General features: G+C 34.1%; 10 protein-coding genes, 1 non-coding gene and 1 pseudogene across 18 annotated transcripts; 6 read left to right on the plus strand and 6 right to left on the minus strand.

The window, feature by feature from the left end:
• The first annotated feature begins 1589 nt into the window (after positions 1–1589).
• On the plus strand, positions 1590–3353 carry LOC110812706 (peroxidase superfamily protein). The gene is made up of 4 exons (XM_022039534.2): positions 1590–1829; positions 1906–2085; positions 2197–2362; positions 2792–3353. Exons 1-4 carry the CDS (start codon positions 1620–1622, stop codon positions 3211–3213), a joined length of 978 nt encoding a protein of 325 aa, XP_021895226.1. The 5' UTR covers positions 1590–1619; the 3' UTR covers positions 3214–3353.
• A 118-nt stretch (positions 3354–3471) lies between these two features.
• Positions 3472–3553, minus strand: TRNAS-GCU (transfer RNA serine (anticodon GCU)). Its single transcript has one exon. It is a non-coding gene; the product is annotated as a tRNA-Ser (tRNA).
• Positions 3554–4610: 1057 nt separating this feature from the next.
• On the plus strand, positions 4611–8997 carry TED4 (Plant heme oxygenase (decyclizing) family protein). Of its 2 annotated transcripts, none has more exons than XM_022039528.2 (4): positions 4611–5563; positions 8059–8282; positions 8429–8569; positions 8695–8997. In XM_022039528.2, the coding sequence occupies exons 1-4, from the start codon at positions 5119–5121 to the stop codon at positions 8785–8787; spliced, it is 903 nt and encodes a 300-aa protein (XP_021895220.1). In that variant the 5' UTR covers positions 4611–5118; the 3' UTR covers positions 8788–8997. The 2 variants fall into 2 exon arrangements, with proteins under 2 accessions (XP_021895220.1, XP_021895221.1); XM_022039529.2 differs by having other exon boundaries at positions 4620–5563; positions 8429–8536.
• Positions 8998–9905: 908 nt separating this feature from the next.
• LOC110812683 (embryo-specific protein ATS3A-like) lies at positions 9906–11074 on the plus strand. Its single transcript, XM_022039503.2, has 3 exons — positions 9906–10105; positions 10225–10344; positions 10655–11074. The coding sequence occupies exons 1-3, from the start codon at positions 9977–9979 to the stop codon at positions 10919–10921; spliced, it is 516 nt and encodes a 171-aa protein (XP_021895195.1). The 5' UTR covers positions 9906–9976; the 3' UTR covers positions 10922–11074.
• A 745-nt stretch (positions 11075–11819) lies between these two features.
• LOC110812726 (DnaJ/Hsp40 cysteine-rich domain superfamily protein) lies at positions 11820–15857 on the minus strand. 2 transcript variants are annotated; one of them, XM_088208387.1, is made up of 5 exons: positions 15675–15857; positions 15435–15532; positions 14568–14631; positions 12857–12953; positions 11820–12226 (listed from the first exon to the last, which is right to left on the minus strand). In XM_088208387.1, the coding sequence occupies exons 1-5, from the start codon at positions 15730–15732 to the stop codon at positions 12094–12096; spliced, it is 450 nt and encodes a 149-aa protein (XP_088064513.1). In that variant the 5' UTR covers positions 15733–15857; the 3' UTR covers positions 11820–12093. The 2 variants fall into 2 exon arrangements, with proteins under 2 accessions (XP_088064513.1, XP_021895254.1); XM_022039562.2 differs by having other exon boundaries at positions 11820–12155; positions 15675–15855.
• A 139-nt stretch (positions 15858–15996) lies between these two features.
• Positions 15997–18978, plus strand: LOC110812620 (uncharacterized). Its single transcript, XM_022039441.2, has 8 exons — positions 15997–16157; positions 16371–16498; positions 16691–16763; positions 17417–17499; positions 17798–17836; positions 18296–18366; positions 18450–18564; positions 18709–18978. Exons 1-8 carry the CDS (start codon positions 16112–16114, stop codon positions 18781–18783), a joined length of 630 nt encoding a protein of 209 aa, XP_021895133.1. The 5' UTR covers positions 15997–16111; the 3' UTR covers positions 18784–18978.
• A 335-nt stretch (positions 18979–19313) lies between these two features.
• Positions 19314–23117, minus strand: LOC110812734 (FkbM family methyltransferase). The gene is made up of 2 exons (XM_022039570.2): positions 22269–23117; positions 19314–20099 (listed from the first exon to the last, which is right to left on the minus strand). The coding sequence occupies exons 1-2, from the start codon at positions 22875–22877 to the stop codon at positions 19740–19742; spliced, it is 969 nt and encodes a 322-aa protein (XP_021895262.1). The 5' UTR covers positions 22878–23117; the 3' UTR covers positions 19314–19739.
• A 756-nt stretch (positions 23118–23873) lies between these two features.
• On the minus strand, positions 23874–94692 carry EMB3142 (nuclear pore complex protein (DUF3414)). 2 transcript variants are annotated; one of them, XM_088208239.1, is made up of 46 exons: positions 94318–94692; positions 94094–94189; positions 76848–76922; positions 76645–76749; positions 76242–76352; positions 74441–74600; positions 72105–72190; positions 71783–71905; positions 71469–71696; positions 70756–70845; positions 70207–70365; positions 67885–68001; positions 67597–67803; positions 65177–65278; positions 64907–65050; positions 51241–51371; positions 50422–50541; positions 50031–50154; positions 43925–44122; positions 40177–40295; positions 39922–40072; positions 39730–39842; positions 39577–39658; positions 39322–39408; positions 39114–39191; positions 36681–36884; positions 36045–36137; positions 35859–35972; positions 35580–35750; positions 35382–35437; positions 35227–35299; positions 34953–35140; positions 34733–34859; positions 34546–34623; positions 34201–34344; positions 33177–33341; positions 29622–29786; positions 29412–29549; positions 28468–28611; positions 27768–27887; positions 27553–27648; positions 27330–27461; positions 27117–27217; positions 26181–26300; positions 24918–25053; positions 23874–24115 (listed from the first exon to the last, which is right to left on the minus strand). In XM_088208239.1, exons 1-46 carry the CDS (start codon positions 94456–94458, stop codon positions 24035–24037), a joined length of 5793 nt encoding a protein of 1930 aa, XP_088064365.1. In that variant the 5' UTR covers positions 94459–94692; the 3' UTR covers positions 23874–24034. The 2 variants fall into 2 exon arrangements, with proteins under 2 accessions (XP_088064365.1, XP_088064366.1); XM_088208240.1 differs by lacking the exon at positions 34201–34344 and having other exon boundaries at positions 94318–94691.
• Positions 94693–104496: 9804 nt separating this feature from the next.
• Positions 104497–106785, plus strand: LOC110812682 (2-alkenal reductase (NADP(+)-dependent)-like). Of its 3 annotated transcripts, none has more exons than XM_088206963.1 (6): positions 104497–104644; positions 104777–105044; positions 105309–105486; positions 105679–105845; positions 105948–106030; positions 106148–106785. In XM_088206963.1, exons 2-6 carry the CDS (start codon positions 104820–104822, stop codon positions 106524–106526), a joined length of 1032 nt encoding a protein of 343 aa, XP_088063089.1. In that variant the 5' UTR covers positions 104497–104644; positions 104777–104819; the 3' UTR covers positions 106527–106785. The 3 variants fall into 3 exon arrangements, with proteins under 3 accessions (XP_088063089.1, XP_021895194.2, XP_088063090.1); XM_088206964.1 differs by having other exon boundaries at positions 104539–104555; XM_022039502.2 differs by having other exon boundaries at positions 104497–105044.
• LOC110812681 (beta-glucuronosyltransferase GlcAT14B-like) lies at positions 106632–110151 on the minus strand. The gene is made up of 4 exons (XM_022039501.2): positions 109253–110151; positions 108592–108667; positions 108347–108462; positions 106632–107404 (listed from the first exon to the last, which is right to left on the minus strand). The coding sequence occupies exons 1-4, from the start codon at positions 109812–109814 to the stop codon at positions 106887–106889; spliced, it is 1272 nt and encodes a 423-aa protein (XP_021895193.2). The 5' UTR covers positions 109815–110151; the 3' UTR covers positions 106632–106886.
• Positions 110152–112486: 2335 nt separating this feature from the next.
• Positions 112487–113956, plus strand: LOC110812639 (putative sugar phosphate/phosphate translocator At5g25400 pseudogene; annotated as a pseudogene).
• Positions 113957–115595: 1639 nt separating this feature from the next.
• LOC110812715 (Major facilitator superfamily protein) lies at positions 115596–121475 on the minus strand. 3 transcript variants are annotated; one of them, XM_088206962.1, is made up of 7 exons: positions 121349–121475; positions 120908–121033; positions 119419–119521; positions 117997–118214; positions 117217–117758; positions 116711–117051; positions 115596–116393 (listed from the first exon to the last, which is right to left on the minus strand). In XM_088206962.1, exons 3-7 carry the CDS (start codon positions 119510–119512, stop codon positions 115861–115863), a joined length of 1728 nt encoding a protein of 575 aa, XP_088063088.1. In that variant the 5' UTR covers positions 119513–119521; positions 120908–121033; positions 121349–121475; the 3' UTR covers positions 115596–115860. The 3 variants fall into 3 exon arrangements, with proteins under 3 accessions (XP_088063088.1, XP_088063087.1, XP_021895236.1); XM_088206961.1 differs by having other exon boundaries at positions 121261–121454; XM_022039544.2 differs by lacking the exons at positions 120908–121033; positions 121349–121475 and adding an exon at positions 119655–119870.
• Between the last annotated feature and the right edge of the window lie 4050 nt (positions 121476–125525).

Consider the following 125525-nt stretch of genomic DNA (forward strand, 5'->3'; position numbering starts at 1 on the left):
AAATTCTATTATTTCGTTTCCGCATTTAATTTATAACTTTATTTTCTTTTAAGTTCTGAATCGCTACATCAATTCTAAATGTATTTTTACTTTATATATTTAATTTATTAATTACTAATTAATGTAATAATTATTACATTTTTTAAATAAAAATATTATAAATTTGAATTAAATTATGTTTTTATATATCTTTATTTTAGACATTGATTTCAATTATATTATTATTCCTATCTATATATCACTTAATTTTTTATAAAAAATTATATATCTACCTTTTATATTAATAAAATTACAATATATTAAATGTATATTTCATCTTACTCTAGCTAGAACTAAATTAAGTCAAAGCAGCTACTTGTACTAAATTAAAAAAAACGAATACGGAAGCGTATATGAATCTATAGTAGAATGAATTTTTGCGTAGTACGGTAGGTCTTCTAAATCGACACGTGATTTTTCAACACTTTATTTTCTGCTGATGGGATAACAAAAAAATAAAATAAAACATACGTACGATTTGGGGACCATAGTCGTCTTTTTATATCGTTAATTTTTGTCATTTTCTATTTTTGTTCATCATAAAATGAGAAATTACAAATATAATATATGCACATATTACAAGTTCATACTTAATCTCGAAACATTAAGACATATAATCATTTGACAGAAATTAATCATTTTTAAATGGACCCAATAAACTAATAGTCTGTTACGCGCATTGAATCTCACATAAAGCCCTTTTTGTAGATAAAAAATCCAAAAACTCTCACTTTTATCTTATTTTTTTAAAAAAAATGAGAATCTAATTCTTCATTGTATTTAAAATTAGTAAGAATTAAATTTTACTATAATGTTTGAAACAAATTCATAAATATTGTAGAATTTATTTAGAAATTTGCATTCAATTGAATAGAACAAAAATTTAATTTAAAATAAAAGTGATTTTATATGAAAATTCATATAAAAGTGGAAGGATGAATAATTGGCTTCCCAAGTCAAATTAGGAATCTTAATTTAGTACTCATCCTCTTAGTGCTCACATATCCAACTTGGGTACTAGTAGTTAAATAGTAGACATTGGTAAATCAGACAAGTAACAGCAAATTATGTAACTTCAACTTAAATAAGAACATGAATATGATATAATTATAGATAGACAAAAAGTTTATAATTATAAAATTGAAGATAAATCAAAATTAATTTATTTATACATCAAAATTATATACATAACTATATTTAATTTCTCCAATATCTAATTTTTGCTCCTTAAACAATTCTAACCATACCCACCAAGCCATTTCTTCTCTTTTTTTTGGAGAACAAAGTAAAATCTCCATTTGGTATATTGAGCCCCAACTCATGTCCACCCAAAAAGGAAGCTGTTTACAATATTAAAAGACCCAAAATCAATTGAATCTTACCCAAAACACATATATTATCAAAAAATAAAGTAGCTGACGACCAAATCCATATATACAAGTACATTACTTAACTGCAAATATCCACGAGTACATACTCCTATACATATATATATATATATATATATGGGTAGCAAGAGAGGAGGACATATACCTAATTGAGAAGTCTAGGCATTAGAGATCATACAGATACAAAAAAATATGGGAATTAGCAGTAATTACTGGGTATTACTTTTGGGTATAGCCTTACAATCAGTTCACAGCCAAGAAGGGTTAAGCAATGGGTATTACTCTTCTTCTTGCCCAGAAGCTGAGTCCATTGTAAGGTCTACTGTTGAGTACCACTTCAAGAACGACCCCTCCATTGCTCCTGCCTTGCTCAGGCTCCATTTCCATGACTGTTTCGTCCAGGTAATTTTTCTTTTAAACTAATTTTTCATAATTAAGTGCTTGATTATTATTAACCACACCAATTAAGTGTATATAGGGATGCGATGGTTCGGTGCTGATCACAGGATCATCGTCTGAGAGAAGTGCGTTTCCGAATCTTGGGTTGAGAGGATTTCAAGTAATTGAAGATGCAAAATCACAGCTCGAGTTGTCCTGTCCTGGTGTAGTTTCCTGTGCTGATATTGTTGCTCTTGCAGCTCGTGATGCTGTTGATTTGGTATAATCTTTACACATATAAAATTAATTTAAAAATATTATTATGGGTTAAATTGAAAAAGAAATTTAATACAAACTAGGTTAAATTGTAATTGGATTTCATATGTTGCAGAGTGATGGTCCGAGTTGGAAAGTGCCAACAGGGAGAAGAGATGGGAGGATTTCTTCATCATCCCAAGTGACCTCAAGCTTACCTTCCCCTCTTGATTCTGTTTATGTTCAGAGGCAAAAGTTTGCAGCTAAAGGCCTTGATGATCATGATCTTGTAACCCTAGTTGGTACTAATTTTGCTTCTTGATTGATTAAATTCCTATTCAATTACAATTCTTAATATATATATATATAATTGAGTTATATACTTGTATATGTCTAAATCTTAAAATTAATATATATGCATAGATTTTTAGTTAAAACAAAATTTGAGCCATTCTAATTGAAATAATTTATCTTATATATTTTTACAATGGACCCAATTGATAAATTACATATAACTAGCCGTTATACTTGACAATTTTTTTCCTTTAAAATTTCTTACTTTACCATTATTTTCATTTTTGTTCTCTTTATTATAAACCAACTTATATAATTTTATGAGTAAAACACATTTAAATTTTAAAAATAAAAACTAAATTAAAAATTAAAAAAAAAAAAAAACAGTTCTATAGGTATAATACAATTCATGTTGTTGATGATACGGATGGATGCAGGGGCGCACACCATAGGCAAAACAGACTGCAGATTTTTCAAATACCGTCTCTACAACTTCACGAGGACCGGAAATTCAGACCCAACCATTAACCAACCCTTTCTGGCTCAACTCAAATCGGTATGCCCCCAAAACGGAGATGGACTTAACGAGGTTCCATTGGACAAAGACACTCCCGACAAGTTTGATGTGAGCTTCTTCAAGAACCTCCGAGACGGTACCGGCGTTTTGGAGTCGGATCAGAGGCTTTGGGACGACGCTGCTACTCGAGAGGTTGTGCGAAAGTATGCTGGCACTTTCAGGGGTTTGCTGGGTTTGAGATTTGATCATGAGTTTTCACAGGCGATGATTAAAATGAGCAGCATTGAAGTGAAGACTGGATATGAAGGGGAAATTAGAGAAGTCTGCTACAAGTTTAATTGATGAAGTTTTGGTCGGAAAGTTTGTGTTGATTCAGTGGGTGAAATAATGAAACGGATAGACATCCGCCTCAATTGTTGCTTCAAGATTACGACAAGTTGGCAGGAAAATAATGAAATTTTCATAGATTGGCTTCTAGAGAATCAGAAGTTAACAGGAGAAAAATCTCACAAAAAGGCCAAAAAAAAAAAAACAAAAGGGTGCAAAAAAATCTTGACTTTCGTTTCTTACTAAAAATTTGAAAAGTAAAAAACGATTAAACGTCGCCTGAGAGATTCGAACTCTCGCGGGGAAACCCCATGTACTTAGCAGGCACACGCCTTAACCACTCGGCCAAAGCGACTTAGATGCTGACTTATGAGGATTTTATCAATTTCAAGGTACAAGGTTTATATAATTGAGTGGTGGGTTTTTATTTACTAAAATTAATTCATTACATAAGTAAAATAAAATTCATTTGTTTTCAAAAGGAGAATATTTCGTAAAGATAAAAGCACTTTATAATTACATATTTTGATTAAATTAACTATTTATCATGAAACATTAATGCAATTAATAAATTATATATATATATATATCACAATAATATATTTGTAATTTTTTCAACGTGATGGGTCCATATTCTTTTTTCATTTATTATCTACAAAATAGTATTTGTTAATATTAGTAGTTATTACGTTTCGCTAAGAATGATAATTATTATATTCTAACAAATTTAATAAAAAATTTTATTAGATTAAATATTTTATTAATTTCTAAGGATTGTTAACAAAATCTCTTAAAGAAAATAGAGTAAGACACGAGAAAAAGTAAAATATCGTGTACTTTATTTGTTTACGCTCGTTTTGAATCTTATCATATTTAATTTATTAATATTTATGAATAAAAATATATAATTAATCAATTATTAAGATATTTTATGATAGTTATATATATATATATATTTTATTTAATAAATTGAGATTATCTTACTCAAAAAACATAAGTGGTGGAATGTAGTTAATTAGAAACTATGAAAAATTCAAATCATAAAAGTGTATTTATTAGTAAATAAATTATTTATAGAGTTAAATATTAAGAACTATCAAATGGTAAGAGATGTATTAAATAAAATTCTTAATATTATAACTACGTAAATAATTAGAGATAATTTTATTAACTCAACATACGAAATTTTTAATAAGAAAATAAATCACATCAAGAATAACCCTTAAGAGGGCAAAAGCTCCTTTCTAAGGCAATTAAGTAGACAAGTTCATGGGAGAAAGAGAACGTAGAAGACAAGCTAAAGCAAAGCAGACCAAACAAAATACAAACAATATATTAAAATATTACAAGAACCAAGAAATAAACATTCCCCATACTTTATTCTCCCAAGGCACAGACACAACAAACGAACACCGCATAAACAGAACTAATGCACGAAAACGACGCCGTCCTTAACTTCAAAAGGCAAAACACCACCCTGGCCATAATTTTGCATCCTAGAAGATTCTGATTCTCAAATCTCAATGCCTAAAACCTTAAAATAATTGGAAGGCCATTTCTCTGACTGCTAATTTACCCGGATAACTACGAGAAAGAGAGGGGAGGAGAGAAGACCCATACTTCAACTCCATCACTGACCGCTATTATTTATAATCGTGTTTCCTTTTCTAGTGCTATTTATATTGTATTTTATTGCTTTGGTTAATTCAATAATTGGGTTGAATTGTGTCTGTGTTTATCGCTTTAGCTTCAAGAGTACTTGAACCGACAATTCAGCCAAACTCCATTGATAATTGGTAGAATTTATCGAGGGTTCGAAATCTCCGTTGGCTCTTTTTTCTTTTCTTATCTTTGATACTCCACCAGTTACGTATACTCATTATCCTCGGGAGCTAACCTCTATTTGCTTTCGTGTTATCAATGGCTTCTTTAACCCCAATTTCTCAATCTCAATCCATTTTTAACAAAACCCATCTCCCAAACCCGGTTGTGGTGCCCGCAAACCCCGGTTTTAGTTCGAGTTTCTTGGCCAAAAAGCCACCGTCTGCCCTTTGGCTTCAGGCGCCCCGAACGAGTACAGTCATGCCGTTGAAGAGCGCCATCGTGTCGGCGACCACTGCCGAGAAGCCCAAGAAGCGGTACCCTGGTGAGGCCAAGGGATTTGTGGAGGAGATGAGGTTTGTCGCTATGAGACTGCACACCAAGGAGCAGGCCAAGGAGGGGGAGAAGGAAGTGAAGGAGCCGGAGGAGCAGAAAGTCACCAAATGGGAGCCTTCTGTTGGTGGATACCTGAGGTTCCTTGTGGATAGCAAACTGGTGTATGATACTCTTGAAGGGATAATTGAAAAGGCTGCATTTCCTAGCTGTAAGTAACAGGAAAGAAGCTTTCTTTCTAGTTGGGTTATTGGTTTTTAAAGTGGTCATTTTATTTTTTGAAAAATTCGTTTTGTTCTTTTTGTCTCATGCTTAATTTGATAATTTTCTTGTATTAAATGCTTGTTGTGGAGGAAAGCATGTCATTGAGTTCTACCAAGGCTTCTGTGCTTTTAATGGGAGTTGTCTTTTGCTCTGTATGTCAAAAGAGCATCTCTTATTCCGTTTTTTCGACATCTTAATAGCTCTGTTTTGGTTAAAGATGATTCGGCTAGCGACGGCAGCAATAGTTCTGGACCGAATGTGTTCATCAAAGCTATCATCTCTCTTAAATATGATGGGGTGGTGTATGGTTTGGACGAGTGAGAAGAAGGGTAGATTAGAAGATAGATTTCTTGTCTAAGAAAGCTCACTTATTGAATCTAATATATACGTGCATACGATGATAGAATACTTAAAGCATTGTATTTAACTTGAAAGTCATAAGTTCGGATATGAGAATGTAGAGTTTGCCACTTGGTGGGTATATTATGGGTTAACAATGATCACCTTGTAGTATTTGATTCAGTAAGATTGAAAATTTAATAAATTAGTGTATTGATAAGACTGCAATGATCAAGTTGGGTTAAGTTTTAGCGAGTGTATTATATTTATGGAAAAAAAACATTTGATATATTATGAGTTGACAGTAACTTACTGAAAACGTAGAACTTGTCACTTTGTGAGTATATTATGAGCTGATGGTGACCGATTTGTAATACTAAATTTAGTGAGATCGATAACTTAATAAATTAGTATATTAGTGAGATTGCAGTGATCAAACTGAACTAAGTTTTAATGAGTTCATTAAGTTTATGGGCGAAAAAAACATTTCATGGTAATTAAGTTTTTTTAGTTGAGCTAGTTATAATAGGCTAAAGGTTTAACCTATAATAGGCTAAAAGTTTAACCTAGCCTTTTTTCTCCTAAAGAATATATGTGTATGCACTGATCGTGCATATATATGTTGGCCTTTTGCCTTGATGGCACATGAACCTTTAAGAAGATATTTTCTGCTGGTGAGAACAGTTTATTGGAAAGAAGTTAGTTTGCAATTTGCATAGCTTTAGGAGTTTGCCTTCAGGAGCAACCTTCCTTTTGTTTCTAGACAATGGATTTGATGGATGGTTTTTGGATTACAAATAAGTTGTTGGTGGCTTTAGAGTCTGTTACCTGTCCTATGCGTTTCCTCGTCCTATTTCTGAATGGGCAAGACTTCATTCATTCATTCATTCTTTTCCTGATTGATTAGCAACACTGTTTTTAAGGTGTTTAAAAATCTCCATTTCCTGATAAAATCTTGTGCATATTAAACGTGAACCAAAAGAATGGAGAGAGCAAGAAGCAAATAAACTGCTCAAGTATTTTTTTTCAAATTCTGCGTAAAGCATAAACAACTAGAAAGCTGACAATAAATACTGTGAATTAGAGATAACCAAAAAGGGGAGGGAGATTTCTTGCTGACTAAAACATTTCACAAGCTTGACTTCAGGACAACGTATATTTCTTTTTCTAAATTTGAGCATGCTGATTTCTTAGCACTAGGGATCTTTTAGAGAGTAGTTAGAGGCTATTTAGGATGCAAAAAGAAAATGTGCTTAAAGCAAAAAGTTGTACTAAGTTACTTGAAATGAGCAAATTTTTATTTAAAAAAGCAAGTAATTATGCGTTTGAATAAAGTATTGATTAAAAAATAATATTTTTAATAAATTAATAGAAAACATATTTGTTATAAATATTTCATAAATTATATTATTTTATGTATCGTTAATTTTAAGTAGATATCAAGAGAATAGTTAAATAAATTTGTTAGATGAAAGAAATAAGAACCTAAAACGTTAAACAAGGTGTTTGTCTTTTACTTTAGTTCTGTTTTTTATGTTATCAAATGCCAGGGATTTCAGAGTAGAGTGCTTAAAGTTACTTATAAGCAGAAAAATTAGCAATTAAGACCCCAGCATTTATCAGCTATCATATTCTTAATACCCAGCGTATGCCGTATGAAAAGAAAAGAAAACTTAACCTGTTTCGGTTAACATGGATTACTAGGCCTTTAATATCTGACTAGTAGGGGGAACTGTAAATATGAGGCATGATTTGTTGAAATGAGGATAGTGGGATAACTGTCTAATTCCAAGAAGTTCTAGCTTATGACATAAGTAGAGTTGGTTATCCTTATGTTCTTTCAAATTTTTATAGAATAAATCATTGTTGTCTTGTATGCAAAAACTAACGAAGTAAACCATTTCCTAATGCTTATTTGGAATAAGTGTCAATGGCTTGGAATGCTTGTCGGTGAGTCTGTGATGAAGGTTCTAAACTTCCAAGGGTCATTTATCATGTTTGTCCCAATGTCTCCACTAGCCTGCTTAACAACTATATCTAACTTGCACATTTCATCTTCTTCTAAATAGAAAAGCCTATAACTTTTGCATTTTCTTGATGTAGATGCTGAGTTCAGAAATACAGGGTTGGAAAGGTCTGGGAAATTGGCAAAGGATTTGGAGGGGTTCAAAGAGCAGGGCTACTCCATTCCAGAACCCTCTTCTCCTGGTATTACCTATGCAGAATATCTTAAGGAGTTATCTGAGAAGGATCCTCAATCCTTTATATGCCACTTCTATAATATATATTTTGCTCATAGTGCTGGTGGTCGAATGATTGGGAAAAAGGTAAACAAAATTTAACCTATTGGAGCATGTTCAAGATTGTGATGGTAACCATAATTACAAGGACGCAAGGCTATGCAATGCGTTTGCAGACTTAAATTTGGGAATTGAATTCATTTAATGTGGAACTCTTTCTCCCTTCATCTCAGGTTTCTGAGATGATACTTAATAACAAGGAGTTGGAGTTCTATAAATGGGATGGAGACCTTTCCAAGCTGTTGAATAATGTCCGAGAGAAGCTGAACAAGGTTGCTGAGGTAGCTATCTTCTGTCTGCCTGAAAAATGCTCTGTAAAGTTGATCAAAATCTCTGCTCAGCTTGTGCTGTAAATTATATTTACATATTCACAATTGGACATATAACCTTTATTAAACCGGTAACTAAAAGTGCCATAATTTTGCATAAATCTGCACAGGGCTGGACTAGGGAAGAAAAGAATCGTTGTTTGGAAGAAACCGAGAAATCATTCAAGCATTCAGGGGAGATACTCCGACTAATATTGTCATGATGCTCGCTCATCACAGCTCCTTGTCTTGTGATATTGTGTAAGTAGTGGCGCAAGCCTCTACATCCCTGGCTGTTGTAAATTTTTAATATTTCACCAATTCAAGCTACAAAATCAAGAAACTGCTACTTATGTTGTGCATAACTTAAGGATTTGAGATTTTCTCTGATATATATATATATATTAGAAAAGAAAATTCATTGAGAAAGAAAAGTGGGAATACCTAGACCGTTATTGCCTAATATGGATTGCCTTATAGGGTCAGAAGTATAAACCAAATAAACTTGTAGTAATGTATATATATCACTGAAACAAATTCTGAGTTGCGAGACATTTTGGTGTTGAAGTCTCAATTCTTGGAGCATTCAGAATCAGACTGGACTGTAGTCTAGGTGTGCTGAAACAGGTTAATTATGTGGTTAAACAAAGTCATTAGTTACACAAGCAGATATTTGGTCTCTTCTTCGAACGTGAGTCTTACTACCCCTTAAGAGGGTTAGTTTTCTCTTGTTTATCCTCTTGCATCCAAAAACTGTCTTTTTTCTGTTCCCTGGCAATTGCATCATCTTGATAAGAATTTCACTAAAAGTGCGAGCTAGAGTTTGCAAAGCTTTTGAGAGCCACCATCGGATGAAAATAGAGAATGTTTCTGGAAATCAAAATGAGGCAGGCAGTCCAAATGCCTCCATACGTACAATGAGTCTTCTGGTGGTTAACCGCAGAAGGTTGGCCTGACCCTATAATTAAGAGCCTTTGTTAATAGATGTTTTTTTTTTTTTTAATTTATTTGTAAGAAAGGTGAATAAGAGTAAACTGGAGACAATCATATACCAACAGAATAATTAAAAAGCAAAGAGAAATATACAGTTTCGGTTATATGATATTTTTAGACGAACATGTATAAAAATTTAAATTTATTAATATACAAAATACTTTAAATTACTTATAAAGACACATTTAAAAATTATTTTTTAGTTAAATAATTAGTATTTCTTTTAAAATAATATGAGTCAAATTATTATGTGCTATTTTCTTGTTAAATCGTGCCTTCCTTACGTCTGCTGTGGTTGTATTAATTATTCTGATTCCCTGTAAAAAGATTAAATATAAATAGTACTGATGGCAACCATAGATAAGGCAAAACTCAGAGTTCAATAGTCAATAATCAAAGGAGCGGTAGCTAGCCCAGAAAATGGTTAAGCTACCCTCTCTTCTCCTCTTCATTTTCGCCTTCGTCTTCTTCTTCACACACTCATTTTCCAGATCCATCACTTCTCCACAGCCTCATCTTCTCAAATCCTTCACCCCCAAATCCAACCAGGTCATTTAATTTCTCAAACACATATCCTCAGAGTAAAAATTTCGAGAAGATGAGTAATCGTCTTTTTTTTCTTTTCGGTCTCTAAACGTGTATTTACGTAACTACTTTGCTGTTAACAGAGTGGATTACTGAATGCAAGAAGCTGCTCCTACACAGTTATCATCAAGACCAGCTGCTCTTCTGTGGCTTACACCAGAGACAAAGTCAGTATAGCATTTGGTGATGCGTACGGGAACGAGGTTTGTATATATGTATAATCTAAAGAGATCATTTGTGTTTTACTTTTCCAGTTTAGTGAATTAGTCAACCTTTTGAAGGCTTGATTTATGCACGTTGACTTGGCTTGGTAAAAGAGGGAAATCTGGGTTTCTGTTTTTCCTTTAGATTTTGGGTATTGAGGATCTCGTTTCTACTCCGCTTTTCCCGAACTTTCTCGGCGTCCAAACAAATATTACACCCAGAACTAAGAGCAACCCATTTTAGATAGCCGAATGGTGATTAATGGGTAATTGGTGGATTTTTAATTTGATGACCATGATTGATGAACAGGTTTATGTAAAGAGGCTTGATGACCCGTATTCAGGGACCTTCGAGAGGTGTTCGACAGATACGTTCCAAATCAAGGGACCCTGTACGCGTGACATCTGTTATCTGTACCTGCTGAGGAGTGGATCGGACGGCTGGAAACCCGAGAGTGTTAAGATCTACGGCACATATACGAAGACGGTGACATACTATTATAATGTTTATCTACCAAATGGTGTCTGGTATGGGGTTAATGAGTGCCGTAGGGCCTCTCTCTCTGCTGATATGTAGGAGGAGGAGGAGGAGGAGGAGGAGAAAAATATCAATCAATTTTCAATAATAATTTAATTAAATAATCAGAGTGATATAATCGTGTTTAATTAGTACTTTACAAGACATATTATGGTGTTATTATTGTTAATGAAATAAGTACTTATTTATTAATTATTGCTTTGGTTGAACCAATCTATGGAAGAATATTCTTGTCACTAAGACGTTAATTGAATTTGTATAAATCATTGAATAGTATATATCTATTTGTTTGAAATTATGAAAATTAACTTCAATGTAGATATGAAATATAATATATATAAGCAATGCATTTTAAGTTTCACTAAAAACTTGGTTTATGTTGTTTAAATTTAATATATAAATAGATTTTTCACTTGAATTGCATGTACATTTGTAAATAAATTTTACAATATTTTTTGAATTTGTTTGAAAAATGAAGTAAGTTTGCATATATATATATATATATATATATGTATGTATCTTACATTCAATTGGTGTTTGTCATTGACCCTAACTTAAACCTAAACCTAGTTGGGTATGTGAGATAAAAAAGAACCTACTAAATTGAGTGTGTCCAATTGCTCTCATGAAAAATATCATAAATAATACATTTGGGTTCAAGAATAATTAATATTTTGAATTTAAATTATTGACCCTAAAATATTATAAATTAAATTATTAATAATATATATTTTTTAAATTATTATATAAAATTTAACAATTGTGTTATATATATTTTTATAGAAAAATAAAAAATCATTAATAAAATTATATATTTCTCCTAAAATACAACTAACTGTACTTTTTATTTTTTCTACACTTATTTTTTTTTTTAATGAAAATTTTTTACATACTTCTTAAACTCTATACTTGAAGATTTCTTTTAATAAAAAGATACTTAAAATTAGAATACAAAGATTTCATAAAATAGAAAACAGATTATTACAAAACTAATTAGGTAGACCTGTAGATCAGTGGACAGTGCGTCTGTTTCAAAAGCGGAAAGTCGTAGTTTTGACTCTGACCGAACACGAATATGATTACATTTTGTTTTTCCTTCCGATTCAACAGAATCTCAAGTTTACTAGGAACATTTTGGTGATTAAGCCAAAACTTTAGCAAACAACAAAGAAAGATCTAATTATCTGTGGCTGTTTAATCGTCAAATGTGCTCATGAAACCACCAGCGAACCCAGCTCCATTGCAGGATCCACATAAAATATCCCTTTTCCCTCTGCAAGAAAACATGACTCACTGAGTCCGCGAAGTAGGATGACATAAAGAACAGTGTCAAGATCAAATAAACTGCAGCCAAGGAATAGCTGTTAGTAAATTGGCCCTGCTATGATGTAAAAGCATCAAGAAAAATCCAGTAAAGAATTATCCTTGACTATCTTCCTGCCTGTTCACTCTGCATTCTCTTTTTCTTTTTTGTACCTATTTCCTCTTCTCAGTCTCCCATTACCTTCTAGTGCTCTTCTCCAAAGCTTCTTCCTTTTCTCTCCAATCTTCTATCCCTCTTCAGACTGGTAATTGGCCACCTCATGAGTCAGTATGCCTGACAGACTTGTGGTGTTTCTTGATTTTAAGATACGCAGTTATACATATTTGTAATTTTACCTTCAGAAATTAGAACAAACATCTTTGATTTATTGTGAGGTTGGAGTTTATGGAAGTCAGGGAAAAGCAAGAGAGGGACAGTATTATTTCTAAAATTCTTCATAATGAACTTGGAGAGCCTCCAATGAGTATATCATATCGACCAAACTACTTAAGTTCTGTGTCTTTTTGTCTTGTTTTGATCTACTTGCTTAATTTACCATATCGTACAACAGTGAAAATAACGATGAAAAAACACTGACGTGCGTTAAATGGTTTCGTCATCAAACGTTCTAGCAAAATAAAGAAGAGTACAGATTCATCGGTGCATCTCACCTGCAAAGCCAACATAATCCACCAGCTTTAAACTGTCCATTGAAGTGATCTACAGAATTAACACCTGTTCCTTTGCACTGGCTACATGCTACTGCACCTGAGGGATCAGGAAGGAAAACAAGGGCGGCCCAAAGTCAGTTACAGATCCGAATCTGAAATATTAGCAAAAGGAAAAGTTCATGCAAAATGTAGGTTAAAAACTAAATTTCTTGGAAGTACTACGAGGCTAACAATTCTGATGCAATAAATTAGCTTATAGCCACAATAATATGATTAACTGAGCAATTCTAAAGCTATGACTTCCTCTATCAATAATATTCGGGCTCCTTATAAATTTGGGTTATATATTATTTCTAAGTTTTCTTGCAGGTGATCTCACTAAGGTTAAAGTAGAACCAATTGAAAATAGGCATGCTTAAATCACATAACATGTAATTTTCATGTTGTACATTCATATTTAATCTATTTCGTTCGGTTATACTAATATACGTGACCATTAATTGGTTTAGTTATGATAGTTGTAACAAAAACCGTTTTGATCCTATGTCATTATGATTGATGAACGAGATTGTTTGGTGATGCATTCAGATATTACTAATACAGTTCTAAATACTTTTACAGTTATTTAACGCATAGTTAAGATATCACATAAAACCTAAATAGGAAATTGATGGATTTTTTTGTAAATGGGTTTAATGTGGACTTTACTATGCGTAATAAGCTATCAATTAATGAGTTCGTTTAAAAATGATCAAGTACAGTTAAATGGAATTGAACCTTAATGCATCGGATTTAGGTATAGACTTAATATATGCAGATACCATTTTTATAATTTCTCATTTTATGATGAATAAATTAGATAATATAAAAATATGTCGACATAAATAGACGATTATAATTCTCGAATCACATGTATGACATTTTATTTTTTTAAAATCTCATCACTAAACAAAAATAATTTTTGAGACCGTGTGTTAATTCGAAAGTATCTACCATATGAAGCAATGTTTGACATACATGCACCAATAAAAATGAGAGAAGCTGCCAAATAGATCCTTCACCTTCTCGCAGCTGTACCATAACAGTTCCTATATATTCTTTGCTAAATTCAAGAATAATTTTCAAACAAAACCATAGCCTCCTCAGTGTGGGATGAATGAAAGGTTCAAAAAATTATTTCTTTTTCATACAGATTATAGAAACTCTATTACACGAATTATACAGATTAAAAAGAGCATAAAGAATGCCATGCGTCAGATGAAAAGAATTCCTCCAGTTCAATGTCAAGTAAATATTAGAAATACCATATCAAAAGTACCATAAATTTTTAACTAAAGCAAAGGAACTCTCTCCTCCTGTAGGGGACGAGAGAAGAGCAAAAAATGACTCTATAACTTTCCTATTATATAAGAAGGACCATCTCTAGTACTTCGAACACAATGTTCCGAAAGTGACATTCGGCGGTAGATATTATGGTTGCATCAATAAGTTGCCAATATTGCTCAGTAGATAACAGATAATAACATGTAAAATACACCCTACAACTCTTCCCACAGACAAATATGGGAACATTTTCAAACAGCATCAACTGCTAAAAAATGTTACCTTGGCCGTGGAGATTAGTCCAGGAAAATTAACCGAGCAAAGCATTAATGCAAGGAAGACGAACAAGAATAGCTGCTATTCTTTTGTTTTTACTTTTTGTGCTTACCATTCCCATCACAGTCAGCACAGACAATGCTGTTTGATTTGGTGCTTGGATTACTATCTGTTGCCTGTTAAACCAATATAAAGTCAGAATGGAAAATCTGTCTGCAGCCAAGAAATTAGAGAAAACAATAAGAAGTCTTCAAAAGTAAAAATAAAAGATTCTAGCCCCGGCAATTCTTTCAGCCATGAGAATACTAGAAAGCAACCATCACCAAGCCATAAAACTCGAGCACCCAACAATTCCACCACATAATCGTACAAGTAAGTTCTTTTTAGTAATTCTCCATTTCCCAGACTGTACCTTAATCTCAGAATCCATTTAGCTTAAGTCTCATTCTATTTTGCTAATTTTCGCCTTTTATGATTATAACATAATTTGTCATGTTTAAACTACCCCTACCTAAGAAATTTAAGGTGAGTGAGGGATAGCTCAAACATAAAAAATTATACTGTCATATACATGTCTTATGAAAATTAAGAATGACAATTATATAGGAATAGAATGAGAAATGAATCAGACCAGGCCTAATATATAGAAAACTTCACGGGCAATCAGCAAAAAAATATCTTCACAAGACAAAAACCAGCAATTCCCTACTTCTAGTCTTGGTCTTATAAATGAGTAAACGAAATACTACCAACCAAATCCAATAAACCAAAAAAAAATGTGATTCCATAAGGCATTTATCTCATCAATATTCATTAATTTCAAATAAACAATAAGAACTTGGTCTTAAACCCACTAGTAAAATTGCCATAAAACAGCACCTCCCCAATGTTTGTGGCGTTTTTACCCACTAGAAACTGAAAAAGAAAAAGAATTGAAATTCAAGCGCATACCCATTAGTTGTTAGTAATAACGTCTCACCTTCAAATTAAAAGATTGGAGTTTGGCAGTTCTTGAGTTCTGAAACACTTCAGTCACCCGGATAACCTTTCGCGCAACTGAGTTGTCAATAATTATCCCTGAATAATCAGCAAGCAGGCTAAACACTTAAAATTGAGGATTATGATGTCAATATGGATACTGCAAAAGAATATATAAGCATATATATGCATATTCCAATATAACTGCGCGGATAAAGGATAGGAAGTGAATGGGTGATACCTGGTTTGTTTGCAGATTTGAAGGGGCAGACAGGAGTGAAACAAAGGGAATTAGCCATTCTTTTTTCAACTTTGTATATAAAGTTTTATTCGAAGTTCTGGTCTTTCGCAAGCAAAAAGCTTGAAGACACAGTTGGGAATATCTGCTTTTCAAGTTTATTCAGTTGTTGGGGTGATGGAGGTGCCTATCAGCAGATAAGGCTCTCACTCTTCCTGCTAGAGGATCCAATTTTTTTCACTAAACTTACTCATCTGCCCTTCCGGTTCGGTATCCTTTTCGTCAAACGATGTCGTTTAGTATGAGAAGAGGGGGGGTAATGTTGTCAATGCAAATTGAATTACGAGGCAAACAGAAAGTCCAGCAACTCTGGTTCTCGAAAAGAAGTTTATTTCTCCAACAAGAAAAAAAAAAAAGAAAAAAAGAGAAAACGGAGGAAAATGGCCAGAGCTCTCCTGCTGTCTTCTCGTTTTCTTCCTTCTGAAAGTAAGCAACTTGACAATCAGAAGTCTTTTCTACTTTCTTTCCTTACGTTTCTACTGGGTGTTTATTATATTGTGCCAGTCTTATCGTTTGATGTTCATCTTAAGAGTTCAGTGTTCTGTATTTTTTTGTTGTATGCCAACCAATTTCCTGAAGGTAGTGAAAAAAATGAAAATGGAGCTATATAGGACTGATTTTTGTGTTTATTCTGAACAGCTCGAGAAGTGAGTGGGGTTTTGAAGGATTTTAGGAGCTCATTCTACGGCAAACTGATATGCAATCAGAATTCTGTGAGCAGAAAGTTTGATATGATCAATAAAGGTTCTGTTATTGTTGCATCAGTGGTTTGTAGTTCTTTACCCTTCGTCACTTGAAGTTTTAATAAAATTTTCGGATTGGATTGTAGATTTTAGTTCGGTATTTATTTGAGTTGCTCCAATAATTGAGAACAAAATGTATGGAAATCTAGGCTAAGATGGATTAGGCAGTTATCATTTCTTGGCTATGGCTATGTATGGTTTCTTTCTTTATGGCAGCTTGGAAGGAGGGTGAAAAGGGGAGAGACTGTGATTCCTGACCCGGATTATCGGATACCAATTGTCCTACTTGGTGGGTATTTTTCTCAGTCACCACAAAGGTTGTCTTGGTATGCTTGAGCTTTTCTAAACATTCGTGAAGCATATCATGAAACTGTTAGAAAAATTGCCACTGCCCCTTTGTCTCATCCATGATTTTTTCTTGTGCTTATAGTATTAGTAATTATCTAGGTACAATCTCATTGTAGTTTGTAAATTATCTTGGCTGTCATTAACATAAATGGTAACATGGAGTTGTTGGGTCGGCCTCCCTTTGGAACTTGCATATCGAGCTGCATTGGAGCTCTCTAGTGTTATGCTTCTTTTTTTGAGGGTGTTTAGCTTGATTTATTTTATAGTCAAGCCATCTGGTTTAACTAGAAAATAAGCTACTGTGGACTTCATTTGGAATGATTGATTTAGATATCCATGGTTTATAGGCAGAAAGGAGCTCTATAGATTTTCATCTTGTTAGCTTGGATTTGGGTTTTTCTAAGGGATTGTGAGCCTAACCAAGCAATGATATGGCTGATGCTGCCAGAATTGTATCTGTTCAGGGAGATAACAAGTGAACTATCATTGTAGACTAGTCTAGTTTTGGTCTAGTCTTTAAACTTTGTACCTTAGATCCTTGCTAACTGTCTAATGTCCATAAATCTGGTTGATCTGCAATACTTGTTGAAACAGGTCTAGCTGGAGGTTTGGCTTATACAGATAATCTGTTACCAGCTGCACCAGTTGGGCTGCTTGGATTACTTCTACTTTTTCAGGTAACAACTGGTAAAGTGTGATAACCAAAGCTCTGATTTTCAACCATTTAACGAACCATCATTTCAAGTTTTTAATAGGGTTTGAACTCATTGCTCAAATACAAAAGATTTTAGTTAGTGCCAGTTTGATGAGATCTTCCCATCAATAGTAATATACATGCATATAGGTTCTTGTTCTTTTGGATTTACCTCAAGTGTAACTTCGGGGCTGCTCACTTCATGAAATGTTATAAACCTTTATTTTATTTCTGTAGTTTTGCTTCATGGTTTCATCTGAAGCTTTCTTTCCTTTTTGCAGACTACCAGAGTGAGATTTGTCTTCGATGAGGAGGCTTTGGTAAGCTAACTCAGTTTTCAGAGGAAACTACATTTATCAAAGAGGAACATATAGAGTTAGCAATTCTGCATTGTGATTATCCTTATGGAGATTTTTCTGCTTTTGCTAACTTGACTTTAATGGTCTAATGCTTTCTGAATAGTAAGAGTGTTAATCCCACATAGCTAAATATGAGAACTTATAATGGCTTACGCATTTGTTGGATCCGTCGATCTATAATCATATAGTTTTTCTTTTTTAGAATTTAATAACTAAAGTATTATAATAATGTAATCTACAGTAAACATGTGGAGTTTCAATAAATTACTTTTTGTTTCAGGTACATTTATTGTAAAGAATATAACTACAACACCTGGTTTTGATGTAGCTTCTCCTTTTTTTCCCCCTGAGAATGTTGTTCCTTGCTCCTGATTCTTCACTGATTGTATAATTCTGCTTTTTTTCTTGTCCTGTTTTTAGGAAGTCAGAATAGGTGACCAGCTTGCTGAATCAGGCGAGAATGTCTTTGTAGGAGGAAAAAATCGATGGAAGTGAGTAGCATCTTGCTTCTGTCCGTGTTTTTTCTTTTTTTTGCTGTTACAGGAGGTAACGAACACCTACATTTTGACAACAGATATTCAACCTTTGTGAATTGGGAACTTTGGTGGCCAAATTTCCCTGTTCTTGTTTATTTCAAAGAGACGCAAACGAAACCTGAAGGACAAGTTCACTTCTTCCCTGTTATTTTTGTAAGTTATATTGTTATACCATCAGAAACAAAGCTTACCCTTATGATCAAGGCATTATGCAGTTAGATGGGCCTTTCTCTCTTTTTTCTCCTTTATTTCGTCAATTTAAGTTCTTAATTCATGCTCTCTTTTTTATGCAAATAGAATGGCAAACAACTTTATGAAGTTATGGTGGAGAGAGCAGGTCCTTCCAAGACTAGTGGGCCGAAAGAAGCATGAAGTCTTGATCTCTGTGATTACTTTCTTATGTTTGTCATTTGAAACTAGAAATGTATAGTCTACTGAATTGAATCCTACAAAGATATTGAGGTGAATTCCAGCCGTGGAGATGAATTTGAAGAGTAAAAGCCCTGTAATATTCGTTTTAGACTCTGAAAAATGTTTATATATAGAGCACTTTGTTTCTTTTCTGTAGATTGTTTGCCTGATTAATTGTAAATGTTTTTTTTTTCTGGCTTGGTTGTAATATAATTAAGTCACGGTAATTTTGTCTATCCAAACTTTTTAAAGAATTAATCATCAAAATTTTTGTATTAGAGCGTCTCAAGTTTAAGAGGTTTAGACACTATAAAATTTGTCAATCATTAAACAAAATTATATTACAGATACTGAGAAAATGAATTTTTATCATCATTCTTTTAATATGGATTCTTTGGTTTTCGGTTAGGATTTCTCCACCAAGGAGTTGATAGGTTGATCTGATTTATAATATATAGAAAACTTCCGCTACTATACCAGGAGAGCCAAAGTGAAAGATTCAAGAGAGACTATTTTGAGCCATTAATAACTGAAAAAATATGCTTTACATAAGAAATGAGCATTTCTGGTCTTATATCTACAAAAAAAGGAAAGCATCCATCAGCTGCTAGCTGCAAAATCTAAAGCAAATGTATTATAAAATCACATCAACACATGCCAAATTTCGGCCTGAGAAAGCTAAAAGCTAGATAATACACATTTGATCATCAGTGAAGAAACAAAAAATCGTTATTTTGACTCAAACCCCACAACTTCATCCAAGTACAGCTATAATCAGTTCCTAGGAACAATTGCTTTAAGCAGTTTGGAGCTCAAACCACAAGAATCAACTACGGAGTTGAGACTGGCCATGCCTTTAAAGTTTTGGTTTCACACTTTTAGGGTCTGTTTCCCTAGGCAAGGATCAGATACTTTCATCAGTCCTTGGTGCAGTGGGCATCTGTACCATGCTGTGTGCAATGACTATAACCCACACTATGAAGAAAATCTCGGATTTCTTTGGCACTGCTATTGCTTGCTTGCAGTAATCGCTCATCTTCCTCATAGATTAAGTATGGTGCTTCATTTTTCTGTCTTGAGAGCAACTTTTTAGCACCTTTCAACACATGATATTCCCAACCCTGAACATCTATCTTAAGCAAAAGCACGGATTCTGACTCGAGGAGTACGTCATCAAGAGGAATAGACCTGACTTGAAGTGCTACTTCTTCATTAGACTTGAATGCTAATTTTGCACCAGTGGCTGATACAGCACTATTATCAAGCCGACCAACTAACTGTACCAACAAAGATAATCAACATGGTCAGTATAGATAACAGCATCAAGCTAGCATGGTGCAACTAATAAGAACATTGTAAGATCTCTTCATCGTGGATGAGACCACATTATGGAAATATATTCATTTTAAACCAAATAAATACATATCATAGCAAACAAAACATGTGACTTTTAAGCATTATTTGAAGGGTTTTCTCAAGGGGAAACATTATATCTAGACACCAACTGGTTGACAAACTAAATCATGGCAGAAACACCAGAAGAGTAAGTTAAATGGATGAGAAAAACAACATGGACTTTATTTGATGTTAGTTTCCTATTGAATGATTAATAATTTTATTATCAGAAATCGTGATTTGACTTTTAAGCAGAGTCTACCACATAACCATGCATGTAAAACAGTTGCCCAAGTTATTTTGTCAAAGGGGAACTTGGCTACTCATGGAGAGACAACCGAATCCAACCCAAGTCTTCTGCTCCCAACAAAATCCACTTGGATGGATTTCTACTTTTGTTATAAAAAATCAGAAGTCCGCTCAAATGTTAAAAAACAGAGAGGCTATTAGGTAAAAGCAGAAGCTTCTGATAAAAGTGAAATAAAAAACTGAAAACAAATACTTTTGAGAAATTATGAATAATATCTTTAATGAGTATATTAATCAACCTAATGTTCCACTAGTTTATTGATATAATATTTATAAAATAAAAATAAAAATATAATTTTATTTACCATCGATAATTTATATTTATTATAAATTACTAACATAATTTTGATTTTAAAATTAAATGATAATAATTTGCAAAATATTTATATTAAATAAAATAATTAAATTAAGATAAATTGTCTAAATATTAGAATAATATTTTAGAGAAAATTAAGACTATTTAATATCATAAACAATTAGTTTTTTAAAAATAATTTTCTATTTTTTTCAATATTTATTATTAATTTTATTATATAAATAATTAAATACAATACCTTTTTAAAGCAAGTTATATTAAATCCTATATTGTTTTAAATTTAAGATTGGAACTTTCTTTTAAAATACTTTTATCATCTCATAGTATAAGCATCTATTGAGCCAAATAAACCCTCAGTAATTTACACCAATAGAAGCTGATGAAAAGATAAGTATTGCTCAACCTTATAAACTTTCTGATAAGTTATTTGTTAAGACTATACTTATAAAGGTGGCCTGATTTTCATAAAATTCCTTTTAGTTTAATTCCTAACCTAATATTCCAACAAATTTCACCCAAAAAAATCCTTCAAGAAGGTACCAAAGCACCAGCTTCAAATGCAAGTCCAAGGTGCTTCATTTTCGTAAACCTCCTTCAGAAACTCTTCACTCACTACTTTGGACTTTTGGCAAGGTTCACTCTTCCTTCTTCATTTTGCACCAGTTGGTATTTACATCAATGTGAAGAAGCAAAATCAATTTCTCCTTCACACAACTCAAAAATAAGAATGGCAGCTTAAATATGAATGTTGGGTCTCAACAAGTTATTAGACCTCTGTATCTTGCTGCAAACATCTTAAGAAACCCTTTTCACATATATATAAAACTTGTGCCTAGACATGGTATTGAGCTCTAAATGTTATGATGGAATCAAACTCGTATCCTTAGCTGGTTCCAATAATGATCTTCCATAGGTTCCTCATCTTATGAAAATCTAATTAGAGCAGTCGAAAGAATGCAGTGTGTTACAGTCCAATACAAAGGTGGAAAACTTATATGCTTAGGCTTTGGGATGACTGGTCATCTAAACATTTCTTTAACTACTATAACCAGCTTAAGGAGGGTATCTTGTGCCTGCACACCATAGTGCCTCATTGCTTTGGAAAACACAGCAAATAACATGCTGCAACTATATTAAGGACACCTACTCAGACGAACTACTAAGTTACTCTACCCTACGAAGTGATGGAGTCTAGATGAAACCGTCATGAAAGATAATAAGCTGAGGGCACTTAGACGTAACTTCTGATTATCTAATTGAAGCTTGCAAGCTAATATGATTTAATGGCATTTTCACATGATTATCTAACAGGAAACTGAAAAATATTTATTAAGACGACTAATTGAATTTCAACAAGGTCATTGTTTTTCTCAAGAAAATAAGATCAAAGCTAACTAATGTCATTAACTTAGCTGGAAAAAATTACCTTATGGAAAGTTATGTTCCCATTTTGATCAGAGGCTGCGGCTTCAAACACAGTAAGCAAATCCCCAATTCTATTAAACCAAATCCCGTCGCAAATCCTCTGAAGATTCTCAAAAACCGGCTCGAAAGCTAGAACTTGAAACCCCATAACTGCCGCTGCAAAACTCGCCATTCCCACATTGGCACCGACATCCACAACGTACCCATCTCTTCCTTTTATTCTCATTCCTTCGAGAACCTCCTGTATTGTCGCCGAGATGTCTGGCTTCCGAAAAGGCTTCCCTTTGAGCATCCTCACAATGTTCTTGTGTGGCTTTTCTGGCAAGTTACCCAAATCAGCTAGAGAATAGATAAATGGGTACTTAAGGTTTTCGACCATGTTGGCGATTATGGGATGAGATTGGGGACATTTGAAGCAATCAAATGAAGGGATCGCGCGGACGGGGATAGATGTTTTGATGGCGAGATCCGGGGCGAGGTTCTGAGTTGAAGAACGAGTGGAGAGGAAAAAGAAGGAGAATAGGAGGAGAAGAGAAAGTGATAGAAGAGAGAAAAGGGCTTTAGGGGTGAGGAATTTCGGGTTCTTGTCTCTTTTCCAGGCATTTGCCATTGAAAAAAAATGCCTGGAAAAGAGAAGAGGCAGTAAATATGGAGGATTTTCCAGGAAAATAAAACAAAAGGAAAAATATTTCCAGAAAAACTGGGATTAATCTACAGAGAAAGAGGGAATGTAACAATTGGAAGCAAAAGATGTAAGAAGAAGGAAGTAGAAAAAATTTCACGGCAAAATTTGGATCTAAATCTTCACTCTCCCGAGAAAGGAAACTAATGAGTACTGTGTGTGTGTGTGTGTTCAAATGGTATCGGCCGGTTCACTCAAAAAAAATTATCGGGTTGCGGTCCTGTGGATGTACGTACACAAATTTCGTATAATTAAATTTAAATTACATAATACCAACGAGAATTACATTGCTATAATAATTTTTTTTTTTAAAAAAAATTCAATTGGGAAGACAATTACATGGCTGACTAAATATATTATCGTTTTTATAGATTATAAAATTATTTTTCTAAGAATTGACTTACGATAAATATATACTGTGAGATTTGTAAAATTATCTTAAAATTATGTCATCAAGATGTTAGGGTGTTTTCTGTTCTCATATATTGGATGCATATTTAGTTAACACTAACTTTTGTTATAATTAAATTAAAGATTAACAAATATATTTTAATTATTATTTAAGAAATTATAATAGAAATCTCAAATACCTTATTATAATTTACCATTTTTGAAAAATGAGCTATAACATTCACCCAGTTTTATCCTTTAGAGAATTTAGACGGAAGTACACATTAAGCCAAAACATGAAAAAAAAATATATATATTATAACCATAACTACGAAGACACTACAGTCCAGTTTTTTGAAAAGTTTAACACCAATAATATTTTCGTCCAGTTTCAGATTACTACTATTTCTTTTCCATGATATCGTGTTTACTATAATTACACAAGTTACTTCCCCGAACCAGAAGAAAATTTGAAAGACCCATTATATAAGTGTATGGGAAACTGACATGTTGAAAATGTCTGCGAAACTCTCATAAGCAAATAATTTCATACATACAATTGATATATAATATACATTTACAGAAGCATAAAGTAAGATCACATGATTTCACGCATTAAACATGCTACATTTTATGTGGACACCCTGAAATTTACTCTAAACATCGATCTTACAACGCAAGTTATTGGATGTGAATCAAGCCAACTTTTGGATGGCTATTTCTTTCAGCGAACTAACTAATCTGCGGAACACCTTGAGCCTGCGCCCTACTTTATCCTGAGAAAATAACCAGACACAAGACATGTAAATTTCATTTTAATAATATTAATAAATATTCAACTGTAGAAAACATGAAAAACTAATTTGCCCCATGAAGAAACTGTGTCAAATGTCAATAGACTCATTACTCTCGTGGCTTAGGCTTTGAGAACAAGTAAGTATGATCCTATGTTCATACCCAATACTTGACACCGTAGCAATTCTAAATCATCAAAGCAATGCTTAAACTCCACCTAAGTATCAAAATTGATTATTTCACTCAGCTTCCAAATTAAGCAAACAAAGAGAATAGCATCTTAACCATAGCTCTTTCTGTGTCTGGATGCAAGAGAATATTTTGAGAAAGGAGCCCACCGCTCCTTTTTACCCACTCATGGCTCAGGTTCTCCTTACCTTGCCCACTCGAACCCCCGTTACATAAGAGATCCATAAGTTCCTACTAACAAATCCGGTCGACCATATGAAATACAGACCATGGACCATGGAGGCCTCTAAATTCTCTCTCTATCTACAAGATCAAGGGGCTTTCCTATTAATAACTGCCGACAAATTCAGGTTGGTGAGGTTGCCAACTTGAGTTCCAATACCACCTTAAACCTGATATAGGATTATCTCAGAGACGTAATAAAAGCTGCTATATATAGAAGCCACAAGCTCTAAAAATGCAAAAAGTGGCATAAATATCTGAAACTTGATGCAAGGATGATTATGAGGCACATACCAAGAAATGCAAACATGCAAGGACCTTAACCAGATGAGACCAGACTGTTAAGCCATAAACAGTTAGGAAGCAGCATACCTCGCTGATTAATTCGAGCCGTTCCAAAGTTGGAATCAATTTCCCAGCCAGCAGAGGTATATCCTTATCTTCCGAGTCAGATGAGGCACCGTATGTAATTGTCTTCACAAACCCACCAGTACCAGAAGGAACAGAACTGTCAAAAGAATTTAACAATTAACAGCAAGAGGAATAACTTCAAGAGAAATAGCCTCGACCTAAAAGCTAATTTACCAATGAATCCCTAGATCGCATGAAGCAGGGACTCTAAAAATTACCTCATCCACAGAAAAACCAAAAAAAAGTCCAAAATTATGGGCAAGAACACGTGACAAAAGAATGGTGAAATTTCTGGTTTGAACTCGTATCTTTACTCTAATACCATGTTAAGAATTACATAGGAGATTTTAAAAGGACCAATTGTTCAATCCATACTCTTAACAAAAGCCTTCCAGATTGTAGTCAATAAATGGAACTAGCAAGAATGAATTTGTTTGGAAGGGCTCCAACATCAACCAAGAATCTTATCATTTCCTAATGAAAATTTTAAAATAAAGACAGTATTATATATAAAGACACCAAAAAGGTGAGACCTGTATTAAACTCTTCACAATTCTATCAAATCTATCAATTCTCTTAAATCCTCAAAAAATTAAGAGGATGACCTTTTATAAAATAATCTAACATATGAAACCAAGTATTCTGAACTATAACAAATGAAAATTATATGTCCTCAAAAGCTTTTCTATTCTTTTTCCTTCCAATAACTCATAAGGTAGCAAAAGGGATAACACCTAAGTTCTTCTTGAAAACACTTATCCTCATGGATGCCCCTCCAAGCACAAATCTCCTAACAACATATTCACTTCCGAGTATACACTGTCATTTTCAAAACATAATGGTTCCGCTAACTCTAAAGTGGCAAATGGACATTTTCAAAGGAAAGAGGGATTTTTGGGGTGTGATTGGAGTACTTTTTGGGGGTGTGATTGGAGTACTTTTTGGGGGTGTGATTGGAGTGCTGGAATTTGGCAGTCAAAGCATACTTTTTTCTTTACAAAAAAAAAAAAAAAAAAAAAAATCCAGCATAAGTTCAAAATACACTGCTTAAGAAAGAAATTTATATAAAAGGATCAACAATATCTAATGTCAAGTTAGATTCGCCATTTTCGTTAATACTTAATCTCAGGTTTTAAAGACTCACTAATAGATTTGGTGTTTTGGTTGATAGTTGAATTTTTAAGATAGTAGTATTTCCTTCCAAATGATACTAACAAAGCATACCTATCTTGAAAATGGATGAGAATGATGTTCAGGACATGATCCATTAGAGGAAGCAGTAGGTTAATTAGTTGGTCTTTATTCCCTGCAACATGGCACATCTCCATCATTGCAATATACCTCCTGTGAAACAAGAAAACAATTAGAAAAAGAGCAAAACATGTCCTATGCTCAAGAAAAATTGAGGAAAAAATTCATAGAAGCATCAAGATTGTTCATGAAGTTTCACTTCCAAAAAAGAAATCACCATAAGCATATATCAAGTAGCTTTACAATCTTGTCAAAACAAAATACCAAAGAAAAGCAACCATGGCAACTGTTGCTTAACAATTTTATACAGATCATATGGCAGTTGAAATTGTTGCTCAACATGCCAAGCATAAATTTTGCAAGGTCAGTTTGAGTAATTGAGGCTATCTTGTCTTCCTCAATGAAAAGCTCAGATGATTGAAGGGAATGCATTTGCCATGTATAGACCAATTCAAATCAAACAGATTACTTTGTTCCTATTTGTTCAACCATATTAAGTATTGCATTGTATTACGTCCCTTGCAAACCAAATGCTACCATAGTGGAAAACTTCCTCATATCTTGTGTGACACGAGCAGAAACATATGTTATAGGCACCTGAATACCTTCTTATAATCAGTTTAAATTTGCGGTAAGTTTTAACAAATACCAATAAACAGCTTTAAGTTTTACCAAGAAACAACAGAAACTATGAAACTGGGCAGTTTCAACGAAAAAGAGAAGGGCAAAGCAGTGAGAGACGAGACAAAATAGGTATAAGCAATATACTTGAGGTACTCTGCATTTCTTTTTTGTGAAAAAATGAGACTCAGTGCAAATAACCTGAATAATCTATGATATGACCTATTTGTTCCAGAAAATTATTGAAGATTTCTCACTAAAAAGATATGGACCAAACAAGATTACTACCTCTTTTGTATGTCATCAGATGATGAAATACAATCTTGCCGGACAAACATATTGATGACTTCATCCACTTCCTGTCTCGATAGTTCATTTATATCCCGAATCTGAAAGTTCATCAGTAAATCACGGAACATAATCACCAAATAGTTTGGAAAGAGAGGAGGGAATAATGAGACATGATAGTGACAGTGCTGCGTATTTGAAATTCTGATGCACCTTATTAAGCAACATGGATTTTTCCTCAGCCGCTCTTTCCAGAGCATTTGTCACTGAATTGAGAAGGGAACCAAGATCAATTAAAGTTGGTTGCTGCAGCCCAGAAGCACGGTACTCAGAAGAGCCATTGACCTGCAGACAGAACATTTTGACAGATAAAGAACATCAGCAATAGGTCTACAGAAAATCTGGAAGAAGTAAAAAAGGAAAGGAAATTACAAACCTGCAACCTCAAGGATTTCTTAGTGACCAGGAAATATAGATAGGAGCTCAAGCTAAAGCACAAGAGAAACGGGTTAAGTTCTGATTTTCTCTGAGCCTGAGCATACACCAAGAATGCAGAGAGAAACCCAAAAGAAAAGAAAAAACGATCAATTAATAAAATTGCTCATAATTTAATATAAGCTGCATCTTATATTTGAATAGACATGCAGAAACCTCAGCAGATGGAACTGATAGTGAAGTAGATGTCTTTGAACTGTGTGAGAAAAGAGTATGCATCATGCCAAAGAGCCCTTGAACAAATCCATATTCATCACTCTCCTCATAAGGCCATACCTGTAAGATGAAACATAACTGTTTATAGCAAGCAAAGCCTTAAAAATCAATGAAACTACCCAATAAGATAAAAGGGAAGCAGTTCTTCCAAAAACAACTTGAAAGTCCCGGAAAAAAAAACACATAATGGAGGTTTCCTTATCTCAATTCCCATTTGGCATCTGGAAAGGTCCAAGGTTTACTTATTCAACCCACAATATTCCATAGCTTAGTCCAATATGCATCAAACTTTCTGATTACCATATCCTGAAACCTATTGAGCGATGTAACTCAACATCGCCAGAGTATGAGATTTACTCTATAATTTATATATTTTTTAAGCAATCCTTTCTAACACAATAAGTTTTAGATGAAAATTTAACATGGTATCAAAGTCAATTCTGCCTTATAGTCTGTTTCTTCATCTGTATATGCATTGCTTGCTCACGTACATGCTATGTATGAGAGACGGTGTTAGGAATGTAATCCCACATCCATCAAGTATGAGCATCTATGCTAACTTAAATATTTTTTAGACAAATTCTTTTACTAGTATATGGTTTTTGGATAAGAATTTAACAAAACCGAACTAAAAGACCACCTTGCTCAGTATGCCAACAACAAGATTGATCTGCTCCATCATCAATTCATTGGCTTCAGAAATGTCCTCCTGAAGAATTTGATCAAAAAGCAACTGGTGTGCTTTCACGAAGTCAATAACTTCACGAACAATTTTGTTCTTAACCTATCAAATATCCAGATGATAAAAGAAAAGACGAAACAGAAAATTACAATATGCAGAAACTCATAAGTTCGAAATTTTTAATAGAGAAAGAAAGGAAAACACAAGTATGCTGATCTTAGAAAAGGAGTAATGGAAGTAAGTGGAAAAAACAAAAGGCAAAAGCACAACATACCATAGTTTTTGGTATTTAAATGGAATTTTTCTGTCTTATTGATTTAATACAGTTGGATACAGTTTTATATGATTCTTGATTACTGTTCATAGTCTTACTGACTCAGAAGACCTAGTAGATCTTTTACCTTGCATTGCGGTACTTTTGAATAATACTTCTATCAGAAAAAAACAGAAATAATTTTAACCACCTAGGCTTCATCCAAGTTTGACAACAAGCAGGAATGTGATTACTGTTAGTTGACAATAAATATGCATTTGTGCTAGTCCCTATTTGATTCTTTTTCTTGTTGACCTATTACATCTTTAATTTGATTCATACAACAGATTGAATGGTATCAATTAAAGTTGTTATGGTATCTATTAAACTTGTTATTCCTTTTTTTTTTAGATGAAAAATGTTATTCCTTGAACCTTAATTAAGAGGGAAAAGAAACCTTGAGAATGAACAAGATATAAGACATGCAGATCTTTACCAGGGGAAGCTAAAAAAATGATCAGTTTCACACTTTTATTGCAGTTGATATGGTTGCTAACAGGACTGAAATACAGTTCCTCAATACAAGATGGACTAACTTGCCACATCTCAGAAACAAACAAATATTCCATGGTAAGAAAGACAGGCTTACCTCAAAATAATCACAAGTGCCGATCAATGATGTCAAAGAAAATACCAATCTCAAGACAGGTGTTATGATCATTCGTTGCCTATCAATATCAAAAGCCACATCCCTTCGGAGCTTTATATCAACACGCCTCAAACTTCCCTGAAGGTATTTTAGCTTAGTTTACTAGCAATTAAGATTTAGGACAAACAAGCATATTGATAGTACTTTTACCTGCAAATTTACAGCCCTACATGACGCAATATGGTCCAAAGTGCCCATGGAAACTAAAACCTGTGCCCCAGATTTCCCATAATTGTGACTAATTCTCAGCAGTAATGCAAGTTCAGCCTCTAGAGTGCATGCCCGTTGCAACGAATCCAGCGAATGCCCACCATCCTAATAAACAAACAAGCACAATTTTTGTTTACAATAAAAGAAGAATTTTTCTTTAAGAGAGAGAACTGTTACAAAAGAGAGAGAGAAAACAAAATATCATCCAACCAAAAAAGAAAGATAGAAGCAAAGCGAGAACATTAAGGCAAAATAGGAAGCCAATCCGTTTGCAAAGTAAATAAAAGCATGCTTTGAGAGAAGCAGAGTACCATCATATGCCAAGCTACATGAGATGGTTGAAAATGATGCTTAAAAATTCTAGCATTCTGTTCCAATAGGACCGGCAAATCAACAAAGACAATGATATATAAAACCTTATCACAAAGTTTGACCATGTGCTCACTCTATGATGAACATAGCACTAGAGTTTGCTAGCACCAAAAGCTCAAGACTGCACTTGCTGTCCTAAGAGGGTGTATGTATTGATAATTTTTGTTGGTCAAACCAGCTCAAGCTGGTTTTGAGTTAAAAAAATGTCAAAAGAGGGAGAACTCTCAAAACCCACTTAAATTTAAGCAGCTTCATAAAAAATAAAAAGCTAGTGAGACAACTTTTTTCTTTTGTAGCATCAGTGAGTCAAAGAAAGCCAATTTAACCAATTTTCAGACAAAAGTATCCTTGCGGACAAAAGTATCCTCATATTTTTACATATTCCCATCTTATATTTTGCTTCATTTTCTGTGATATCTTAGAATTAAGCATTTCTACACATCTGATACTTAAAATTGAAGAGAAGGCCATGGAACTTGATTACTTGTCTTGGATATCAACTGGGTGATGATCAGATCTATTCAAGATTAGTTGTTTGCTTAGGTTAGTATTCTCAGCCCCAGGCTCCCAAGAAATAGAAGCTTATTACTTTCATCACTCATGCCATTTTGCAGACTAGTCCACGAAAAAGAAAAACAACGTTATTTAACAAGATCTCCTCCAATTTTGCTAGCCTTCGCATGCAATGGCAAACATTTAGTATTTCTGTAATGATCATCCCCTTCTTTTGAGAAGACCTTGGAGCTCTTACTGGTAACTTCTATAATCTTACCAGCAACATCTTGTTTCACCTGAGATTAGTCTTTCATTTAACAAGGGTGGCACCCCTTCGGTGCTCTTTTTTTTTTAGATAAAAGGTGTAAAGTATATATTGACAAGGTACCAAAATCGGAGGTATTGCTCATGTACAAAAGATTTACAAGAATGTTAGTATGTGTATAACATTTCCAAAATTCACATCATTAATAATGTCATGACCTAATAAGATAAATCCAAAAAAAGTGAATCCATCTATTTTTTAATCTATAAATACTACTTTCAACACTATCAAAGGCTCTACTATTTCTCTCTTTCCAAAGAACTCAAAAAACAGTCGTATTCGTTATATTTCTTTTTACACATAAGCCATCCTAAGCCCAAAGCTTCTCCACCAACCGACCCAGCAATACCCAATCAATCCCCAAAAGACCATCTATCATACACCAAAGACTGTAGGCATTAGGACACCACAGCAATTACCCAATCACCCCCTCGGTGCCCTTAATACATCTATTTTCTCTTTTTCTCTGTATCTCTAGAAAAAAGAGAAAAACTGAAGAGAATGGTATTTTGATTCTATTAGATCCATAAATTTGAGGAAAAGGATATTATAAGGAATTGAAATTTTGCTTGTAAAAATGAATACCAAGCAAAATTAGAACAGGATATGCTCATAAAGGGGAAAAAATTTAATTTCTTAGCGTCCTATATTATAGAAAAAATTCAATAATAAAATAACTAAATTACAATTTTTGTCATTTTGTTAAATTTTTAGTTTTAACCACTAATTATACAAGTTCCTTGATATATTTATCTAGAGAATGCAAGCCAGAAAAAGTTCAGCAAGAAAAATATGGAGCTGTTTGTTTGTTTGTTTTTTTTTTTCAATCAAATCAGTTAAAGTCATGGAGATGTTTTTTTCTAGATGATGTTTTTCTAGATTGCTTATACAATCTTCTCCCTCATTGGAAGTAACTGAATTCCCACATCTACCATAACTGAAAATCATTATCCTATCTTCCCCAATCTTAGCATTTATTACATAAGTAGGTATAACAAAACCAAAATACAACTTAAAACTCCCTCCCATTTTCCACCCACATGTCATTCTGTCATTGGATCATAAATTAACAGTGTCTGACTCGAGTTTTTTTTAATAGCATAATAGCTGTTAACTTTTCTCAAAAAAGAAACTGCTAAACTGTTTAAGTAACACAATATTATAAGTTATAATTATTTACATATTTGGCAAATATATAGCTTGTAAGCTATTATTACGTCAAACTAATGAAAAAATAAAAATTTTACAGCGTTTAAACTATTGGGACTCAAAAATATAATTTTTAAAATTATTTGTGGACACAATAGACAATTAATTGGTCAACAGTAGCATTTCTAAACAGCTCCGAAACTCTCTAAATTAAAAAATACCTTCTTCCAGCCATTTATAGAACATTATTTTAAGAACTTATTAGCTACCTATCTTATAAACTTTTTGCTATTTGAGGAAAACTTCAGGAAATTAAAAACATAATAGAAAGTTTGTAAGCTCTTTGCCAAAAAAATAAGTTGAGCCTAACACCATCAAGCTTATAGCAAATCAAAATAAACAAGCTCCTATAGGAGCTTATTTTTCTTTCTTTTTTTTTTGGGTTTTGGCTAATAGCTGTAAAAGAAAGATGTCATTTTAATAATATTTTCAACCTTTTTTTCACTGAGTACTTTTTAACTATTTGTCTATAAATCCTCTAAACCAAATAAAAATGCACTTACGGAGCATATTAGAAGTTATTTTTCAAGAGCTTATAAGCACATTGAACTTATAAGCTCTATGAGCTAAAAATAGTCAAAATCAAACAACCCTACTATGTTGACATAAAGGTCTAAAATCTTAAAGGTTGTTAGAGCTTAAAGTTTCATTAACTTAATGCATTACAACACTAATCAATTGAAAAGAACCTAAGAGTTCAATCCAGTGTTTTTTGAGAATACTTATGGGATAGCATAAGAGTTCTGGGCTATCAAAAGAAAACAACAGATTTATACAAGCCATTTATTTGTGATTCCCAAAACTCCATCTTCACCTAGATCATCAATCAACAGGCCAAAGTTTTTCAAAGAAGGAAAAAGAAAAGGGACAAATGATTTTTTTTAGTTTCAATTTTTTTGAATAAGAACATATTAAAGAATAATGAAATAAAATGTGATTTCTTTTATGTTTCTCTTTGATATGTCCTGAAGCATGTAGCTGGTGTAGAAGCAAAATACAATACACAGGGAGCAAGTAATGACTCTACCATGCATGGGATAACCACTTGATAAGAAAGTTATAATGCAAATAAAGCATTACATAAAGATTACTACCTGGTAGGAAAAGTTACTAATGCTTGTAAGGCATGATCGTAGAAATCCCCGACTTTGAAGTTGACTGAAAAAATATCTCTCATGATCAATACAAAGAAGTGCATCCAGTACATATAGTGAAATTGTCTTTCCAGGTTCACTTCCCTGACTTGCATCCTTGATAACCTGAAAGCAACTTACAATTGGATCATTAAGGTATATGAAAGAAGTCAAGATTCTGAACCAAATAAGAAGAGGAACTAAAGTGAGGGGAATATATGATGTTCCCTGGCCTAAGATCTACTTATAGGAGTTGAAACAGAAAATCAGAAATGAGAAATTGCAGAATGTGTCTGCAATCTTCTTTCATTTCGAATCGAATTTCAATTCGTGAAGTGAGAACCCAACGTTCTCCTTACGTGTAAGTACTCAAAACTTCTAGTGAAATTCTACCCAATGCTTTTATTGCCGGTACTTATTAAAAATTTTACAATAAAATAAGAACATAATATTATCGTAGGATTACTTCTCATAACTGAATTCCCACATCTATAAAAAGAAAATACAACTAAATTTTTCGAAATATTTAAATAACTCGATGACGTTTAAGGAACGAACTGCTCATGTTTTTCAAGATACTAAAATACCAACCAAAATACTAAAAATACTCCCTGAACCCACACAAGCATCCACCCACCCCACAAGTGAATCCAGCAAAAATAGAGACAATGAAGTGAAAAGCCTCATGTAGCATATTTTACTAACACAAAATGATAAAAGACAATGACAACTTACAACCAATCACTACAAGCTGAAGTAACAAATGTCATAGATTATTCGGCACTATGTCTCATGAGAACAATCCGGGAAACACTGAAAATATATATGTCAAAACACTCAAGCAGACTACTGTTATAAGGACATGGCTTTATCACAACCATATTGTACGATGGACATGATATATATGCCAAAAAAAGACATGTTTAACATGGCCAAAAGCAAAAACAATACGGGAGTCTTGTTAAAACAAACGAAACATGCTTACAAGTTTCAGATTGCTGTGTACAAGAAGTATAGGTAGTTTAACATCTCCAAAATGTGTAAGTTTCTTGGCAGAAATGCCTAGGACAAACCACTTTTGCTTGTTATTGAGAGATGAGTATGAAATCTCCATTGGCTGCCCACAAAACTGTTGGACACCAGTAGGCCAGAATTCAGGACACTGATTCAAAGCTGGAGATGAACCGTGCATGTCATCTCATAAAGCATAACCCCACTGATGGAACTACAAGCCCGCTCCACCAGTAAGACACATTTTACATTCGAAGCCTCTAGCAAATTTTCACTCTTTGAATTGTAGAAGTTAATGTTGAAGAAAGAAAAGACCCACCAAATTTAAGATGGCTTGCGCCTCCTTCCTTAATATAGAAAAGTTGGCACGAGCTAGCTCAGACTGTTCCTTGTCAATCTGAAAACAAAAAAGAAAGGCAACCTTGATAAATGTTTTCTCCCAACAGCATAAAGTATAATAAACCTGGAAAGAAATACAAACAGTAACAGTTTCAGAAATTGCATGCCTTCTGAATATCCAGATCATGACTATCTTGTTCATCAAGCAATAAGAATTGTAAAACTGATGTTGGAACTTCTGGAGAAAGCAGATGCTGACAATACTGAAAGTAGCCGAGCAGCAGTGCGTATTGGCTAAATAATCAAAAAGATAAATGAAGGTCAACTAGCAACTAAAAAAGTCTGAGAAGTAAACAAAGCACCAAATTGTAGATAAAAATTCCATACCGCCTCCTCAAAGCTTCTGATGAATCATGTCTCAGAATTGCCATGATAAGCTTAAATAATATTGAGTGACAAGCACCATTTGACAATTGTTTTGCCGTGATAACCTCAAGACACGTGACACTATCAGAAACACTACTAGGGAATAGGAATCTTTCATCACGTAACTTGGCCATACATGTAAGTGCAACCTAGCAACATCATAGGTTAGATAAATACACAAGTTTTGTACAAATTGATCAATTATACCTGGCTTAATATTTCTTTATAAGAATACCTGGCTTAATACAAATGCCATTTTCAGAGAACAATCTGGAGAAGCAGAAGCAGTAAGAGAGGCATCAAGAATTCTGCAAACAAAAGAGTCACTGATTGTCAAAAAGGTTAAGAGAATTATACTGATGAATGATACTGATGTGGCAGGGAACCTACTGATATAAAATTTCTGATTGATTATCAAGAGTTGAAATTCTTCTGCAAGCAGAGATCTGTTGAACAGATTAATTGAGACCAGTAACAGAAGGTTAATGTAAGACAAGTATAAAGTATTTCTTCTCTACCCTAGAACCAAACAAGATGATCTCTCAACTGACATAATGAACTGTACTTATGAAAAGAAAAGTAATGGACCTCGACAATCTGTGACCATCCAGTTAACATGTGAAGTTGGGCAGCTTGCTCCTCAAGGTTCTTATTATACTTCCATCCCCATCTCAGTAATTGCTGAATTGTCTCTCTTACATCATTTAGCTCAGCTTCACTGCCTAAACTACTCATCTGGGGATAAACTAGATTGAATTTCTGAAACCACAAAACAACATAAGCACCAGATTCCTCCCCGAAAAGTTCACAAAAGAAGGTTCACCACAGAAATAAAGAACAAAGAATCAGTCTTATTGCTGAATCAACCTGCCACAGTTTGTCACCAAAGGAACCAAGATCAATGAGGCGATCTCCACGCTCAGAATAATAATAGATACCGCCCTTTCCAGCAGTATTTGCATTCCCAAGTATGTCCTCTGTCTATAAAGTAGAAATAATAAAATCAGAAAAAGAGACAGTATAAGGATGCAGAACTGATGGCTAGCATCTTACCAGCAAGTCATATTTCATATTAGAAACTATCTGAGAAAGCTTCAGGGAGGTATCAGGAGATCTGAACTGAAGAACTTCAAGCAATTCTAACACCTGAAATTCAACATCAAAATGAAAGTACCTGAAATTCAACTCTAACACTTGGGACAGACATTCAACCTCCAAGAACCTCAACAGAAACCAAACCCAAGATATAAATATTACAATGATAAATACAAATCGGCCCTTGGACAGTTGCTACTCTTCTGTAGAAGGAGTTTATGGAGCATGTTCCAAGACTTGCTAGAACCCCTTAGGGCCACCCGAAAAAACTCTAAACACATCTCGTATCATTCACATTTGACTTTTTAAGTAGTTTGTATTCGAATATTTTGAAGCATCAAATTGTAGAAGAATATAAAAGTTAATAATAGAGAACTTGTACACTTCTCAACATCTTAATTATTTGATCCTATAGAAAGAAGTAATCATTTAAGAGCATAAACAGTCAAAATATGAGAATCAATGTTCGGTAGAGAAACCATTACAAAACAAAGAATTTTGCACCATGATTCAGAGAGATAAAACTTGGAAGCCAATCTATGCTAGCAATAAGCAATTAAATGATTATAGAAGTTCAGAAGTTATTCATGATACCTTACTCTTGCTGATAGATCTGGTTCCAGCATGGTCCAAACTATATTGAAGATAGGAGTCCGAAACAATGTGATCGGTCTCAGTTTCAATGAAATCCCGCCCAAAAAGATGAGCAAGGATCATCTGACATGCCTCTCTGTGAGTGGCACTACTTGTATAACCAGCATGCAACTCAATAGCTAAAAGCTTCAATAACCATGCTCTCTGAGAAAGATAAGGAATCAGAGATCAATCCAAATTAACCTAACATGAAAAATAAGTATTGCTGCCTTCAAAAGAAGTACTCGAGCATTTCCTTTCTCTATAAAAGAATAAATATCATTTTTAGAAAGAGAAGAGCAAAAAGGTACAACCTGGGGAGGATAAGCTACCTGCCGAATGAAAAACAAGAAGAAGAAAAATAGCATCATAGTGCCTTTCAAGTGTAGATAAAGGAATCCCTCTAAAATGATTGTGTGCTTTAAAAGCCCAACAACAGGCAAAATGCACCAAGCAAGACCACCACTTACCACCTTCTACTTCTCCCCAATGAAAAGACTCACAAGCCCATCAAAATAGCCCCTCAACATGGCAACAAATGATCGTTACCCTGCTCAAACCTACTTAAAGAGGTAGAGATAAAAATCTCCAAATTTGGGGGCACAACTAATACACAAACAAGGAGAAAAAACCAATCTAGTCCAAATCCTCCAAGCCATTTCACCATGAAGGAAAAGATGACTCTCATGTTTGGCACTAAGAAATTACAAAAGTTATTGGTGTACGAAGTTTACAAACCAGAAAAAGTTATTGGTGTTAATCCTGCAAAGAACAGTAATCTAAATGAAGACTCTCACCTCTGGCAGCTTTCACTTTCAAAAAGAGGGAGGAAAAAGAAAATTGCATGTCGTTGGGCTATGTGCAGCGAACTCGAGTTACAAGTATTAAGGACTCAGAGAATTGAGGGCTACATTACATAACCAATAAGATGTACTGGAAAGAACTGAGTTTAAGAACACAATCAAAGACATAAAATTTAGTGATTCTATTTAATTTTTCAAAAGATGAGATCTAAGATATTTTTTAAACCATCATCGTTTCAAAAAGGGACGAAAGTCAGGAATTATATCCAGCGAAGAATCTGTAGAGGTGGAAGAATCAAGAAACAACAGGTGCTTTTGCTACCCACTAATCTTTCCAAAAAAATGAGACAATACCAATTCTTGAAACTCACCCGAAATAAAGGATGAAAAAAATCATAGACCTGAGCAATCAATTGCCAGGGTTTTGTTGGTTAATAAATCAATACCCCTCTTCCAATCTCAAGTCACAAATTGCATTCAAACAAGATGATGCCTAGCATCCTTAAGGACCTCAGCCACAATTGACCATAGAAAGTCTCATGATTTTCTCAATCTCTTATCCTAATGAGAAAAGTATTCCTTTCCACTGTTCTAAAATCTTGGAATCTTCCCAGTATGGAATCCCAAAAAAGAAGAATTATGCAGATTACACCCCACAAATAGACAATCATAGGTAAGCTGGAAGACCATTGGAAGATGTTACGACCCAGTATACTGGTTAAATTGCTGATAAATTCTCCCTCATATTGATGGCACCCTATTCATATGGGTCCATAAGCCAAAGATTACCTCAAAATTTATTGGAGAGAAATGACATTATGGAAAATATTCCTACCTTTAGGCAAGAAAAGTTTGCTATAATTTACAAATTGCGACCAAAAAAACCTAACCCCTCTCAATACCCTCAGTAGACATCCTACAAAGAACACCCACGACTAGAGTAAATAAGATAGATAAAAGATTCCCTTAGATTAATCCCATTGACTTTTGAACCAGGCTTTACAGTTTTTATATTACTAAATAGAGTAGAATGATGATTACATCTATAAACCAGGCTTTTCATTTAATCCGCAAGCATTAAATACATGGTGGCGAACTAGGCTTTGCTACTTCTGGCTGTGAGATTCTAGCTGCTACAGCCAGCTATGAAGGCTGACATATGGTGGCGATGGCCGGTCTATAGTCATCGACAGCTAGGGTTGAGGTGGCCGTCAATGAAGGCTGGCCCCCTTTAAGATTTTCTTATTTTGGCATGAAGGCCAAATATAATTTATAAAAGAGTTTAGGATTTCTTAACTTTAACCTCTAATACCAAGTTAAGAATGGTTGATTTTGATTTTATTGAATATCACAGCCTTATTGATACATGTTTTCTACAATAGAAAAGGAAATAACCAATTAATCATATAAATGATTTATTTTATCTTTGTACTCTTTAACCTAATTTACATTAAATATATTGTCTTTAACAAAACTAAATGAAATTAAAAATAAACTAAATGAAAAATGAAGCAAAATAACTAAAAATCCATATATTATAGGAAAAGATACAAGGGCGTGTAAGCTCATAAGATAGAAGCAAGAAAAAAACCTGATGGAGAGAACTGGTGCGAAGTGCCTGGTTAGTATTCCGTTTTGGAAGTGGAGCAACACCAATAGTATCAAGATGCTGCAGCAAGAATAATAAAGTGTTGTTTGATTACAAAATAAAATGAATAAATGTAGAAACAAAAATCAATTGCCGCAGCAACGAGAACATCAATTAAGAGTACCAAATTATTAGATAATGCATGTTGTACCTTAACAAAGAACTGATACTTTTTATTACTCAAGAGATCCATGGTAGGACCACATGTTAACGGATCCAAGCACAACTCATAAAGAAGCTGCAGAAAAAAAAAAACCAATCAAAAACTCCAACACATGTATACGAAAATAAGTGTCGCAGGAGGAAATTCTTTGATTGTTAATGAATATCAAAATAACTACTAAACTAAAATTATTACCTAAAAAAGAAAATAAAAGAAAAGCCACAAGCTTGAATAGCATGTAACCTGGAAACTAAACTCATGAAGCAAAGCATTAACGTCTGGCCTTAAAAGCTTCTCCAAGATTTCCAGAATGACCTTCAAGCAACTGCAAGATTGTTTATATAAATTGCATTATTTACCACAGCAGGATACTCAAAATCTACAAATGACAAGTACCTGAAATTAAATTTTGGTTGTAAAACTGTCCGTTCAACAGGGGAATCAAGATCAAACTTAAGCAGCAAATGTGTAATATTCGGAGCAGGCCGACTAATATTATCAATCAAAAGCTGCACAGAGAAAGAAATAACAATTACAAATCTAGAAATTTGATCTAAGCAGCTAGTTACAAGGCAAGCTAGAACAAACCTGCATAATGAGAATCCCTGGATCATTACCACTGTTCTCAATAGTCTGACACTCTTCTGATCGCAACTCAAGGCATGCTGCATAATCCTCAATCAAACAGCTACTTGCATTTGATTTTAGAAGCAACTGTACAAGCCCAATCATGCGTGAACTGCCACCATCACAAACATGAATCAACTTTAAGCAACAAATATATTAAGAACAAAAAAACTTTCAAGGAACAAATAAAACAAATTAAAACTAAATGGGTGATACCTTAAAATACTCATGATTTTGATAGAGCACTGTTGAATCTGAGGAAGAAAATCATATCTAACGTACTCCAATAAAGCTACAATTTGATTATGATCTTGAGAGAGTATTACATCCAAGGGCTGTGCAGAAAATGAAGTAATGTGAATATCTTACAATCATCTTAGTCAATTGAGCTTAAAAAATTATTTTAACTAGGACCTTAGGCCTACAAGGTTCCTCACTCGCCTCTCACAAAGGAGGTTCAAGCTCAGCTCTTGCCAAGCTGTGACTTATCCTTTTTTAAAAAAACATAAAAAGTGTGCTATGTATTGATGTAAAGGTGCCGAGGAGGCACCGCCCATTTGACTAAAATTCTACAAGTCAATTAGACTATTGACCACAAAACTAAGGTCATCTAAATAGTAAATATTATGCTCCAAAATAGTAGAGCCAAAATAGTGAAACTAGCTGTAAGTGATGATGCTAAAATTTACTTATTTTCCATCAAAAGCACAGTTGTTCCTCTCTTTCCAAAGGACCCAAAAAATGGTGATAGGGATGAGTCTAAGAGTTTTCCTTATACTGCTAATGCCCTTCCACGCAAGAAGCTCAAAGGTGATCGAACCATTCATGACCCATGTAAGACACATTAGACCGAGGACAATGGACCAGATATTGTGGGAAACCGAGCAGCCTAGAAGAAGATGATAGCAAGTTTCTAGGCTGTTTTTACAGAGATAGCGGCAGTTGACCGAGATGATCCCTCTCTTCACTAAGTTATCCATTGCAAGGATTTGCCCTTTCGCCGCTTCTCATGTAAAAAAAGACATTCTTGGAGTGGCTCCCGACTTCCAAATTAGAGCGAATGGAACATTTTCTGGATGCAAGTGGAATTGCCAACCAAGAAATTATAGAAAGTCCTGACATAAAAGTTACCACTTTTGGTGAGAAGCCATTGTAGTTTGTCCTCCCGATCAGTAACCTGAACAGTAGCTAAGGTCTAAAGTAAGGATTCATACTCTTCAATTTCCCAATCTTGTAAGTTCCTATGTACAATGACATGCCAAGGCGCCCCTGAGAGTCCTGGTCAACAGCATCCGTGACCAACAAGTGTTTGTCTCTAGCAATTGTATAGATGTGTGGAAATCTAGATTGGAAAGCCGCCGTTTCAAGCCAAATATCAATCTAAAAACGGATTTTATTGCCCTTCCCGAATTGACGTCGAGAGTTGAGAAGGATGAGGTTGTTGAGTTTCCAAAGACGTAAGCCAAAGGTGTTGTTATTGATTTTGGAAGAATTGTGATAGTTGTTGTTAAATCATTTGATCAAAATGATTGATTTCTATAAGTTGTTACCTTAATTCTAGAATCTCTATATCCACTTTCCGAGGAGAGCATTGCTAAGCTTATCGATGGATCTCAAACCCAAACCGCCCTCTTTGGTTGGTTTCTTGATATCCTTCTAGCTAACCAAATGAATTTTCCTACTGTTGTCATCACTATCTCCCCATAAGGAATTACACTGAATTGATTCCAGTTTGTTTGCAACCCTGATGGGAATTTTAAGCAATGACATAAAATAAATAGAGAGGTTTGATAGGATGCTTTTGATGAGAGTTAATCTACCTACTTTGAATAAAAATTTCCTCTTCTAATTAGTAAGACGATTGTGGAACATGTCAATGACCGGTTCCCAACATTTCATGTCCTTATGTTTAGCCTCTAGAGAGACTCCTAGATAGGTGATGGGCATATTTGATATGCATTCTACTTTATTTTCAGGGTATCTCCATCTGATTCTCATTACCACCCAGGGTAATCCCCTTTAAGAGTTTTAGGGCCTTAGCTTTCTCCAGCAGTTTGTTCAAGACCTCCATAACGATGATGAAGAGAAGCAGGGAGCGAGGATCCTCTTGTCTTAGGCCTCTCGTGGCTGTGAAGCAGTTGGAAGGGTCGTCATTTTCAATGACTGCAAAACTAGCAGAAGAAATGCACATTTTGATCTAGCATCGCCACGGAGTATCGAGCCCGCACCTCTCTAACATATAATCTATGAAATTCCAGTCAACATGATCAAAGGTCTTCTCCATATCAAGCTTGCATAAGGCTCCTTGTTTATTGTTCCTGTTACTTCATCACATGTTTCATTGGCAATGAGGATAGCATCTGCAATCTGTTTACCTAAAACAAAAGCATTATGGGATTCATCGATTATTTTGTGTAGAATATAAGATAATCTTTTGGTCAGCACTTTAGATAGTAGCTTTTAAATGCAGCCGATACGGCTGATTGACCGGAAGTCTGAAATGTTAACCGAGTTAACTTTCTTAAGAATCATGACAAGAAAAGTAGAGTTATGAAATCTTACAAAAGAGCCATGATCGTGGAAATTCTTGAAAAAATCCAAGATATCATCTTTGACAATTTCCCAGAAGGTTTAGATGAAGTTGAGATTAAAATTGTCCGGTCCCAGGGGTTTATCCCAATCACATTCTCGCAGGCAATCAAAGATTTCAGCCTCAGTTCACTCTTTTCTAGTTAATTTTGTCTTCATCATTGATTCTATTGAACAACAGCTCATCTGGTCTGGGCAGGAAGAAATAGTTTCAAAATAAAGCATGTGGAAATACTTGCACCATTTCTCAGTTCTTCATTGCTCTTAAGTTGTGGCTTTATCCTAATTTCAAACAGTTCCACTTCCTTTCCCACAAATGCTGCCAATAATTTCTTTCTACTCAATTTCTTTCTTGTTAGAGAAAGTTTAAAAAGAAAATTAAGCATGTTTATGCTAATTTTATTTGGCAATCTCCAACTTTAGTACCTAAGATGATGTTCAAGAGAGGGCGACAGATGGAATTAATTTGAAGATTTAGGAGGATCATTAATTGTTTGAAATAATTAAGTTGGATAAGCAATTACCCAAAACCCCAAAAAGCTTGAAACTAATAGGAAAGAGCATAAAACTAATAGAAGTGTAAGCAAAAGGAAGATTACGGGCTTTGTAGTTTTCACTGCTCGAAGGCAAGTAGTGGACAAAGGAAAGAGTGAGGAAATAATAGAAAAGGGTGAGGCAACTAGGTTGTGGAGAAACCAGCAAATCTATTTACTGGATATAAACTTGCTAAAATTGCTGACAGACTAGTTTAAGGGGCCATAAGATTCCCATTCTCGTGACAATCTTATCCAACAACGGGAATCATTTTATTCCATTCTATCACTTAATCTCATCTCCCTCTTTACCAAACAAGCATAAGAGGCAAATATTAGATGGAAATCACAAGAGATGCAAAGAAGTGCCTCAAATATATACATAAGTCTCCATTATTAGGCCTATATATTATTCTAAATGATACACCAAACATGATTGTCCTTGGTCCTTGTTTGACAAGAAAGATTTTAACACTAGATAGCATTTGATATTCAAAGAATACTTTTTGTCTCATCTTTAGTTCTACACATTAGTGCCTCAAAAATTTGTACTTCACCAGCCAACTGAAACATTCTGTTACATAGAAGAAATTTGAAGATGAAAAGAAGAATATGATATTCACTGATGCTAACCATACACATTGATCTCCCTTCCTGTCTAAATGCCTGAACCAACAACACATACAGCATACACCACAAGAGCTTGGCACATGCTATCATATGTGTTTTGGCAAGTTTCAACAAGATAGTCGAACAATTGTGTCCATAGTAAAGTATTCATAAAAAATTTAATGCAATCTTTTATGCATAAGTGATGCATACTAAGCAACCTAACTCATTACCTGATACAGAGGGCGCCAAAAATCAGAAAGAAGTAAATCTTTCTCAAAGACAAGGACAATAATTTCCAAAGAAAGTTGCACAGCTCTTTCTAAAAGTTGTCCATATGTTTGACTAGTTCGTTCAGTAATAACTGCATTGACCCCAGGCTGAAGAATGCTCATAATATTCCGGAAGATAGTTTTGCCACTCATGAAATCCTGCAAAAGAAAATGTCAAATATAATGCACTGCATTAATATGCAAAGGCCAAACTTTTCCATTTCCCGAACAGATAAGAAACAGCAGCAAATACATAAAGCAGCACCATGTAGCTCTTCAAATATAAAATTTAAACATTTAAAAGCATGCCACCACAGGAAAATTAATATGTACTTGGAATCAGATGACTAAGAAATGCACCAGCCAAGTTAAAAGACTTGGGGGCAAATTACAAGCTCACCCTTGACTAAGAAACCATGATTTGTTTCAACATTTCACTATGCTAGGTTTCTTGGTTAGCTATGATTTCTAACATTGTTACGTAAAACCACGTGCATTTTACAAAATCAAAATATTAGAAACCTCAAGTTCCTGTCATATTGGAAAGTTACAAAAAAACACAGAATGACTGTAAGAAAAATTAAACCACAATGGATAAAACTGTAATTTACTTCAAAACGATATATAACCTTCTGAATATTACTGCAAACGACTACAGACAAATCTTCAAGATAGTAGAATTTTACAAAAAGAAAACACAAAAAGACCACAATGGTGAAACTATAATTTGCTCAATGATTCATGAAGATACAACATATGAACTTTTTCTAAAGATTTCTTCTTAAGAAAAGTGAAAAAGACCTAGAAGAAGAGAAAGGACAAGGGACCCTAGTACAAGACCAACAAAAAGGAAAAATTTTGAAAAACAAGTACAGAAAGGCTAAGGGCCTCAATATAGAATAGCATCCCAAGCTCCTTTGCAATAAAGCATTAACATTGAATAGAAGCTCACACTTTTTTTAATAGAGAAGAAGTTTTATTATAATAAGAGAGAACAAAGAATTACAAATACAGAGAATAAGATCAAAATGATTACGACGGTTATAATGAAATAACGAAACACAAATGAAAACATACAGCTTGAGAATAATCATATTCTAAGTTTGATAAAGTTCTGAGATGGGTATATCAGGATATCTCCCATGCGTTTTGGCCCATAGGGTGGAGAAAAATGTAATCCAATCCCACTCTTAACAAATCCTGGGTTTCTTCCTTTCAAGCCAAATCAGCCATAAGCTTACAAATACCGCCCCTTCCTAGAGAGGGTGGAGAAAAATGTAACCCCATCCCACACTCATGACAAATCCTGGGTTCCTTCCTTTCAAGCCAAATCAGTTATAACCCTACAAATATCTCCCCTTGCCAGAGGGCTTTAACTCCCTCACATACATCCTCCCCATGAATACATGAGCCTAAAAATCCTCAAAAGTAAGAGGAACAACCCAAGGAAGACCGAACAGATAAATCAGTTTGGCCCACAAAATCCATGCAGTTTCACAATGTAGGAGCAGATGGGAATGCGTCTCTCCTGTTCAGCACATGACACATATATTTGGAGACAGTATGTGGTGAGAAGCTCAAACTTTTTCCAGCCACATTAAGGATGACTAGAGAAGAAAGCAGGAAAAGACATGACAAATCCATAATAAGAGTCAACCAAACAGAAAAATAACGAAAATAAAAAAATTTACGCATCTCTAGGGCCGACTATGAAGATAAAGAATTAAAAAAAAAATAGCTGGGTGGCGGCTGCAAAGAGCAGCAGCAGCTCCTAGAGCCAACTATGAAGTAAGGCTGGTGGTTGAGGTGGCCATTCCTGTGGTGGCCAACGAGAAGAGGGTGGTGGCCAACTATGAATGCGAGCTCCTTTTAGATTTTTTTTTTGTTTGGCAATGAAAGTTAAATTGGGTTTGTAAAAAAGTTAGGGAATTTCTCAACCTAAAGCTTTTGTATCATGTTAAAAATGATTTTTCTATTTATGTATATTTCATTAAGTATTAGAATACTATATATACAGATTTTCTAGAACGGAAAAGAAAATAGATAATTAACTGGTATCATTTTACCCTTAAAACTGATTTGTTTCTTCTAACACCGTGATTGTTTCCTCCCTAACATCCTAATTTACTTTCTCTTTAACATCGTAATTTACTTTCTCTTTAGTATCATGATCTCTTCTTCTTAACAAAGTTTATGTTTCCTCTTTCATTTAGAGACTCTATTGAGAAAATTTATATTGTAATACATGTGAATTTGCTAAACATAAATAAATAAGATAGCAATAAAAGAAGCGAGTTTTCCTTTTTCATTAATTCATAATGATATCTGGGAACCTATTCCTAATGTTGTATTTAAGATATTTTTTTGAGATAACAAATGTATTGTCTAAAATATTATCCTGTGAGAAATAGAAAAGTGTCATGATTATTGAAATGCAGGCTCTATAAATAAACCAAACATAGGAAATAATGCACTTGTCAAAAGGAAAAAAACTCATGGGATCCATATAAGTGTTCGCCATAAAATACGGGTAAGATGGAAAAATTGACAGATACAAAGCAAGATCAGTAGCCAAATGCTACATCAAAACTTATGAGATAGACGATCAATAGAATATTCATGTCAAGTACAAAAATAATTACAGTGCTAGTTTTGCTATCTCTGGTTGCCTACTTCAACTGGCAATTAAAACAATTTTACGTTAAAATGCATTCTTGGAAGGAAAGTAACACCAACACTTTACGGGCTCAAGCAATCACCTAGCGCGTGATTTGGTAGATTTGATAAAGTGATATTGCACATGGAGTACAAGCAGAGTCAAGGAGATCATACCATGTTTTTATCATGTACTCAAATTTACAGGGAGTCACTCATAGTATATGTCAATGACACTATGGTGACAAAGGATAATTTTTTTTTTTTTTTTTGAGATAAAAAGTGTAACTTATATTACTATAGGCATCAAGAGGTGCAAACCATGTACAATTATTTACAACTCAATTCTCAACATAAAACAACACTCTGAGAGCCTCAGGAAACATAGGAGGATGACCCAACAACAAAAATTCTAGAGTCTTAACCCATCTATTTTAAGAACATTAAAACCATTAACATCATCTATGCCATCAAACGTCCTTCTATTTCTTTCCTTCCACACAAACCATAAAAGTGTCAGCGGGATAAAATCAGCAGAAATACACTTGTCTCTTAGATATTCTCAAGCCCATAACTCTTCCTTAACAGAATAAGCCATCACCCAACTAATCCCAAGCGATTTATACACCATGGTCCACAACAAATACACCATGGGGCACCACAGTAACAAGTGCTTACAGCTCTCCTCCGCCTGCTTGCAGGTATTAGCATGCATTAACCATAACCAAGCCCCTCCTCCTTAGTTTATCAATTGTTAGAATGCACTCTCTGCTAGCCTCCCAAGCAAAAAAAAAGAAACCTCGTGTGGAACTTTCACCTTCCAAATTTGTTTATGTGAGAATGTACCAATATTTATATCATATTGAGAGAGCCCTTTGTACCAGGATTTTACCATGAAAGATCCATTTTTCACGAGTTTCCAACGAGGAGTATCATCATTGTTGCCAAGGGATGCAAGTGAGATAGCTCTCATCATCTACTCATACTCATTTAATTCCCAATCGTTCAAATTCCTTAACACCAACACCTGCCACACTCCATCGCCACCAGGCTTCCTCACAAAACAGTCATAGACCCTCACCCCCTTATTCTAGGCAATAGCATAAATCTGCAGAAATTGGTCTTTTAGCAAGTCGCCTTCTAGCCACTGGTCATCCCAAAAACTAATTTTGTTTCTCCTTCCCACGTTCCAGCATATATATCTTAGGAATCTCTCCTTACCATCCTTTATCTCTTTCGATAGGCTTTTCCTATGAGACCGCAAAGCCCCACGGGAGAGCCAACCTCTCTCCTCCACCCCAAATTTTGAGACAATGATTCTTCTCCATAAAGCATTCTCCTCATTCATGAAACGCCATAGTCATTTCCCCTGTAGAGCTGCATTCGTTTCAACCAGTGACCATATAGTGACAGAGTATGATGAAGAAGAAAAACTTAGGCTCAAGCGTTCTCTGACCAAGGAGTTTAAAATTAATGAATTAGGAAAACTAAGATACTTCCTGAGAATCGAAGTAGCACATTTAAGATCAGAGATCTTCATCTCACAATAAAAATACATAAATGATTTGTTGAAAAATACAAGTAAACTAGCATGTAAATTGGCTAGTACATTTATTGACTCCAATTATAAGTTGGGACAAGTGGAAGAGGATATCAAAATAGATAAAAGGATGTATAGATTCTAGTTAGGAGGTTAGTTTACCTATCATACACAAAACTTGACATAGCCTATTTAATGAGTGTGACAAGTCAGTTCATACATGATCCTAAAGAGGTACATTTACAAGTAGCCTATAGAGATTTACATTGTCTAAAGGGAAAAACAAAGAAAGGCCTAATATTTAAAAACGACTAACAAATTGATCCTTGAAGCTTACATTATGTAGAGTATGCAGGATTAAAGGTAGATAGAAGATCTACTACAAGTTATACCTTTCTAGAGGGTAATTTGGTCATTTAGAGGAGTAAAAAGCATAATGTAGATGTAAAATCTAGTGCGGAGTCAGAATTCCAAACAATGGTACGAGAGATCCTAAAAGATCTAAAAGTCAAGTGGAATAGCCCAATGTGTCTTTATTGTGACAAAAAATCAGTAAAGAGAATTACTCATAATCCTGTACAGCATGGAGAATATATGTCATTGCCCAGTCAAAGCACATGTTTATTGAAGATGCATACATAGATACTAATGGCAATAGAGAATGGATAGTGAATGTGAACAGGAACCTAAATGACTGGGGAGTTGAAGAGTAAGAAGCTATGCTTTTGCTCCTTTCCACAATGCATGTGAATAAGGATAGGGACCAGATTGAGTGAAAACTTAAATAGAATGGGAAATTCACTATCAAGTCCTATTATAAATATCTAATGGACAGAGAACAAATGGGATTCCTAATTTTCTGGCTTATCATATTTGGAAAGTGAAGGCGCCTCCAAGGGTTACTTTTTTTACCTGGGAGGCGAGCCGTGAGTGCATATTGACAATTCATAAACTAATTAAAAGAGGCAAAATAATGGTAAATGGGTGCTACATACATAAGAAAGATGTTGAAGCATGTAATCACATTCTACTCTACTTTGGTGTCTAGTGGCCTATGAATTATGGACAATGGTTTATGGTCTATTACAGATCAAATGGGTTATGGCAGGGTCTATGAAAGACGAACTATGAGCTTGGAAATGATTACGCACAAAAAGACAATTTGTAAATTTTATTCCACTTACTATATTTTGGGTTTTACGGAAAGAAAGAAATAGTAAGGTTTTATAGGGTAATGAAGCTGAGATATCTAAGATCAGGGATAGATTGTTACATTTTTTTGGATCCTACATTTTAGGGCATGATATTTTTTTGATAAAGGATTTTGGAAAAGTTATTAATATTTTTACACAATTATAAATTTTTTATGTACGAGTGCTACTACTGTGGTACCTTGTAAATATCATTCTTTATATTTTTTATTTATAAAAAAATAATCATGTACAACATAACAGAACAAAACACATTGAACTTGATATGCATTTATCAATGAGAAGCTAGATAGTGCCTCATATGTATTCGCTATGTGCACACCAAGTTACAACTTGTAGATGTGTTGATAAATACTTGAGTAACCCAGCATTTCAAACTATCATTACAAACATGGAGATGAATAAAATCTATTCGCCAGTTTGAGGAGAAGTGCTAATAATATATTTTATGTATAAATAGAGCTAAATTAGGTTAAAGGATTTTCAAGTAAAATAAGTTCTTTATAATTAATTGTAACTTTCCTTTTTCTTACCCCTAGAATTTGTATATATAAGAACTTATTGTTCAATGAGAATACAATACAATTAGTCCTGACAACAGTGAAACTTCAATTGTCACAGTATAGGGAAAAAAGCATAATCAACAACAATAAACACATACCTTCAGCAACTCTATGAGAGGCAGCTGCATTTGAAGTGGAGAAGGCTGTGATATTGATGAAATCTGTATCTGGTCCATAACACTATCAATGTCCTCATCTTGAATGTTGTACATGCTTAGAATCCTTTTTCAAAGAAAAATATGATAAGTTACAAACAAGGTACCGAGGTCATATATGCCAATCAAATGCACATTCAATGATTGAAAGCCATCAACTGGCAGTCAGATAAGTGTTGTTCACTGAGTAAGGAATGAGGAGGAAGCAGTTGTTATTATATGAAACAGATTTTCCTTCTTTTTTGTTTGGGATTGGGGGGGAGAACAACAAGAAGTGACTATTTTGTAACAGAAAAAGGTTTTCAAAAAAAAAAAAATCATTTGATACACTCACATGTGAAAATGCTGAAGACAAGCAACAACCAATTGCCATTTCTCACAAGGATCTGCATATGCTCTTTGAGGGAATGGCCCAAACACATGATCACAAATGAATCTAAAAATGCCAATAAATCTGCAAAGAAGATATCCCATGTCAGACCAAGAACGCAAGGAAAAAAAAAACTAAGCCTCTTAGGAACATCAGTGGCAAAATAACACCTTTGGTAGCACATATTTAAGAAGGGAAAAAAAACAAAGAAGGAAAAAGAAATGACGTAATTTGCAGATGTTTTATGTGGCTATGTAGTCTGCAGGTGCTGTTTTATGTGACTGTTGTATAATTTTTTTTAAGTGGTTGTTACGTATTCAGTGCCGTCATTGTGCACGTGTCTATGTTTAGTAGAAGAAATTAGGGAGAAAAACAGAGGGCAGTTGGTTGACTTTAGAAGTAACGGCCAGAATTAACTGCCTCTCATGTGTTGGATTTCGTGTGTACTAAGTAGGATATTTAAGCGGGTATTTATGTAATAGTCTGGCAGGATAGCAGGAGAAAAATAGGGAGAAAATGCAGCAGTAATTGCTCTGGGAATAACCACCAGAACAACTGCTCCTCATCCCTCTTGTATAAAAATTGCTTGCTGTCTCAGAAATAAATATGCAGAAAAATTTATCTAAACAAAGTTTCTTGGGCACTCTAACTCCAGGAGATTGTTGAGTTCTCTCTTAACGAGTAGATACTATTAACAAAATCTCATAACGAGATCCATAAATCGGGACCATAAAAATCTCAGGAGAAAAGGAAAAAAAAATCAAAGAGAACAAAGATTGTTACCTACGCCCCCTGTCGCTTACATCTTTTTCTTCCATAATAAGAGCATTTATAAGGTTAAGGAATGATATTGTTGAAGGATATTGTTCTCTCCTTGCTTCTATTTCATTCAATTCAAATTGCATGTCGTAAACCTGTATGCCGAAGGTCGAATTAGTCACTCAAACTTATATGACAAAAAAGATACTTGTTTGCTGTGAAGTCCAGTCATCAAACAAGTGTTTCAAACTGGCAGCCAGAAGGCAAGAAACATGTTGCAAGAAATTTTTGCAAGCTCAAAAATATTCATTTGTACAAAATCATACTCCATCCACTAAATTAGCATCATTTTCCATGTTCCACTAATTTTACAATGAAATCAATTCACAGCATGATAGAACTAAAATCTATCATAATACTTAACTGGAATCCCCTCACAAAGAGGAAATATTTATTTTGTAAAACTTCATAGATGTACTCCTTTTTCAAACCAAATTTTGACTACTTCTAGTTATTAGCAGTGCCTTTTTTTTATAATAAGAAAAGGATTATTGATGACTAGAAAAAGATGAGATACAATATTGAGGATAAAACATCCTCTAAACAACCTCCATAAAAAGCAAAGCAAAATAAGAACGAAGAGAGAAATATAAAATCAGTGGAAAATTGCCTCTGCAATATATTTCAGCAATATCTCAAATAAAAACAGTTATGTTTTGGCTCACGAAGAAGCCAAAAAAACCATTCTACTCCAAAGAAACTGAGGGGGCATATAACAATCGTTAAAAAAACCATCATTCAAAATTGCCTAACACCCACAATTTGACAATTCAACAATAATAGCACCTCTCTAGAGGACCCTCATTTCCTTCCTCACCTCATCTCTGTTTCAGGGTTGATATAGAATGGATTAACTCTAAATTGCCTAAATAGATTAGAAATTATAACTTCATTAACTATTTATTTCAAAGAAAAACTATAACTTTATTAAATATAAAACTATTATATTATTCAGAAGTCTATTATAGTTCTGCACTTCTAGTATTTTATTTTTATTAGTACTTAGTTTTCTATTTGTATTAGCATTATTATTTCCTAATTCTATCAGTACTAATATTTCTCAGTCTAATCCAATCTAGTAAAGGTTGCTTAAAGAGTATCATAAATATTTTTACAATTTCACTTTTAGAACATACTTTCATTATTCAATAAAATACTTTTGAGTTTCTCAAATTTTTATATGTACAATATAAAAAACTGTTAATTATGATGCTTAAGACTCCATAAATGTGATCGACCTTAGGTGTGATGTTCAGATTTTTATCCTTAAATTTCTAAGTAGGCAAACTAACCCTAATTCATCATGCATCAAGAGGCTAACAAAGATGCCTAGATTAGGCTATAAGTACCAAAAAGCTTTATCCAGAACTTTCCAAGCCACATCGCAGCGAAGGAAGATGTGTCCATTGGGTTCATTTGACATATAACACATCAGACATATATCGGGGAAGAAAATAGGTTTTCTCCAGGAACTTGCAGCAAATTATTAGTGTTACATTTGTTCATTACAACCCTCCGAACAACAACCTTTACCTTATAGGAGATCTAAATCTCCCAAAATTTAAGTATTCAGAAATTCAATAAAGTTAAGAGAGTTGCCAAACTGAGGTTTAGGATGTGGGTAAAAAAGCCTTGCAAGTATAGCGACCCAATAGATCAAGAAGTCCAAGTTCTACTGTCAGCTTGGGATGAGTAAGCTAGGATTATGAGTAAGCTACTAGCAGCGACTATTGTTTCAAAGTTTTTGCTTAGAATTTAGAAGAACAACAGCTTTAAAGTTGATGAAATACCTTCAAAAAATGCAGTTAGAGTTGATCTTGAATATAAATCTCCATGCATCACAGAATATAAATCACAGCTAGACCTATAAAATCTACATAACAGCAGGATTCATGCATTAGTAGTGCTATATTTTAACCTTTTCTCAAGACCTTTTAATATCACATTATTTATTCATCTGAATTTCTTGATTCCAATGCAACCTAGTCCACAAATTCTCGACTAAAGAAATATAAGCTTGATTTAAGGAGTCATACGGTTATGAGTAAGAGTGGCAAGAAAATTTATGTCCCACCAAACCCAAACTGACCCGCTCAATATTATTTTAACCATAACCAAACTGAATCAGGTCTGGTTGGTTCTTTTTTTCTTAATCCTTATACCAGGACAGTTTCGGTTCGGGTTTGGAAGTGAAAAACTCATCCAAGCCTGACATATATAAAATATTATGCATTTTCAAATTTTCATTAAAAATTGATTATCTATTTAGTTAAAAACCCTAATTGCTAACCCGTTACATCACCCAACCTAACTTCTAACCCTAGCCACTCAACATCTTCCTTCTTCATCCTAGTCATTGTCACTGTCCACTGTTCGACCTCGACTGCATCTGCATTCCTAGATGCCGCCACCATTGTCCTTGCTACAATTGCTGCCTCCTACCATCGTTGTCTTCTTCGTAGAGAGGTATCACCATGAATTTTTTCTTTCTTCTTTTGCCATTGCATTAACTACGTACTAATGAAATGTCTTCTTCTTCACAATCTGTCTCTTCTTTTATTGTTTCTTTCTTTCATCCGCAAACTCACATGTATAATAAGTACATCCCCTAATGAAGATGTATTCAAAGTTTGGCCAGTTGCAAACTGCAGTTGCTTTAAATGGTAATGTAGTAAGCTTTTCTGGTCTCGAGAGCTGAAACCATTTATTGTCGGTTTGAACTAAGATAAGATTTAAGAGGTTGCTCATAAGGAAGTTTTGGAATTCTTGACGTGGTTATGGAATTGTTGATGTGGTTATGGCTTTTTGTGGTTGAACCTAGAGCTGAAGAAGGATGAGATCAGCAAGCAGAAAGCATGGTTGTCTTCTCTAGAAACTAGAGAGCACGTCATAGACTTGGCTCTTGGGGGCTTGACAATGGGTGTGGACACATCCACCAAACACCTAATTGGAAAATCCAACATCATCATTCGGAAAGAACAGTTCAAGCACGTACACCATCCATCGAATCGGAGAATCCAACACCAATGGGAATGGTCTCACCATGCAAGCAAACAAAGCTTTCTCTCAGTTAGCAGTATTGATTCAGCCTTCAAGTAGTCAACTGATTCTGTTACTATGGCTGCTGCTGCTAATTCGAGGACCCACTGCTCACTTTCTGTTGTGTCTCTGATCTGCCTATGTTGCCACCAGCCAAAATTTAACAGCAAAAGATAGAGAAGACTAAACAAGAACACAAAAGAGATAGTCTGCATCTAAATAGAGCAAAAGAGGTTCCTTTTTCCTAGAACCAGTCAGCAACTAGAGACGAGTGTTTTGATTAAATAATTGAAGTAGACAAGCACTTCAGCAAAGGAAAATTGGATTGTGGGCTAAATTGTACTCCACCGCTTCACAACTAACTAATGTTTTGACTAAATAATTATGTAATCTTATATTTCAAACAATTATTGTCCACACTGGGAATGAATAATATCTATTCATTAAATTAAGGTAGAGTATTAAGAAGTACAGATTAGGGTTTTATTAGGGTAAGCGTATATTAGTAATATACACTGGATCTTTATAATATTTGTAATTAATAGTGTTTCCTTTTATTGTCGCTATTACTTGTATATATAGGCTCCTAATATTCAATAATATACACGACAATCTATTCTTCCACACATCATAGAAGGGTTATTTTTTTTTCTTGTAAAATAAATCATAAAAAGGTTAATTAAATGGAGAAATTGAAAATGAGGGTAGACAGGTCACAAGGAATGAGGAATGGAGAAGGGAGACGATGGCCTTCTATAGGAATCTTTAGACCAAAGATGTGCACTGGAGACCTACCCTGGATGGCTTACCTTTTATAATTTTGAAGACCAAGATAGAACCTTTCTTGCAAAGAATTTTACCAAGGAGGAAATTTTTGAAGGTCTTGTTGAGCTGTAAGGGGACAAAACCATAGATCTAGATGGTTTCAACTTGACTTTCTTTCAGCACAAACGGGAAACTATTAAAGAAGACTTAATATTGCTCTTTAAGGAATTCCACAACATGAGTTCTTTAATTAAGAGTTTGAACTCCATTTACTTAGTCTTTGTATCAAAGATGGATAGACCCTCAAATACCAAGGATTTCAGACCTATTAGTTTGATGAGCAGAATCTGTAAGATCATCACGAACTACTTGTGAAGAGATATCTAAAGTGGTAGGAAAGGCGATTGTCAAAATGCCTTAGTTGGGGGTAGACAAGTTCCAGACACAACTCTTATCGCTAATAAGGTGATGAACAGTCTATTAAAAGGCAAGGAACAAGGGATCTAATGTAAGTTTGACATAGAAAAGGCCTACAATCATGTGGGTTGGAACTTTATATTTTACATACTAGACATATTAGGGTTGGAAATAATGATGAGATGGATTAAGAAGTGTATCACATTGTTGACATGAATATTTTGTTACCTAAATAATTGTGATATTTTTTCTTATATAGTTCTTACTATTAATTTTTTGTAATTATTTCAAATCCCTATAAGGAAAATTTCTTTATTCGTACTTATGAATTCTTGTATATATATATATATATATGAGTTATTTGTAACACTAGAAATACAACATAAATAAAGTAAATATTTTTCTCTAAATTTCAACATGATATAAGAGCAAAATAAGGGTATTTTGAGGTTTTAATTTTTAGGATTTCTTTCAAACCCTAGAATATTCTCAACACCCACCAAACGGAGTCTTAGTCTCATTGCCGGCCTGCTGCCCTTCCCCGGTGAGCGTCTCTGCCATACCTGATCCCCTTGCTCCGATCGCGCACGGTTATTTGCCCGGCCGCTGCTTCTCCTTCGGCTATCTCTCTTATTCGTGTAGGCCATCTCTCTCTGTTTTGCGCCCGACCCGACCCGCACAACATCTGGTTCTCCTTCGCTCTGCCGTGCATCGTAGACTCGGTTCATATTCCTCTAAGTCGCGCTCGATCTAACCCACACAGCTTTAGTTCGCGCATCACAGATTCAGTTGGCGCGGTTTCTCCATTCGCGCATCTTCTCAACACATCTGCCTTGGTTCGTGCACGGCTCTCCACGCAGTTTCTCCATTCGCGCACGGGTCATGTTTTCCGGCTTCGTCTTCCACGCGGCCGCGCGAGATTGTTATTCTATTCCGTCGTGCAACCTCATCTGGCTGAGCACCAATAGATCTGCTCGTTTTTTGGCCAGAATCTGGTCACGATTTGGCCTCCTGCAACGCACGCTTGCCTCTGTCTCCGGCTCTGGTTCTCCTGTCTTGCCGAAGAGATTTGTCTCCGGTGATCTCCTCCGGTCTCGCAACATTTTTGCTCTCCATTGGTGTTGGAGCATTTTTTTGCATCATTCGGATTTTTTTCTATCTCATTGAAATTAGTAGCTGGGTATTGTTCTTTTTCTATCGTTGTGTCAAAAATGGTAAACTCAAGTACTGCTCATCTCCCTGCTATATCCAATTCTGATACTTGGATTATAAACTCTAAAGTTAACAGACATATGACAAACTTTTTTAAAAATTTTCTTACCTATTTTTCACATACTCAACGGAAAAATGTCTGTGTCACTGATGGATCATACACTCTTGTATCTGAAACAAGTTTCATTAATTGTACTCCGACCATTCCACTGACTTTTGTACTTCATGTGCCTAATTTTTCAGACAGTCTCTTATCCATTAATGCTTTTATTAGAGATCTTAATTGTAAACTTAAAATTTTTTCTGACTATTTTGTCCTTCAAGATCTTCAAATAAGAAAAACGATTGGCACGGATAGACTACAAGATGGACTATATGTCTTGAATAGAAGTCAAAACGTCATTGGGAATCAAGTTGGCTTCAAAGATACGAATGTCAATAGGAAAATCCTACAGTTGCAGCGACGGTTAGGACATCCTTCTTCCTTTACTCTAGGAAAATTATATCCATATTTTTAAAAAAAAACTTTAATGGATTCTTTATTTTGTGATGTATGTGAGTTACCTAAACCTAGAAGAAGTTCATATCATGTGAGTAAGCATAGAAATCCTACTCCTTTTGTGACCATCCATTCTGATGTTTGGAGACCTACGCAGAATACATCTTTATCTGGCCATAAATGATTTGTTACTTTCATTTACTGTTATACTAGATTAATATGGATTTATCTGTTGAAAGCCAAAAGCGATGTGTTTCTATGTTGTCTATCATTTTATAAAATGGTATATACACAAGATACTCAAATTAAAATTCTAGAAACAGATAATAGTACAAAATATATGAATGGTGAATTCCGTGTCTACTTAGAGTCTAATGGGATAATTCATCAAACAAGTTGTGCTTACACCAATGAATAGAATGTAGTTGCTGAAAGAAAAAATAAACACATATTGAAGATAGTTCGGTCACTAACGTTCATCATGAATCTACCTAAAAAATATTAAGGAGATGCAGTTCTCTCAGCTGTCTATCTTATTAATAAAATGCATTTACGGGTTCATGATTTTAGAAGTTCTCTGCAAGTTTTACAAGATACAAATTCCTATATTGTTCCTTCTAAAGTGTTTCGATGTGTTTGTTTTATTCATGCTAAAGCCTAGAGCTCTCAAATGTGCATTTGTGGAATATTTTCCTACTTAAAAGGGTTACAAGTGTTATCATCCGCCATATAGGAAATTGTGACTACGGATGTTACTTTTAGAGAATTTGAAGCATACTTCAACTCCACCCCAACACCTCTTCAGTAGGAGAATGAAATGGAAGAGCTGATGCCCAATTTGGTCACACTTGACAGTCATATTCAAAGGGAGAATTTCATATCAGAAGATCCTATTCAAGAAGAAAATGTTAGACGACTAAATAAATCGAACTTGAAGAGATATTCAACGAGAAATAAGACAGAAAAAATCATCATGCAGTTTATCTCAAGTCAAAAATCTTCTTCAGTTCCAGAAGATACTAATGAGTCATCTTTACCTTGTGAATTATCTGATAAACTTATTACTCTTAAAAAAAGAATCAGAACTTGTACTTAACTCATTACTCTTAAAAAAGGAATCAGAACTTGTACTAAATATCATATATTTAACTTTATCTCCTATGACTCTCTATCTCCCTCCTATAGAGTTTTTATCTTATCTATTTTCTCTATGTCTATTACGCATGATTAGAGAGAAGCTCTATAAGATCCCAAATGGAAGGAAGCAATGATTGAAGATATGAAAGTATTGGTAAAAAATAAAACATGGGAGCTAGTTTCAACTCCACAAGAAAAAAGGATGATCGGTTATAAGTGGGTGTTCACTGTAAAACACAAAACAGATGAGTCGACTGAAAGATACAAAACTAAACTAGTGGCTAAAGGGTATACTCAAATCTATGGAATTGTATATCGAGAAACCTTTGCACCTGTCGCAAAAACGAACACAATCAGAATATTATTATCCTGTGTTGCTAATTTTGATTGAAATTTACGTCAGTTTGATGTAAAAAATAATTTCCTCCATGGTTCTTAGAGAAAAATGTATACATGAAGATTCCACCTGAATTCGAAAATGAAAGAACACAAGAAAAGGCCTGCAAATTAAAGAAAGCCTTGTATGGATTAAAACAGTCTCCAAAAGCATGCTTTGAAAGGTTCAGAAAAGTTATGATCTCTTTCGGATATCAGCAAAACAATGTTGATCATACTCTGTTCATCAAGCATTGTGAGAGTAGAATCATTCTTCTCATTATTTATATAAATGATATTATAGTAACTGCATATGAAACAAAGGAGGTATCTCGATTAAAGGGACTTTTTGCTCGAGAATTTGAAATTAAGGATTTAGAAAAATTGCAATACTTCTTGGAAATTCAGATTGTCAGATCTAATAAAATAATCATCATTTCTCAAAAAAAATATATCGTAAACTTATTAAAAGAGACTAAAATGATGGGTTGCAAACCAGCAATCCCTTATTGAAAGTAATCACAAACTATAAGCTGGTAGTAGTGCATCAGTTGACATAGGAAGATATCAGAGATTGGCTGGAAGACTCATTTATCTCTCAGATACCATATCAAATATACCTTATGCAGTTAGTCTGGTCAATCAGTACATACATGATACTCATGAAACTCATTTACATGTCATCTTTTGAATATTACGATATCTGAAATCTACATCAGGAAAAAGTTTAGTCTTCCTCAAAAATTGTCACTTTATGATAGAAACATTTACAGATGCCGATTGGCCTATATTTCCAGATGATAGAAGGTTAACTACTGATTACTGCACATTCATTGATGCCAACTCGATTACATGGAAAAGCAAAAAGCAGAGTGTAGTTGTCCGTTTTAGTGCTGAAGCATAATATAGAACAATGACTCAAGGAGTATGTGAATTATTATGGTAGCAAAAACTAATGAATGAATTAAAACTATTTAAAAAATGGAGTCTATCATTGCTTTGTGACAATAAAGCAGTCATTAGTATTGCCCAAAATTCAGTTCAACATTGACCGGACGAAACATATTGAGATTGATCGTCACTTCACAAAAGATAAAATGATTGATGGCTCCTTATGCTTATATCATGTATCTTCTAACAATCAGGTAGCTAATATCTTCACTAATAGATTTTGCAACAAAACTCTTCAAAACTTGATATGCAAGTTGGCATGTATAATATCTTCGCACCAACTTAAAGGGGAGTGTTGACATAATATTTTGTTGCCTAAATAATTGTGATATCTTTTCCTAATCTCTTATTATTACTTTTTTATAATTATTTAGAATCCCTATTATAAGAAAAAAAAATTTATTTGTACTAAAGAATTTTTGTATATATATACATAAATTATTTGTAACACCAAAAATACAATGGAAATAAAGTAAATATTTTTTTTTTAAATTTCTACACATATTGCACACCTTTACAACCATGGTTAATGAGAAGAGTCCATCTAGTTTCTTCCAAGCTTTTAGAAATATCAAACAGGGAGACTCTTTGTCACTGTCGCTTTTCGTTGCGATGGTGGAGGCTTTGAATAAACTATTGTTGAGAGCAAATGAGGTCGATTTCTTCAAAGATCTTAAAAACGGAACAGGTGTTAGGAAAGTGGAGATTACCTATATGTTCTTTGTCAATGATACTTTTTTTTTTCTTTGAGCCAAATAACAATGTCTTGCAGAATGTGAGCCGTGTTTCTCTTTACTTTGGAGTTGTATCAGGCCTCAGGATTAATTTGGCAAAGTCTAACTCAGCGATGGATGGGATAATAAAGGGCCTTCCTGAATGGCAAATATTTTGGGATATAAGAAGGTTAATCTTCCTATGAAGTACTTACAAATGTTGTTAAAGCCAAATTTAAGGAGTTGAACTTAGATCCTGTTGTGAGAATAATAAGGTCAAGATTGGCTAGGTGGAAAAAGGAGCTTCTTCCTAAAGGAGGAAGGTCAACTCCTGTCAAAAGAACTTCAACAAACATCCCCATCTCCTTAATATTATTAAACATTATACCATCCAGAATGGCTAATAAATTTGAGGGGACACATTATAGTTTCCTTTAGGGTGACAGTGCCGAGAAGAGAAAATATCACCTAATGGCTTGGGAAATAGTGAAACAGACCGATTCAGTGGCATGGCATGGTTTGAGATCACCACTGAGGTTTAATAGAGCTCTTAATGGTTAATGGCCATGGAGGTTTATAGGGGAACAAGTGAGTCCTTGGAGGAGGGTTATTGAGGCGAGGTATGGGTTGTAAGATACAGTTAGGTTTTTTGAACTCCTAAAAAAGCCCTGTATGGGGTGGCCTTGTTGAAGAAAAATTTGTTTTGGGTGAAGCAATTTCCAAGACTATGTTAAATGGAAGGTGGGGTAGAGGGAGAGGATGAGATTATAGAAGAACAAGAAGGCAGAGAACTTTAGCCCAACAGTATCCTAGCATCATTGTTATTACTCGTCATAAGGATATTATCATTTAAGAGTCTTTGGCTAGTATTCTAGATTGTGAAGGTTTATGGACTTGATCAGGAACTTGAAAAGTCGAGAAATTTCGGATTACGTAAAGCTATTGGAGTCCATCTCTTGATCAAGGTGGATGGCTCGAAAGTAGATACACCTATTTAGAAGTTGAATTCTTCTGATATTTGCATGGTAAGATCATACTACATGCAACACTTGAGCAACAGTAGATGGGAGAGGAAGGATTTCCTAGCTCGTCTTATTTCGAAGGTCAATGTGACTTCAAGGATGGCTTTCTTCTCTTTGAAACGGCTAGGCAATGCATTCTACCATTGCATTAGTTAATTTAAAGGGAGAACATTCTTGTGGAGGGATCTACTTATCCAAAAGGGATACAAAATTCTTTCATATTATTTATGGTGCCCCTCTTCGTTTTGGCTTTGGAGTTTAGCATTTGGCTTGTTGGGTTTGGATTGGTTCGCTGCTAGTTCGGTTAAGGAAGAGTTTTGAGCTTGGAATGGAATCTATGGGGATAAGAGGCTGGGAGTTATTCCCATGACTACCTTTTGAATCACTTGGAACAAAAAAAAATGGACTTTTTTAAGGGTATAAAATTAAATTTTGACAAGCTCAAGGACTGTCGGTTTCAGATCCTAAATTTTTTTATTAAAGGCCATGTATTTTTTTTTAAGATAAAACGTGTAAAGTGTGTATTAACAAGGTACCAAAATGGGATACTAACCCATGTACAAAAGTTTACAATGTGATTAGAATATCAATGACATTTTCAAAATTCTCATATCTACTAATGTCATGATCTAACAAGTTGGTCCCAAAATAATGTTTATACAATCCAACTTCTTTATCTTCAAAAGTCTTAGCATTCATCTCTTTTCAAAAAACCCAAAAAATGGTCAATGAAATCAGATTGGCAACATTTCTTTTGACACTTAACCTTCCCAAGCCCAAATTTGCCCACAGACAGATGCAGCCATTACCCAATCAATCCCCAATAACCCATAGATCATGCACCACAAACCGTATGCAGTAGGATATCATAGAAGTAAGTGACTGCATGGACGAATTCATACAAAGATAGCATCTGTTAACAATAATCTGCCCCTAGCTCTTAATTTGTCAAGGGTAAGGATACTCTCCCTGCAAGCTTCCCAAGCAAAAAAAACTACTCTCGGAGGCACCTTAGTTTTCCAAATCTGCTTTATCCGAAAGTTTTGAAGATCACCATAAGCCCCACCACTCAGATACCTGTAATAAGACCCAAGAGTGAACTCACCCCTCTTTTCCAGCTTCAAAACAACCTGATCCGAGTTAGATTTCACTTCCTGTGCGTCCAAGATCTGTAGTAGCTCTTCATATTCATTAACTTCCCAATCATTTAGGTTTCTAGACACATTTATCGACCATTCAACACATTTGTTATAAATCTGGTATGCTTCTTGAACCACCAACTACTTAAATTGTGCAATTTCATAAATCATTGGGAATCTATTCCTCAGGCATTCCTCACCAATCCAATTGTCAAGCCAAAATCTTATTTTATTACCTTTTCCAAGTCTAGATTAATACATTGCAGAAATCAAGACCACTGCATCATGATTTTCTTCCATAACCCTCGGCCGTGAGGTCTAGTGGATCTATCCCCACTTCTGCCTGCACTCTGATCACCCCATCTAACAGCCACAATTTTCCTCCACATTTTGGTTTGCTCATTTAAGAATTTCTATAGCCATTTGCCTTGAAGGGTTACTTATATATTAACTAAAGATATGATCCCCAAACTGCCTTTATTGAGTGATCTTTTGATATTCTCTCATGTCACCAAGTGATATTTCCGGTTCTCTTCCTCATTTCCCCAAAGAAATCTACATTGTATAGCTTTCAGTTTCTTGGCAATTTGTATTGGAAGCGTGAGAGTAGAGATATAGTATATAGGAAGGTTTGTCAATGTACTTTTAATTAAAGTAAATCTCCCACCCTTTGACAAGAAGTTCATCTTCCAACCACGAGTTTAAACAATTCAATAACTGGTTCCCAAGTGATCTTATCTTTATATATAACACCCAAAGGAACGCCAAGATATTTCATGGGAAAACTCACTGATTTACACCCCAGAACCTTAGCAAAGTCACTGACATCACCATTACCCCCAATCCTGCCAAGTTCAGATTTATTCGGATTTATTCTAAACCCAGAAACCACCTGAATGCACAGAAGAACACACTGCTAGGTGCAGTAAATTTCTAATATTTGGATGATAAAAAAATAAGGGTATCATCTGCAAAGAAAATGTGTGAGACCTCAATAGCATTGTTCCTACTACCAACCGATACACCCCTTAACAGATTCATCTCTTTAGCCCTACTTAATAAACCATTTAGAGCCTCCATAGTGATAATGAATAGTAAAAGGGGCAGAGGATCGTCCTGCCTTAAATCCCTGGAGGCAGTAAAAAATTCAGAAGGCCCACCATTGACAAGGACAGCAAAAGAAGTTGTAGATATGCAGTACTTCATCCATCCTCTCTATTTTGTACCAAAATCTAATCTCCGTACCATATAATCAACGAAACCCCAACTAACGTGATCATAAGCCTTCTCCATGTCAAGCTTGCAAAACAACCCATCCTTCTTACCCACAAACAAATCATCATCCACCTCGTTAGCTGCTATCACAGCCTCCAAAATTTGCCTCCATTCCACAAAAGCATACTGGCAATCCCCAATCACCTCACCAAGCATCTTAGATAGTGTACTAGCCAATTGCTTAGTAATAAGTTTGTAGATACTGCCTACCAAACTTATTGGCCTAAAATCTTTAAACTCATTAGCACCTCTCTTTTTAGGAATAAGGACAAGAAAGGTAGAGTTTAGAGATTTCACAAACCTACCCGACTTGTGCAGTTATTGCTTACTAGGGACAATTTACAGGACCTAATTGATGTTTTGAATGATTTGTAACTACTTTATTATACAGGTTGTGTCTCGTTGGTGCTTGTGAATATAATTCATATTATTATCTTCAAGAAGAAAAGAGAAGGGTAAGAATTTTTCCAGAGAAATGTATGAGCAGGTTGGGGCAAGGCTGGGCAGTCTGAAAACATACTAATTTTTTGAATCTGTCCTGGATCCGTAGCGGTTCCAATTATTTATTATATGTTCGGATCGGATTTGGGTTTTACGACTCCTGTCCTGAACCCAACCCGCTACCACATTAGATATATGGATGGGGAGGGTGCCTAGGCATTCAAGACATCAGCTATATTTCAAAGAAAGAAGTAAACTATGTTTCAACCTAATATAGGTGTTAAATAGAAGATTAGGGACAGAAGCATGCATGCTTTAGTGAGTACAGTCAAAGAGCCATCATGACAGGGAATCATCAAATGCAAGTCCAAAGTGGTGATGTAAAGACAGAAAAATGAAAGCCCAGTTACAGAATGTGGAAACAAAATCCTCCATAGCACTCCTAAAATGAAGCAACAAATAAGATATAGAATAATGCACAATAATTTAATTTATGCAGACGACGACTTCATTCGTAGAGAAAGAGAAAAAAAAAGGAAAAAAAAAAAGTAAATAAGTAAGAGGGATTAAGCGCAACGATTATCATCATCCAACACCTTTCAGTGAGTTTCATCTAGCAAAACAAATAACACCTAAAAGGCTAACCTGTGCAGTTAATGGCTGTCCACTAGCCCCAAGATGAGATCCAACTACTACTGGTAGGTCATACTGTTCAAGATAACTCCAAATTTTGTCCTTCAGTTCAGGAGATACTTGAACAAATTTAGCTATTGCATTCCGCAAAGCACCCTATAAAAATTGTAAAAACAAGATGAATAAAAACTATTCTACATTAGCTCTTAATCTTCAATAGAGTCCATTATCATGGAATTATATTGAAATGCATGTCAGCTACCATAAAACACAATCACCAACCTTCAGATATGGAGGCACATTTTCATAACCAAGGAGCTTAAACAATGGCTCTATATCAGGAAACCAGTTCTTCCTTTCAATTGGATTGCCATTTTCAACAACCTGTCAAAATACAACCAAGAAAATGATTTCATCCCACCAATTTGGCTCAAGAAAAGGTTTTGAAACCAAAAAACAGAAAAAATAACTGATTTACAGTTTAACCAAATGTTGGAAATAGTACATCACTCAAACAACTCACAGAATACCAATCAGCAGTATTTCTATAACTTGTGAAAATGAAACAACAATCATGTTTGAGTCTCATTCACAAACGAACTTAGATAGAAAGAATCTATATGCTTGTAAGTCAGATATGAAGGTTGAATACAAAATAAATACACTAGAAGGCATGCTTTTTAGCAACTGTACTGATAGGCATTAGTTACAATGTTTAACATAAGTCTGAAAGATCCACCAGTTCCTAGGTACAAAGTGTCAGCCATTTCAGGTTAAAAATTAGGACAAAAAAATAGAGGCCATAATTCAATCACTAACATATAAAAACAGGATCCAGCAGATAGAACCAAGGACTTGAACGATCATGAGATGAACATAGACGTGACAAAAAAAGTAGGTTACAGATCAATGAGCGACCCACCGACACAATTTCCATGATATTGAATTCTATTCTTCTTTTTTATCCTTAGATCCCAATTATCAAATGAGAATTTTTGGACTAAGAACTTGAACCACAACATTCCCTTGGGAGCAAAACTAAAGCACTTGATCTTATGGTTCCCTTCATCCGATCTTTTTGTTGTATACTACTTTTCAGTTTCTCAATATTAGGTGGATTATTGGTAAGTCAATGGCTAGTGAATTCTGGGTCTGACAGGGAATCAAGTCTAGTACAGGCCAGAAGAAGTTGATCAACCTCATTCCATTCTCTATTATGTCAGTAGTTTGAAAGGAGAGGGATGATGGGAAAATTGCTCCCACTTGATAAGCTAGGAAAATTGGCACCATAATTTCTGCCATTTTGTAAGGATTATCCTACCTCTGCGAATGAGATGCTAACACCCTTGTTCTATTTTGACAAACTTCCGACTTAGATAAATGGGCAAAAACACCAGCTAGAGATGTCAAACAAATTGTTCCACCATGTTTCATCCAGTGTCTTTCTTTTAGCGGCAGTTAATCAAGCAGTGTTATGCTTTGCCAGGTGTTTTCTTGCAACCTCAATTTTCTCACATAAAAAAATGCAAACGATTACAATTTACTTTTCATGAAGAGCGTTTATAATACGTTTGTATTGAATTGAAATAAGCATACAGCCAAATCATGTGGAAAAGAAAATGAAGAAAGTGCAACATAATAAACATATGACCAAAAGAAAGTGTTGAAGATATAATGCAAAAGGAAAAAAAAATTAGGAACCCAACAATGTAGCTAATATTCATGTGAAAGTAAACAAAACAAGACAATAAAAAAAGTAAAAGGAAACAAAACAATATGATAGGAAAAGAACAAAATGGCACACCATAGCCTGACATAAAACAACACCTTTTGTTCGAATTAATTTCACAAGACATGTTTGGCACAAACCAGTGTTACCCTAATTTTAACAATACAAAGCAATCATTCTTAAAGTTATACTAATTTTTAGCTTCTAAAGGAATCTAGAACATTTTACAGAAAGTACCTTTAAAAATTAAAACATATCTTTTAAAACTTACAAATAACTTCTTTTCAATTACAAGTATTTTTTTTTTCAGTTAGAAAAATGTTTTTAAAAATTATAAGATTTTTTAAATTAAAAATCTTTTAATAAAAATGATAATTTTTTAGCATGCTAATGCCATGCTGTGAACAGATTTTTGTGCTAAAACAGAGTGGCTCCCAAGTCCGCATCTAAAAAGGAGCGGGCATGGCAAAGCATGTTTAGCTTTGGGGCATGCCACCTCTAAAACCATCATGTATAAACAAACAAGATATCATTCAAAACAAGAATTGACAACATGGTTAAAACAGAACTGAAGTGTTTTTTAAAATCGTTCCTCTCAGAGCCTGTGATAGATGATGAAATTTTTGGCTTCCGGGCAAAAGACAATAAGAAATTTTAACATATCACTATTTTTCTGTTACAGGAAGGGGGCACTAATTTTTTACCCTCACTGGGTTCGGTTATAAATCTTTTTTGTGTTTTTGAGTTTTCTCTTAGAAGGCTCTAGAAGAATATCTTATTCTCCCGCTATTGTAACCATACCATTCATCTCGAATGATACTTCTTTTTCTATCAAGAAAAACAATAATTACATGATCCAAAAATTGGATGTCATTTACTCCCCCAAAAAAAAGACAAAAAGACATCAAGATGATAATCTTCCTGGAAGTTATTAAAGTTAATTGTGAGGAATCGAAATGGAACAGGTAAAAACCTTCAGAAGAACATTCAAGTAGGCAACAAGTGCTTTAGCATCCCCTTCCTGAAACTCAGGTAACATGGCCCCAACAGTTTGAAGGGACTGTTTGAACTTCTCATCATAAATTGATAGGCAGTCAAACAAAGTACTCCACCCAACAGATCGAAATGTTTTGCCATGGAGTAACTCATAAACCTTAGAGGCACCTTCTTGAGTAGAAGCCTGCGGAAAAGATACATCAGGGAAAATTTAAAAGAAAAAAAAAATCAAGAAAGAAAAATTTTAAATTACACATTTGCGTACCAAGGTACTAAGCATTTTCAAGAAAGCAACAAGAGTTTGAAAATTTGTATGATCTTCCCCCGCAAAATTCACAAATGTCCACAAGACATCATTTCCAGACAACAACTCTGGTTCCTTCTGAAAACATTATCGAGATCAGTCACAATAACAAAACAAATGAAAGATTAAGCATCATATGAAAAGTAGTAAATGATAAAGAGAACTTCTAGCAAAAGTTTACTGCATGGTAGATTAGAAAACTTCATCTAGCAAATTCGTTCTCACAATGAAATTCTTTTTAGAGAAAAAGAAAAAACTGCTGCCACAAGAAGCACTAATGAAGAAATATTCTGCTTTTCTTATTGAATATACAAATGAGTCAATATATACAAGTTTAATTTCCAAATTAGGACACACAAATTCTGTACACTCAATCTCCATAGATACTAAAACAGGACATAGGAACTAATTAGGAGAGATTTTTTCACTAGAAAATAGAAATTATCTTAGCAGGATCTTGCTAGTCTTGGCACTTAATTACAAGTCTCACAATCTAAAAACTTAATCAAGATCCCATGATCTTTGCATTTAAGCAGAATCCCATAATCTTGGCACTTAATTACAAATCAGAATTTCATTTTCCATACTCCCCCTCAACTTAGGTAGTAGATGTCTAAAATTCCCAACTTGCTCTTATGTTCTCATAGTTTGCCTTTCAAAGTACCTTCATCAAAATGTCTGCTGTTTGGCAACTAGGAGTATATATGGTTGACTATTCCCTCATCATTTTTCTTTGATTAAGTGATAGTCTATCTCCACATGTTTAGTTCTATCGCGGTCAACTGGATTTTTTATAATACTTATGGCAAGCTTGTTACTGTAGAGAAGAGGGGTTTGGCGTGATTACAAGTTCCTTGAGAATTCTTTGGAACCACATTCCTTTACATATTCTATGAACCATAACCCTAAATTCCGCCACTGCACTGCTTCTTGCTACTACAAGCTGTTTCTTGCTTCTCCAAATCACCAAATTTCCCAAGTCATAGGAACTATACCCAGTCCTAGACCTTCAGTCTGTCAAGCAATCTGCCAAATCAACATCAATTAACACCTCAGTTTCCTTATTTGAAATTTTCTTGAAGTAAGTCGTATTCCCAAGCTTTCCTTGAGGTATTGTAAGATTTTGTAAACGGCCTTCATATGTTCTTCAATGGGGTTGTTCATGTAGCGACTCACCATGCTCACAAAGAAACCAATGTCAGGCATTCTGAAAGTTGTAGATCAACTTTCCCACTAATATGAGGTATCTGTTTCCTCTAGAGACTTTCATCATTTTGGTGAATCTTACCTATAGGATTCATAGGTGGATCCCCTAGCTTACAACCCAGCATCCCAGTCTCTAAGAGCAAATCAAGGACACACTTCCTTTACGAGACAACTATCCCCTCCTTGGTTCGGCTAACTTCCATGCCAAGAAAGTATCTAAATTGTCTCAGATCTTGGGTTTCAAACTCAGCTGCTAGGAGCTTATTGAGTTGTCTCGTAGCTAGTTCAACATATCCAGTAATTATAATATCATCAATATAGACAATGAACAACATCATTTTATCTTCCTTTGAGCGCTTCATAAATAGTGTTTGATCTACTTGACATTAAACGATCCATGTCTCTTTATAGCTCTAGTCAGTCAATCAAACCAAGCACTAGGTAATTATTTGAGACTGTATAGGAATTTTCTAAGCTTGCACACTTTCCTTGAGTTTTCTAGAGTTTGATTTACATGATTGTAGCTAGTTACCTATGGAAAGCAAAGGACAGGGTAAAAAGGATGGTTTGCAAGCTCAATTGAAGTGGTGAAAATAAGGTCATAGTGCACGGTCTATGGCAATAAGGGGAAATTGGAGAGTGAGATCCAGCTGAATTTGAACGAGGGACGAAGAAATAGGGTGGGTGATGGAGATGATGGCGATCATGAGTGACGGCTTTGTCATTAATGTTTTAAGTTAATAGTGAGTTGGCAATTTTTTGTGATATGGTATGCTACATGTACTTTTTGTTCCAAGTAACATGCCATCTGACAAGCACTTGAAAGTGCTTGACTAAAGTTTAGCAAAATCCCTTAGTTGAATATAACTGAATAAATGGGAATCTAGATGCAGGAAATAAAAGATTGGACCTCAACTACACATTTGAACAAACATTGGACTCTTAACATGTATTTTAGCTGCTTACCAATATATTGAACCAAAAAAGTTATAAGTTATAAAGCTTCTAGTTAAAATACATGTCCCTACATATTGAAACCTGTATAGAACCCAGAAGATAAAGTGTTGAAGAGTCAACCTGATAAATTTCGCTTACAAACTCCAACAGGGAAACAAAAGGCAAAGGTTTTTCAACAATCTGTTGAGAATGCAAGTTGCTGTCATGTAAAATTTCTTGTGACCCAGCCGCTCGGTAGGAATTAAGCAGATTCATAGCCTTTTCCTTTGATTCTTTCACCTGCAAGAATGTACCATGAGCTTGGCAAGGAGAAAACAATTGAAGAAAAACCTTCCAAAGTTACAACGGAAGAAATGTCCAGATGCACAAACATAGCCTCATGCAGACAAAATAAACCCACATGCAAGCTATACACAAAAGAGAAAGAAAAAAGAAACTGAGCTAGAAAGAGGGAGAACCAATATGTGGACCAGCTAACCTTGAATTAGCTCATCTTGCCCAGCAAGCAGAAATTGGATAATTTTATCATATTGGTAATTAAAAGTGAAATTGAAAGCTTGTAATTCAGTAGCAATATCCACTACACTCACGGAAATTTTTATCAACGAATAATTTTGTTGTCTCAGAGTGTCATTTAACTCTAAAGTAGGAAGACAGATATCGACTGACCTTGTCCCTCGCAAGTGGATGAGCCAAAAAGCAAGTTATCAACTTGTGCAGATAAGCATTATACATGTACATCATATCCTCATCATCATTCTGTCCATTGCAACTAACGAGATGTCAATAAGTGACAAATGAAAAAATCATTTAAATCATAAACTGATAACTTTTTCTGTTAACAAGGGGGAGGAGTTAAAGAAATGATTGATAAATCAAAGTGCATCACCAATAAGGGGGAAAATGCAGATTAAATATGCAAGAAAACCATACAGCAAACACCTGAAACCAAAACCAACAAGCAGTATACAAGAAAAACTGTTCCCATATGACAAATAGGGAATAACCAGCATTAGCTGCATTCTAAAGGGAACATCAGCATTTATTTTTTTGAAAATATCAAATAATATAGTTGAAATTGAAGAAATGGAGAGAGTATTTATCCTCAATAGAAACATTTACTTCTGCACTTACAGTAGTTTATTAAATAAATTTGAGCTTGGAAATTGAATTAGGTTACATCTTTTTTTGGTTAGGGGAGTACCCTTCATAAATTTGGGTACAGAACCCGCAACATTACAGACACCGCTTTAAATGTGAGATACCACCACTGCACCACATGGCCAGTGAGTTCATTTGCTACTTAGTCTAAAAGCCCTAAGTTGGAGAAAACAAAATTTTTTTTTTTCATAGTTATAAACAAAATATTTGTGAGGACTAACCTGGTAGGCTGCAGTACCAACAACTTTGTCAGTTAAAAACTGGAAAACGTTATTTGAGAAAACGGAATCCAAGCAAGATTTTATATAACCCAAGTCATTTGATAACATATTTGAAACTGTTTCAGATGCTGCAAATTCGTCATATATCAGCATCAAATGTACAGCCCAAACAAGCCTTACACCACCAACAAAACCCTCCACGTTTAGATCGGTGCAGGTAGCCATCACCTAAAGCATGCAAGGCATTAGCAAGTCGAAAATCTCAAAAGAAAAGTCAGCAACAATGGTAGAAAATCTATCACTTATCATCTTACAATTTCATGGAATTCTTTTCTAAATGAAGCATCACGAGATAAGACAGATGATCTATCAGGAACTGTGCCAAGAGCATCTGATGTGAAAGTAATCACAAGAGAAAAAAGAAGACTAAATGTTATCTGCAAGACGAGGAAAAAACAAAGAAAAAAAAGACATTAATCGCTGTGACCCCAACATAGTTTAACTGGATAGCAAAATGTATTGAGGCGCATATTGATGTACACATATACATGAAAGAATCTGGGAAATTTCCCACAATTATAAAAATCAGGCTATGACATTCCTCAATTTCAGTTAGCAACAAAAATAAGGACATACCTGATGCTTTAACGTGCCATTTCTCTCACTTAGTTCGGTAGCACTGTCTTTTAAAGCCAAAAAGATGTCTTTTACATCTTCTGGACCTGGAAAAAGCAAATTTCTATGAAGCATTGAAAAATGAGCAAATATTTTCCTGAAAATACAACAATAAACAGCATGGTTCTACTCTCACTCGAGTCAATGTCATTCAAACATGAAGGCAGAGAACATTGAAACAGATTTGATACAAACTTGATAAGACAGATGACTGTGGGTAAGAGCAATCAGTATAAGCTGTGATGTAGGCACAGAGAATTCCATATTATATCCAAGCCAATGAATGTTGAAAGTTCAAGTAAGAAAAGTCAAAAGAATCAAGGACCAAAAAATTTTCATATTATATGAAACTACTTATGGTGACGCAAATATATGTTAGTTCTTTTAATATGCAAGTATGTGTATACCTCCAGTCCCAAAAAGAAAAGAGTTTGCATGCATCCAGGCAGCTTTTCTAAGAAAATAATAAATTTTATTGAAAGAAAGGAGATACAAATACAGAGGATAGGTATCCTCCAAAAGAGAAAAAAACAAAGGACCCTAAAGAGAGAAAAAAGAGAACAAGCTAAATAGTAGAAAGAATAGTTAAAAGAAGCTAAACTCCCAAGGAAAGGGTAATTTTTTTTAAATAAAAGAAAGAGGTAATATTTGCAGGGCTATGGAGAATATGGCTTGCATGGAACTGTAGGATATTCAATGACTGATTCACCTTATTCTACAAGTTGTGGACAACGTCAAATTTTCTTGCAACTTTATGGGCTAAAGCACATGGGATTATTCTAACACAAGCATCTCGAAGCGCCATCAAAACTGGGAAGCAATTATTTTAGCACGTAGGTTGTCAACATTCTGTCCTTTATCTTACTGCTTTTTTGATAATTTTTGGAGGATGCCTTATTCAGCGTGTTTGTAGCTTTTTCTTTCTCTATCTCTAGTAAACTTCTTTTATCTAAAGAAATAGTCAGCCAATTTTTATACCAAACTAATAAAGTGGTGCCCTTAAAAATCCGTTGGCAGTCCAAAAAGAAGCCAAAAAGCAGATTTTACCCTCCAAAAGTCGGAAAAGGCGAACTGTTATCTCGAACAATTTTTGCATTCATCTCTAGCCAAATCACCCACATTCCAGCAAAGGTTGCCTCACAATAGAGAGACTTGACCACCCTCTCCAGTGCCAGACCGAACAGAATAAGAGAGAGAACAGACTCAATATTTTGCAGGAAGAGAACTCCAGAAAACCCAAAAAAGTGATAATTACACAGTTCTACATTCTCCAAGCCACATAACACCACAATAATAGGTGGTCATGAGCCTTGGCATCTCTATTACACATCACCAAGATCCCAGCTGATAAGGCATGATCCAGTTTGTGAATTTGAAGATATCATAGTATTAAGCCTACCTAAAACCGCAGTTCAAAAAAAACTTTTTAAGTAGCAGGATTGCCAATCAGGAAGTGTGGAAAAGACTCACATAAACCAAAACCTGAGAATTCCAAGGACCAAATCCAAGGTGTTGTTGGAAAGAATTACAGAATCTAAAAGCTTAAGAACATGGGTCACTTCCACAGCTCCCATATCATTGAGATTTCTGAACGAAGGAGAAGCTCCAAGAATTGGTGCCAACAGACCAAACCAAAAAAGAGGAAATACGGGAGTGATGATTTCTGGACAATTTGTTAAGTCTTGGAAAACAGGAAGCTAAGGAAATATTATCAATCTAAGAGTCCTTCCAGAAAAGAATGTGAGAACCGTCCAATATCTTCAGATAAATTAAAGATAGAAAATAAGTATAAAAGAGTTGAAACACATCCAAGGGCTCTTGTTTGTTTCCCCATCCATCTTGGTAAAGACCAAATTTTCTCTTAATGACTCTGTGCCAAAGAGAATTCAATTTCAAAGGACACTTCCATAACCATTTAGTTAAAAGAGACCCAACTTTTATAATGAAGACTCCCAATGCCAAGGCCACCATCCTCTTTGCCAAACACCTTTTTCCATCTATCCAAATTATCTTTCTTGCGCATGTTATTTTTATCTTGAAGATGCCACTGGATACCCTCCAACTATGTGTGTGACAATACTTTCAACACCTACAAGACTAGATCCATTAAGCAAAGACTAAGACTAAACTTTTGACTGCACAAAGTTGCAAAAATAGACCACAGATCAATTACATGACCAGCAAAATGCTTCAATATGAAAGTCACCTTTTACAATAAACACAATAAAATCTGCAACGAACCTTGACTACAACAACCAGAAAATGAAGACATTTTAGAATGATGAAATGCAACTTACCTGCCCGCACAACTAGAACTGAAAGCACAAGGCAATGTCCAAGGATTAGTCTTTCCCTAGAAACCACAGCTTGCCGCTCAACAAGAGCACCTCTAGAATCAAGAAGATAGCGTTCACAGAGGGGCCCACCTAAACCAGCTGGTTCATCACGATTGAGTTCCTAAAGATAAAGCAATTTGGCACATACTATGAAGCAAAATGGCAATCAAAAACCATACTCTAACAGAACTTTGACCTCCATATTTTAATGTGATAGAGATCACTGATAGGAACCATATTAGAACAGTATTAGGAGATTAATTTTACTATTTCTTTACGTTATTAGAAACCTATCAGTATAAAGATTTTATTTATAATTTAAATTTTTTTAAATTCTCTATTAAGATTTGGTGATTATAGTTGTACTAGAATTTTATATTTGAGCATCATAAATATTTCCATAATCTCGCTTTTGAGATCAGTCCAGTTATTAAGTAAAACTCCTTTGGTTCATACTATGAAGAGAGATGGAAATCAAAACCATACTATAACAAAATAAATAAAAATCGCAGACCTCTACACACTAATGTGACAGAAAACATTGTGAGTTACCATATTAGAATACTACTAGGAGATAGGTTTATTATTTGATGATGTTATTACAACTTTATTAGTATTAGGATTTTATTTATTGTTTAAATTCTTTTCATTTTTTTTTTTTCTGTTAAGATTCTGTGTTTATAGTCATATTAAGACTTTATATCTAAGTAGCACAAATTTTTTCTATATCTCACTTCAGATATCAACCCAATTATTAAGTAAACCTACTTTGATACTTGTCTTAATATGCTTATAGTGTGATACAACCAAAATCTTAAATATCATGAATAAGAATTTCTTTCTTTGTGCGTGACATCTAGGTTTAACCCAAATGCCTAAGTAGACAAACTAATCATAGTTCTAGATGATGATGAGTCCCAAAGAATTAACCTGACGAAGGAAATGACAACATCAAAGAAATTCAAAGGAATTCCTATATTAACATTTTATACTTTCGAAATGAATAATCTGTACATTACTCTCTGTGTTTGTGTGTGTGTCACAGAATAGCAGAAACAATGAGTTTCGAAATATGCAGCTGCTTATGACATTTTAGCCTGAAGCAAATTACCGAAACTCTTTAACCAGTTTAGTTTATAGAATCCAAGAGTGAGCTGGGATTTCAGTTGCTGTTAGGTTCATATCATAATAGTTAAGAGAACGAATGCAAAGAATGGGAGCAGAAGGTGATTACTGTTTGCACATATGGATTTCTGGTATTCCAAGCACTATGAGCTAAAGAGCATGTTTTCTGATATCATACGTCAAAACTTTTTCCGCATATTGAATTTTAAGCCAATTCACTGTTCTCCTCGGATCACTAAAATTCCTGAGCACCATTGCAACATCCACTTCATATTCGCAGGGGCCCACCCAAAATAGAGTTGATTAATTCATTTAATGCATAAGCTGCAGAAACATAAAAATCCTCCACAGAAGAAAATTTCCAGATATCTTCATTCTTGTTTTTTTTGTGTGTGTGTGTGTCCTTGGTATTATGGAAAGCATGCCCCAGGAACTCTTGTTAATATACTATGTTTTTCCATGAAAACAATAATATGGTAAGACCCAAAATTATTTTAGAAAAAAATTTATATTTAAACAATATATCACTAACTAATTTTCTTTTTTTGAAATATATATCACTAACTAATTTATGGCAAAAAGATTAATTGAGAAAAATCATATCAAAGTGAGAATTTGCGTTCCATGCACTTCACACCTTTATAAGAGAAATCAACCGTTGTCTAAGCCCTGCTCGAATAAGATGTTCCAAATACTTTTGAATGTCAGCCACAAGATCAACATCAAGTCCCTGATCAAGAACAACTGCCTAGAAAACAGAAGTGAAGTATTCTTAGGAAAAGTGCCATATGCCAAAAAAAATCAATAAACAGAAACATAAAAGGACGCATTAATAAACTGAATAATAGATGGCTTAGGACCCTAGAATTTTTGCTTTCGAGTCATCCTCCGATTATGATTTAAATATTTAGGAACACTTTCTGTTCGGAGGATTAAACTGTAAATAATTGTATATGATTTGCACCATGCTGGTGCTTATAGCAATACATATTATAATTTTACTTTCAAAAGATAAAAGGATGCAAGAGATATGAAACTACCCTCAAGAGTGTATAAAGTGCCATTATTAGATCACGTCTCTCAGTATACCATAATCCTGCTGCAAGACGTAAAATTTCTGACGGTTCTCGTCCCATTAAGCTCCACTATTTTAGGTAAATCAATAAACACAAAATAAGATCATAAGGCAAAATATTAGACCATTTAGTGGAAAATTAGAAGAAACAACGGAAAAGAGATCTACCTCTTGGTTGGCAGAAACAAGCAAGCGAACACAATCTATTTCATTTAGATGGAGATCATCACTCAATTTCAAGGCCTATGTCAGGGAGAAAAAAAAAGATATCAAACATCAAAGAGTAATATGATTGAAAAGATTGTAAATACTTATGTATTGGGGTGCATTCCCCTGGTGCTCTTTGATACATTTGAAATTTTTCTTCTCAAAAGGAAAAATGACTGAAAAAAAAGCAGACCCAGAATTACATGCCATAGTTATTGTCACCCACAAAGAAAAGAACAATCTACCATCAGCATCGTGTGTAAATGTAAGAGGAAACACTAAACTATAGATTGATCAATCTAATTATAGTTACTCTGTTAGGGGAAATTATGTTTTACCCTTCGGACATAAGCACCTCTCGTCATCTTGGGTTTTGTTGATAAATTGTTATGTGTTCCCTTATTTAGCACAAATGCATCAACTGAAAGCGTGACTTTTCTTTTCATCGGTGGATCAAGAATCACAACTAGACACATCATTTGATACTTTTCTCATCTGCTCATCTGTCAGGTCGAGTACAGCATTAGGAGCTTGAGGCTCTCTCTTCTCTAAGTGCTGAGTTTTTTTTGTTAGAGCACAACATAAAAAAATTCAGTCAAAGTCTTCAGCGTTTTCATTATCTTCAAGATAGCGCAGCACAGCTGATTGTAAGCAAAGGCACATGGCCTTTTAGAGATACCAATATCTATCTTGAAGGAATTGAGAGGCACTTTTCTCTTGATTTCTTCCTCAGCTAATTTGTTTTATAATTTTACTTTATTATTACATAAGAATATCTTATTGTTGATAAAGATTTTATATTAAGTAGAATACTATATTATTTAGAATTTTAATAATATAATTATATCTTATAATTAGAGTTCAAATAAAATAAAAATAACTAGTCTATATATCTTATAAATGTAAACAAAACAAAAAATAAAAAAATCAGAAATTTATTTTCTCTAAAAACTTCATGATATCAGAGCGCCGGTAAAAAGCTGCAACCGCACATTCGCAGGCGCCGATAAAAACTAAAACTGCACATTTGCAGGCATCAGTAAAAATTGAAGTCACACATTCGCAGGCGTCGGTAAAAAGTGCAGCAGCACCTCCGAAAGCGCCAGTAATAATATACAACCGCACAACTATAAGTGCTAGTAAAAAATTGCAGTCACACATTCTCAAGCACCAGTAAAAAATTGCAGTCACACATTCTCAAGCACCAGTAAAAAAGTGTAGCCGCACATCCAAAAATGCTAGTAAAAAATTACAGCTGCACATCAATAGATGCAGGTAAAAAAGGCCACACCATTACCTTTTTCTTCGCATGTTCGGAGATCTGTTCGGAGAAGACGAGTCAAGCCGACTTTGAGCCGTTTTAGAGCCGAGTCCGAGTCGTTCTAGAACCAAGTCTGAGTCGTTTTAGAACTAAACCCGAGCCGTTTAGAGTCAAATTAGATTTGATTCCGTTTTTTTGGCTCCTTGATGCAGATAGGAGGTTAATTTTTCATTACTGGGCATTTTTTTTTCTTATTTTTAGCATTTTAAAATGATATAAGCAAAAAAGGTGAGTGTTACTAACTTTGATAATTCTTCATTACAAATCAATCCCGTAAAATTTGATGGAACTAATTAACTTACTTGGTCGAGATCTTATTTATTGTTCATCAAATCTAGAGGATTGCAGGGTTACATTATTAGTGAGGTGAAGAAACCAGATGTTAGTAGTTTAGAATATAATATATGGGATTTTAAGAGCTCGTTGGTAATGTCATGACTCATAAATTCCATGTAACCCTATATTAACAGAACGTATCTGTTGCTTTGCACTATCGAAAAAATATGAAATGCAGCATCTCTTACATATTCACAGATGGGTAATGACGCCCAGATTTATGAACTCCGGAATAAAATTCATGGTACAAAGTAAAAAAAGATGACTATTTCTCAATATTTTTTTAAACTAAATGGATTATGACATGAGTTAGATTACTATCAAAATTTTCAAGCAGAGTGCTCTGCAGATGCATTCAAATTTCAGAAATTGATAGAAAAAAAACAAATTTATAATTTTTTAGCTGATTTGAACACCGAATATGATCAAATACAGGTTCAAGTGCTTGGTAAATATCTTTTTCTTTCATTAGAACAAACTTATACTTATGTTCAGCAAGAAGAGAGTAGAAGAAATGTTATGTTTCACATTGCACCAATTGAAAAAGTTGTATTAGTTGCTTAGTCTGATCAATTCAGAGATATATGAAAATGTGACTATTGTGGCAAGCCAAGACACACTAGGGAAACTTGTTGTAAGTTGCATGAAAGACCAATTAGAGGTCGGGGAGGAAGAAAAAATGGAACCACAAGAGCTCAAGCAAATTTTGTTGAAGATAGGGAAACACATGGTTCACCATCCATTGGAGCCTTTTCCACAAAAGAAATATAAAATCTGAAGCGTCTTCTGAGTCAACTTAACTCTTCATCAACTGTTGGCATATCAAATATGGTAAAATCAGGTATTGTTCGTTTTGTTTCCACTCCTAATAATTGGATCATATACTCTGAAGCTAACAGACACATGACAGGTTCTACTAAAGAATTCTTAACTTATTCTTCTTGTACTGAAGGGGATAATGTCCGTATAGCAGATGGGTCATACACCCCCTGTGTTGGGAACAGATTTCATTCATTGTACTTCTACTATTACACTGTCTTCAGTTTTATATGTGCCTAATTTTTCTGATAATCTTTTATGTATTAGCGCCATAACTAGAGATTTCAACTGTAAAATTGAATTTTTTATTCATCATTGCATCTTTCAAAATCTTCAAACTAGAAAGATGATTGACACTGGCAGACTGCAAGATGGCTTATATGTCTTGGATAGACATCTAAACTTAATTAGAAATCAAGCAACCATTGGGAATAAAGAAGTCAATATGGAGATACTACAATGGCACTGACGATTGAGACATCCTTTCTTTTTTATTTTAAAAAAATTATATTGTAAGTTATTTAAAAGAACTTGTATACAGTATTTATTTTGTGATGCATGCAAACTTACTAAACATAAGAGAAGCTCTTATCATTTAAGTAATTATAGAAGTATTGATCCTTTTAAAACTATTCACTCTTATGTGTAGAGAACTACTCAGAATACCTCTCTTTCTAGTCATAAATGGTTTGTTACTTTTATTGACTGTTGTACTAGATTAACATGGATTTATCTATTAAAAGCAAAAAGTGATATATTTTCATGTTTTCAATCATTTCACAAAATGATATATACACAGTTTCGTAGTAAAATTAAGATTCTGCGAATTGACAATGCTACAAAATATATGGATAGTAGGTTCCGTGTCTACTTGGTGTCAAATGGGATAATTCATCAAACAAGTTGTGGCTACACCAGTGAACAAAATAAGATTGCTGAAAGAAAAAACAAACACATATTAGAGGTAACTCGGTCACTAATGTTCACCATGAATCTACCAAAGAATTACTGGGGAGATGCAGTTCTCTCAGCTGTTTATCTTATCAATAGAATATTTTTGCGGATCCTCAATTTTAAAAGTCTTATGGAGGCTTTGTAAGGAAAAAATTCATACATTGTTCCCCCAAAAGTATTTGGATGTGTGTGCTTTGTTCATGCTAGAAATGTGGGTAAACTAGAATCTAGAGCTCTTAAGTGTGTATTTGTTGGATATTCTTCTATCCAAAAAGGCTATAAGTGTTATCATCCACCATTTAGAAAATACTTTATAACTATGGATATTATCTTTAGGGAGAATGGGTTTTACTTAAACTCAAACCCAACACCTTTTCACGGGGAGAGTAAGAATGAAGAAGTGATACCTAATTGGGTAACGATTGAGAATCATATTCAGGAGAAAAATTCTATTACAAAAAGTCTTAATTAAGAAAATAATGTTGAACGTCTAGATAAATCATACTTGAAAAGGTATTCAAGAAGAGAGAAGTCTGAAAAAGTCATTATGCAGTCTGTCCCATATTAAGAATTTAATTTGGTTCTATAAAATATTGGTGAGTTATCTTTCTCTTATGATTTATCAGATAAACCTATTGCTATTAAAAAATGAACAAGAACTTGCACTAAGCACCTTATATCTCACTTGTTTCCTATCACTCTCTATCTCCCTCCTATAGAGCCTTTGTTTTATCTATTTCCTTTGTGTTATTCCACAAGATTGGAGAGAAGCTCTAGGAGATCCCAAGTGGAAGAAAACAATGATTGAAGAAATGAGAGCATTAACAAAAAATCAAACATGAGAACTTGTTTCACCTCCACAGGGAAAGAAGATAATTGGTTGCAAATGGGTATTCACTGTAAAACACAAAGCAGACGGATCAATCGAAATGTACAAATTTCGATTGGTGGCTAAATGATTTACTCAGACCTATGGGATTGACTATCAGCAGACATTTGCACTTGTTGCGAAGATGAACACAATTATGATACTTTTGTCTTGTGCAGCTAACCTTAATTAGGATTAACAGCAGTTTGATGTAAAAAATGCATTCTTCCATGGAGACTTAGAGGAAGAGGTATACATGGAAATTCTACCTGGATTTGAAGATGAGAGGATGTAAGGACAAGTTTGTCAATTAAAAATAGCTTTATATGGATTGAAGCAGTCTCCAATAGCATGGTTTGAATGGTTTAGAACAGTTATGATCTCTTTTGAATATCAACAAAACAATGTGGATCATACCTTATTTATTAAATATCGTGATGGTAAAATCACTCTTCTCATTGTTTATGTGGATGATATTGTGGTGACTGGAGATAATACAAAGGAGATGGCTCGGTTGAAGGAGCTTCTTACTCAAGAATTTGAAATAAAAGATTTAGAAACATTGCAATACTTTTTGGGGATTGAAGTTGTCAGATCCAATAAAGAGATCTTCATTTCTCAAATGAAGTATATATCCTAAATTTACTAGAAGAGACTGGTATGATGGGTTGCAAGCCGACAGAATCACATATTGAGAGCAACCACAAATTGCAAGCCGGTAGTGGTACATCAATTTACGTGGGAAGATACCAGAGACTAATTAGAAGACTCATTTATCTCTCATATATCATATCCGATATAACATATGCAGTTACTCTTGTGAGTCAGTACATATATAATCCTCGCAAAACACATTTATATACTATCTTACGCATATTATGATACCTGAAGTCTGCATCAGGAAAATGTCTGTTCTTTTCTAAACATAGTCACCTTAAAATAGAAGCATTTACAGATGCCGATTGGGCTGATTCCCTAAATGATAGAAGATCAACTACAGGTTACTGCACACTTGTAGTAGGCAACTTAGTCACATGGAGAAATACGAAACAAAGTGTGGTTGCTCGCTCCAATGCTGAGACAGAATATAGAGCAATGGCTCAAATAATATGTGAAATACTATGGTTGCAAAAGTTAATGAGCAAGTTAAAATTGCTTTAAAATGAGAAACTATCCATATTTTGTGACAATAAAACACCAATTAACATTGCTCATAATCCAGTTCAATATGACAGGACAAAACACATTGAGATTGATCGACACTTCATAGAAGAGAAGGTGGTTGGTGGCTCTCTATGCTTATATCATGTATCTTCTAGCGACCAAGTAGCTGACATTTTCACTAATGGACTATGCAACAAATCTTTTCAGAACTTGGTTTGCAAGTTGAGCATGTGTGATATCTTCGCGCCAACTTGAGGGTGAGTGTTGATAAGTATTTTATGTTAAGTAGAATGTTATATTATTTAGAGTTCTAATAGTATAATTATATCTTCACTTATCCTCCTCCATTGCATCTATTTCTCTCTTAATTGAACCTTCTTCTTCCTTATCAAAAAAGGATACACTATGAGTAAACAAAATGGAAAGCCATACAAATAATTTATTACCACAAGCCAGAAGATATAACTAAAAAGAATAGTTCCTTAAGAATGTAATTAACTGGGGCGTCCAAAACAATTTACTTACAAGTCTCGTATAACCAATATGAATTATTCCTAAGAAATGTTTTGTTAACATTAATATTGGAAATTTCAATAAAGGAGAAAGCCAGACCATTATTTACAGGTCATTGTGCTATTTGGTAGGAAAGAAATTGGCGAGTATTTAATAATCGCTCTCTGTCTGACACGTTTCTTTGAAAAAATATGACTTTTATAACTTCCCTTTGGGCCAAGGCTCATGGGAAATACTATGGCACTTCCCTTAGTGTCCTTTATAGGAGCTCAAATGCAATAGTCACCTAATCTGTTGCCTTTTCTGTGTTATCTAATTTTTACCTTATGTTTTGTTCATTTTTTCTTCTACTTCAGTCGGATAACCTATCTCTCGTTTTCTTTGCAACGTTCTCTTCTTCTTCTCTTTATCTCTATTTTAAAAAAAAAAGAAAAAGAAATAGGCATATATGAGATTCAATAAGGCACCCAGGTGGGGGATGACTAAGGTGAAGTTGGTACTCTGCACAAAGGTTGGTACACTAGGGTCTTGTCTAAGCCCCATGGTAATAGGATGTGGAAGAAAATCTGCATGGGTAAGAGGAAGTTCTAGAATTATATCAACTATAGGGTTGGCACAAGAGACAAGGTCAGTTTATGGCAATGACGCTTGGTTGGAGAGTGGTACCCTCAAAACACAGTTTTTCTACATCTATTTTTTTTATAAACAAAAAGTGTTAAGTATTACATAATACACTATTGCTAGTACTAGGACGCCTTGTTCAGGAGTCATACCGTGGTACTATAGGGATGGAGAGTGGGTTGTGGAGGTCACAAGAAACCTCAACGATTGGAAAGTTAGAGAATTTGAGGGGTTAGAGAATTTGAGGCTTTACTCTTCACCCTTGCTAGGGTTAGACCTAATAGGACCAAAGACCAACCCATCGGGAGGCTCAACACTAAAAAGATTTTCTCTATTATGTCCTTCTACAATCACTTGACTAAAAGAGAGGCTACGAGTGAAGATGATACGGAACCCAAGATCAACAATATAATCCAAAACCCACACATACAAAATTAACACCAAACTCTTAATCCCTAAATGAACCCTTCCTACTTAACCAACAATCAACATGTAATTAAAACTAAGATAATAGGGATAAATGAATTAATAAAAATGCCACAAGAAAAATCTTGATAAATTAAAATCAATTTAAGAAAAGATATTGATAAAAACACAATTAGCTAACTTCATAAGTAGACACCAATTCTCCATTCAATAAAAAATGTTGAAGAAAACTTCATTGCTTGAAAAGATAAAAAATTTTGTAGTTTTATTGACTTCAAACTTGAATGATTTATAACCAATTATTGGGGCCTATTTATAGTTGTAGGTCAAGAGAAATACAAGAAAAGAAAACCTCCTAATTAACTACAATTGTTTTTCTATATCTCAAAAAAAATTACAATTGTTTTTCTAGGAAAATAATAAATTACATAATCGAGAAAATAATACTAATTAATGGAGATATAGTTGCCTATCTTGAGTATAAAGAAGATGAGGTTGCCAATTTTGTTGAGATGTGGTCTTCCATGGAAAAATCTCTTATTTTAAAGATCTCTTGAACATCTCTCAAAGTAAAGAAAATCTTTTGAAGATTTCTCAAAGATCTCTTGAATTAAAGAGAACAATTCCTTTCCCTTATTGAATGATATCCGGCCATGATTAGAAAAAATAGGAATGTCCATGATCTCCCTTAATCGATCCATAATCTCCATTGAATCCATGAAGATCTTGTGATAAATGCTTTTGATGTTAGATTTCCTTATTTGTAAAGATATGATTTTGGCTAGAAAACCTATAAAGATATGATTTTGATTCTCCCTTGATGAATTTCCGAAATTCCTTGATCTTGATTCTTTTTTTACCATTTGAGAAAGATATAGAAAGGAAAAGGAAACTTCTCTTATTGAGAGAAAAATCTCTCTTGAGTGAGAAAAAGTCCTTCATGAGTCGGGAGGGATTTCCATGTGCTTGGTTAGTTTCTCATGGGCTTTTAGCCTCTTTAGGGGCCGCTTCTTTCCTTGACTTGGTGGACTCGACCTCCCCCTTCCAAGGCCGTCACAATTTGGCCTAATACTTCTTCTCTCATGGATCCGTCCCTTATGTAAATAAGAATGTGTCTTCCTTAAGTTTCTTTACCCATGTTCTTGTGTTTGGCCCACTTTTCATTAGAATACTTCTTCCATGTGTTCCAAGTCTATCATAAGATGTGTCCAAGCTTTATTTTCCCCCATGTGGGCGTTGTTCACGGCTCAAACCACCTTGATCTTCAATGCGACAGCCCTTGTCATTTGGACCTTCTTTAGGATAGCTCTTGCCATAGGGATCTTCTTTTGGACATGCTTGGCCGCTTCGAGCTTCATTTGGACAGCCGTGTCCTCCAAGGCTTGAAGGGTCCAAGCCGTGACCTCTTGGGCTTGTTTAGTTTCTTGAATAGTCCAAATTATTCGTGCTCACATCAGATGACTTTTCATTCAAGCAAATCCAGAAGGTCAATGCTTCACTTAGAGTTGTCTTCTTTGCTTGGTAGGCAAGCAGGAGATGCATTTTAGATCTAGACAAGCTGATTAAGAGGGACAGGATTCTGGTGAATGGCTGCTTTTTATGTAAAAAGCATGCAGAATCATGCAACCATATCCTTTTGTGGTGTCCCTTTTATGTTAAACTGTGAACCCTTACTTATACCTACTAGGTATTAATTGGGAGATGGCTGGCTCAGTGAGGAAGGAAATATGGATGTGGAAATGAATCAGTTGTGCAAAGAAGCATGCCAGTCTGATCACACTTGCAACTTTTTAGGTGGCATGGAAGGAAAGGAATAGGAGAGCTCTCGAGAACAGAGAAGTGAGTTTTGATAGGGTTTAACATAGGTGGTTCCAGACCCAAGTTTTTTTGTTAAGGGTCATCCTTTTTACTTCTTTGAGGATCTTACAACATTTTGTTTGATATGTACATATTATGTACACGGGTTTGCACCACCTTAGTGCTTGAAAATGAATTATACCATACTACTTTTTCTCAAAAGAAAAAAAGAAAGAAAATTGTAGTCTGGAGATTAGGTTATTGTCTTCTTCATTGGACTTTTAACTAGTTATGTTTAAATTCTATTATTCGTATGTTTTGGGAGTTTGGCCACTTCTACACCCAATAAGTCTATCTTGTAGATGTGAGCAGTTGGTCACTTTGTAAAAAGAGTTACCTATTTCCTAATCGTTGTCTAAATAACTCCCACACAAATGCAAACAGGACTTGGATAAGAAGAGGATGTCAGGTAAAAAAAAAGTGAGTATTTCTTTTCTAAAGTTTCTTTTATCAAGCCCTTGACAAAGATATTGAAGCATTCTACCTTGAGGAGCATTTACTACAATTAAGCATAGGTCACAAAAGCAACAAATCAAGCAAAGACTTTGGTTATTTTATGGACTTACCTTAACATGCGCATAACTAGATTCTCATTTAGGGAACACTAAAATATTGGTATTAGAGTTGGAAGTTATGGATGAATCATCTTCTTTCCAACAACAGTCAATGTCATTCCTGTGACTACTGAAATTACTGTAGTATGCCCGACAGATGGGTGGTTTTGGTTTGTTTCATGGCAACCTTTTCCTCAGTTGATCACTGACTACCTTCTATGCTTGAAACAAGCACGACTGTAAGGGAGGAAGTGTTTTATGGGCAACTTACTGGTCTGGTATAGCAGAGAAAGACACATGGTAAATTCAGGAAGGAAACATGGCTGAACTAGATCCACTCAAGGCAACTTCAATCTGCGTATCAGATTCTGTTTTTAATTTTCATTTTTTTCCAATAATGTTTCAATTATGTTTTTCCTATGGCACTGGGAGTTGGCACAATCTTATATGTAATAAATCTTTCCAGCGGACGTGGGTAGTTGGTTACCTCTAAAAAGAATTATTGTAGATTTTTGAAAAAAAATATTTACTTTATTTTCTTTCTTGTATTTTATAATGGCACAGATAGGATATATATCTACAAAATTTCTATATACAAATAAGGAAATTACCCTTATAATATGGATTCTAATTAATTACAACATTATGGGAAAAACTATACAGGAAAAAAAGATCACAACTAATTAAGCAACAAAATATTCTAGTTAACAGTTACCTATTTCCTCTAAACTATCTAAATGATTATTGTATAAATGCAAACAGGATTTGAAGAAAAAGAAGAGAATTTGTCTTAGAAAAGAGTTTCTTATTTAAACTCAGAGAACCATAAGATTCTATTTTAATAAGCCTTTAATAAAAAGAACAAAGAGTCCTCTCTTAACAAGTAAAAACTTGAGTTAGGATTTTTCCCATCAGCAAGCCAATAACTGGATCCTCCTCTCAATGACCCTAATAGTAGTGAGTTTGAGGGGCAATAGGTTATAAATTATGATTGCAAGATGACTCCATGAGCAGCGATAATATGGTCTGGCTTGACTTAAAAAAATAATTATAATAAGTGCAATTTAACCCTTGCAAAAAATTATATTATCTTGTGACAAACCAATAAGGTGAACTGCAGGCTCTGTCGCTCGAAAACAAAGCGCAAGTCCCAGGTATGGGTATGGATCTAAGTGTCTACCAATAATTTTTATGGTTAAATATTTGAGGATCGGGCCAATAAGAGTTCACAAATTGGATACGAGCACTTGGATTCGTTTCATATGGAAAATAATAGAACTAATTTACCTTCAAGAAACTATGGCAATGTCAATGAATAACAGAATACAGAACTTAGCAAAAAAAGATATCAAATTGATATTTGTAGTGAATGATAATATATAGACCAACTACTAATAGATAAATGATTTGATGTACAAAATGCTCAACTTTTATCCATTCAAAAAAATGTATTTCCATTTGTGTTTTTTTTTTTTCATAAACAATCTAACTCACTATTGTCTTCATGATTATTATATATCATAACCTCTAACTCTGGATCAAGTTTTGAACATTGCACATCAAGTGTCTGAAAAAGATCCCACACCCACCTGATAACAGGTATGGCATTAAAAGTAAAGAATCCAAGCAACATAGACAGCATGATAACCACAACCCATAAATGCTATTCAAATGCTAGAAAGAGCACAAACATTGAGAACATACAAATTAGTTAGATTTTCTGAGATGATGTCTGATCTCCAATTAAAGTGCTTAAAATAAACAAGAAACACTGTCTTCCATATGAAGGATCTAACAGCATTATTTTCCCAGCCACGTCCCGGATGCTAACCAAATTGTTTGCATCTATTGCTTGGTTGGTTATAACTTTTAGGGCCATAGAAAAGAAAAATATGGAATAAGAATATAAAATTGTAGATATCTTCTAGAAGTCTTATAAACAAGCAGGCTACTTTTTCCTCCCATTATGTTCTCTATAATTACTAATGGTGCGGCTAAAATTGGTTGAGGTCTGAGAGGGCTAAGACAAGAGATCCTTTTTCTCCTTCCTTATCGACTTGGTGTTTGATGTTTTAAATCATATGCCTTCAAAAGGAGAAGACAAGTTTTTGCATTGTCTACCTGTGGGGAGGACAATGTGGAAGTTCCACAATTACAATTTTATTTCTAAGAGAACCTAAAGATACTACTAAAAGCACCAAGGAAGTTGCAATCCAAGTACACCCAAGAATATGCAGAAATTACATTCACCTGAAGGACATAAAATCAAAAAGATCCAAAACATCAACATCATCAAAAAGGGATGCTTTTAAGCAAAATACAAAGACTTCCTAAAACGGTAATCTATAATCCCATAAAAAAGGCGGGATGAGCTGTCAAAAGCTCTATTATTTTGCTCTTCCAGCTCGACCCAAAAAATAGGAGGAATGATGGAGATAAACTTCTTGCTAGACTTATGAGTAGCAATACCCATACAAACCCACAACTCATCCTTAATAGAGGCACCCAGCACCCGCTTCAAGTTGAAGAGAGACACCACTGGATCCCAATCTTCTAGTCTCAAGCACCAAAGAAGAAGATGATTAGTTATTCCACCTCCTTCATGCTTAGGAAGCATTTGTTAGCTAACTCTTTTTCAAGTTCTTCAAAATAAGAATTTTGTCCAATGTAGCCTCCCCAAATCAAGAATGAAATGCAAGATTGGGCTTTGGTTACTTGTTTCTATAGAAAATTATCCAAAAAATTAATGGCTATAGAAAGACTTGAATGAGAACTTTCCATTTTTCGAAGTTCCAAGTAAGGGAAACTCTCTCTAGTTGGATCAGGAGCAGATTTCTTCATAAGTAAAAAAAAGCCAATCCATCAATCAACCTACCAGCCATTAAGGATTCAAAGGAATAAATGTTCCACCAGATACACCAATACACACTTCAAAAAAATCCATAACCTTGGACTCCTTAAAACTGACAATGTGAAGAAATTTAGGAAGATATCCTTAAGGGGTCCCTCAACATTCCAATGACTATTCCAAGAACTAGCTTTCTTTCCATTATCCACCACAAATTTGATTTCCCTAAGAAAAATTGTTTAATCGTTCTTAAGCCATCTCCACAGGTTGCATCCATAATACATCTCTATGCTTCTTCGTATTCCAACCATTAGCATCTAGACCATATTTCACCATAATAATCCTCCATAAGGCACTATCCTCTCATAGTGAATCTCCATTTCCATCTAGCACCTTATTAAAGTTTTCAACAGATTAATACTCAAAGCACCCCTTCACCAAAGGCTTCCTAAATTTATCCCAAGCAACTAGGTGAAATTTCTTCATATCTTCCGTATCACCCTAAAGAACATTACATTGCAAAGAATCAGTTCTTTGGACCATAGTGGCAGGCATAGGGAAGAGACAGGAAGTAAAATTGTACATTAGATAAGGCACATTTGATTAGAGTAGGTCAGCCTAAGATAAAGAGCATATCTTTGCACCCAGTAGAATCCCCAAACATTTTATTGGAAAGGACGCCACTATACACCCCAAGATATGATCAAATACTCATTACCCAAGAGAATAATTTCATATTTTGTTCAGTTCACCTTACGACCCGAGAATGCTTGGAAGCAAGGGAAAAAAGCACTCAAATTCAAAATAGACTCTTTACTCGAGTTGAGAAACAAAATAAAATCATCAGCAAACAAAGAAAGTGAGATCTCCAACAGGTTACCGTCCTGACCAACTTTTTGGCCCTCTAGCAAATTGACTTCTATACCTTAGGTTATCCTGAGGTTAAAAGCTTCCATAATAAGAAAAAACAGCAAAGAGGATACAGGATAACCCTATCTAAGACCCTCACAAGCAGAAAAGGAATCCAGCAGGCCCCAATTAAAACATGACTATAAAAGAGGTGGCAGTTAAACAAGCAGTCATCTGTGGCTTCTGTTTCTCTTCGAAATTCATCCTCCCAATAAATAGAAAAGAAAATACCAAGAAATGTTAATACTCTTTTTTCTATAAATAAAAAAATGGTCATAAGCCTTCTCAATACTTATTCTCAGAGTATGTCAAACCATTTCATTAGCTATTAGAGATGCATACGAAATTTATCAACCAGTAACAAAAGCAAGTTGCGCCTCCCCATAATTTTATTCACCACATCTTCTAGCCAACACATTGTAACGTGAAAGTGATAAAAATCGCTTTCCCAGAATTTTTTAAATTGCGAGTGATAAAGAGGCCAAGGTGAAGGATATTTATGATAAGGTGGGGAAAGGGTGGGTCTGGAATGTGAAAGTGACAAGAAATTTACAGGACTGGGAAATCAATGAGTATAGCAATCTGTTATGGTGCCTTGAAAGCAAAAAATTGAGTGATGACAGAGATAAGAGGGTGTGGAAACCTGATGAGAAGAAGGGGCTTTCTGTGAAATCTTTGTACAAGGTCCTGTGTAAGAATGACAGCAGCAGTAACAGCAATATTGCACTCTTTAAGCAGATTTGGAAGAGTATAGCTCCTCCTAGATTGGCATTTTTTACTTGGGAAGCTGCCAAAAAATGCATCTTGACTATTGATATGCTTAAAAGAAGAGGAAACACCATGGCTAACAGATGCTATCTTTGCAAATCTGATGAGGAAACATGCAACCATTTATTGTTGAGGTGCCTGAAAACTTATAGTTTATGGATTTCTGTTTTGGGGCTGTGGGGCTGAACTGGATTATGATAGAAAATGTGAGCAGTGAATTGCGGGTGTGGGCGAGTTTTTGAAAAAAAAAAAAAGGCATTTATTCCTTATTACATTAACTATTTTTTGGGTCATGTGGAAAGAAACAAATGTGATAGCTTTTGAGGACATTGAAACTAACTTCACATATGTTAGAGACAGATGGATACACACTTTTGATTTTATTTTGTTAGATTATAACATCAAAGATTGGGAGGATCTTGGGATTGTTATGAACTATTTAATTGACTTGTAACTAACTTTTATATTCGGGTAGTACATCCTTTTTAAAAAAAAATAAAAGAAGAAAATATGTATTAATGTGAGATGCTAAGGGAGCACCATTCATTTACAAAAAATTTACATGTCAATTAGCATATATACAATATAACCAAGATTTTTAAAATATTCTAGATTATACCCTAAAACAGTAAAGACAAAATAATGAAACCATTTATCTTTGATACTATTAAAATCTTGTTCAAGCCCCTCAAAAGCTCTGTTGTTTCTCTCTTTCCAATTAACCCAGAAAATGATAAAATGGATTAATTTAAGCATTTTGTTATTACTCAGACCTTCCCATACTAGAAGTTCGGAATAAACAAAATATGTCATTACCCAAGAGATCCCCAGAAACCTGAGTATCATGCTACAGAGTTTGTGAGATGTTTGACATTTCAAGAGTAGATGATTACATGATTCAAGAGATCTCTTACATAAGAAACATCTGTTGACAATAGCATGCCTTCTTTTCATCAAATTGTCAATTGTCAAGAATTTCTCTTTTACAACTTCCCAAGCAAAAAAAGCAATTCTTGGGGGGACACCCGATTTCCAAATGATTTTTGAGGAGAAATGATATTTTTTGTTAGAATTATGACCGGTCAAAAAAGAGTAGAGAGAGCTGACACTGAAGAGGTCATTCTTTTTTAATTTCCAATGCAGTTTATCATTTTGATTTTGCAGCTGTGTGTTTGCCAATAAGTGAAATAAGGATTGATAATTTTCTAGTTCCTAATCTTGAAGATTCCTCATCACTGGGACACTTCAGGAATTAGGAATACTAAACCAGCAATATTATTTACTGTGGCAGCTTTGTTTTTAGCAATCCCGTAGATAAGAGGATATTTATCTTTTAATTTTTCTGAATCGCACCAAAAACCTTCCCAGAAATTTGGGTGGTACATCCTACGTACCTATGTGCATAATAATACTTCTGTTTTCTTTCAAAAAAAAAACACATTGTAAATGCCACTTATTAAAATAATCAGTCTAAAATTCTTTAGATTCATAGCCTCATAGTTCTAGAATAAAGACTAAAAAAGTTGAATTCAGACTCCTCACAAATTTACCAGTCAAATAAAAATCCCAAAATACATTCATGATATCAACTTTTAACACGTGCCCTAGCTTCTGAAACAAAGTCCTAAGGAAAATGTCATGTCGATCCAACAGCTTGTCCCCCTTACAAGAAAAAAATTCACCAAGAAGAAATTCATAATAGAAACCTTTCTAGCAACCTATGACATGTGAAAACTATATTATAAGCATATAAACATGTAAAACATGTTCGTTTACGGTTCAAAAGTTCATAAACTCCAAACATGTTTAGGGTGGCAAACTTCAAAATTTGCAAACATGCTCATTTACAGTTCAAAAGTTCACAAACGATTTCATTATCTATTAATAATTAAATATAACATGTAAAAAGGATAGCTAAGAAGGCAATCTCCCTTGGCTCTTAGATTATAAACATATTATGTTTTAGAAAGGACTATACTTGAATTGTATACTCAATACATTTATCAAAAAATTAAGTAAAGTTTGGCACATAGAATGTTAAAAGAGATCTTTATCGAGCTCAATTATATTAAATTTGAACTTATTTTAGTTCAATCTCGAGTTTGAGCTTTCTCTAAACAAACCAATCAAGCTTGATATAGAGCAAAAATCAAGCTCAAAATTCTCAGTTATTTGGCTCAACCTGATTCGTTTGCCACCCCAATCTACTAGTTTGCAAAATAAGTCAAACTAAAGAGCATAAGGTGTTTTAGGAGGGCATTGTTTTCCTCAATTTGTAAGAATTTTTAACCATCAGTTTCAATTGTTTCAAATGGAATAGGATAATTGTCTTGGCTTCTCTTTAGGCTAAAGCCCGTGCGTTTTTTATGTCTTTATCCACTTTGTGAAGAGATCAAGTCTTTATTATTTCTTAAGGCATTTTGTTTTCTCTTTTTGTAATTTTTTCTTTCTTTTTTCTCTCTCTTTTGTCAGAAGGACATCTCATCATTTTCTTCTCTCTGTTTTCTTTGAGAGAAATCTATGTACATATATTAGATAAAGAAAGAAAAGATACAATCCAAAGGAGTATGAGCTATGTCCATAAAAAATAGCACATAAAACACATCAAAGCCAATATAAAAGCTAAGAAACAAATCGATCCAAAATAATATCTCAATCCCTTTGAACAGTATAAATAAAGGTCCTGTAAAATGTGCTTTAGCCCAAGAGAAGCCTAGCAAGCTATCCTATTCCAAAAATCTATAACAGAATAAAAATGCTGCTGGAAAATTCGAGCATTTTTTCCAGCCAAAGGATCCAAATGCCTGCAAACAGAGCCAAACCATCTTCCTAGCTCTTGTAACTTCTCTTTTCCTCGTACTTCCTTTTTTATTTGAAGGAATAATACATAGGCAAGTTGCTACATCTTAAGGTCACTCAATTATCACTCTGTTGCAAGTTCATATAATTGTGTTGCTGGCATTAAATGTGAGAGCACCATTACTCAATAATAACTTAATTCATGGAGGATATAGATAGAGAGAAAGAGAATTATTTTAGGTGTTTTTAAAAGAAGCTTTAACTTAAACTAAGCCTCGACTACTCTCCGCACCTTCCCAGCAGAACTCAGAACAACACCAACCCTCTAGACTCAACACTTAAATTTCCCCGTACTCCAGCACTTTTCTTGAAACCAAACAGAAACTAAACAGCAAATATACTGACAACAAAAAACAAGGAGTAAGTAGAATATAAGAAAAACAAACTTACAATCTTAACATCCTGGTCATCAAGAGATATCGGCGGCGAATCCGGAAGCCTAACCTCCCTTGACTGAACTTGCGATCTGTCGGAGGGTTTGGGAGGCTACAAGAAAACGAAAATGTATACATAATTAGCAACAATTACAAAAGAGTAGTAGAATTTACAGGAAGCAAATAAAATTTAGAGCGAATAATAGGTTTTGTTTGTGAAAGATGGAAAAAAATGTCTACCGGGTAAGAAAGGAGGGAATGGAAAGAGGAAAGGGAGCTGCGAATACAATGCATGAGTTCAATTCTTTGAGCTGGAGAAGGAGGAGAAGGGCCAAGGAGGGACGACTCGACTGCGGAGAGAAGCTGTCTTGCGGACACCATTTCTGCTCGCTTTTTTAAAAAACTTTTGCGCTGAAATTTAAATTCCTGGCACCCACCGGTTCAATTGAAGACCTAAGTGGGAGAAAGAAAGGAGGAAGTTGAAGAGGGAAAGTGGCATAAATAGAGCAGGAGAGGAGGGAGGGCGAAATCAGGCGGGAAATTGAGTTTAAGCCCTCGGTTTCTGGTTTGAGATGGAGCTTGCGAGAAAAGCCCTCAATAAACCCTATTCTCTAGCACTGTGACCGTGCTAAGAAGAAAATTATTCAAATTTTTTATTTTTATTATATATGAGTTTAATATATTACTATTCATGTAATTTTTACAGTAGTAAAATTTTGAAGTGTCAATATCCTCTTTTTTAATTTCTATGTTTTTATTCATAAGAATATATATATATATATATATAACAGTTAAAAAACAGATAATTAAAAAAAATTAATTATCATACTCAATTATTGTTTAGTTATTTAACTCTTATCACTATTTTATTAACTAACTTATAAGTTTAGAAAAAATAAAAATTATAAATTTTTTCTCTGCCAAATGTAGTATTTGTTTTGCATTAAAAGTATGGTAATATTGGTGGCTATATAGAATATAATACAATAAATATAATAGAATTTAATCCAAATAAAATGTGATGGGTTTAGTGAATATAAATTGAAACACATATCATATTTCAAATACCTTTATATTGCTTAGTGTATTATTTGTATTTCTAAGTTACCTAAATTTAGTTTATAAAATTAATTTATATTAATTTAACTAATAAATAAGTTATTTGTAGGTAAAATGAAGTTATTGTATTAAAAAAATAATCACTAAAATTAAATAAAAAATAACATGAAAATTCTAGTAATTATTTTTAGAAATAAAAAAGTGTCGAAATTATTTGATACGAGCAAACTGAGGGTAATATACACTAAATTACATAAGATCCCTTGACCAAGATGAAACCCAAGCTCATGTGTAATGCCATATGGGAATTCATGGCAATATGGGAGCTTACATGGAAGCTCATGGCCTTAAGAGGAAGCTTATGGAAGCTCACGACTTAATGAGTTCAAAACGACACAATTTAAGCCTCATAAACATGAAAGTCATGGCTTGATCCATTTAAATCGAAAAAAATATTCAACCCAAGATAAACAAAGTTTATACGAAGACAAGCTTATGATAAGTCAATTTCAAAGTGCATTTGGCCTTTATGGACTGGATTTTGATGTTATGAGCCAATAAACTCAATAGACATTTTCAAATTTATGTCAACTGATGGATTCATGAAAAGGAGAATTTTGTGCCAAGCTTTAAAGGCCATAAGAGGGAAAAATCGAGCTTGTCAAGTCAAGGGAAAAAGTCGATCACTGAAGAGTCCTTAAGTTGGAGGACTCTCAAGTATTTTTGTAAATGATTGAAACTTAAAATGAAATAAAATCATAAATTAAATACGGAATCAGCATAATAGAGTTAGGGTTTACATTCATTACACAATAGTTTTAAATATCCAATAGGGTTACGAGATTGTCCATTATAAAAGAACAAACGAAAATTAAAGAAATAAACAAAAAGAAAACAACTGAGCACCATAAGACGACCTTCACTAGCTTTTGAAAGAGTCCGGGTGGTGAACTATTCACAACTCTCTTGTTGATCGGAATCTGAGTCTTGATCCTCTTGATCTGAAATAGTTAATGAATGGATGAGCTACACTAACTCAGTAAGAATATCACACTACTCACCGATATAAAAATTGAAGATTGGTAAAATCATAAAAATAACAAATGGATCTCTTAATTTAAATAAATTCATTTATCATAAGTAAACTATTTATTGCATATTTACTATTGTGAGATTTTCAAAACTACTCTATAAAGATAATAGCTCAACAACATTATAATTTCATATTCAAGTAAGTAAGAATAATAACTTTTATTTTTTATTTGTCTCCTGGTATCCATAGGGGTCCATAAGAATATCTCATTACGCGTGAACCAATATCCAACCTTATCAATTAACCGGTCGTCCCCATACTCTATCCAGTATGAACGCAAAAAATATCATTCCTCAATACCCTGTCTGGTATGAAGGTGAAATGGGTCGTCCTCATACTTCGTTTGGTATGAGCACCAAAAATACCAATTCTCGATACCTCGCCTGATATGAAGCGACGTTTACGGTAGGATTCCCTATGTACCAGATCTGTCTACCATCTCCCAGTATATCCAGTAAGGTTACAATTCATTCATTCACTTAACCAATCAATTTTTTGTTTGTATGTAATTTTCAGTTTCACAATTTAACCGTAAATCAACACAAGACAAACAATACATGTATCAAGAAAACACAACTGAATCATTTTACAAATTCCAGTATATTATCATGCATTTAAAACTGTAAAGTCAAACAATCGGTTGAACATGACAAACAATAATAAATACTCAGTTATGTCTCTATTAGTAATCTGTAATTAATTCTCGAAATTTTTTAAATTACGCAAAATACTGTATTATTGATAATTAAACTTTAATTTTATAATAGGGAATAAGGTAAGGGATTCTTACCCGAATCAATATTCGAAATACCGAACTTTCAGCTGTGCCTACTGACGGTTCCCGGATTTCTTAATTTTTTATGTGGAGATTAAAACACGCTTTACGTACCTAAATATACCCAAAAAAACTCAAAATCAGTGTTAAAAACTTTTTTCAACAAATTTTAAAATTCCAGCACGGTGGCACCATCGTGTTTCGGCGACGACACCGCTGCCTGCGGTGGTGGCTTACCTCGGATTGGCCGTTTTTGGCTAGTTTTGGTCAGTTTTAGCTGTTTTTATACTCATTTTGCTAAAAAACACGTTAGGTGGCCTAGGTTGGCCGAAAAAAATCGAAAAATAAAAACTTACCAGCGGCAAAATTTTTCAGTGCGGCGGCTCTGTCGGCTCACCTTCACTGCTGAACGTTTTTCTTCAGTCAACCTATAGAAAATAGAATTGTGAATACAATGGTAGAAAAATCATACGAAATAGAAAACGAAAAACGGAAAGGGGCACATCAGAGGTGATTTTTGGTTTTACCAGTGGTGGCGCCACCGGGCTTTACCCGTAGTTTTCAGCTCATCCGTCATTTCTTTTGATCCTATTTGGTCGTGAGGATGTTCGAAATCAAATTCTGGGCGGATAAGATAATTTTTACCCTTTTTGGCAGTAAGAGGTGGCTCTGGCGCAGCAGCGGGCAGCGGTCGGCTCACTTCTCCGGCGACTGGTTCTTCTTCTCCGGTGAGGGGTTGGCGATTAGGGTTTGGGTTCGGTGTGATGCAAGATATTTATACCCGTCTTTCTTAAATTTGGACTGTTCATTGCGTTTAATCTGACTGTCCGATCGTGTTTAAAGAAAAAATGAATCTGAACCGTTTATCGTGACTTGATCTTGACCGTACGTTCGCATTTAAAGATAGAATGAATCTGGATCCTTCATTGCATTTAATCACGACCGTCTGATCGGGCCTGAGGAGGAAACGGATCCGGACCGTTCACGCACGCGAGAATGCATCCGAACTGTCTGATCGCGAGCACGCAGATTACCAGTGTGGCCTCCCGTGTGGCACCGAATCAGTGTGCTTTGCCACGCGGCGTGCTCCGGTTCGTTGGGGTTTCTGACTGGGCGGTCCTACGTGGCGCAATTTTTTTTAATTGTGTTTTGACTCCTAATTTCTGATTTTTTTTCAAAAATACTCCATGAACCCAAATTTTCACCCATTTTTTTAAAAATTATTTTTAATTTCATTATCTACCTATTTTTTCCTAATTTTACATTAAATAAAAATTTATAAATTTAAAAAATTATATTTTTATATATTTTTAAAAATTTTAAATTAATCCTAAGCCAATTTTTGGGCCCGGGTATTACAATTTTAATTCCTACAATTATGTGAAGTTAATCACATTTATCCACAAGTGTTTCATCCATGTACAACTCATTAAAATCGAGTCAAAAGGTGTCTTAAAGCTTAATGATACTCAATCAAGTAATTATCCATGTGATAGCTATCAAGAATCATTAAAATCATGGACTCATCCAATAATGAACATATTACATGAACTTACAAAATAAATAAAACTCATGTTTATCCATCCAAAAAGAAGTTGATCAACAAATATTATAAAAAGATTACACATAATTGGTTATAAAAAAAAAAGTCTTTGATCCCATGGACTTTCAAAATTTCACATTCTTTTTACATGTGGAAGTTAATCACATGCATTGGGAGAGTTCTATCCTAGTTTGGAACATATTTTACATATGAAACTAACAAATTTTATTCTTTAAAATCTAATTGATACTTTACATTATCCAAACTACCCCAGTTGGGTACAATATTTGTCGCACGTTATATTCATCAAGATGTGGAGTTCAACTTCAAGTCATTTTTAGAATTCATAAATCATAATTCAAGTATTATTTGTGGAAATTCACTCAATAAATTCGACTTTAACTTGTAAATAGTCCTAAAGTCGAATTTATTTTCATAAAATTATATTAAAAAGACGTTGGAATCACAATTAATATGTGAAAGCTCAAAATGATAAAGTTTCTCACTCATGGCCAATTCTCACAATGAAAAGGAATTATTTTATTACTCAAACGTAGCTGGAATTTTATCAATCTTCAACACAACTTATACACCAAAAATCATAATTAAATGAGGCCAAATCCGATCAATATAAAAGCAACATCAATTCAGCTGCAATCCTCGAAGGGATCCTGCGATATTTCAAGAGAGAATAATTTTACTTTAACGTTAACCATGAGTTTTTAATTTAATTTTTTATATAGTCCTAATATAATAAATAATATGAGTTTTCCTATGATTTAGTTTTTGAATTCTAATGTAATTAGTATGATCTATGACTATATAAATGTCTCATTCATTTAGTTGTAATCACTTCAAATCAATTTAATAAAATATTAGTTTTAGTTATTTGAGTGCTCTTTCGAACGGTTCTCCCATCATATTTTTTAGTGGATAATTAGTTTTAATTATTAAGGTAATCTAATAACATTTTATTAATTATTATTACTTTTTCCAAGTGTCTTACTTCTCAATCACATATTGATTTAGAGTTAAACATGTAGGATGTGCATAGAAATTAAATTTTTGTGTTAAACTAAGTGTTAAGATTTTTAATCACATTGATTGATCATAGATTCTACATCACTATCAATTGGTGATATTACTATATGATTTTGCATAAACTACTCTATTAAAAAACTAAAATCTTTATTATTTGAACATTTTGTTAAAAGAAAAAGATCATATAAAAAAATTCAAATGATAGATGATTAAAGTAGATCTTTATGCATCTACAAAGATCAAGCAAAAAAAAACAAGAAACAAGAACAAGAGCAAGAGGGATGGTGACAAGACAATAAGAGAGCCTCGAGTTTTTTCTCTTTTTCTTTTTATTTTACTTTCTTGATGTTGGGGATATAAGTGTTATGCCCACGATCCAATTATTCGTGTAATATATTGAATACATTATTATTTGACAATTTATTTTAATATATGATAATAGTATTTTATTATCATATTGTTTAATTTATGTGATAAAGTCCTTAATTAAATTTATAGGTTTTACATCAAAATGAGGATCTTGATAATGAGAGTAAAACCTTTGATGATTTAATTTAAAATGTTCTTAGTCGTTTGATCATCAAAATGGGACATTAATGATCCAGTAAGACTAATATACATGTAATAATTTCTATAAGATAAAGATTAGTTGATCTCATTAACTAAATCACATATATAAATGATATATACGGAGATATGATCATTGAACCGACCCAGTTGAGAATTTCTAATGGTTAATATTACCTTAAACTGTCAATAGAGTATTTTATTATTTTGATGAAATGTAAGAATTTTCTTATACCTGAGATCATTATAGTAATTGATAAATCATTTATTATACTTTGATTCTGAACACTTATGGTCATAGAACTGTAGTTGAAAGGATATTAAGTGTAATGAAATGTTTGTAGAATTAATGATTGGTCAATACGGAATCTGTCAACTTGATAATAAATTTAAGCTCTATTTTGTCATTTATTATAATAACTAAATTAAGATTTTGGTCAGAACAGTTGAATGAATGAAGAAAATAGTTTTTTTTATGTCATTTATTAGTTAATTATAATTGACATGAAATATAGTTGGTTACTTATTCGAATTTGACGGGTAAACTATATCTTAGGGTTAATCAGGAGCAATAATGACATAAGGAAGTATTATATATTGCTTTAGCAGATTCTTGAAAATAATTGTGCATTTCATATTATCTGGTCATTGAATAGTATTGTTAAATGCCAACTTTAATTAGTAAATTAGTTTGACTAATTTACTATCGGTTTAGTATTGAACTCACTGGGTCGCAAACTAACGAGTGTTTTGACTTTTGCTGACTATATTAAATATTTTAATTAATTGAGAATTAAATTAAAAATTTTAATTTAATCAAATAAATAAAAATTTTAGTCTAAATGAAATATTATGATATTTTTTACTAGCACCGAGAATATAATTAATATTTGAGATAAATTAATTTTTCTATTTTTGAAATAAAAAATTAATATTTATATTTAAGTTATTATATTATTAGTGTAATAATATAATATGTGTGACTATTATAATAATTGAGATTATTATAAAATTTAATTTAAAATTAAATTGGTTTATAAAATTATTTTATTAAATAATAATAATAAAAAGGGATAAACATATATATATATATATATGTAAATATTTATGTGTTAAAAAGAAAAAAAAAAGGTAGATGAATCCAAATAAATTTGGATCTATACATGGAGTGTCCAAAAGCAACTCCTCCACCCATGTTACCTATGTATATGATGTAACACCCAATTAAATTATTATTATTATTTTATGTTATTTTATTTTATTTTTATATAAATATAAAAATGTGTTAATTGAATTTAATTTATTTTAATTTAATTTAATGATAATAATAATAATAATAAAAATGGTAAAAATTGGTTAGGAATTTAATTAAAAATAAGTTTGAGGAAAATGAGTGAAAATTTGGGTTCTGGGATATTTTTGAAAAAAAAAATCAGAAACCGGATGTCAAAACGCAATTTAGAAAAGTTACGCCATGTAAGCTGCCCGGTCAGCAGCCCTGAGCAACCAGGACGCGCCAGGTGGCAGAGACGCTGACGCGGGAGGCCATGCGAGAGGGAGCCACGTGGGCGATCCGCGTGCGCGCGATCGAACGGCTGAGATCTGTTCCCGCGCACACAGACGATCCAGATCAAAAACGCGCACGGACGACCAAGATTGCATCGCGTACAAACGGCTAAGATTGAATCGCGCACGGACGGCCCAGATTGAATCACGATGAACGGCCCAGATTCACTCCCTATTTAATCGCGATGGAACAGTTCAGATTAAAAGCGATAGACAGTTCAGATCAAAAGCGGATGGGTCTAAGCAACTCCATCCGCACCTAAACCCAAACTTTAGCCGCCAGAGCCCTTCGCCGGAGAAGACAGTCCAGCCGCTGGGGAGCCGACCACCGCCGCACCAGAGCAATTTCCGGCCACCAAACGAGGTAAAAATTCTACCATTTTTCTCAGAATTTGATTCCAAACCCACTCATAGACAAATCAGAGTGAAAAAACCGGCCAATTGGCTAGAAAACGCCGTCGAAGCTCAGCAGCGTCGCCGCGTGATGTTTCAGTTTTTGCCTCTGATGAGGCCCTTCCCAATTCCCGTTCGATGTGATTTTTCTACCGTTATGATCACCGTTTCCTCCTCTACAAGTTGACAGGAGCAAAACACCCAACCGCAACGTGAGCCGGAGGAGCCGCCGCACCGGAGAGCCCCATCGCCGGTGAGTTTCAATTTTCTACATTTTTTTCGATCCATCAAGGTCCCTAAGTGTGTTTTCTCACAGGAACCGATGCAAGTTTAGTTGAATTCGGCTGACAAAAGCAGCCAACCCGAGGCGGATCGCCGCTGCAGGCGGCGGCGCCGTCGCTGGAGCACGACGAAGCCGCCGTGCCGAAATTTCGAAATTGGCAGAGTAGGCCCTCGTTCTGATTTTTGGGTTATTTGGGACATGTATAGGTACCGTAAGCACGTTTTAGTTTTTGATAAAAAATTCAGGGAACCCAGAGATCGCTCGTAGGCGCAGTAACAATATAGTTTTCAGCGTCGAATCAAGTAAAGACTCATCACCCTATTTTCTATTATGGAATTAAAGTTCGAATAAATGGTAATACTGTATTTTGTACAAAGTAAATAAATACGCATAATTAATTAAGGTTGCTAATGGAGCCCGAACCGGACATTATTCTCTGTCGATTCCTGATTGATTTATTTTACAGTTTAAATGCATTATTGTATCTAGTCTATCTATTCTATGGTTTTCAATGCATGTATTACAGTCTTACTTGACTAATATATGATTTTAGAATTTACGATATAATTGTATTACCGGGTGCATATTTACTATTTATGTGATTATATTCAACTTGGTAACGGAGATTAAGGAAAAATAAATAAGGTGACAGCCTCACTAGATATCTTGAGAGATAGTGGACGGACCGGGTTCATAGAAAATCTTACCGTGAACGTTGTCTCATACCGGACGGGGTATGGAGACTTGGTCATTGGTGCTCATACCGGACGGGGTATGGGGACGACTCGCTTCACACTCATACCGGACGGGTATTGAGGTTTAATGTATTGACACTCATACCGGACGGGGTATGGGGACAACCTTGGAATTAAGATTATTATGGAGAGTGTTTCACGTGTAGCGGGGACACCCCTATGGATCCCCATGAATATTAGTAGGCGGGTGAAAATGAGAAACAGTGATAATTAGTTATTGTTAATGAATACAGATTTATGATATATTTTATGTTACTGATTATGCATGAAATTATGATATGTATGATGTTATTGTATTTATAAATTGTTTTCACAGATTCTCCAAGGGTAAGAAAAAGGGTAAATGGTTTTATTTTAAATAAATATATTAGTTTAAAATTTGTGCTCAATTGGTTATTTTTTATTTTCTATCAACCTTTACTTCTGTGACGGTGATGTAGTGTGATGTCCTTACTGGGATAGTGTAATTTATTCCTTATTTGACCATTTCAGATCAGGAATACCTGATTCCCGAGCCCGATCCACAAGCAGACGGCGAGTAAATGCTATATACTTTATAGTTTCCTTTATTTTTCTCATTTCTCGTATTTTCTTTAGAGAACTTATTTTATGATATTGTTTAGTACTTTTAAGTTATTGTGTACGTGATGTTAAGTTTAATATTTTATTTTGCTTCCGCACTCAGATTATTATATATATTTCCTTTTGAATTTCTGGGACCGTTACATATGATATATATATATATATATATATATGGGTGTAGAGGTTTTGAAAAGATGTGGAGATGAGAACTAGAAAAGGTAGCCGCACAAAAAAAAAAAATAGAGAATTTTTCAGTTTAAAATTTTGTGAAAAAATTTTAACATATCAATATGTCCGTGCGTTCCGTTAATCAAAGAGTTGAACAGCAAATGTTAGTTTCGGTGTGAATACACATAGAATATTCATGTTTTCAAACAATTTTAATTTAAAAACTCACTGGCAGTTATGTTTTAAATTTAATTTTTGACATGCAATATAATTTTCAAACACAAATAGATAAGATTGAATTATTTTTATCTACTATGCATATATTACAATCCATCACTTGATCCATCTAACAGCTGCAAAATTAAACTATTTATACATAAGTTAAGGTGTACCAACTCCTCTCACGTGCACAATCTCTCATCAATCTCTAACACACATTTACATACACATATACATTAGTGAAAATTCTGATTTTACCGGGGGCTTTCCGAACATATGCAAGTTCTTAGCCCATGACTCATGTAGCCCATGCTTTAGCATTAGATGGAAGGAGATCAAGGATTAACAGTATATTACGTATCTATGTATGATGTAACTTGAGAAAGAAAGAGACAAACGCGGAATAAGTTCTATAAAGCTGTTTCTGGAAGAGGGTATATTCTCCATAGTTAATTCTTAAGCTCTGTAGCGGCAAACAAAGTTGGGAAGAGATGACTTGTTCTCGACTTTCTTTATGTCTCTGGTTGAAATTAGATCCTGCAAAGAAATTATCGATATTTTATTATATCTTAATTATTATTTGTTGTACACAATGTTGAAATTTTTAATTTTATACAACTCAGATTGTTCTTGTCTATAAATCTGAATTTTTCAGATTGCAGAGGTCAGAGAGGTGAGAAACTGAAAGGTAGAGGACGATGAAAGCCATCAGCAACAGGTATATCATCATCAAGACGCACATAAACGGTGCACCTCAAGAGTCCGATTTCGAGCTCAAGACAAAAGCTCTTGCGCCTGGCTCCGATGACACCGTTGTCAGAAATGTATACATCTCAATTGATCCTTACCAGCTCAATCGCATGAAGAACAAGGATGAATCGCAGAAAGCTTCAGATTTTTCCTCAGCCATTACACCTGGCGAGGTAAGTATAATCTCATATCGTCACCAAAGACTTCATCTTGTTCCTTTAAGTATTTTACAAAAGATAAACGTTATTGGCATGAATAATACGTCGAGCTCAATGGATTTTGTTTATTGATGAGTTCAAATTTGAAATGTGCTTTTGATTTTTGAAAACATTTTTAGTTTTCAGGTCAAATTAGTTCCGTATTTTTTAAATTTTTTGTCCAAGTTCATCCCTTAAACAGTCATTTTTTTTTTTTCGTTTGTTGGTTTTGGCTAGCAGGAGATTGATGCTTATGGTGTAGGCAGAGTGGTGGCATCTGGGAACCCAGATTTTGAAAAGGGCGACCTGGTGGCTGGGCTTCTTATCTGGGGAGAGTATAGTGTGGTGAAAGCTGGTGGGATGTTAAGAAAATTAGATCCTATGGGCTTTCCGTTATCCGACCATCTCGGAATTCTGGGTACTCTCTATTTATTAATGATTTAATTTCCTCAGAAGAAAAAAACCCTTATATACAAAGTCCTAAAATTATATAATATAAATACATATAATATATATAGAGTTTCCTTTGCCCGACCCATAAATAAATAAACAAATAATAAATACACATAAAAGTATATTATTTATATATATATTTTTTGGGTAATTCCAGGATTCAGTGGACTAACTGCATATGGTGGGCTCTTTGAGATATGTAAGCCCAAGAAAGGAGAAAAAGTGTTTGTATCAGCTGCTTCTGGATCAGTTGGGCATCTGGTTGGACAATATGCAAAACTCTTTGGGTGCTACGTAGTTGGGTCTGCCGGAAGCAAAGAAAAGGTCACAATAATTCTTCTGCTCTCTCTCTTAATTTTATTTGAGGCCTAAATTTCACATGGAAACTTGACCTTGCTATTAGAATTCTTGGCTTCGAATTTGTAGGTAGCACTGTTAAAAGACAAACTTGGTTTTGATGATGCATTCAATTACAAAGAAGAGCCAGACTTAAAGGCAGCTCTCCAGAGGTTAATCATTTATCATTCCCATATTTCAAAATTTTGTTTAGTGTGATTCAGCTTCAGTTGACTGACATTAACTAGTCCTTCATTCAGTTCTTGTTCTATTTCATTCTAATTCTGCAGGTTCTTTCCAGATGGTATCGACATCTATTTCGACAATGTGGGAGCAGAGATGCAAGAAGCAGCAATCGCCAACATGAATATGTTCGGGAGGGTGGCTGTCTGCGGAGTAATCTCCCAGTATACGGATGCCGGAAAAAGAGCTGCACCTGACATGTTTGCTGTGGTGTACAAGAGAATTAAGATACAAGGATTCTTAGGCGTAGATAACATGAATGTATATGAAGATTTCATGTCCAAGACCTGTGATTACCTTCGCTCTGGCAAAATCCACTCTCTTGAAGATATCTCAAGAGGTTTAGAGAGCATTCCCTCTGCTTTTGTTGGAATATTTAAGGGGTCTAATGTTGGGAAAAAGATTGTTCAACTTACTGAAGAGTGAATCTGGGGGAGACTGATAAGACCTGTTTCTAATCGAGTTATTAATCGTTAAATTAGATATTTGATTACAACATAAAGCACCTGAAATAAACAGTACTGCACGGAATGGAAAATTAAATCATCATATTTGATTAATCCTGTGAATCTAACACATCGAACTAGAACATCAGTGATTGAGCTACACAGTTATTATGCAGAGAATGTAAAATGTATCACATATATTCTAAATATTGGGGACAGCTTCTCTTCCCCCTTTACTCCTATATCTATGTATGTTTCCTATTCTCATACTTCCATTATTAACTGAACCATTATGATGAGAGGTCTGTTCTAGCAAAGTTGGTCAACTGGACCTTCAGTTTCAGACACATTGCGAACCATGGAGCTTTTCAGCTGACAAAAGACCAGTAATGAGACTCTGGAGCCTTTCAGCGCCTGGACCAGGTCTGAGCTCCGTGGTGTTTATCTTGAGGTAGGTGGAGTTGCTTACAGATGAGTTATCTTCCTTGTCAAACCATCCACCTGGTACAAACCCAGTACCATTACGTCTCAAAAGCTCGGAGTCAATCTTGTCAAGAACAGGTTCATTATGACCAAATTTCCTTGCAAATGGGGCATTGCTATCGACCATCCTCTGGTAGTCCTCAACAGTGAGGAAATGTGGGTGCTGTTTTGGAGGGTTGTCCCAGGATATGAAATGGAGGTCATGATTTACAGTAGCGTTTCGGAACTCATCTACATTGCAGATGACCGTGTGGAAATATCCTTCCGGAGAAGAAAGAAAGTTGGCATAATACATGAGGACAACTCTTGGGAGGTTGTCCCACCCCCAGACACAGTATTCTATAAATGGACGAGAGAGCATCATCCAAGCAGAACCTGATGAAATCAATTTGCAGAGAGATCAATATGATTGAACAGTTACAAAATCTATAAACCATAACCCGAAGTTCAATACAAGAATTTTAAATTTGTCCACCAGAAAAAAAAAACAAAGAACCGAAGGAGAAGATTTTTTACAAGTGGTTATTTAAACTTTCATCAGAACAAAACAAATCTTTTTAACCCACTTCCCCTAGTTTTTTTTATATTCACGATTTTATTTTTTTTTAAGATAAATATTCACGATTTTGTGATCTAACTTCTGAGTAAAATAACAAATTATGCAAGCATAAAAATGAAAAAAAATCCTAACATTGTGAAATCAAGAGATATTATAACACTAATAATTCTTCGGTCAAGGAAATATTCTTTTCGGTAAAGAAAAAAAAGATGCCAAGGAATTCAACGTCCAATTCGACTAGACTTGTTCAGCAAAATTTTCAGGAGCACGCTATTGGTGTTATTTCATTAATGGTGACAGAATGTGGAAAATAGAAATTTGCATCTTCAGGTAAAATTTCGTTTAAACAAAAGCTAATACTCAATTATTGGGTAGATATGCGTTTTATCCAAGATCGTGAAATTGAACTCTGAGCAGCCGTTAATAGCCAAACGATTGGCTCCATGTTAATTCTTCGGTACTCAAAGAGGTGTTTGGTTTAAGATCGTTAACAATAAATTATTAAGCAGATACCAGATGACCTCTAAACCTATACCAGCATGATGATCAGAATGCAAAAAAGATGAAGCATGGAAATACTGCTGATGATCAGCATGATAATCAAGCTTGGATCAACGTTTACATGTTAACCTTCTTCAACTGGAATTTTCCATAATTAGAAATGTTTAACATCTGTTTTACAACTTTCTAAACAATATTAATCACATCTACAGCAAATATCATTTAACAAACTAAACAGTACAGGCATCAATTCTGACCTGTAAAAAGTCGATATGCAGTTGGCACGCTCCTCTTCTCTGTGACCCAAAACACATCTGACTTTTCCAAGCTATATAGTCCTGGATCAATTATAACGGGCTTGGCTCTGTGCCACCTGCGGAGCTCACAGGACACATTTCTTAAATCAGACATATACACTGCAAATGTGTCGTTTGATACTTATATTTACCACCCCAAAAAGCCACAAAGCAAAAAAAAAAAAGAAAGAGGATGAGTTACACACTCCTTCCAACCAATATCACTGGTATGCTCAATAAAATTAAGGTGCCTTGGAACAGCTGATAATGCATGAAGCAGATCTGTCATGAAGAAGAGGAAAATCAGAAACTGAGGTCAATAAGAAGTAATAGTAGAGTTGTTAGGTTTGTGAACTTTACAAACAATTATCAGTACTCGTAGAAAAGATTAAATAGATCTTCAGCAAGATATGGTTACAATTCAAAAAACACAAAAAAAAAAACTTCCAGAGCTAAACCGGAGAGAAAGACAAGCAAACGTAGAGACAAATGCCCGGAACGTTGAACTTTATAACTCCAGCTCATAAAACAACGAGCAGAAGGAATCAACTAAAGAAATAATAAAATTTTCATAAGATCACAAATTAAAAATCAAAAGCATATGAAAGTATTGACAGGCGTAGTTATCCCAGATTACAGCTTCAAAATGGCATCTTTATAAAGCAAGAGACTAAATGCATCAAAAGAGAATCCACATAAGCAAAATTAGCAACTGCCCAGAAACCAAATTAAAGCTTTAGACTTTTTTTTTATACAAGCAAACCAAAGATCACCCATTTAACAAACAAAACAACCCAGTGACCCACTTACTCAAAATTACAACAATAAAAAAGTAAACAAAAAGCTTCATCAATTAACTAAAGATACCATCTTGCGTCACCAGCGGATAATCAGAGGCACTGAGATTAATGAACCAATCCCATTCTTCGCCGCCTCTCAACAAAATCGCCGCCGCATGAAGTGTGTTGCTAACCATTGTGGGTCCCCTGTAAGTGACCAAATTGGCTCTTACGATCATCCTGACGTTACCCACCTCGGCAAAAAGTGGCTCATCTCGGACGAACCTAGCCAGCTCCAATCTCTCCTCCGGCGAAGCCTCCAAATCCAGATGAACCACGTACTGGTTCCTCGGATGGTACAGAGCTTTCAGGGTCCTCTTCAAGCTCTCCCCATCTCCGTTAGAGCCAGAGATCAGATACGCTAGTCTGGGTACTGGGTCTGTGGAGGTTGGGGATATTTGAAGCTTGGATTCCACAAAGCTCGGGCGGGTTTTAACCGCTTTGGTACTACGGCGGCGAGCGAAACGGAAGGAAGGTGAGGAAATGGAGAGGACGGTAGTGACGATGAGAGTGGAGAGAACGAGAGTGGAGATCAGAGGGAAGAACCATCTTCTCTTCTTCTGGTTCTGCTGCAGCTTCGTGGTATCCATGTGACCGCTCAGAGAGAAGAACTCGATGAAAGCTATATTACCAAAAATAATACAATAATCAATACATACATGTACGTAGATACTGGTAAAGATTATTCTTCATTGATGAAAAAGAGAGATTTTTTCTTTCATTTCCGTTTGGTGTTTTCTGGGTTATCGGGTATAGTGCAGGAGGATCTGTGTTTCAGTATCGAGTGCATATAAATTGTGTGTGTGGGGATCCAAGTGGGTTGAGAGTGATGATGGAGGAAGAAATGATTTTGGGTTTATGCCTGTAAACATGACTGCACTGAGCACAGAGCAACAATGGAATTTGTAAGAGAGAGATGGAAAAGTAATTCTTAATTATTAATTAGACAAAAAGATTCTTGTTAAAAAAACAAAAATTTCCCTTTTTAAATTTGATAATTAACTACGGGACCAACTTGAAAAGCTTTAACTTTACTTCCGTATTGCTCAAAAGAAAAAAAAAAAAAAAAAAAAAAGACTACTTTCAGAACCGACAAGACATTAAGTAGCTGGGGACTGTATAAGAGCTCGGATAAAATCTGTAATTCATGAAATAATTGTGAGTATAAAATTATAAATCTAATTTAAGTAAGATTAGATGATTTACTCGCCCATGTTAGGTGCATTCTATACAGCGAATATTTTTATTATTTTATTATATTTAAATTAATTAAATTTCAAATAATAAATATTTAATATCATATACTTACATATAATATTTTCTTATATTTATTCTTGAGTATAAATATAAAACTGAGTGAGAAATTATCTAAATATTACTCACTGCAGCCATTTGGACTATCATGGTAGATGAAATTATTATAGTTATAATCACTATTTTTAGTATTAATGAAATTATTATCATTCAACTCTTGTCATCAAGCATTATTTTTTCTTATATATATCAACATTAGCTAACAGGTTATAGTTATTTATACTTACACAATTATTATTACTATAATGATCATCACTATCATTTATGTCATTGTAATTGATACTATATTTTTACTTAATTATTATTACCGTAGTTGACATTACTAGTACCATCGAACACCATCACCCTATTATATTCACTACAGTTATCATTATTATTTATATTATTGTATTTATTATTATTGTTATTGTTACTATTATCATTGTTGTCACTATCATTATTATTAATTATTAATATAGAATAAGAAAAATAATTATGATATTTTATTATATATTTTTTATTTAATTATTTTAAACACGCACAACTATATATATAATTTAAAATTTTATCACAAATGTTTACCTCTAAGCAACTAATTTAACCTATTCAAAAACCTAAAGTTTTATCATCTACAACAATAAAACGAGTGAGAAATCATTTAAAAGATAAAAATTTAGAGGTAATTAATAAAATATTTCTATTAATTTTTAATAATATTATAATAATCCTATCTCATTTTGTTTTTTTTTAAGAAAATAACCTTCAATTTATTTACAGGTATTACTCAATAATTTTCTTCTATATAAATTATTTGAAGTATGTAAGTTGAGAAACTTAATAAACAATGATATAATTATAAATAAAAAATATATTTACATGTAATATATAAAAAGATAAGCCGTAGATAAAAAAAATTATATTTAATTTTAAATAAATACCCCCTTTAATATGTTTTTCTTATTATATCGAAAATATTAATTTACGTATGATTTTAAAATAAATAAAAACTTTATTTTTTATTAACTAAAATAATATTTTTTTTTATATAAAAAATATAATGTGTTTATTTAATTAAAAATTATAATTTAATTATTTTTGTATTGATAAATAATAAGAAACGAGCTGGTAATGATATAACTTGTAAGAAAAGGCCAAAAAAAGGAGTGGAGGAGTGAGGAGCGCAATAAGCTGAGAAAATCGCATTTCATTTAGGTGGGGCCCAGAAAATCGTACAATTATTTAATTAATGCTGTAAAATTGGTGCGGGTGTTGATTGGGTGACCCATCTACTTCTCAGCCTTTTGTAGTACCACCCCATGTTATATATATATGCATGTTACATACACAATCATATATATATATATATATATACATACATATTAAATTATAGTCTTATTTTGAAATTAAAATTCCACGAGTTTATAATAATTTATATATTTGTAATTGGGTAAGTGTAATTTAATAAAAATAAAATTAATTATGTTATAATTTTTTAGTAAAAATACATAAAAGAATAACTTGTTCTCGATATACAATATTATAAAAAAATAAATAATTTAATTAAATTATAATTGTAAAAGTAAATAATAAAATAAATTAACGAAAATAAAACCGACAAACTATAAGCTAACAATCTAAAGAATTTGATAATCAATATAAAATAATGAGAAAATAAGAGTGGAAAAAATTAATAAAAGGTGTAAAATAAGAATATATTACAAATATATATATATATATTTATTTTTCTTACATTGAAAAAAATATTTCCTTCTCCTAAAATTATTATGGTAGTGTCCATTTATTCACTTATTAAATAGACTTTCACAAGTTTGACTTTTTAACTTGAAAATAATAATATAATTTAATTTTTTTTTTAAATATTCTTATAAATATTTTTCAACTGATGCTTCCCTAAATAATCTGATTTTTTTTTTTAATAACTTCTTTGAATTATTAATGGCAAATTGTTGAAAGAAAGTTAGTTGACTTTTTGAGAGCTTGAGCCCAGCTTTCATTTTGCTAAAGGCTTAGATAAAGTTTATATGGGCCTTGTTATACGTGGCCCACTAGGCCCAGAAAAGGCCCATGCATATGTTCCTCCTAAAATTACAAGAGCTCTCAAAAACAGAATTAAACATTACAAATTGAAAATCTACGCAAATTAGATTAGTGAATGTTCTTGACTTCTAAACCAATTCAAACTCTTTCTTGTCAGACAATTTATATAGAACCCTTTTTTGTGATCTTAAAGCGCTTTTGTTTTATATTTTCCTCAAACCCTCTGCAACTTTCCCGGCAAGCCACTATGGCGGAGAAACCTCCTTCCTCCTCCTCCAGTGGAGTCTTAAAGGAAATCTTGCTCTCTTACACCTACGTCTCCATCTGGATCACCCTCTCATTCTCCGTCATTATCTACAACAAGTACATTCTCGATCCCCAGTTATACAACTGGTCTTTCCCCATCTCCCTCACCTTAATCCACATGGCTTTCTGCTCCACTCTCGCTTTCATCTTTGTCCGAGTTCTCAAAATTTTCAGCTCAGTTTCCATTCCTAAATCCACCTATCTCCGCTCGGTCATCCCCGTCGGTGCCCTCTACGCACTATCTCTCTGGCTCTCCAACTCCGCTTACATCTTCCTCTCTGTCTCCTTCATTCAAATGCTCAAAGCTCTCATGCCAGTCGCTGTTTACTCCATCAGCCTTCTCTTTAAACGGGACCGTTTCAAGCCCACCACAATGCTCAACATGCTTTCTGTCTCGCTCGGCGTCGCCGTCGCCGCCTACGGCGAAGCACGTTTCAACCTCTGGGGTGTGGCTCTGCAACTCGGCGCCGTCGTCTTCGAGGCCACCAGGCTTGTGATGATCGAGATGCTCCTTAATTCGAGAGGAATCAAGTTGAACCCAATCCAGACACTGTACTACGTGGCTCCCTGTTGCTTCATCTTCTTGCTCGTGCCATGGATTTTCGTGGAGCTCCCACTGCTGAGAGTTTTGTCGAACACGTTTAGCGTGTCGGGTTTCGACGTTCTTATCTTCGGAACCAACTCGTCGTGCGCTTTCGCGTTGAACCTCGCTGTGTTTTTGCTGGTTGGGAAGACGTCGGCGCTGACAATGAACGTCGCCGGCGTCGTCAAGGACTGGTTACTGATTACCTTCTCGTGGTCGGTGATCAAGGACACCGTCACTCCGTTGAACTTGGCGGGTTACGGGCTTGCTTTTGTAGGTGTTGCGTACTACAACCGGTGCAAGTTTCTGGCGTTGAGGGAGCAGGAGGCGCAGAGGAAAGCTATCAAGTCTGACGAGGAGGCCGCCGCGTTAATGCGGCAGAGACAAGGGAACAAACATTCACAAGCTTGATGTAAAGTTTTACTCCATTGATTCTTGAAACAGAGTTTTTTTTTTTTTTTTTTTTTTCCCCAATAGTTTTGCAATTCCCTTATACACGTTTGGACATTATTTCATTCATTACAAAATTTTATTTTTTTAGAGAAACTTGTTTTTGTTTCATTATAAATTAGAAATTTAAATATGACCCTTCTAGATACCATATTAAAATTTTTAATCATTGTAAGAAATTTAAAATCTATTTATAATTTATTCTTATTAAAAGAGATAAAAATCGAACTGATATAACATTTTTATATAAAATTTGAGTAACGCATCATATATTTTATTAATAACATAATAACTTATGATAATAAAATTAATAACAAAATAATTTAAAAATAAGAAAAATATGGCCTATTGGGCTTGACAGCCAACCCATCATGGGCCGGACCAGGTTAATGGGCCTAGGCCCAAATCAAATTAAATTATCTGATCTTGTGAGTTTTAGCACCTGCAATTAAAAGACTTGACGTGGAATGAAAAGCCATTTGCAAATAGTTTTTGAGTTCGACTACCTTGGAGGTGAATTCAAAGCTATTTTCATACAAAATCTAGAAAATAGCTCTTAAAAATTAGTCAACTTATACTAACCATGTATATATAAGTCGCCATATAATGTAGCTAGCAATAATATGATCAGGACCACCAATTTCATATTTATCAAAAAGCCCACATCCTCCTGTCATAGCAGGCAGGCGGCCAGTAGCTGTAGCCTGAACCAAGAAAAGACCCCGGTTGCTTGATGCCCATACATGAAAAAGCCAACCATCTTTATACATATATATATATATATATATATATGTATGGGAATCTCGGCCAAGATCTGCATATATATATATGTATATATCACGTTGGAGGAGTTTAATTTACAGGTTTCGGGGAGAGAATATATGCTTTTTAGAGTTGATAGTGGACGTGTGTGATTTGCGGCTAAAGTAGAAAAGAGAAGGAAAGGCTTTCAAGATTCCCAATATGGCTGAAAGAATAAGACAGTGGAATGACTGTTGTCTTTCAAGAAACAGATTGGATAATGGGGATGTGTCTGCATCAGCAAATCTGGAATGAATATGGAAGACGTGGTTGATCAGGCTGCCTACTGAAAGCCTAGTATATGGTAAGGAAAAGAATGGTATATTCGTGTTATATATATATATATACATATATATATTTCTTTTGGCATCTAATTTTGAATGTAACGTAATGAATTTTTCATCGTTCAATTGATTTTGACTTATAGCTCTAAGGAACTTCCTTTTCCCCTTTGGCAAATGTAATTCCTGACGGGACACTATCATAAGGTATATATATATATATACATGTAGATATTAACACATGTAAGATTACGTATATGTATATGCAAGAGGACTATCTACCCTTATCCAAGTGTTCCAAGAATAATATTAGTGAAAAATATGTTTAATTAATATATTTTTATTTAAATTATGCGCCACAAATGAGTATTTGATACAATAATATTAATGGGTTTACAAATTAAGAAAATAATTGAATAACATAAAAATAAGACTTTCAAAATTATAATTGAGATAGTTTAATCAAAGTTATAATATACAAATGTAGTATTTCGATATAAATTATTAAAATAACATTAAACTATTGTGCTTACTGATGATTGTAATTATAGACAGTGTGAAAATTTATTATTTCAATCATTACGCATGAATCATAGAAATGGTAGAAACATTATATTCTTATTTTTTAAACTTAATTGTTACATACACTTCTAATAAGATAAACTAAATTATTTTAAAATTTCCCATCAAGTAATCAAATCTCAGAGTCACTTTAACTCACAATATTAACTTACTACAATGGAAAAATCAAACTTAAAAACCATTTCTTGATATACAAAATGCCTGGCAAGACAGACTATTACACATATATATATATATATAATAAGCTAAAAAAACAAGTAAACTCCACTAGCTAAACTTTAACTAGCAAATCTCTTCGGTAGAGGAAGCCTTAATAGTCTCCATCTGCACACCAATTTTAGGAGGAGTCTTTGGCTTTAACCACATGGCACAAATCACATATATCACAAAATTAATGACGCTTAGTATGGCCAAAAGTCCATAGAAGCAATCAAGTCTTCCATAGTTTATTTTGTCTGCTAGCCATCCTTGTTCATTGGTATTACTAGTGACCTTCTTCACTACTGAAACTAAGAAGCTGCTAAGGAAGAAGCCGAAGGACAGAGTTGTGAGGAAGAGACCTGTGCTCATCGTCTTCATTCCTTTGGGAGATTGAGTTATAAAGAAATCAAGTTGGCCGGTGTATATAAAGGCCTCGGCGGATCCAACCAAGAAGAATTGTGGGATGAGCCAGAATACTGTTATTGGCAAAATCTCAGTGTTTCTATCTACAGTCTTTGAAACAGATAACCGTTTTGTTTCTACCATAGACGCAGCTGCCATTCCAAATGTCGAAAGCACTAGGCCTATCCCAATTCTTTGAAGGCTCGAGAATCCTGTTTAAAAATGTATCATAATATGATCTTTTAATAATAACATACGGAAAGACACGTTATGAATCGACTCTATAATCTCTAACGAATCCTAATACAATCTTTTAACGATGACACAGAAAAGCGCACAATCTTTTAGTGATGGCATAGAGAATCACATAATACAAATCAAACTCATAACATCTTAGGAATCTTAACACAATCTTTTAATGATGTCATAAAAAAGCATAGCAATTGAATTTATAATCTCTTATGAATAGTAATAAATTGAACAGTTTTTTTTATGATGATATAATACTAGGGATGATTATTGCGTATACCTTGTTTTCCTTTCCATTTTCTCCATAAAGGCATGATGAAACGATCATTAATTGCAAGAGTGATCAATATAGCTGCCACAAAGAAGACTGTGAGGGAGCCTGCTGGAATCTGAAAACTTCCAATTGATCTTTCCATGGTGGATGCTTGCTCCACCGAGAAGGTTATCATCTGGGCATAAGTAGTCCAGAAAATGATGGTTGTGGCCCATATAGGCAATAGTCTCACCACCATTTTCACCTCCTCCACCCTTGTGACAGAGCACAGCTTCCACGGGTTTGGACCCGACCCGGACATGTTATCAAAATCCCCCTCCCTAATAATGGCTGCCTTGTCCAAACAACTACAATAATTCAACAAAGAATGCCTAATTAGCATCCTGCATTTGTTTAGATTGATTATTAAAGGAAGGTTTATCAGCTGGATCGTCCTATAAATTTTAAAATTATTTAGCGCCATTATTCCCAAAATTCGTTGTGTCGTGTTGCAGAGAGATTAAAAAACTTACTGAAACTGATCGGTGTGAAGGATTCTTAAACCCTCAGGAGTGTCCTCATACAACGAGCCAACACTGTAAGGAAGATCCATTTTCCTTTTCGAGATAGCAGCTGCAATAACCTGAAAAATATGAACTACTGGGCTTCCCTGGCTTCTCTTATACCTGTATTTCTTAGTCCCGGCCAAAAATATGAAGACCGCAATCAACATTGACGCAGAGCAGATGCCATAACCCCAGCTCCGACCAACTGCATCTTGTATGTAGACAAGTACAGTGACCGCCATTAGGGTTCCCGTGCTAATGAAGAAGAAGAATCTATTGAAGAAATAAGCCATCTGCGACTTCTCCTTTTCGTCTTTCTCATCGAATTGATCTGTTCCGAATCCTGATACACTTGATTTAAGACCTCCGGTGCCGAGTGCTATTAGATACAAGGCTATGTATAGAATTCCCATTTGGAATCCAGATGCCTGTTTGCATACTTCATTTGCATGACATGGAGGGGGGCGGAGCTGTGACAGCTTCGTTGCTACTGCTAATGCGCCTGTTCCCTGATATGAATCATACAAAACTCTAAATTACTAAATACAAATAATAATAATAATAATAATAATGCTAAACTTAAAATTTTTTAAAATCAACTACTTGGGTCTTAAAAAGTTATTGAAAGGGATAATTTTCCTTAATTTATTTGGTAATTAGTACTCTAATCTAAACTAATTAAGATAATTTATTGGTAATTAGTACTCTAAAGTAGAGTAATTAAGATTAGGAGGTGTAAGTACACACCAGGACTTGAACCATTGCAAAGATGGCAATGGTCTTATATCTGCCAAGGAAAGAGTCAGCAAGGAAGCCTCCAAGCAAACAGAGAAGGAAAGAGGTTCCCATAAAGTCTGTCACAACGTTGGCAGAGGCTGAACTTGGCAGATGCATTGTGCCAATCAAATATGTCACAAGGTTAACTGCAATTCCCATGGTTGAAAGCCTCTCACATATTTCGATACCTGTAAATTTATGAAGAAAAAAAAAAGATGTTAAATTTATAAATCAAATTTTCTTTTTAATTAAATCCCAAAAAAAGGGTTAATTAATTTATGAATTACCAAGTTGGTGTAAGCATATTTTGGGAGAAAGAAAATGATTGAAGAGCACAAATCACATGTCAAATACTTTTATGTTAAGGTGTTTTTATTGGTGCTTAAAAGAATAATTAATAAGAACCCAAACTTTGGAGTTTTCAACTTTTTTGGGTGGTATCAAAGGGAATGTTAGGAAAAAGAGGAAGTTTCAAAAAGGTAGAGCTATACATATATATTTGCAATTACATATATATATATATATATATAATAAGATAAAAAGGGAAGATGGTGGTAGAGATGAGATTGGATTTGGAATATGAAATAAGTGATTAATTCACATGCATGAATGACCCATAGAATATCTGCCTTATCCCATCAACTCCAAACAGAAAATGACATAAATATTATCATCATCTATACATATGTGATATTATATGTATACATGTGTATATTGGGCTGGAGTTCCAAAGGATCCCATGTGGTTTGTCCCCTCAAAACCCTTCCTCCACCCAAAATAAACTAAAAATGAATCAAACTGAATAAAATTCAGAACATGGATTGACAGCAATTATAAGAACTAACCTTTGGCCTCTTCTGGCTTGTGAGACCTTGTGCTATGTGTTGTGTCAGTGATCTAAATACTAATAAACCTCTCCTTGTACAAAAAGTTTTCCATTTTAGATAGATAGATAGATGGATTAGAGATAACTTAAGACAAAAAATTTACATATTTTTTATTTGCAGATTTTATTGCTTAACATTCATGTATTTAGTTTAGACTTTTTGGGCAACATTGTTTGCATGAAATACCAACTTGTTAGTTACTCTGTGAAAAGTATGGTTGAAAAGCATTTTAAGCACGAGCTGTGTGTGTTAATGCTGGAAATTAAAGAACTTGCAGCATCCAATATACACCACCATTTACTCTCTCTGCCAAAGAAAGCTCCTTTTCATGGCAGATTCTGCAGAACTTTGTCTGATTTCCAAGTAAGCTAATATGCTATTTATGCATTTACTTGACTCCCAGAAGAAAGTAAATAGAAAGCAAACTGCATGCCTCTAAGAATATATATATATATATATATGTATATATGTATGTATCTATGTATGTAAAGAAATTAAAACAGACCTAAGATCATAACTGCACAAACCCAGCCTCCAGTTTTTGACTTGTCAGCAGGGAAACCTTTGTAGTCCACAGCATCACCAACAGTCCAACTCATCTTGTTCTCCTGACAAAATACACAGAGTTTGTCAGCACAGATTAAACTCCTCAACAGAATTTCAAAGTACCCAGAAGGAAAAACTTTGAAAACCCATTGAGCAAATCTGGAACACCGAAGTGAAATCACCATTAAAGCTCACCATTTTTTTTTCTCAAAGTTGCAGAAGGGAGAAAGAGAGTTATGAGGGAGAGAAAAGTTGTATGTGTTAAGAGTTAGCTTTTGTATGTTGTATGCTTACAAGTGTAAGATGGGGTTTGTAGCTTCCCCTTTTATAGGAAAATTATAAGAGAGAAAGTCTAAACCAATATTGAACTCCAATGGTGACCCCTCCACTACATAATTGAGACAGATCACTGCTTCTTCTTGATAAAGGTAAAGAGGGATTAGGTTTAGAGCATTTTTATTGAGTGGCGAAGGTTCTAGCATTGATTGAATGTCTCTTTTTTTTTTCTTTTCCTAATTTTTTTTGGGTTTTCTCCCAATCTATCAGATATTTTTTTTTTTTGGGTGTGCAAACATAGAAGGCCAGAAATAAAATTGTCAAAGGTGATGTTGATTAGAGATTGAATATGTATTAATAATACGATATTCTTTATAGTTAAAATTTTTATATTTTATTTGAATATCAAGTGTATATATTTTATCGATGATAAAAAACTTGTTATTTAATAATATATAATGAATTAACGGTAATTAAATTATAATATTTAAGTTAATAATACTGAAAACTTTTATTACTAGTTTGTTGATAGAGATGCAATGATCAAATTAAAAATCATAATTGATTTATTATATTTTTAAACAAAAAAAAATTTTAGAGTAGTTAAATTTTTTTAATTGAGATAATTACAACAGTTTAGAACACAATCTAATCTTTCTTTCATTAAAAAATATATATATATATATATATATATATACATATGTAAAAACCAAAATTGAAATTTGGAACATCCAAAAACCCAATAAGTTCAAAATATAATGCTTTGATTAGGGTGTGTTACTAGTCTATATTTCTAACCATACTTAAAATTCGAAATTTCATAGCGAATTTTGAAATTTTGTTTTTAAAAGTTGATCTCATAATAACTACACCTCGAACTAAATATTTTTTAAGAAATAAGAATGCATTATCTTAAAAAATTATAACATAGTGTATTAGCGAAAATACAATGATCGAATCAGAAGTTTCGGCAAATTTATTACGTTCTTTAAACGAAATGAATTTTGAACAATTCAAATTCTCTCAATTAAAATAATCATAAGAGATCGAAGCACAACAACAACATAGGGGAGCATAAAAATTAAAATTCTAAACATTGTTCAAAATATAATGCTCTTATTAGGATGCGGTCTATACTTAAAAATTTGAAATAAGCAGAAAACTGTGATCACCTGTTGTCGTTGTTGGTAGGCTTGAATAGGCTTGATGGACTTGTAAAGGATGTGAACCACAGCACCACACTTAGGCTCCCCTGCCTTGCTAGTGCTTCTGCAGCCCCACACCAGCCTCTCTGCCTTCTGTTTTTGTGTGGGCAAGAAAAAAAAAAGCCAAAAGCAAAAAATAAGTTCTCTTATGATTAAAATATATATATATATATACTGAGCAAAACCCATATTCTAACATCAAATCAATTTTATGGGTACCCCTAAAATCATTAAAAAAAATAAAATTTTGTAACATATAATTACCATTTACATAAAGTATATTTTGCAGGGATGAAACTAGAAATTCTTATAGAACTTACTTTTAAAGTGATTAGGACATTTCAGGACTGGACTGTCAATCTGAAGAAGAAGAAGAAGAAGAAGACGAAGAAAATGGAGAGCACCGACCTGTTTCTGCAGACCCAGAAGATTGTGTCAATCAGTATCAGATATGAAGCTTTAAATTTTTTTTGTTTTTCTTTTGGTAATTCCGCATGAAGGGAAATTATTGCTGGGATAATGTTGAAAATTCAGAGTGGTATAGCAAAGCATGCGTGTACCTATTAAATATACTGCATTTCTAAGATATTTGAATAATTTATTTTGTTAGAATAAAATAGTTAATTACTTAATTATTAACTAGTTTTGGGTAATTTACACTATTATCCTCTTGTTTTTGGGGAAAAAAAAAAATATATATATATATATATATACTTATTATATAATCCTATAATTAACAAGTAGAAAATAATGAAGGTAAAAAATTTAATGTCATCGCACAAGAAACTTAAATTAAAAAAAAAAAAAAAAGAGAATAAAAGAAAATTGTGTATTAGCAATTTTAACAATATTTTTATGTTAAAAATTATGTTACATTCTTCAATATGTAAAAGCAATTTAATGTTTTGATATTTTATAATTATTAATATATATTATAGATATGATTATTTCTTAGAATGTAAATGAAAAATGAAATAATTTTTTTTTTCTTTTAAGGTAAAAAAATCCTTTTTATTAGTAAATTATATTTCAAAATTAATCAATTATTGTTTGATATTTCATTATACGTATCATATTATTAATTTAACGAATTTTTTTAAAAATAATTAAATGTAATTAAATAGTATTAAAGTTTAATGCATTGAATTTACGTATAAGATTGTAATGCGTAGATAATATTTTTATAATATTTTTATTTTATGATGGACGAAATAAAAATTATAAAAATTTATCGATATAAAATACGGTTATAATTATCTAATAAAAAAATTATTATTTTATTTTTTTAAAATTTTACTACAAAAAAAAATTAATTTTTGAAGTACTATGTTGATTCAAAAAAATTTACCGCTTATATTTTTTATTAATTTAATACAAAATTACGTGTTTAGATTTAATTGATTTGAAAAGTATTTTTTATTTTAATAATTATAATAAAATAAATTTTAAAATTTATTAAGACGAATAAAATAGGTAGATAAAATTTAAAATTTTAATTAAAAAATATTAAATAAAAAATATGTTAAAAGGAATATTAAGCAGTCCAGAATTATTAACTTAATAATAGCTTACCTCTTACTTGTAAAACTTGCATGAATTATTAGGTTTCATAAGTTGTAGTAGTCAGGTACAATGATTTAAAATTTTAATTTATTTATTCAAATAAATTTACATGAATTATTGAAGAGTAGTCAAGGGGGGGGTGGAGGATATATTTTTACACACACACATGGATGAGATTTGACCGATTGATTTGCAATGATTGCCATGTCGTGTTACAGATAGTTGACAATATACTCTGAATCAATATCTATCGAAATATATATATATATATATACATACACACACATAACACCCACATATATTAGTGGACTTTATTGTAATGCAATTTCATAAATAAAAAGTATTTAAAAAAATAAAAATAAAAATAAAAATGGGTAATGGATTTTTTCTTTTTTGATTTTTTACAAAAATGGGGTAAGGTTTAATTTGATAAACTGGAAGCGGGGATCACCAGGGCCTCGTCCCATGTGGAGTCCATGTTCCTGCGTATTTTCACACGTGTGGAGTAATGATGCAGTGCACCTGCACACGTACCAACAGGGGGCCACTCAAAAATATATATTTAAAGGGATACGTCAAACCCGCCATTAAAACCACATGGAAAGTGAGGGAGAGAAAATTTTTAGCTTTTTAAAAAACTTTATAATATACTTATAATGTATCCCCATAATTAACCCTTTCCATTTTGTTGCTACAGATTTGTGAAATCCCCCTTTTGACTCAATTATAAATATAATACATACATATATATATAAATATTCATTCAATCATCGACATTCCAAGTGTACATATATATATATATATATGTCTATCTATATACGTGTGTATGCATACAGAAGAATTTCCCACTTTGTTGCCGTGTTCAATTTGTTTAATTCCCCCTGGCCAGCATTATTGTATACTCTAATTCATCATACTTGGGTTTAACAATGCGTGTACTTATAGTTTAATTGTATGCATATTTCAACACATATATATATATATTTCTATATTGTATATAAGCCAAAATAGATAATAACCTCATGTACTGTAACGAGTTCGAAAATCTAAAAAGAAATATATAATCATTTAAGTACGGAGACGAAATAAAAAATTAAGGTTTACATCCCTTACACAATAACTTAAAAGCACTAAACAACATTACGGAATAAATTCTTTAAAAAAAATACGAAAAATAAGAAAAATAATAAAAAATAAAAAGTATCTAGCATCTACTTATAATTTTCTTGCGGATCAAACTCTGTAACCAGATCTTCTTGATCTGAAATTGTTAAATAAAAAATGAGTTACACTAGCTCAATAAAGATATCACACTATATCACTGGCACAGAAGTAAAAGTTGGTATAAAATTAAAGCAACTAATTGAGTACTTAATTTAAACTAATATGTTTATTAAAAATAAAACTATTTACTATAGTTGTATTTATGAAAACAATATATACAGACAATAATATTATACAGATCATGATTCCATATATAACCAGTAATCATAGCACATATTAAAAATTCATATCCATTAACAATAAACCAAACCATAACTGTTTCTCTTTTCACCAGTCTACTAGTATCCATGGGGGTTCATAGGGATGTATTCGCAACAGGTGAACCATTTCCTTTAACAATCTAAATTATAGGGCCGTCCCCATACCCCGTTTGGTATGAGCACCAAAACATTAAACCTCAATACATCGTTTGGTATGAGAGTGAAGCGGGCAGTCCCCATACCCCGTTCAGTATGAATACCAAATTATCAGGTCTGCATACCCCATCCGGTATGAGACAACATCCACGGTAGGGTTCACTATATACCCGATCTGTCCACAATCTCTCAGGATATCCAGTAAGGCTATCGTTTCATCTATTCATTTAAATCACACAATTTTCTTACCGTTTAACATCCCTTTTTTTTATTCAGCAGTAAACACATCAATTAAACATAAATGCGTTCGAGGCCATAAAATAAATCAGATACCATCATAAATATAAATTGTAAAATCAATCAACAGAAATTAATAGAGAATAATTTCCTGTTTCGCCTCCATTAACAACCTGTAATTAACTATGCACATTTTTCAAATTCACATAAAATACCGGATTATTATTTATTTAGACTTCAATTCTATGATAGGGAATAGGGTGAGGGATCCTTACTCGATCTGACATCGAAAAGCTACACAGTTTACTGCGCCTATGGGCGGTCCCTAAATTCTCTGATTTTTTCTCCAAGAACTGAAACGCGCTTATAGTACCTACAAATGTTCCAAATAAATCCAAAATTAGTCAAAGGGCCCACTCAGCCAATTTCGAAAATCTAGCACGGCAGTCCACCTCGGGTTAGCTATTTTCAGTCGAATTCGACCGATTTTGCATCGATTCCTGTGAGCACATATGCTAAAGGGCCTCGGTTGGCCGAAAAAATACGAAAAATCGAAACTTACCGGCGGCGAGGCTCTCCGGTGCGGCAGCTCATCCGACTCATGTTGCAGTTAGGTGTTTCGCTTCGGTCAACCTGTAGAGAAAAAAATAGTGATCACAACAGTAAAAAAATTACGCAAAACGGGAATTAAAAATGGCCTCATTAGAGGCGGTTTATGAAATTTCCCGCGGTGGTGCCGCCGGGCTTTGTTGGTGATTTTCAGCCAATTGGCCGATTCTTTCACTCTGATTGAGCCAAAAGGGAGCTTAAAATTGAATTTCATGCAAAAGGAGAAGTTTTTACCTTTTTTGGCGGTCGGAAATGGTTCCAGTGCGGCGGCGGGTGGTGGCGATCGGCTCCCCGGTGGCTGGGTTGTCTTCTCCGGCAAGAGGTTCTGGCAGCTAGGGTTAGGGTTTGGTGCGGATGGAAGTTATTTATACCCCATCTGCTTTTGATCTGGACCGTCCATCGCGTTTGATCTGAATCGTCCGATCGCGATTAAATAGGGAGTGAATCTGGACAGTTCATTGTGTTTCAATTTGGGCCGTCCATCGCGATTCACTTTGGACCGTCTGATCGCTTTTAATCTGGTCGTTCAACTGCGT

The sequence above is a fragment of the Carica papaya genome, chromosome 7 (genome assembly GCF_054855325.1).
Source record: "Carica papaya isolate Zhongbai chromosome 7, ASM5485532v1, whole genome shotgun sequence".
Lineage (NCBI taxonomy): Eukaryota > Viridiplantae > Streptophyta > Magnoliopsida > Brassicales > Caricaceae > Carica > Carica papaya.

Bases quoted from the DNA above. Each gene is read 5' to 3' on its own strand.
- LOC110812683 (XM_022039503.2), top strand. From the start codon at position 9,977: ATGGTTAAGCTACCCTCTCTTCTCCTCTTCATTTTCGCCTTCGTCTTC. The intron at 10,106-10,224 runs GTCATTTAATTT...TGCTGTTAACAG, and splicing joins TCACCCCCAAATCCAACCAG to AGTGGATTACTGAATGCAAG. The intron at 10,345-10,654 runs GTTTGTATATAT...ATTGATGAACAG, and splicing joins GTGATGCGTACGGGAACGAG to GTTTATGTAAAGAGGCTTGA.
- LOC110812706 (XM_022039534.2), top strand. From the start codon at position 1,620: ATGGGAATTAGCAGTAATTACTGGGTATTACTTTTGGGTATAGCCTTA. The intron at 1,830-1,905 runs GTAATTTTTCTT...AAGTGTATATAG, and splicing joins TCCATGACTGTTTCGTCCAG to GGATGCGATGGTTCGGTGCT. The intron at 2,086-2,196 runs GTATAATCTTTA...CATATGTTGCAG, and splicing joins CTCGTGATGCTGTTGATTTG to AGTGATGGTCCGAGTTGGAA.
- LOC110812734 (XM_022039570.2), bottom strand. From the start codon at position 22,877: ATGGCAAATGCCTGGAAAAGAGACAAGAACCCGAAATTCCTCACCCCT. The intron at 20,100-22,268 runs GTAATTTTTTCC...TTGTTGGTACAG, and splicing joins GGAACATAACTTTCCATAAG to TTAGTTGGTCGGCTTGATAA.
- LOC110812620 (XM_022039441.2), top strand. From the start codon at position 16,112: ATGGCCAGAGCTCTCCTGCTGTCTTCTCGTTTTCTTCCTTCTGAAA. The intron at 17,500-17,797 runs GTAACAACTGGT...TCCTTTTTGCAG, and splicing joins GATTACTTCTACTTTTTCAG to ACTACCAGAGTGAGATTTGT. The intron at 17,837-18,295 runs GTAAGCTAACTC...TCCTGTTTTTAG, and splicing joins TCTTCGATGAGGAGGCTTTG to GAAGTCAGAATAGGTGACCA.
- TED4 (XM_022039528.2), top strand. From the start codon at position 5,119: ATGGCTTCTTTAACCCCAATTTCTCAATCTCAATCCATTTTTAACAAA. The intron at 8,283-8,428 runs GTAAACAAAATT...CCTTCATCTCAG, and splicing joins GTCGAATGATTGGGAAAAAG to GTTTCTGAGATGATACTTAA. The intron at 8,570-8,694 runs GTAAAGTTGATC...AAATCTGCACAG, and splicing joins GTCTGCCTGAAAAATGCTCT to GGCTGGACTAGGGAAGAAAA.
- EMB3142 (XM_088208239.1), bottom strand. From the start codon at position 94,458: ATGGTGTCCGCAAGACAGCTTCTCTCCGCAGTCGAGTCGTCCCTCCTT. The intron at 71,697-71,782 runs GTAAGATGATAA...TGCATGCTTTAG, and splicing joins GAAAAGAATTCCATGAAATT to GTGATGGCTACCTGCACCGA. The intron at 40,073-40,176 runs GTATCACCCATT...TGATGGTGGCAG, and splicing joins AAAATCATGAGTATTTTAAG to TTCACGCATGATTGGGCTTG.
- LOC110812726 (XM_088208387.1), bottom strand. From the start codon at position 15,732: ATGGCTAATTCCCTTTGTTTCACTCCTGTCTGCCCCTTCAAATCTGCA. The intron at 15,533-15,674 runs GTATCACCCATT...CTGATTATTCAG, and splicing joins CAAATCTGCAAACAAACCAG to GGATAATTATTGACAACTCA. The intron at 12,954-14,567 runs GTAAGCACAAAA...CTGATCCCTCAG, and splicing joins TGCTGACTGTGATGGGAATG to GTGCAGTAGCATGTAGCCAG.
- LOC110812682 (XM_022039502.2), top strand. From the start codon at position 104,820: ATGAAAGCCATCAGCAACAGGTATATCATCATCAAGACGCACATAAAC. The intron at 105,045-105,308 runs GTAAGTATAATC...TTTGGCTAGCAG, and splicing joins CAGCCATTACACCTGGCGAG to GAGATTGATGCTTATGGTGT. The intron at 105,846-105,947 runs GTCACAATAATT...TCGAATTTGTAG, and splicing joins CTGCCGGAAGCAAAGAAAAG to GTAGCACTGTTAAAAGACAA.
- LOC110812715 (XM_022039544.2), bottom strand. The intron at 117,052-117,216 runs GTAAGTTTTTTA...GAATTATTGTAG, and splicing joins CTTCACACCGATCAGTTTCA to TTGTTTGGACAAGGCAGCCA. The intron at 116,394-116,710 runs GTATACGCAATA...ATTTTTAAACAG, and splicing joins AAAATGGAAAGGAAAACAAG to GATTCTCGAGCCTTCAAAGA.
- LOC110812681 (XM_022039501.2), bottom strand. From the start codon at position 109,814: ATGGATACCACGAAGCTGCAGCAGAACCAGAAGAAGAGAAGATGGTTC. The intron at 108,668-109,252 runs GTATCTTTAGTT...TCTTCATGACAG, and splicing joins TCCGCTGGTGACGCAAGATG to ATCTGCTTCATGCATTATCA. The intron at 108,463-108,591 runs GTGTGTAACTCA...TGAGCTCCGCAG, and splicing joins AGTGATATTGGTTGGAAGGA to GTGGCACAGAGCCAAGCCCG.